Source organism: Strix aluco, chromosome 28 (assembly GCF_031877795.1).
Source record: "Strix aluco isolate bStrAlu1 chromosome 28, bStrAlu1.hap1, whole genome shotgun sequence".
Taxonomy (NCBI): Eukaryota; Metazoa; Chordata; class Aves; order Strigiformes; family Strigidae; genus Strix; species Strix aluco.
Genome location: NC_133958.1, coordinates 6,624,966 through 6,761,691, shown reverse-complemented (window position 1 = coordinate 6,761,691; position 136,726 = coordinate 6,624,966). Strand labels below are relative to the sequence as shown.

Below are 136,726 nucleotides of genomic sequence, written 5' to 3'. Positions count from 1 at the left end.
CGCCGAACCCCCACCCCGGGGCAGCTCTGCCTTGGGGTGGGCAGGCAAGGGCAGCTTCCACGTCCCCCCCTGAAAGCTTCACTGCTGCATCTGCTCAGCCTCTTCCGAGCACTCAGGCCGTTTCTTGCTACTGTGGGGAATATCTTCCCCCAGAGTGATGGGGCCGTGGCCCAGGGGCACGGCCGGAGGCGGACCCCGGCTTGGTCCGGCAGCACGGCATCCCGTGGGAGGGAGGCAGGGAGCAGGCAGGGCTCGGCAGGGCCAGCACAGCTGCCTGCTGTGCTCCGTCTTGTTTGCACCCGAGTGTTTTGGGAACCGGTTGCTTTAGCGTGAGTCAGTGAGGCCCCTGGCCCCGGGCCCGCGCCTGGCCGTTCGGAGGAAGCGGCTTTTCCACGGAGGAGGAGGCGGTGCCGAGCCCCGACCGTTGCTCGGTTACCGGAGCCTCCACCCGCCCCGATGATGCTCCCGTGCGTGGGCGCCCAGCGCAGCCCGAGTGCAGGAGGTGACGGCTCGCTGGCTCAGCTCTGATTCACCGCCCGGAACCCCCCGTCCTAAAAACCTCCTGCCATGCGTGGGAGCCCACCGGCTGCCTCCGCGCCAGCCCTCCCGGCTCCGAGCCCCTCTGTGCCCTCCCGGAGAGCCCTCGTGAGCCCCCGGGCAGAGCAGAGGCGCAGCTGAACAAGACGGAGAAACGAATCCTGTAAGAGGTGGCATTTAGGTTTTGATGCTGTAGAAATGTCTCAGTACCTCCACACCCCTCGTAAGCGGTGGCTTCTGAAGCACTTGCCGTGGGGTAGGGATGACTTCAGCGCTTACCACAGCAGTGGCATCATCACACCACGCCACGCGCGCCAATTCGGTGTATGGCTCAAGGGAAAAGAAAGGTTTTTTTCAGGGCTGTGTATTAAGATTCTGGTCATAGCCTAACTTTTAGTTTTTAGCAAAGATATATGGCAACTGTGCCATCTCCTGTTGGCTCCAGTGTTTTGGATGCTTTTCTTCTCATAAATAGCCTCCATCCCAGCCACCATCTATCCCTGTGCCTTTCCAGGCTCTCGTGGGAGGGAGGGTTTCCCCCGAGCCCTTCGTGGGCGAGCGGTGTGCCGTGATACTGCACCAAAGCCGGCGTCATTCCTGCTGAAGTTTATCTGTGCAAGCAAAAAAGTCTGTTTTGTTCCTGCTCACTGCCTGGCAGAGCTGCTGCCAGCCTCCCTCCTCCCTTTGTGCTGTCAGGGGGTGGGTGGGCTGGTCGGGGAGGGGGCAGCTGGCTTTTGCCTTGCCCTGGGCTGGCAGACGCCTCGTGCTCAGGCGCTTGCCCATGAGGAGGGTTCCCCGGGGGCACCCAGGGTGCTGAACTGCCTCTTTGCTGAGGAGAGTCTGTACCCCTGGGTGAACGTACGTGCAGTTCCGCCGAATGGTCAATTTTTAACTTGCCCCATTGCTCAATGGCGTGGAAGGGAAACTTGCCCGGGAGGTGTTGCCACTGACCCGCACACAAACGCTGCCCTGTGAGGTCTGGCCCGGCTCCGCGCTGGACTCTGCTCACGTTGTGTGTGTTTGATTTCACCAGAAATTAGAAGGTCACGGTACTGGGTGTTCAGACACTGGGGAACGTCCCCATCTCCTCCTGAAAACAGTGGACAGGCTGAGTTGGATGTTGACTTGTTCCAACCCCGTCTTCCCATCGTCGGGGCAGTTGCAAGAGTGTTTTTTTGGGACAGATGGGGATGGGGGTTTGATGGGGGGACAGCCTGTGGGACCCCTGCGCTGTCTGCTGTATCTGGCCCCCCCTTTGCTCTGGGCTGTTTCTTTCCAGCACCCTGTGAGCTGCTCCCCACCTTCCCTGGTCTGTTAAACCAGAACTTGTACGAAAAAGTCTTCTGCTTGTTTTGTGTCCTGGCTTTCTGTGCTTCTCCCCTGCCCGCTGGACACAGCAGCTTGAGCTGGGGGTGCACGGCCGCCCCCTCCGCTGTCTATGGCAGAGCATTAGCAAAGCCAGATAAAATTAGCTGTTAGACGCATGTTCCTCAGGATGCCGGGACAGAGGGACACCCAGTACAGCCAGTTTGACTCATAGAGAAGAATTAATGGAAACGCCCGGCTCCTGGAGGGAGGAAATTCCTTGCACAGCCTTTTCCTCTGTTTGTTGCGTGGGGAGGCTGACAATGGGCCCCGCGTCTGGCAGGAGCGCTGCCCGGCTGCCGCTTGAATGCGGCACACGCGCCGACAGACACTGAGTCTGCGGCACCGGGCGCTCAGGAAGGGCCCGGCACAGCCCGGTGACCTGCCCTCCGCACCTCTTCTGCACGGACCGTGTCAGGATGGTGGAGCGGAGCACGGCGCGGGCACCGCTCCCAGCGGTGCTCAGCTCGGCCGTACCCCCGCGAGCACAGGGGCTGCTGCAGAGCCGCATCACCGGGGTGGGGTGCGGGTGCTCCGAGCTGTTGTGCCACCCTGGAGAGCTGCGGCAGAGGGGGCAGCACCATGAGTGTGAGAGACGTTTCTACCTCAAATTCATGTTGGCAAACGTTTCATAACAATTAATTGCAATTTCTCCTGTGCCCGCTGCGAGACGCGCTGCTGCTCGCAAAGCACAGACCTGCCAAAACAGCATACAGGCTGCGACCAAGGAAAACTGCCTTCTTCCACTGCAAAAAGCCAATAAACACTTTATTTATCGGGGATGCCACTTGGGCCAGTAATTTAAACGTAATGCGACAAGAGGGACTGGCTATGAAGTCCCCAAGTCACAGGATTGTACTAGTCACTGTGCTCCGTGCCCAGCAGAGGCTCTGCCCGTGTCCCGCTGCCCCGGCACCCTCAGGTGTGTCCTGCTGTCGACTCCCTCTCCCCAAACAGCACATGGGGCCAAAGCACCAACCCTTCCCTCGGCCTGTTGGGAGGGGAGTGCGTGGTTTGGTACTGGGGGCCAGGAGAGCGGCGAGGCTCTGCCAAACCCACCCCCAGCCCTGGTGCAGGTTTTGGACCGCTCGACGGTCTGGGGCAGGGGAGAGGGGGGCGAGCGAAGCCCCAGCAGCGGAGTCAGGGAAGCAGAAAAGCAGCAGAACAGCACGAAGCTGATTCGGTACCCGCGGGGGGGGTGAGAGCATCCTCATGCAGCAGCGGTGTTGGGGTCCTATACCACACCCCAGAGGCAGACGGACTGGGTGGCTGCATTGCCTCGCTGGTTTCTATTATTTTGAGCATTTCTCACACAAGAAATGGCTCTGATGGGAAAAGCTGCGGGAGCAGGAGGAAAGCCCCCGCACCCCGAGGGCCTGGGGCTCTGGGGGGAGGCAGCGGGAGGGGTGGGCGGCTGCCTCTTGGGCTGCGGGCGGCCCCATTTGGCCTTTTTTGGAAACAGCCCGTTTGAGGCAGTTTGTGTCACTGTGGATGGGTTTGTGGGGATGTGTCATGAGTGGGTGAAACAGCTGCAGCTGAGCGTGGGACACTGCCCTGGAACGGGTCAAATGCCGGAAAACCGGCAACTGCTTCTGGAGCAAATCCCGCTCGGGAGCAGATTTTTCTGAGCAAGGGAAGTTCTGAAAAGCCTTCGGAGGCTCTTTCAAAAAGCTCCATCCCGAGCCAGGCGCGACCCCAGCTCTATCCAGTCTTCCTGCCAGGACGGAGCACCCGGTATCCCCCTCCCCTGCCCCAGCGAGGCCTCTGTCGCCGATGCTGGGTGTGGCAGTGATGGGAGCACAGGGCAGGGGCTCCCGGAGGTGGGGGGATACCCGGGGTGGGGGCAGCTGCGGGCACATCCCACCCCCCGAGGCTGCGCTGCACAGCCCCGGGGATGCTCGGGTGGCTGTCGCTGCTCTGCACACCGAGCACTGTTCCCCAACCTGATGCTCTCAGGGAATGCTCGGATGTGCTTCACCACACTATAAATAATTACAATTATCCACCCTATTAAGTAATTTAAAGGATTACTTCTAGTCTCCCTGATTTATAGGCAATTTGGAGTTTTTACTGTAAGCAAAAAAACTGTAGCTGGTCTATCATTCTTCTGAATTGTTTTATCTTTGTTGCTCTAAGCAGAATCATGGGAATGTTTTTTTCTAAACCAGCAGGTTATTAGAGGACATACTTATAAATAACTACTCTTGGCTATTTTTAAGTATTTTCAACACAGTCTATCATGATAGTATGGCATAACCTGCAGAAAAAACGAGGCTGATTCTGCTGCCAAAGTGTTCATAACTCTCTTCTGTTTCTTTGGATGATGGGGAGCCAAGTCCGAGTTCTCAGTCTGCTTTGCAGGAATGCCAAGAGCCCGACGAACCGCACCGCTTGCTGTGGCTCAGAACTGGCCATTTTCTAAACCAACTTCTCTGTTGCACTATTGCAAAGTGTATAATTCTCCTTTATTACATAGGGGAAACTAGCAGTTACAAGTAAATTTGGTGAGGACTTTCCGGGGATGCCCGAGTCGCCACAGCAGGGGTGGGTGAAACCCTGGTGCTGCTGGGCAGGGTGGTGGGGCTGGAGGGAGCCGGGGCTGCTGCAGACTCCAGGAACAGGCTGCCAGGTCGACACCTGGGGAGAGGTGCAGGCAGTCTGCTCTTAGAATTGATATGAAATGACCAAAGAAGTAGAACCCCACTCCTCCAGGAGAATTGAGCATTTCAGACAAGAGGATTTATATTTACTTCATAATTTATTAAATTTCAGATTGCCATATGCAATAAATTATAGTCGCTATAATAATAACGTTGTCATAAAATATTACCATGAAGTACTCGTCTAATAGCTATTGTAATCTGTACAAATAAGAACTGTAGTTACAATATTTAGATTTCTAGTGTTAATGGGAAGTGAACAAAATATTAAGGAACTTCACAGTAAATTTAGGGAAATGTGTCATTATTATTGCTTTTGTGCAAACAATTTATACTGCACACATACAGCTTGAGAAAGAAAAGGTACAGTCACATCGTGTGTCTCTGGAGCAAATGCATTCCCTGAAGGTTGAACCTGCGGCACCCCTACGGTGCACGTCCGTGCACTTTAACAGATGCGAAGTGATCCCTGATCAGCAGCTGATCAGTCCCGAGAACCGCCCTCCTGGCCCACGGCAGCAAGGCGCAGCAGGGGCGCAGGCTTCAGGGAGACAAGTTGGAATAGGCAAAGCACACGGGTGAAGCCGGCGAACACCGAGTCCCTCAGAAGGTCTCGAGTTGCGTCCGGGCGTGCGGGGTCCCCTCCACGGCTCCATCCCACGGCTGCTTCCCACCGGGAGCTGCCTCCCTCTGGGACCCTCTGGCTGCCCTCGCTGCCCCCACTGCTGATGCTGCCCCCGCTGCCGATGCTGCCCCCGCTGCCGATGCTGCCATCGCTGCCGTCGCTGCCATCGGTGCCGCCGCTGCCGCCCGCCCCGGTGCTGCTGTGGGCGCCGTGGTTTGCCGGTTGCGCGGTGGGGCTGGAGCCCTGCGGGCGGTCTCTCAGGTCCCCCGTCCCGCCAGCAGCTCGCGGGGCAGCGGCGCGTGCCGTGTGTGGTAGGAGGTCACAAACAGTCCCGTCCCAAAACGTTCTCCTCCATTTCTGCTCCCTTCGCCACTTCAGTGAACTTTAATGGAGTATTTCCGAAACGTCAGGAACTGAAGCAGCTTGTCTTTTCGCCTCTGCTTTAGTGCCATTAGCGCTCTCATTTTCTCCTCCACGTCCTGGTCGGTGGCGAGGATTATCTTGGCTCTTTCCTCTGCCTTCTTGTCCCCAGAGTTTTTGAAGAGTTTCTGCAGCGACTCTTCGTTGACGCTTTCAAAGATGTTGGCCACGGCTTTCTTGCGCAGGGCTGTGTCGAAGCGGTAGCCGTGGACCGAGGGGCTCACTCGCAGGGATGTGGACATGGCTGCGGTTTTGCAGCTTCTCTTTGCTTTCATCTATGTGGGGAGCTGCCGGGTTTGCTCTCGGGTCCAGTCAGCGGGATCTGCGCTGTGCTGGCTCCCAGGACCCGTATTTAAAGGCAGTCCCGAGAAAAACCGGCGGGCTCAAGTTACAGCAGTGAGATCACGCTGATGTCAACACTGAATAGTCACAGGCGAGTTTAACAGTTAAGTTGCCAACTTTCCTCTGCAGCCGAGACGAAAAGTTTTCTGTTTCTGCGATGGGGCTGGTTTTCCTTTGACCCGCTGCAGAACAGGGTTCATGCAACTTCCAACATCGCTGTGGGACCCCGAGCTAGTACAGCCCCAACTCTGCTCCTGGCCCTTTGCTGCATGCGGAAGAGCCCTGCGTTCAGAATATATAACACGACAAACAATTAAAACCCAGGTGGGCACTATTCAGTGCTAGCAAGAGGTTCTGGCTGCCAGCCTGTGCGTGCAGCCGTGCACTTGCCTGTGTCTCGGTCAGGCAGGAGTGCAGCAGCACGGCAAAGTCTGCTCAGCTCTGGGCAGGGGATGCTTCCTGCTGCTTCCCAGACGACACAGGTGATGCTCGGCACTCACAGAGATGTATTTTCTAACTGGCAAGTGATTTACGAAAGACAGCTAATCCATAATGTCCTCTGAGGAGACTCCCTGGGCTGTTACCCCCCACAGCTGCCCGTGGCCATGCTCTCGGACAGCAGGTACGACCGCTCTGCCCCGCCGCACACACTGCGCTGCAGCAGCAGCACCGAGCAGTTTTTTCTCTGCTCCTGCCTCGAGTGTCCTTTTTCTTTAATTTCCAGCTCACCGGCGCAGTTCCTCTGCTCCAGAAGAGTTTGAGCTCTCCACCCCACCCTGGGCAAACACCGAGCCCTTGGGCTGGGAGGACTCGCTCTTAGTCATACGGTTTAGTTTTAGGCAGTCCTGCGAGGAGCAGGGAGTTGACTCAATGATCCTTACGGGTCCCTTCCAACTCGAGATATTCCCTGATTCTGTGACTCCCCCTCGCTGAGGAGGACGTGGACTGGCCACGGCTGCCTGCAAGGGGCCAGCTCTGACCACTGGAGTGTCCTGCTGAGCTTAGAAATCTGGTATTACTGAGCACAACTAAATCTGGCCCAGAATGGCAGTGGGTTCAAAAGCCACTTGTGGCCAGGGAGCCACAGATAAGGGTATTTTGGTTAATGGCTTAAAAGCAGCCGGATGCTGCAGAGGCTCTGTTTGGAAAATCAGCGGCTTGTTTACTGTTGTGTTGATGACCCCTGTTACTCATCCTTACTGAAAAGGTCCCGAAACAGCCTCTGTCCCCATTCCAGTTTGACCAGCGGCCCCAGAGGGTTTCCCTTATTTACTGGAGAGTGTGGGGGTGGTCTCTGACCACAGCGATGAGCAGATCCAAAGCAACATCGCCCAGTTGCTTGTCATTTCACATTCCCTTCAAAACTTCTGCTCCTTCGGACAGAGCGAGGGGCTGTGTGCAAGCGCAGCCCCCGCAAACACCCTCTCCTGTGGCCAGCGGGAGCCACGGGAGAGGTAAGAGCACCCGAGGGCCATGTGCCAGGCGGCTGTGCCGGCGCGGAGCCGAGAACGGGATGAATCGTGAGCTGCTGCCCGGCCCCAGCACGACGCGCAGTCCCAGCTCCTGCGGGCTCCTCCGGGCTTCCAGCCGCTTTTCTCTTCAGGAGAGGGAGTGGGCTGCGCTTCGGTGTTCGACCGCTTTCCTATCTGGGACTTGGGGAGTCACCCCTCAGTGCTGGGCACACCCTGGCACAGCCCTGTGCCCCGCATCCCCCCGCATCCCCCCGCATCCCGACACAGGACGGGCTTTCCCTGCCGCTGCCGGGACTTTGCTCCACGATGTTGTTCCCGGCACGAGCTCTCCCCACCAGTTTTTGCCGCCAGTTCTGCATTGCTGTTGTTGTGCGGGTTACCTTTTACAAGTCTGTCCGAGTTTCTTCTGTATGTGCTAGCTGTTATGTGCTTTAGTGTATAAACAACTACTTTGCAAAACCCTGTGATTCTCCCTCTGCCAGAAAGACTTAAAAGCCTCTCACTTTGCTGTAGTCTTGCTGAATTTGTGAGAATTACACATTAGCCGCTGTTTGCTCAACATTTGCAGGGCTGGTAAATCCACCCTGAAAATAGGAGCTTTTTGATGTGGCTGGCTCCTGGGTCTCTGCCTGTGAAAGAGCTTCATGTTTTACAGACTCACGTTAACATGAAATACGAGGGGGGAGCAGTAGGAAGAGGGACCACGCTCGTCGCTGGTCGCCCCCAGCTCAGGTGCAAAGTGCTGCCTCGAGCGCTGCGTCGGGGGAAAGCCTGCCTGTAACAACTGTTTGGCTGAAATGTTAAATGTACTTTGCTTCACTGGGCAGATGATACACTTTCAAAGTACTTGGGACAAAACATAGTGCCAGAAGATCAGCTGTGACCTCGTGGCAGTAGAAGATGAGCCCTTCAGCTGCCAGGCATAGTTTCCCCTGGTCAAAAACAAGAGCTGAGGCATGTTAACATGTGCCTGTGTTTCACAGCTCTTACTGCACATGGAATCATTCTGCAGGTATTTGCAGAGACATGGCTGACAGAATAAATTAACAATATTTGTGGAAGATACAAGCTCAGAAAAGTATCTGCCATGGAAACCGAGAATCAAGCCCATGCTCTAGGAGTAAGACATCCGAAAGCTGCCAAGATGAAGCACGCGTTTTCTTGTGAGCTCATCCTGCACTGAGCAGTAACAAATGTCTTTGCCCCTTCAAGCTTCTCTGCCCACTTTGTGTAAATTTAGTTGCGTTCAACTCTGACTGAGAAATGAAGCATGCCTCATCTGTTTTTTTCCAGTAATTTTTGTTTATATCGCTCATTCAATACTGCTTTCCCAGTAATGCCTAGGAGGAATTATTCATGTGTTGGATTGGAGCAAAACTTCAGACAAGATGCGATTTCTATCACAGCTCTCCTGCTATTATTGTGTAATTGCTTTGTGAAACACAAACGCTCCGTTTCACACGTTAATGGGAGGATTAATTCCGATCCCCACCGCCTCTGCGGGGCGGCTCAGCCCCATCCCTCACCCCGCGCTCTGCCGTGGGGCGCTCCAGCAGCGGGGGCTCTGCCCTGGGGGGGACGGGCAGCTCTGGGGTGCGGGGGGCCCTTCTGCGGCATCGCGTTCCGCAGGCAACTCATCCCACGTCGTGGCCATGCTGAAGCGCTTCTGATTTATTGTAGGCTAAACCGAGCCTCCGGGCCTGGCAGACAGAGCAGGCAGCTGCCGGAGGGAAGGATCCGGGAGGATGGTGACTCAGCCGCCAGGTCTGCGCTCCGCTGGCAGCGCAACGCGGGTTTAAATAGAGCCAGGGGCATCTCTGGCTCAGAGCTGCGAGTTGCCGGAGGATCCCGGCTGCACCGTTGTAGGAGAGGGGCAGGTAAAGCAGGGAAAAGGGGAGAAGGGGAGAAGGAGAAAGCCCCCAGCCCCTGTGAGGAGCCAGAGGCCCCGGGAGCAGGAGGTGGAGGGAAGGCCAGGGCTGCTCTTGGTGGCTGAGGGAGCTGGAGCAGCCGGTGCCTTCCCCGCAAACTCTTGCAGAAAACCTTGTCTGCATTTATGCAACCATCCAAAATCACTCCAAAGAAGGCAATCTGGGATGCCTTTGCATTTTGCTGGGGCATGTTTTGCATAGCTTTCCTTTCACTAGCCTGCCCAAGCCTGCATGGCTTGTCATGCCGTGTTGGCATTGAAAGATGCAGCAGTCCCTGAGGAGAGCGTCGGTGCTGCAGGGACCTTCCCAGCCACATGCAAAATACTGGGAAACGGAGTCTTTGGAACAGAGGAGGAAAGTCAAATTATTGCCTTACAATATGTAGATGTACTCTGTCTTTAGCTCATTCAGTGAATGTAAGAATCTGAAATGCCCAGGATCCTCAGGCCATCTCTTCTCTTCCCATCCCTTCCCTCACTACATGGCCTCGACCTCTCGCTCATGCTCAGCCTTTGCTTCTTCCACTGGCCGTGCAGGTTGGAGAATCCCTGCCCTGCTCAGGGGCCAGAAATGAGGCTCCTTATGTCTGCTCCCTGCTGGGAAATGTATCTGAGATGGAGTGCTCTGCAGCAGACAGCTGCGGGATGGCTGTAAGGTCAAAGAGGAACCAGTTCATGGTGTTCCTCATGGAATCCAAATTCCTGGGAATTTGTCAGACATCCAGGTCATGCAAATGGCAGCGCCTGCCCCGGCTCTCCAACCTGCCTTCAGCTTCTTCCCACTGTGGCTCATGTGCCTCTTCCTGTGCAGCACAGGCTCCACCTGGCTCCTCTGTTTGTTTGGTTGTTGGTTGGGTTTTTCTGTGGTTTTTGTTTCTCTAATAGAGCATCTGGGAACACTTGTCCCCGGTCTCACGGCAGGACACTGTGCCCTTTGCTTACAAGCCCCGAGAGCTCAACTTGGCCGCGTGTGTTCCCTGTGACTTGTCCCTCGGTCCCCAGTTCAGAGGTGCAGTGCAGTGGGATGTATTTTAATGGTGGTTCTGCTGCAGCTCAGTTGCTGAAAAGTAGAGACATTTCTCAGACAATCCCGCTCACACAGCTGCCTGCCTAAAAAATGGGAAGAAAGCTATTGGTTTTCAGACAACATAGGGGAAAAAATTTGCACCATGTTTATTTAATACTTTTCTTTATCCTAGCTATGAAAACTAAATTAGATGCTGGCTTCTGGGCTGCTAAGACAGGCCTTGTTCTATCAGCCATAGCCTGCACACATTAGTTCTGCGCTCCAGCCCAGGCGAGCAGGAGCGTTTTTATTAACGTCTGTCACTCAGCTGCAGCTGGGGGCTCCCGGTGTCTCTCCGCGGGGCTCCCTCCGCCCCGTCCCTCATCCCCTTCGCCCGTAACCTGAGCATCTGTTCTGTGGGAAAACCTGCAGCAGCCAGCAACAGCCGCGCTGGTCCTGCAGCTGCTGTGAGGGGATCGCTGCAGCTCTCCCGCCATTTTAAGGGCACCGCTGGCTGCTGGCGAGTCAAAGAAAATAATAAATTTTCATGGTGTGAGTGCAGGAAGAGGAGTTGGTGCAAAGTGAGACCATCGCCTTGCGCCTCGCTGATCTGGCTGCGGTGTCCCTGCGGGCAGGGCGGTGTCACAAGGGTCCAGGTCGGGCTGCCCTGAGCACGGCGGGCTGTGGCCCTTGGGAGGAGGAGGAGGGAGCTCTGCAGAGCATCGCCGTCCTGCACTGGCCCAGGGAACACGCTGAAGCTGCCTGGCTGCGAGCGCTGCTGCTCAGCCGAGCATCGCTCTGCGCAGGGAGACCATATAAGAGTAAAGTTTGTGGTATTACTGATAATGAATGTCTCCTCATTTCTCATAAATTCTCTGATAGATGTACGATCACTGAGTTAATAATGCAGTGCAGGACATAATGACTAGCCAGTTACAGTAAGTAAATCATGCCTGTTAAGAAACAGAACAGAAACAAAAACTTCTGGCACTTTTAAAGAAGCTCTGCATTCAGCAAAGCTGCGCTGAGGACACATCAACTTCTGGCGTGCAGTGGCTGTGTCCCGGGGGGCTGGAGAGGCTGGCGATGGCGGGGAGGCTGGCTGGCTAAGGAAGCCACGGGTGGCTTCTCCCAATGCTTGAGGCTTCCCAATGCCGTCTCGCAAAGGGAAACTCTATCTGGGGTGCTCCCCACTTGTCGTTGTGGGAGATACGTACTGGAGATGCTGGTGGCAGGTTGCCAGGCAGGGTGTGCAGTATGGCTGGAAGCCTTGTTAAAGAGCGAAAAGCCGTGTCTGGGGGAGTGCAGGCAGCAGCAGGCTGGGTAGAAGGGAGCCGGGTTTGCCGGGGCCCAGCTGGTCATGGGTGGGAGCTGGGGTGACCCCGCAGCAGGGGGTTCTGCAGTGGGTGCCCTGTGCCGGCGGGCCCAGCGTCCCGACATGGCACCGAACATCGCGCCTGCAGACCATTTCCATGGGAGCCAGGGAAAGTATTTTGATATCCTGACTTCAGCATCTTCCTCCCGGGTCAGCAAGGCTGAGCACGGCAATGAAATTTTAGACTTTCAAGCACGAACAATCTTTTCTTTCTCTGCTGAATTTCCTGTTTGATCTTCCTGAAGGTCCCTGAGTACCCGGCACTGGAGAAGGGTGAAGGCAGAGCCGGCTCCAGTTGTCAGACAGCTCATTGTCTGGTGCCGAGGGGACAGGCTCACGGGAAATCCTGCCTTGGGGCTGGGACGTGGGGCTGGCTCGGGTCATTGTCGCGGCCCAGCCCGTGGGCGACAGTACCAGACACACGTACCGGCGCTCAAGTGCCCCCCTGGTCACGGCTCTAATCTCTGCCGAGCCGCTTCCTCTGCTGCAGGAGGGGTGGCAGACAGGATGCGTGTCTTTGTGCTGCTCCGGCTCCTGGGGGGCTTGGTGCCCCCCATCGCTCCCGGAGCCGCGGTGGCTGTGTACTGGGTCGGCGCCACATCTGGAGCCAGATGTGCAAAATGGCCCAGCACGGCCTCCAGCGGGGCTCGGGGAGCACTGCGGGGCAGCGTGGGGGTCATGGTGGGTGTTAAGCTGCTGCTCTGCGGTGCCTGTAAGGGCTGTGAGGGCGCAGAGGAGACTGGGGGCTCGACTGTGGGTCACCAAAGCCTCGGGGCTGGTGGTTCTGCCTGGGACCACGACGCGGGGGAAAGCCCGGGTGAGCCCTGTGCGATGCTGGGACTCTGCGAGCGGGGCAGCGTGGCCGGGAGACCAACACAGGGGCCGTGAGGGGATGCGAGGGAGTTCCAGTGGCAACGCAGCTTCACTCCAGCGCGCTCAGCCTGGAACCTGCTTTTGATCTGCAGCTGTTGCTGATTCACCTGCTTTGGGTGAGTGGCTGGTAGCCATGAGACCATTCCCCAGCTCTGGGCATCGGCAGCGACCAGCCCCTCACACTTTTGAGGCAGTTGTCAGTTCCGATTTGCAAAAGACAGTGCTGGCTTGTGATCCCTCCAGAAGCAAATTAAAGAGCATTTCCCCTGGTGAGGAAAGAAGCACCTGCTTTGTGCAGAGGGAGCTGAGCTGGGTCAGAGGGACAGGCTTTGCCAGCAGAAAACCTTCAAATTTAGTTTTCAGTTCCCTAATCTTGTGGCAAAGCGAAACAGGCACGTGGCAGAGGCAGCTCCTGTCCTGGCTGTGTTTTGGGGAAGAGCGGGGTGTGTTTGGTAGCAGCGTGCAGTCGAGGTTTGGGGACACGGAGCTGAGTAACGCTGGGAGAAGAAAACTGATAATCAGAGCTGAGGGGAACACCCAGCCTGCGCCCATGGAGATTTATCAGGAAAACAACCCATACGTAAATTGCGTGGGAGATTAGCTTGAAATTGTGGTGTTACCAGCCTTGTAGTTCATTACTCCAGTAACAAAGGAGTTCCTTGGAGAAAACAGATGGTGTTTGCCTCCCGTCACCCTCTCCCGTGGCCCAACAGCTCTTGCTGTGTGTCTGTTAGAAAAGCAATTTCTGGGATCACCCTCCCGTCACCGGGGCGGCACAGCAGCCCCCAACCTCTGCAGGGCCCTGCCCTCCCCTGCCCACGGCAGCACTGGCCGGCTGGGTTGCTGGGGCTGGTGGCTGCCTACGTGTTTTTGGGGGTTTTGCACGCTGAGGCCCTGTTGCAGAACCCCCCAGGGTGTCCTGGGGGCTGGCCGTGCCCCTGCCGCTCTGGGGGGACGGGAGCTGGGCTGCACAGGGTCACCCGGGTTTGCACGGGGGTTGCACGGGCACGCACGAGTGTCCCACGGGTTTGCACAGGTTTGAGACCAGTGTGGCCGCCGAAGCCGGGCTTGGGCTGTTCTGGGGTTACGGCAGGTTACTGAACTTCTGCCAGTGGTTGTTTTCCCCAGGAAACCACAGTCGACACGTCAGCTCCCACTCGGGAGAGCGACAGTGGGGCTGCAGAGCCTGTCTCCGGGACGGAGGTGACGCTGGCAGTTTGGGGAGCTGGGCTGGCATCGCCAGCCCCAGCTGAGCTCCGTGCCATGCCGGGCAAAGCTGGCCTGGGGGGCTCCTGCGATCCCCGAATCACCGAGAGCGTGACAGGACACGGACCCGCTCCGCACGGCCGCAGAGAGGGAAACTCCCGAGGCTCCGAGCAGCGGCCCACGGCAGTCACAGAATGACAGAATCATCATCTCGGTTGGAAAAGACCTTGAAGATCATCTAGACTTGTTTAGCTCTTACAGTGGTGCCTTCTAGATGTTTCCCAACAATCACATTGCCTAATTGTTATAATCTAAGTGACTGATGCCTTGTTTACCAGGGAGCCTTGTCTTTGTTCTCGAGATCTGCCCTTGAATCCCTGTCAAGTGTCAGCGCTGGTTTATGGGTATTTTGGTCTGTCTGCATCAGGTTATTTATGCAGGCAGTTCAAACAAAAAGGAACAGTTTTAGAACTGCAGGCTTATTTCAGCTCTGTGTGGGAGGGGAGGAAAGGGGAGGGAGATGATGCTGTGTGGATGTATATAGGTATGGTAAAAAGTGCTTCGCAGCCCCTCTGACAGACCCAGCTCATCAGCAAACTGCTAATTGAGAGTGTGAGCTGTGGCTGCTCCCGCGTCGGCTCTGATCCCTCAGAGGTTCGGTGTCAGACTAGAAACCAGCCCGGTTTGCAGTTCGTGCTCTGAAGTTGTTGGCATCTGCCTGGGAGAAGTAAATCAGATTTGTCTCCGTGTCTGCTGTCGGGAGAGAAATTGGCCTGTCACGAGGGTTTGCCTGAGACTCACTGAGCGAAGCGGGAGCCAGCACCGATGCCAGCCGCCCCCCCGGCGCAGGGGAGATGTCTGGGCAGAGAGCGGCCTCCGAGCTGCCTGTTAGGTCTCATAAGCCTGACCGCTTGGCTGCGGATCTTCATGTGGGTTACGCTCTGTATTTAATAGGTGCAATTGTTGTACATGCACTGCAGGGTCCTTGCTGCAGGTCATGGAGCTGCAAAGCCTGGTCCAAGCCCACAGACAAGCGTGGTGATGGGTTTCTTGCCGGGGCTGGAGTGCCCTGGATGGGCTCAGCCAGAGGCTGTTCACTTCTCTGCCTTCGAGCCGCTGCTCTGTGGGCTGGATCAGTGCCCCGAGCAGGCTGCTCAGCACGCAAGGTGTTTTAGAGGCAGGTGGGAGAGCCCTGAGCTGCTTTCAGCCGTGTCCCCTTTCCCTCTTTTCTCTCTTACATAAGAAACCCTGAAAAGCAAATGGGTCAGAACAGGCGTTTTCAATCTTGCTGGCGTCCTGCCCGGCCTGGCATCGGAGCTTCCACAGCCCCGCCACAGCGGCCGACGGCTGCGGCGTGTAATTAATGTGCCGAAACACCAGCGTGGAGCTGCGTGCTTCCTCCATAACGCATGAAAGGGCCATTTAGTTGGAGAACACCGGGTAAAACAGCTCTCGTGTGGGTTGTCTGCTGCTGCTCGGAAGGCACTTGAGCGCCTGGATTGCTCTGAGCTGCTCGTGTTTGCTCCGCGAAAGCATCAAGGAGGAAGAGCTGAGCGATGCCGTGTGCTTGCGGGAGCAGCGCTGGAAGGACAGTGCAGGTTCTGCCCCTGCAGTGGGCAGGGAAAAGGGGAAAGGGGAATTCCAGGCTTCAGGGTTTGGTATTATCGTGTGTGGGGGTGGTTGCTGCTGTTCCTTAAATCAAGTTGCTGTTTGAACGGTGCCCGCGAGCGGCCGAGCTTTAGGCAGCTTCGTGCAGGAGGGGCTGGGGAGCCGGGGATGCTGCGGGGATACACCGGGAGCTCCGTGCCCGCCGCTCTGACGTGAGGAGCGAATGAAAATAAAACACGTTGTCTATCAGTAAACAGTGACGAGCGTGACGGCAAGTTGACGAGGCTGGTGAGCTCGTCTCCAAAACCCTCTCCGTGCAGAAAGCTGAGTCAGTTCCGGCCACGATGAGGTTCATGGAAGGAGCATTTCCCAACGCTGTTTAGGGAAATCTTACGGAGAAAGTAAACAAAATCCAGCAGATATCTGACCCCCAAACCCTGCCCCTCCACAGGCCTCTCTCCTCACAGCAGCAGCTGGGGAAGAGGGTCCTGGCAGTGGAGGGGCAGAATTTGCCCCCTCACAGGCTGGACTGCACCCACAAACAGGGACGAGGTGAGGTGGGTGGGAGCCGCCCCAAGGAAGGATGCTCAGGGGGGTCACCCACGCCCCCGCCACCATCCACCCCCCCAGAGCTCCAGGGTCTCGTCCCCGTGAGCCAACGCGCCCAGCCCTGGCATCGCCGCCTGCGCGCAGCAGCAACGGCCTCGAGATGCTCTCACAGGTGCCGTGTTTGGCCAGCACGTCGGTAAACACCAAGTCTCTTGTTCAGCTAATTAATTAGGAAGAAAAAGGATTAATAGCCTTGCTACCCACTCCTGGCCTTGCAGGGATCGTGTCCTGACTCACCCTGTCTGCTCCTGGGGCATCCCACCGCGAGCGGGCTGTGCCCCACGTCTCTGCAGTGAAATAGTTTCCTTGGGGGCTTCTTCTCCCCCCAGGGCCACGGGGCTCCTGTCTGTTGAGGAAATGTCTTTGATCAGTAGAAATTAAACCAGAAAAATATTTTCCATTTGTGTCAGGATATAAATGGCTCAAGCCAGGCATGATTGATTGCTGAAAAAAATCAGAGCAGCCCTGGTGCCGTTTCAGAAGGCTTCCTACTGTTCTTGCGTACAGTAAACAGAGAATATATTTAGCAGCGGAGCCCAGCATGAGACAGCCTCTTACTGCAATAATAGCAGTGCCTCGTCTTTTTCTCCTTTTTTTTTTCTTTTTTCTAAGCAATCGGTTTGACAGAGCTCTTGGGAAGCTGGGTACGGATTGCCTCACGGGCTCACCGTGCCTGCCTGGAGCGCCGCTGTCTGTGTTTGCCCTTGTTTACCCAGTCTGGCAACCGCGGGCAGCAGTGACTAACTGCAAACAGGCGTTGGGGCGGCCGCGGCGCTTCCTCCGCGTGGCACCGGCCACATGTCCCCACGCAGGCCCTGACAACACCCGGCTCCTGGCGTTAGAGACCACCAGTCCACTGCCCTCGCTCCCCTTGTCAGCCCAAATGTGCTCCCCCCGGCCAGGCCCCTGGGGACGGCACCTCTGCACCGTGGCCCGGCTTTCCTCAGGAGGAAAGGTTGGCAGAAGCGGGGTCTGCCCCTCCCATCCTAAAACGAGAACCCAGCGGAGGTGGGGTGAGAGGAAAGCTAAAGGAAGGGGCTGTTGGTTTATTGCAGATCTTTGTGTCAGACACTCCAGCCAGCACCAGTCCTAGACACATTCTCTTGGTATTATACATGCAAATAATGGCCATGATTTATTTATTGGAAAAACCCATATTTCATAATAATACATTTTCTTCATGGTATTTATTATTCAAATTACTCTAGCACATCGTCATAAACCAGGAACCCGCTGTGCTCGTCTCCAAGTAAATACATTTTACGAACAGGAAAGTGATTTCTGCCATGTCCCAGGGACCCATCGAGCGCCGGCTGCCAGCTGAGAGCTCGCGCAGAGCTCGGTGCGGGCAACGTGCAGTTGCTGCCGTGTTCATAATCCTAAAAGGAGGTCAAAGACCTTTGTCAAGACCCGCCTTTGGCTTGTTTCCAAATTGTTCTTGCCCCATGAGAAGCTATTTTTATTTTAGTGCTAATGTTTTGGTCTCTAGTCCCTTTTATTTCCAAACAGCATTAACAGTGCCACAGTTTATAAACGCTGGCCGTACATCGGGGATTTCAGGGCTTGAAATAAAGCCCTTTCCCAGTGCTCCCCCTGCATATCCCTCCATCTGGTGACTCGCTTTGCACTGATGCCGTTTCCCAGCACCGACCATCCATGGGAAAGCTTGACCAGCATTTCTCCGACACCGGCCGCACTGTGCTTTGAGCTTCCCAGTGCTCAGAAAGGTGCCGGGAGCTGCAGCTGAGCTGCGTGTGGCAGCCCCAGGCACGCGGCCCTCGTCCCTTCGCCCGGCGCCGCTGCGGTGCTGACACCGCATCTGTGCAGCTCAGACTGCGGTGACGGGCCGGCAGAGGAGAGGAGAGCGCTGGGGCTCAGCTGCAGGAGGGGTGGGGGGGGTGAATGCAGCCTGTGCAGACGGAGCGGAGCAGAGCAGGCGAGGGGTCCTCGCGCCTTTAGCAGACGGCGTAGAGACATTTGCCTGCCTGGTCTAAACCAGGTCTAAAGCTGGTCTAAAGCTAAACCACAGGAGAAATCCAGAGATTTACTGAAGGTCGCACAGGGAGCATAAACAAACCCGTTCCTTCCCGGACAGAGGGTTCCTCCGGGGCCTGGGGCGGCAGGTCCCAGGGACACCTGGGCAAAGCGCGTACGGAATGACGTGATGTGGCCGGCAGAACAGGATGACGCCAACGGCGGAATTAAAACAATGTTGGCAAGACATCTGTGGCTGCCTCGGGGCGCTGCGCCGGCGTGTCCCCAGCACAGCGGTGCCGGTGGCCCCGGGCGGGGACAGCCCCGCGTCCATCATCCCTGCAGCAATGGCTTTTCAATCTGTTCCTAACTCTCCTTCCATATTAGGCTCCTCTCTCCTCCTTCTGTGCCATAATTAGCACTTTTTGGCCTGAGCCATGTCCTTTAATCATATCTGGGCTGCAGTCCCTCCTGCCAAGGTGAGTAATTCCCTGAGCAGAGCAGAAGCCCTTCGCGTTCCTTGTGCTCTTGCCAGGTCGAGTGTTGGGAGGGATTCGGTGCCCTGGGATTGCACCGATGCAGCATCAGGTCTCAGGCAAGCAGCAGCACCAGAAAGAAGGTGAAGGCAATTATTTCCTGTGTCCTCCCGTCCCTCCCAAGGGGGAATTGCAGAGGAAACTCGGTTGTTATGAATAAATTGCTTTGAGATCTGCAGCCGACCTGTGCGGGAGAGGAGAGCCTGACTAGGGGACAAGTATCTGTCTATGGAGACGTTGTCACCGCGGGTACGTGTCCACCACAGCGCGCCGCGGGGCCACGTGCCCAAGTGTCCGTGCCCGGAGCAACATGCCAAGCTGGGACAGTCAGTGGCTGCTCCCGCAGGGACCCACTGGTGGGCTGTGGGGGTGCCCCGGCCGGCGTCCCCCCAGAAGAGCCCTGGGACCATCCCTGACCGCGGCGCAGGGACAGCCGGGGCTGCCGGTGTGCCAGCAAAGCGGGAGCTGGGGGGTTGCTCTGACATAATCTTGCCAGCGGATGGAGAAAGATGGGGATAAAAAAATGAGCAATCCTGGCACAGATGGGGAACGCGTGGAGAGGAACAGACACGCTGGCGGCTGGAGCAGGCGGTCAAGATGGGACCTTCAGGGTTGTAACGGCAGCCAGGGGATCCCGAGATGGGGCTGCGGACCTCCCGGGCACTTAAGGGAGGTTGATCATGAAATGTTTTATAGCTTATGAGGAGCTCGTAAGGCAGCCAGGACGCAGATAATGGGGGATTTTAATTACTTGGATATTGATGGACATAATAAGTGTGCAGCAAACCACAAAGGGAAACCTGTGGCTAGAGGGGAGAGTGAGACTGATCTATGCACAGCATGTTAAATAACTTAAATTGTTCGGAGCCTCTTCTAGCCCCGGTTCCAGGAGCAGAGCCAAGTATGATAAATAAGGTCGGGGTTGGGAAGTGTCTAGAATCCAAATGTTTGTATTCTTGTTCGATTTCAAATATTCATGAGAACAAAAACGGTATCAGGAGTCGCAGCAAAGCACTTGGCTGAGCCCGCTCGGGGGCTGTGGGACGCCCCGGGGAGCGGGGCCAGCGGCTCCGAGCACCGAGAGGCATCTCAGGAACGTTTGCACAGTGGTGGAAGGTGACCTGGGTGAGACCCGGGCGAAGAGAGGAGGGAACCAGAGGCTAAAGCAATCAAGGAGCAGGACGGAAAGTCTGAGCAAGCAGCGTGGGTGGGATGGTGGCCGCTGGGCTGGGCACGGCCCAGGGAGCGACAGTGGGGCGCGGGCAGGCTGGGGATCGTGCCGGGGAGGGGACGGCAGTGACGAGCGGTGTGGGGTGCTGGGCACTGCTGGGGGCTGCAGCGAGGGGCCCTTCCCTGGGTGATGATGTGAGCTACAGCCCAGAGCTGGGAGATACCCCGTGCACCAGCGTGCCCCGCGCCACCCTCCCCAGGGCCAGGGAAGATTTTGTCTGCGGGGGCAGCCCTGGGACCCTGCAGAACCTACTGCTGTCTGCCCTTGCCCAGGGGAGACAGCAGGGCTGGGGCAGGGAGCCAGGGACTGTTCCCTGTGCGTGCCGCGAGGCGAGGTGGTGGGCACCCAACAGACCTCGCTGCAGGGCAACGCTTCGGCCTCTGCCCCTGTTCCTGCACCACACATGGGGCTTTAGGGAAGGGAAGCTGGGTAGGAAGGGATTTTGTGATAAGGTACGAGACAGGCCCTGGCTTGCCTGGGCTGCAGAGGAACAGGATGCAGCTCTCGGACAGGTCTTCGTGTTGATGCCCAGCAGAGCTCTCTGGGGCTCTGGTGAGGTTTGGTGGCATCGAAGGTGTCCCCAGGGGGGGTCTCCTCCTGCCCCCCCTTCCCTTCCCCAGGTGTTCACCAGGTTTCCTTCTCCATCACATGAGTCGGACCATCAGACTGCCTGGAGAAAATCTCCACTTAATAGAAGGGGGTAACGAGGAGTCAGGAAGGTGGACACCCCCCGCACGGGGCTGGGAGTGCCCTGACGGGGCTGCCGGGCGGCTCCCGAGCTGCAGGTTCGCAGTGGAAATGTGTGCATCAGCGCTGCAGGGGCAGGGCCTCTGTTTGCGGTGATAAGGGAGTTTTCTGAGTGGGTGGTGCTAATTTGGGTCTGCAGCTGCTCTTCTGGTTGTGGCTGAGGGCCCCGACATACCTCTTGGTTTTGCATCAGCTCCCCGGCCGACGTCTGTCCTGGCTGACCCAGCGGATGCTGCCGGGTTCAGGGATTGGTACAAAAATCCCGTTCTCTGGCGCATTGAGCAGAATTGAGCTTAACTCTACCCGTCCCACTGCAGGCAGCAGCGCTGGGCTCTGGTTGTCCCAGCTGGGGTCGGGGCTGGGGCTGTGGCACAGCCTTTTCCAAATTTCCTTTGCTCTTCGTATCCCCCTCAGTGGCAGAAGGACTGAGCCACCCTGTGTGTCCTGGGCTCCTCCCGTGCCGAAACGAGCCCTTCAGGGCCGACCTCGGCTCCGCAGACCCGCCTGGCTGTGGGCAGCGCAGAACAAATGCGTCTTGTGGCATTTTTAGGCGCAGGCGTAAATTATTTAAATGCAACGTGCTGCCAGTTGTAATGCACCCGAGACCTTCGACATCTGCGTCTTGGGATCAATATTAGACAGCAGTGGTTTGGAAACAGAGAGAAATCAAAGCTCTCGTGAAGCAGCTGTCCCGGCAGGGCCTGTGCCTCACTGCGCCTCGCCGTCCGGGTGCTGTGAGCGCCGCAGGATCTTTCCTGAATCCGACTTTAAAGGAGCTGAATCTGATGACTGCGTGTGCTGCCGCTGGATGCGTCCACAAAGCATTTGGTAAAGTGAACTCAAAGGTGCTGAGCCCCTGCTTTGTAGTTTCCCAACCTGGGAACGCCGTGGTCTGACTCTGCTCTGTGCAGCTTTTTGGGCACCTTCCTCATCGCCCAGAAGTAGAGTGTGGAAGGTGCAGGGTACCCCCTCTCTCTCCTCTGGTTTCCCAGCCCCCTTTTCCCTTCCAAGGCAGCACGAATCCACCTTCCTTCCTCCCGAGTGGAGCATTGCTGCAATTCTGCCGGTCCGGTGCAGAGGTGGCGTGTGCGGGGAAGGGCCCTGGGGCTTTGCGAGGGTTTGCAGCAGGAACAAACCCCCCCGGGGCCTGTTGCCCCTTTCCTGGCACCGGCATCGCTGCTGACTGTGTGGATTTGGGCATTTCACAGGGCGCGTGGAGCCCACGTGCCCCCCCCACCAGCCTGCACCAGCTCCCTGCGAGTCCCGACTGTATTTTTCATTTAGCTGGAGTGATTTTTTTTTGCCCCCTCTAAGTTTGCCGTTTCCCTGAAATGGTCTGAAATGTAATAGACCAAGGCAATCATCAGAATGAAATATTTCCTACATAAAATATGCAGCAGCTATTCAGAAATGAAGATCAAGTGGAATGAGGGCTGCCAGGCAAAGATTTAAAGATGCTGACATGTTCCCATAGGTTGTTTACTGAAGATATCTTCTCCTAAGCCCCAGTTTTAAGACTGCCTTTCAAAAGAGGGCACAAAATAAAATTTAGCAAGGAGCTTTAATAATTCAAGCTGCCGTGTGCCGAGCTTTTTGTTGCCCTTATGGGAACAAAGCCTCATTTCAGAGGACCTTGACTTTGTTCCGATAGTGCGGGAGAAGTGGCACTGCCAGAGCTATTTTTGCACCAAGACACTGATTGGGTGTGAAACCTGTCTCTGGTGGCCCTGCCAGCAAAACCTGGGCAGGCAAAACACGCAGGCATATGGCCTGATTTCCCTAGAGATGCCAATTCCAAGGAATTTGGGGGGTGCTCTCTCACTGTAAAAGGGCATCTTGGGCATCTGGCTTTACAAAAAAAGCTTTAGCGCTGCTCCTGGTGCAAAGATCTGCCCACACCCCCCCAGCACGGTGGGTGAGGCGAGCCCAGTCCGACACCCTTGGGGGGGGGGCAGCGGTGCCTGGGGGAGGCGGTGGGAGCCGAGGGGAGCTGCGGGGCCCTTTGCTGCTCCCGTGTCTTCCGCTGCCGTGTCCGTGTCGCAGGAGCCGCAACCCGGCGTCAGGCGGCTGCAGGGGCCTGGCAGGGCCCTGGCTTTGTCTGAGGTGTTTTGCCCTCGCTGGCCCCTCCAGGAAACCGCATGTCCCCGCGTCCTCTGCCACCTCACGGTATTGCTCATCGAGGCCTACGAAAGGGAAGCCTGTGCGTGCCCAATCGTTGCAGTTTTGCCCCCGTGGCCTCCTGAGCCCTCAATAAACCAGGAGCTGCCGTGAAGTTGGCAATGAAGGGTAAAACCTTATGCCCTAACGCAGCACCTCCGGAACACCAGCCTCGACACCCCACGCTTTCCCTGCACGCTCTGCTCACTTCTCTCCCCCACTTTCCTCTCCCCGCTGGGTTTGAGCGACTTCGGCGTCGTTCCCGTGGCTGGGGGCTGTCAGCAGCCTCCCCGGTGAGTCCGTGTGGTCCCGCCGCAGAGGCAGCCCTGGGAGATCTCTGCCCGATACTCGGGGTAGGAACCCCAGCAGGCAAAACTGTGGCACAGAAATGAGTAATTGTGAAAGGCCGAGTGAGGCTCCGACCTTCAGACTGGAGCCCTGGTCGTTACCAGCCCCGGTATCAGGTTTGATGAGAATTGCTGACCTGATGCTGTCCGGGACTCACAGGGGCCGAGAGCCCCGGGCACGGAGCAAACGTGGTGGGTCGGCGCGGCAGAATGGGGGGGCCGGTGGGTGTGGGGGGAGAGGAGCCGTGTCGGGGTGCCAAAGGCTGTGGGGGGCAGCGGGAAGCCCCACATTGCGACTCTCTGCACCCCGCAGCCCCCAGCACCCACCGCCGCCCTCCCAAATCCCGGCCCCCGTTTTGTTTTACCTGCCCCCCCGCGGGAGCCCGTCTGCGGCGGAGCCAAAAGCAGGTTTCTGCCGCCACCTCGCGATGGAGAAGGGGGATGTCGCGATGGGCCGCGGCTTCTCGACGGACACAGGGCCCGGCAGCGCGGCTGGCTGTGGGAATCGCTGCTTTATTGGGCCGTGTAACCCCCCCGGGGGGGCCCGGGAGCGAGCCTGGGGGACCCGGAGAGCAGGGCTCGGGCGGACACGGCTCTTCCCGGAGCCATGGGAGGGTGCTGAGCCCATCCCGGAGCCATGGGAGGGTGCTGCACGCAGCCTTTTGGGGGTTACCTGCAGCAGCACTCGCCTCCCTCGACAACCCGGAGCACGTTCCCCATGTCCCAGAGGTGCGCGAGCGGGACGGGGCTGCTAGAGGAGGTTTTTGGTGACGGCCGCTGCGGTTGGGTCGCGGCTCACGCGCTGCAGACACGCACGGGAGACGTTTGGCCTCCGGCACCCCTTTGAGCGTTGCCTTGCAAGCCCTGAGGGCGAGTCAGGCCCTGATCAACCCCTCCCTCGTGGTGTCCCTGACACTCTTTAGGAAGCTGAAGATGTGGGACCCGCCGGTCCCTTTGGCCTCCAGCGCGGACGGGGGCTTCCCCGCGGCAGGGCCGTCGCCCGGCTCTGCCCGCCCGGCCTTGGCTTTGGCGGCAGCGACGGCGATGTACTTGGTGACGATGGTGATGTGGTAGGACCTGAAGTCTGCCAGCGCGGAGACACAGCGGTTGAACGCCGCGCGGAGCCGAGCGTCTCCGGAGGAGAGCACGTGCTGCCTCAGGGAGGGCGCGCGGTGGATCTCCTCCACGAAGGCTCTGTGGGGCGGTGGCATGTAGTGCCTCATCCTGTGCAGGAAGGCGGCTGCAAGACACCAGCAAAGGGAGAAGTAAGCTGTGGGTGAGAGGGTTTGAGCACCCTGACACGCAAAGAGCGGCCGGACTGGAGCACTGGCCTGCGGGGACCTGGGTGTTGGCTGGTACCCAACAGCCCGCGCAGCTTCTGCCCTCACCGTCCTGTCTCGGTGCCTCCAATTAATTGAGAAATAAAACCCATATTAGGTCAATGCTGCATAGGGTTGGTCTTAACCCTAAAAAGGCAGGTTCTAGCCCTTGCTCTTAGCCTTTTGTTTTGGGGTTGGTTGTAGGGAGTTTTTTGCTATTAGAGTGGTTTTGCTAGTTTCTGATAAGTATATTCTGGTGTGGGACAGACTTTGCGTACTGGCAGGATGCTGGCGCGCTCAGCTCCCCCAGCTGCGTGCCCATCCGTAACCTCAGTAAAAAGTTGACACGCAGAAAGCAAAGTCTGTCCCTCTGGGAATTTATAGAGGTGAGGAAGTTCCTGCCAGAGCCTCGTTTACAGGCTTCCTCCCTAACGAGCTGGCAGAGCCTCGTCCCAGCCGGGCCCCACGAGGGCAAGAGGGGCGCGTGTCCTGTCTGCTTCGGTTCTTCCCCCCCCCCTTATTCGCTTGGAAAAAGGACCGTGTGTGACTCACTGCTCTCCTCGCTGTGGCGAATCCCCAGGAGCTCATCGAAGGCGTGAAGGACGGTGCTCTGGGCCGCGCTCCCTCCCGAGTAGGCCAGGGGCTCATCGGAGACACCCTCGTAGACCAAACCCCCTGGCATGGCGGGGTTGTCCTTCCAGCTGCGCGGGAGACAGAGCGGTCAGGCAGGGAGTGGCCGGTACCGGGGGGCTGCAAGAAGGGACCTGGGCTGGCACAACTGAGCAAAACCTCCCCGACCATGCCCGTGGGTCTCCTCCTCCTTCTCCTCCTCCTCCTCCTCCTCCTCGCTCGGCCGTCCTCAAACACAAGAGCAGCTCGGAAATCAAACACCATGTCGAGGCGCATCACAAGGTCATGGGTGCAGGGAGAGACCCTGAATTACCCTTCGCCAGGGATCGCTCTGGGGGGTTTCTGTGCAGTGGGGAGCACCCGTGGTGTGGCCCCATCTCCCGCTCGGGCCCTGGCCTGGGCAGCTGCCGCACGGGGGTTGGCATGTGCTGAGCTGCTCTGGGCATTTCTCTGGGCAATAACGGCACGACGTTAATTCCGCGAAACGCCGGTGGCCGTTAGGAGAGGCCGGGTTGCCGCTGCGGCAGATGGAATCGCCCAAATGCTCTTCCAAGCCCTTGAAGTTTGTGCTTTGGGTTTTTCCCTGTTCTCACTACTCTTGAGATGATGCCTTTAAAGACAGCACAGGACAGCCTGCCTTTATTTATTTCAGCAGAGCACGAGCCTATAACGTGATTTCCTCCCTCTCATAAAGCTGCTCGTCCTCGGCGAGCCCAGGAACCGGGCAGTGTCGGTGCCCCCCCCGTACACCATTAACTCACAGCCCCTGTCATCCGGCTTTATGTGCCTGTTGTGCAAAAATGGATAAATGCTCGCTCACAAATGGAAAGAGGAGTTATGATTTCGGAGAGATAATGTGCCTGGCACAAAAACATCTCTTGACCTTCTGAAGAATGCACCGCTTCATGAAGCTTTTGGTGCTGGCTGCTAAGGCCGTTTGAATGCTGGAGGAGATTTTGCACAAACTGCAGAGAAAATAGAATCATTATCAAATACCATAATATTTTTAGCTCTCCCAGGGATGTATTTATAGTAACCTTTACTAGTGGGAAGTTCTTATAAGCAGAAGGGAATTTAAAAGGCATGTTTTTCCAGGCTGATGACCATCAAGACAAGGTCAGCTTGGATAAAAAATGAGAGAAACTTAATCAGGATGCATGGAGCCTTTTGACTCAGGAATGCTGAGATATGCTGAAGAGAAATAAAAATAGAAACCCCCTGAGAAGCCCGGGAGCGGAGCAGTTGGGGATGCTCAGAGCCCTGCAGGGAAGATGAGGGATAGCAAACCCACAGCGCCGGCCTCTCCTGGCCATGATTCTGCCTTGCCTTTGTCAGTATTTGGGGGGGATTGGGGTTTTTTAATTAATGGGATTGTAAAGGAGTAACAGCAAGGGGCTTGTTATAGATGTTGCCTTAACATGCAGAGGGAAGAGACCCCACTCGGGTTTGTAGCTTTGTGTGTACAGTGTGCGAAGTAAAGAGGAATTAGTCTTCTCCTGTCAAAACTGTTGGGGCTGAGAGCAGGAATGATTCATTTCTGCACAACTGCGGCTGTTGCGGCGCAGAGACCGTGCAGGGCTGAGCTGGAGCGCGGGATGGAGAGAAGCGGGTGGGGAGACAGAGCCCAGCCCTTGTCCTCCAGCTCCGCGCGGGCAGATCAAGCACCTGGGAATGCCCTCGAGAGAGGGACAGCACCGTGTCACCTGTGGGGCCACCGGACACGGCACCAGTTCCCACCCTGCCCCGGGCCCCACCCCCTGCCTGAGCTGCCCCTTCCCAGCACATCCCCTGCTCCCCCCGGCCCCGGGAGCTGCCCACACGGTGGCTCTGGAGGGAAACGCGCTGCACTTACCCGGAGAGAAAGATCCGGATCACAGTGTAAAATACTGCTGGATCCACAAAGTCTAGGAGGAAATCGGATCGTAGGTGTTACTGCGGGCAAAAGGCATTTAGTTCCCTCCGCCTCAGCATTTCCCGTGGGGCAGCGCTCCCCCCGCCACCGCAGCCGAGCTGACCCGAACCCAAGCTCCGAGGAGGACCCGGCCGGAGGGGCCGGCGTGTTGCAGGGTGCTGGTGCCCTGTCCCTGGGTGGGCTTCCCCCCGTGGGGCTCCTCGGGGCACAGCATCGCGGCTAAGAGCTGCTCAGCCCAACAACACCCCACGCGTTACCTCGGGCCCGTTTGGGTGCTCAGACACCAGGTACCATCCCGGGAGCACTGAGCTCCCCTGAATTTCTCCTATCTCCTCCCGCTCCAGCCCTCCAGAGATACTTTACAGGCCAAGTGCAAGCGCGTTTATGCTAAAGGCATCTGATGATCTCGAGCGTGCCCAGCGGTGTGAGGGCACGAGCTGCCCTCCAGCTGAAGGCTGCTGTTACCGTGCATCCGGGCCAAGGCCTTGGTCATGTCTCCGATGGCCTCTGCCAGCTCCTGCAGGGCCTCGTGCAGGGTCTCATGGTCGAGCTGCAGGATGGCACGAATGGCCTGAACAATGGCCTGTGAGAGGAGGAGAGGAAGAGGAAGAGGAAGAGGAAGAGGAAGAGGAAGAGGAGAGGAGAGGAGAGGAGAGGAGAGGAGAGGAGAGGAGAGGAGAGGAGAGGAGAGGAGAGGAGAGGAGAGGAGAGGAGAGGAGAGGAGAGGAGAGGAGAGGAGAGGAGAGGAGAGGAGAGGAGAGGAGAGGAGAGGAGAGGAGAGGAGAGGAGAGGAGAGGAGAGGAGAGGAGAGGAGAGGAGAGGAGAGGAGAGGAGAGGAGAGGAGAGGAGAGGAGAGGAGAGGAGAGGAGAGGAGAGGAGAGGAGAGGAGAGGAGAGGAGAGGAGAGGAGAGGAGAGGAGAGGAGAGGAGGAGGAAGAGGAGGAGGAGGAGGAGAGGATGAAGGGTTGCAGAGGCTGGGATGTCTGTACAGCAGCTCTGAACACCCGCTGCCACCAACGCCAGCTCTGGCCCTTCCCCCAGCCTGCGAGCAAGCATGTGGGGGTCGAGAACCCCCCGGGGGTGCCTGAGGGCGCTTTCCAGGTGAGCAAAGACCCACAGGGCACGGCAGCACCCTCCTACCTTAATCCCAGGCACAGCTGCCTTCTCAACCAGGAGGGTGACGAGGATGAAGCCTCGCAGGCTCTCTGCCCCCGGCAGCGAGATGATGGTGTCCAGGTTCCTGCGGAGCGGCCACACGCGGGGGTCAGGAGGGCTCTCGCTCAGGGTTTCCCCGCGCAGCCCAGGACCCGGTGAGCCCTTGGAGCAAAACCGTCCCGGCTGCAAGAGCCTCTTATCTGCACCCCCGGCGGAGACGAGCTGGCACAGAGCAAAAGGGGCGAGGGGCTGTGCTGGGCCTGAGGGATCTGCCGGGTAAAAGCCTGGCCCATGAGAGCCGGGCTCTGCGTGGGCTAGAGCAGCCCACGGTTCAGCCACGGTCACGGTGCTTTGCTGTTGTTGCAGTGGCATTTGCGTGCCAAAGACTGAGCTGGTTTTGTTGTGCTCGTACATCAGGAGACAGGTTCAACCTAAGCAGAGCCCTGCAGTGTTGGACTGTTAAGCCAATTCAAACAAAACTAATACTGTAAGAAAATAAATAAGCATCTTAAATACTTACTCGATTTCCAGAGGCCTGAAGGCATTCCGGTAACAAACACACAAAAAAAGAAGAGAGAAAGAGAGACGTTATAAATTGTTTCAGCAAGGGGCTGTGCTCTGGGGGGGCCGGATGAGCTCACGGCCCGAGGGAAGCACCGGCCCCGGGGGGACGCTCCCAGGGGCAGCCGGTTCCCCACGGGTGCCTGCGTCTGCACCCGTGACAGCCCCCCCAGTGATGGTGGTTTTCGGTGGGTTTTGGCAGAACAGAAGCGGTTTGGGGACCGTTTGTCTCTGTTGTGCTGGACGGGACCTGCTGAGGCTCATCGTTGTTGCCCCGACCGCGGGAAGAGCCACGCTCGGCCCGGCCGCATTCGCTCGTTTACCCGTTGGGGTTCTTCCTCCTCCAGTTGGCCAACACAAAGTCCGCGTGGCTGAGGATGGGGGGTAGGCCGAGGGCCTGTGAGACCTCCCAGAACGGGACGGCGAGATTTTGGGGCAGGACCTGAACGGCACAAAGCACAGGAGAAGACGGGGACGCTGTCAGGCTGGTGAACGGTGCCCGTCTACGGGCACCCAACCAGGCAGGAGGGGTCACGCTCCTGCTGCCACCTCAGGAAAGAGGCTGCTCCTATAGGATGAGCCCCAGGGGAGCAGCACCAGCCCCCAGAGCCCACGTGAAGTGGCTCCAGGTTGCTTTTACCTTCACGGTGCCCTCCTCGCCCTCCTGCCAGAGGTAGCCCATGGTGATGAAGCTGAGCACCAGGTGTGCCAAGTGCAGCTCCTCGCGCCCTCGGAGGTGCCGGGCGCTCAGCTGCGGCATCTGCCCGGGAGAGCCTCAGGAGCGAGGGGCATGGCAGACGATGCCGAGGGCCCCCCGCAGCAGGGGCTGCTCCACCAGCTGGGGGGAGACCCTTCTCCTGCCTCTCCTTGCCCTCGCCCTCGCCCCGCAGCCCTTCGTCCCTCCCACGCCTGCGGGATTTGCTACAGTAAACCACAGGATTTTACTCAAAAAGGCGAGAGCAGCGGATCCCCGTGTGCCGGGGGGGTCCGGCTGCACCGGGGGGCTCGTGGAGCCCTGGGATCCTTGGTGTGAAGCATGACCGGGACAAGCCATGGCTCTCGTGACATCGAGGGTCCCTTCCACCCCTCGCTGTGCTCTGGCCCTCGCCTCCTTGACAGCCCCGTGTGCCCAGGACCTGCCGTGGGGGCTCTTTCTGTGCCAACGTTAAGGCTTTGCTCTGCACGGTGCTAGTCCTGCCCTCGCGAGTCCTTGCTGAGGACGCGGCTCTGCTTTCCCTTTGCTTTTCCATGTGTTTTGCAGACGCTGCTGCATCAGACCCGGGTTTGAGAGAGCTCCAGAGCCAGGAAAGAACTCGGGTACCTGGTGAACGTGTGAGCGGAGCCGGTGGCTGGTGATCAGCCGGGGCAGGTCATGGGCAATCTCCATCCAGGGGCCGTAGGGCGCCGGCAGCTCTGTCTTGGTAGAGAGAGGCGAGGGGGGGGCTGTTAACGTGCAGCCTGGCAGCACGCAGCTCCTGAGCAGCTCAGGACTGAGACAGGATGGCCAAAGCGGCCAGTGCAGCCCCAGGGACGGGCCTGGCTCTCGGAGTCGCTGCGAGGGCGGCCGGAGCCCGTCTGTCCCGGGGGGAAGGGTAACCCCGTGCTGGGGCATGGGAAGTGCTGGGACAGGAGCAGGAGGGAACAGAGGGCTCAGAGATAAGCCCAGCCCTGAGTAAACTCTTCAGAGCTGAGCCTGGCTGAGAGACAACACCCAAACTCTCCTGCCCCGGTCCCCGCTCTGGCTGTAACGCAGAACAGCCATAGGGTGCGGGGAGAAAAGGGACTTGGGGGAGCGATGGCAGCTGGGGGAGGCACTGGGGGGCTGGAGCGGGGCTGTGACTCGGTGCTGGGGGGTCTGTCACTTTTGCAGGTTTTCCTGGGGCGTTGGCAGGGCCAAGCTCCTGCCTGCAGGGATGGGAGGGGGGTGAACGCTGCCAGCCCGGGCTCCCAGCATCCATCCGGCCTAATGGCTTGTGTCTGGTTCCCCATCTCATAAGAGCAGCCTGTGTGATCGCGAATTAACGGGTGACAAACAAGTATCTGCCTGTCCCCGAGTGCTGCCGCTGCGAAGGGGGCCCGGTGATAAATGGTACTGCTCTCAGCGCGGGGGATCTGCAGGCTGACTGCTCGCCTCGTACTCCCTGAAATCCTGCAAAGCCAAGGCCGTGAGAATTGCAGAGCTCCTTCTCTCTGCCTGTCGCTTGCTGCAGCCAGTTTAATCATTTTTAAAGCGAGGGGTCTGTCCTATGAAACTAAGTCAAAAGAGCATGCGCCTTCCTCATTGCTTTTTACAAACTGTTATAGAGTAGCATTAAATTGAAGCCCAACCAGAACGCCGCCGCTCACCAACCCCTCTATTTTCCTGTTCTCTGACTCCTGCAGCAAGCAGAGGCGGTGGCACAGCCGTCTCCTACCAGAGGATGGGGAAGGAGGAAGCCGTACTCCTCGGAGAGCTGGAACCTTGCCAGTGCCAGGGGCGGCGCGGTCTCCTCGGTGCCATCGCCGGGGTCCATCGCCGGGCGCTGGCTGCAGGGTCGGGACACGCTCGGGCTCGGCGGGACACGCTGGCTGCCCCGGGATGTGCTGACCCAGCGCCGCGAGCCCCGGCGCAGCAGCGTACCTTGTCCTGGGGGGAGCCAGCGCCCGGCTGCCCAATGGCCGGAGGGTCCGAGCAAACACGGTTAAAGGTTACCGATAAGGCGTTGTCGTGGAGCAAACTGTGATCTCCATCCCCTGACCCGCACCGGGACGCCCCCTCGGGGCTGCAGGGATGCTCCAGGCGCCCTGGGGTCGCTCAGCCGCGCTATCTCTGCAGCCGGGTTTTCCCCAGGACCCCGGTGACGCCAAACTCATGGCCGTGGGAGAACCAGGGACCAGCCACATCTTGCCCGCACCCGTGGCCACCACGTGGCCACCTCCGGGCTGTCCCTGGGAGCCACCGCGGCTCCCGTCGGGCTGTGTGTGACACCCCCCGTGTGCCAGGGGACCTCTGTCCCCGCAGGAGCGACACGCGAGGCACGCGCGGTACCCTCAGGCTCGCGGGAGCTGCTGCACGCGCTAACAACACGCCCAGCGCAGCCAAAATAAATTAACGGGAGCCACATCCAAAGCGGCTGCCGCAGAAGTCAACGCACAGCAGGGAGTGGAACTCCCTAATCCGAGTGTCGTGTCACTTAAGGGTTCATCTGCATTTCCAGTGAACTAATGTCGCCGTTAAATTCCCAGCGCCAAAGCGCAGGACCGTGGTGATGGTTGTACTGGCGGCAGCGGTGTGCTGGCAGCGCGCCCGCCGCTGGCCGTGCTCCCCCCGCAGCTGCACCCAGGGAGACAGAGCCGAGGCTGGTGCACGGAGGGTAATTAGCCCTCCAGGCAACGAGGGTCTGCGGGCGTCGCGCCTAATTGCGATGCACAGGAGCAAAACTGCTGGGTGGTTAACGCTGGTGAGGCTCATGCTGCCGTCTGGGCAGAGACAATGAAACGAGGCTGAAAGGGGCCTCACAGCTGCCGTTTCCCCGCGTTTCAGCGCGCTGCCGCCTTCGTCCCCCCGCAGATCGGTCCCCTCCCGCAGCAGGGGACGCGCAGGGCCGCAGCGACGCAGTGGCGGTGCTGTTCTCTGCACCCCGGGGACCACGGGACCCCCCGGGGTGGGGGTGCAACTGCGCAAGGTCTTTCCGGCGGAAAGGCCGGAGGGGTTCGGTGTGTCGGTGCTGGGCAGGACACCCTGAGCCACCCAGGTGTGAGGGTGAGCGCGGCCGTTTACCGCTCCGGGGATGCGGGCTGCAGCCGGAGCGGGGAAGGGGCCGCCCAGCACAGGGCGGGGGATTTCCTGGCACGACGCCTGCTCTGATGAGCCGGGCTTCCGTCACCGCCGCTGCCCTGGCCAGCGGGAAGGAGTCTGCAGCCACGGCGGGGACCACGCATCCACCCCGCGCTCTTCCTGCACCTCGGCCACGATGGCGCGAGCCCCCCGCTGCTGCCCTGGCCCAGTGCCCGCCAGGGCAGGGTCCCCATGGCTGCCCAGTGGGGGTCCCCCCATCCGAGCGGGGCTTGGCAGGACACTCTAAGCCTGGCCTGCCAAAAAGGTGGTTTCCTGGGGGAAAATCAGCACCATGAGCGCTGCCTGCGAGGGGGCAGGGCTGGAGGTTGGCGGTGTCCTGGCCCACAAGCTGAGGGGTTGTGCTGCGCCGGGGGGTGGGAGGACATCTGGGCTCCTGCGGGACAAAACAGTGTCCCCGACTTACTGCCGCCGCAGGTGGAGGGTGTACGGCCTCCCCTCTATCCTGAGCTCGTAGGACCCCGCGTCCTTCCGCGTGCAGAAAAGCAGAGAAAGGGAGAATTAGGAACAGCGGCCTCGGAAAATCACGCTCCGAGGGCGACGATGGACGCTGAGGGTGGGCCCAGGGCTTCCCCCAGAGCAGGCCCAGCGTGGTGCCCCCGTTACCGCTGCCAGCACATCTGTGCCCCCGGCACCCCCCAGAGCTGGAGACTGCGGCCCCCTCAGAGCCCCCCCGAACCCCCGCCCCAACAAACCTTCCCGGCTGCCGCCTCCCCGGGCACCTTTTAGGGCAGCCGCAGCAGGACAGTGACCCAGGACAGCACCGGCCAGCCTGGGGGGGACAGAGACCCGCAGGGGCCCCATCGCCCGACCCATAACGGTAGGGGCCCGGCGGGAAGCAGAGGCAGATGAAAGCGTCTTGGACAAAACCGGCACCTTTATTGCTCGTTGGCGTCTTACAGAGGGGCTGGTACCGGCCCTCGGGCAGAGCCCGGTGGGTTCGGGAGCGACGTGCGTCCCTCGGGGAGCGGGAACCGGGCTGGGGGTGGATCCAGGAGCAGGACACGGGCATCGCTCTAAGAAGGGAAGCGAGGGGCCATCGTCAGCCCCGGGAGAGCGGAGCCGTTCCCATCCATGGGGCCGCTTCGCCAGACGCCACCACCCTGCAGACGTCGCCAAGGCGCAGGCTGGAAGTATAAAAACTCTTTGTCTTCTGAAAAGGCACCGTGTTCAGCACAGTTTTAGATCGCACGTGCAGCTTCAAATACAGTTCAGTCCCACCTCTCCTCCCCACCCGCCAGACCCGGCCCGACCGCTGCCTCGTCCCGTTACGGACAGCCCGCCCGCCCCGAGGAGCAGGGAACAACAGAAACGAGGGAGTGATTATCCCGGAACAAACAGAAGACCCCACAAATACATCTGGTGATATTCTAGGCAACGTTTTACATATTTTAATAGTGTTATAAATCTTAGTCTAAGTTTATAGGAAATCACAGGAGTTCAAGTATTTTATTACTGCAAATGCAAACACTATATATATATATTTATATATGCATGTACAGAGGAAAATATATTTTTTTGCATTATTACAGGGGATTTTACAGACTGGGTTTGTACTCAGTGGCTACTGCAAAGTGAAAAAGCCAAGCCCTCTTTTCAGAACTTATTTCACTTTTAGCAAGTTTGTGCAACAGATTCCTCTTGGTGACCGCCCCCGTCCAGCTCCCCCAGGGCACGACGGCGTCACTGACGGCTCCCGGCACGCCGAACGCTGAACACTCCTTTTGGGAAAGAGTTTAAAGCCTGGCTCGGGCAGCGTGCGGGGCGGCAGCACCCCCCATCCTGACTGACACCAAAGGGACTGAGGTCGGGCGAAGGGGCTGCCCCGGGCAGAGCAGCATTTCTGGCCTCTCAGTGTTCTGCAGGGACTGCTCCTCAGTCTTTAGATCCAAATTAAAATCTAAAAGCACCCCCTTTAAGACCAAAATATGGCCACGTCTTTTCGTACCTTTATTTTCACTGCCCGTTCACGGTATTAGTGGGAATTAGTACAGGATTCTCACAAGAACTAACTTAAAACCATTACACTTAGTGTTGTATAGCACAGCTCAGTGTCAGTCAGCATGAAAGTAAGAATTTAAGGGCATTATTACACATCAATAAACAGATATACATGCATAAACATGTTTACAATTGTCCTGGTTCAGCCAGGAGAGGGTTACGTTTCCCCAGCAGTGGGGGAAGCTCCGGCCGGGTTCTTCCACACCGTGCTGACGTCACCTCCGGGCGCCCACGCGCGGCAGCGTCGGTGAGCGCGTGTGTTGTGCCACCGCTCTGCTCTCACCGCTGTATCGGTAGATATCTTGCTCTGTTCATTGTTATCACTGTTATTGTTGTGGTTTGTTGTGTCGCTGTTGCACTGTTGTATTAAACCTGTCCTTATCTCAGCCCCGGGGCTTTGTATTTCACTCCCTTTGTGGGGGAGGGGCAGCGGCCGCGTGGTCTCAGACCCCGGCAGGGACTAAACCACCACAACAATATATTTATCTTCCTCTGAAAAAGTACAGATACCTTATTTCACTTGTGCCATTAATGTGTAAATGCATAACGTTTTCCAGTTCGTGCCAAATCATTTTAAATTGGCCGGATTTCCTTGTTTTGCAGACGGGCTGGGTTACGTCAGTTCTTCACTGTACGTTTAGAAAGACGACAACAAATGGGACAGTTTCATTACCAGGGCTGACCAGAGAAATGGGGGAACCAAGGGCCACTCCCACGTGCTGTTCTTCAACTTCAGCTGTTCCACTGCCAGCTGGAGAGCCCCGCCGCAGGTCACAGAGCCACGACACTCGGACAGATCGAAGAACGGGTCAGGTGTTTCCAGCTCCTGTAGCTTTGGTAGAGGTATTTTGTTTAAAGTTTTACATTCCTCGTTCCAATATCGCATTTGCCTTACCCCAGGCTGCAGAAGGAAGCTTTCCGGGATTACCACGGGCCACTCAAGGCAAGAAGGAAAACTGCAATTCCAGCTCTGTCTCAGTGAACAGGTCAGCTCACGGGAAGGCCCCAAAGACGCCAAAAGCTATTTGGGAGGCAAAGGTGCCGGTCGAGAAGGAAAATAGTGTCCCTGAGGTAAACATTTCTGCTGTGGCGGAGGAGGTCCCTGAGGTACAGACTTCTGCTGCGGAGGTGGCGGCCTGCGGGAGGACAGAGAAGCCGCCGTCAGCGAGGCGAGGGCGTCCGCAGGCACGTGCCCCCTCCCGTCCGGCCCCACCGGAGACCCACGGGGTCAGACTCTGCCTTCTGCTGCCCGAAATCCTCAGGGAACCCCCACACCGTTTTTCCCAAAACAGGTTAAAGACGCCCCAAGTTTCCTGCCAACACAGCCCCGTGGAAGCCGTCCCTCGCGGCACCTCACGGCGTGGGCACTGCGTCTCAGAATGTGAATCGAACAAGGAAGGAAAACTTTCTGTTCAAAGTTAGTGCGAAACGATCCCGAACTTGGCAATAACGTTCACGAATCAGCGAAAGGACAGATTTTTCATAATTTCTTTTTGAACTGCGTATTTTGGGAGGCATTTTGTTCACCTGCACGCAGGGCTGATCCGCCCCAGGAGAGCGTTCTGACCCCCGCTAACCCAAACGTAGCTGAGGCAGCGCTGAAACGAGCGCTGTGGGTAATCCAGTGTGAAATGAAGGAGGAACTCCCTTCAACAAAAGGTCAGTCCTGCTCGCATGTAGTGTGTGATGATGGTGATGATTATATTAATTATACAATATATACCGCATTACATGCTGATGAGTATAACACACGATGATTATTTCATCACCCACAGAACAAAATACCCTCACAGAGACGAAGGCAGCGACAACCCACAAACACCAGCGCAACCACCGATTGTTATTTGCACCAACCCGACCAACCTTGTCGGCAGCTTCTGCGGCTGCGGTGCCTGGTATTGCGGGGACGGGTAGTAAGACTGGTGGTAAGCCTGCTGAGGATACTGGTTAACTGGGTACGATGGAACAGGAAAGGTGTTTGGTTCCATATCCTACGAAGAAAACAGAACGAGAACGTTCACAAATTCGCACATAGGGAACCGAAATATTTGTTCAATTAGTTAAGTGACATTTAAGACCACTTGCGAACAAACCTGGAAACGTCAGAGTTGCTCTTTCCTTCTGAGAAACTCAGTAGAAAGAAGCAACAGCAGTCTGGAAAGTACTGTATTTTGGAAAAAACAGAAAGGCTGATGACGACAAGCGTTGGATTTGTTCTGCAAGGGTGCTCTGGCTAGTTCCTGCGCTGAGAACTGGCCCGAGAGGAGCGGGGCGAGGGAGCTGCCCAGGACTGCTCCCCTCCGCGGCTGGCGGGGGCTTCCAGGGTAAGGGGTAACACGGCAGGTACGCTGCTCACCAAGCCAAGCACAGCCCGTGGGAACTGAGGAGTTCCACCCCCCCACCTTAGGAAATAATTCTTCTCTCTGCCTCTTAGCAAAGAGAAACCCCGATTTGCAGAAATGAAAAAATAAAGTAACTTTGAAGCTTTTATTAGGGCAACAATTACATAAACTGCCTTCATCTGTTAGTTTAGAGTAAGAGATAGCCAATAAAGTCACGAGAAGCGGATCATTCCTACCGTGGGAACACCTCTGGGAGCGTACGGCACGCCGTGGGAAAAGCCTCTGGGGTGACAGTCTCTCGGTTCGGTTTCTGTTCTAGGGGGTGGTGACTGAATCGACCTGAAATCCAATTGACACGGACTGTGTGAGCACAGAACCCCGACAGTGACTACGAACCCAAGCACTGCGGACCTGCTAGATGGATTTACTCCACCTCAGCACAGAGCACATCTCGGGAGGACAGTATTTACCACATATCTAATAAACGACATCACCCTTTGTCTGTTTAGGACTACGACAGCTTCATTTTGCCACTTTATACCAAAGATGGGACCCAAAAATATAGAACTCGTCAGCAGTGCACGACAGCAAACAGAACAGTAAAAAGAGAATTCTCTGCTCCCTCAATTTCAGATGAATTTCTCTTTTCGGCCTGGGGCAAGCTACATGCATCATCTGATGCAGGGGCCTTCGTCTGACATCGTGGGACTGCAACACGCCTCCACGCTTTGGCACTGGCTTGTGCAAACAACTGTTTGCAGACTGCTTCAAAGGGGCAGAGGAGAGGGTAAAAAGGAGAAAGTACTTACGAATGGCAGCGTGACATTAACCTTCTGTAGCATCGCTTCAGCCTGTCTCTTTTCACAAATGCCAGAGCAGCAGCTACAAGGAGCGGGAGGACCAGGAAAAAAAACACCAGCAGCCCAGTTCTCAGCGAGGTGTCTTTGATGGGGACAAAATGATGGAGAAAAAACAGCATTACATGGTGTTATCATCACTTGGCTCATTGTAGCAGTGAATATTTGGTAGGATTGGTTCTACAACCAATTTTTCTTCCATTTTTCATAGAAGAAAACACTAAAGAATCTAGTAAGACTGCAAGATATACACCCAGATACATTCTTTCCTGATTATCTTTTCACAGGGATTGTCTGGTCACAGATGAAAGAACCGTACGTGCCGTGACACCCTGGGCTATACCAGCATACTGATTACTAGATCAATACCCAGTTCTTCTTCCACTACGTTACTATGAAGATCTTCAGAGCTCAACTGAAAGGAAGGAAAACAGAGCTTCTGCCCCTTGGTCTGATCCTAAATCTTCCTACCATTGTTTGCTGTAGGCAAAGAACTCAGGTTCTTAATCTCCACATTTTTATATGCAGCAAATTTCTCCACTGCAGGCTGTAAAAAAAAAAAGCCTTTCCCTTTTTTTGCCTGATGATTTGAGGCATCTGTCCACGCTCCAACATGACTGCCCAGACTGTTATTGCATCAACGCCGTGTCCTGCTCCCCCCAAACCCACACCATCCTATGAGAAAGTCTTCAAGATCATTCTTGCAGCTCACAGCAGGGATTACATCAATCCTGTCTTTATATTCTCCACATGGGCACTGTGCAAGTTTTCTCCCAACTTATACCCTGGATTTGGCTTCCTATTTTCATCTTCTGGCTGTCAGTGGGAAAAGCCTGACAGCCTCTTTCAGTTCCCTTCGCAGGAATTGTGCTCCCCGGCCCCGGGCGCCACTTCCCCACTCCCCCATTCACACACAGATCTTCCGAGCACACAGATGCATCATCCTGCCACGTCAAGCACTGCCCTAGTGCCTTTTCTGGGGGAAAAACTACATAAAAAACCCCACAAAATTCCTTCCCCAAGCTATCTTTTCCCTCCACAAAAAAAGCAGCAAACTGGGAGTCTGCAAACAATGGAGCATCCCAGGTCTCCCTGCGGGAGCCTTACAAGCACTTGCCGTTGTACGGCGGGCCGCTGTCCAGGCTCCCTCCGTAGCCCTTGGTGTCGCAGTGAGGAGGGGCCCAGCCTGCGTCGCAGTGACAGTTCCTGTTGTTGTTGCACACCTGTAGCAACACAAACAGCGCCGTCAGGTCTACTCAGCACCTCCAGTTTCTGGGTATCCCAGAGCAGCGGGCGGCAGCCGTCACCCCCCGCCCCTCCCGTGTCGCTCAGCCCGGACAACTTCAACCGGTAACTCCCACCGCGCGTTGAAGGGCCCTTGGCCGGGCGGCCCGAGGTTCCACATGAGCCAGCACAGGACGAGCTTCCAAAGATCAGCTATCCCAACGGCTTAAAGTGCAGGGCTCAGGGTTTTTGCCTTTTTCTTTGTGAGATGCAGTTCCGAATTACATTAGTAATACTGGAATTGGGAATTATTCTCGCCTTACCATCTCCAGAGCTTTTGTCAAAAAATTTTTTGATACTGTTATAGGCTCTCTTGCCCAGAGACATTTTATAGAGTTTCACAGTTAAACAAAAAAGAAAAATTAAGATACTAGCCACTATTTTAAAACTCGCTCAACTTACATAACTTCAGTCCAATTTTTGCTGACTGTTAAAGACACTTTTCTCATTAACAGTACTAAAAACCAGCTTTTTATAGCAAAACCCATCCTCAAGAACCCCACAGAATTTTTTTAATCACTGCATCTAGCATCATGATTATGTTATTCCACATTAGTTACAGCCTTCAACAGAGAAGGGCAAAAGCCTTCCTAGGTGCAAAAAAGACACAAGTACAGCGTCCCTGGCCCAAGGTGGGACTTTTGACTGGAAGTGTCCGTTTACACATTTGCAGGGCCATCGGCTCTAAAGGTCTCGTGTTCCCGTCACAAGGGTGTCAGAGGACCCCGCGCAGGAACACCGCCAGGTACCCCAAAACCTCCGGGTTGGTGCTCCCCGCGCGAGGGCCGTCAGCCGGCCGCAGGCTCCTGCCCCACTCACCCCGTGCCCGTGACACTGGCGCTGCACGTCGCAGTCGTAGTTGAGGACGGAGGCACTCACGCACTGGAAGTGCCGGCAGATCTAGGGGAAGGGGAGAGGCACGTCGAGGAAGCAGACAGCACCGCACGGCCCTGCCCTCATCCCCCCTCCCACACCCCCAAAGCAAGGCTCAAGGCTCACACCCCCGCGCGACAAAGCCCAGCTCTGCAGGAACGCGGCTGAGCAGGGGCTGGACCGACTCTGGGAGCCCTTTGTCTCTAGTCTGAGCCTAAAGGAACAGCCATTAAACTGTGCACAGCGAGGGTACGTGGAACGCACATTCCTCTGCTGGGGCCGAGCCTCTGGGCTTTCTAGTTTAGTCAGATTTTAACTGAAAGTTGTCTTAAAGGCATTTGTGTGCGCCCAGCTCTGCCTGCTCATTGACGGAGCAAAGATGCTGGCTCTCAACAAACCTAATTTCTTTTGTTTCATCTAGAAATGAAAGGTTACATTTTTTAGGCAGGCAGTGCAGCACTAGGCAGCGTGAGGAACCAATGCTCTCACTCGGTTTTGCATTAACTACAGGCACCAAAAAAATTAACGGCTATAAATATTCAAGAAATATATTATGCAGCTGAAAATTTTATTCACATGAACCCCGCCCCAAATGATTACTGTAAGAAATCACTTTTTAACTGTTACTTACCTTTCCAGTATCACATTTGGTGCCTTCGTTCACCATCCCTGGGTCCGGGACATCAGAGCCCAGCTGGAAATCTACACCCCAGCACGTGGTGGTGCGGCTGATGGGAGTCTGGATAATAGCAGGCTTGATTCCAAAAACAGGCATCGTTTTCACGTTTTCACACTGGAGCTTCCCACACATGGCATTCCTACAACATCAACATATGAACACTGTAGTGACACTTCCATTTAATCTGAGAAAAAGCCTATCGCTTATTTGATGTGATCTTTTCTTCCTACTGGAAGACTTTACTTGAAAATCAAAATGAGGCATCTCGCCAAACAAAACTGAGCTGGGCCTCATTTCAGTGCTGCAGGAGTATGGATTTATCCCTTTGTCCCGTAAGCTGCTGGGATCTTTACGTTAATGAAAACATGACGATTTGCTACTCTGTACGTGGACACCCTCGGGTAAGATCAGCGATGGGAGATGTGGAACACACTCTCCCGTGCCCGAACGTGTGACGCACAGAGCCCCGGGGGCCACAGGCGGGAAACTGCGGCACGAGCCCGAGCGCTTCAAACCCAGCTCCGGAGGAACCGCCTGGACGTTCGGACTCATTCCGGCGGCTGCGCGCGGGCGTTAAAGCCAGACAAGCTAAACCAAAAGTCAACAAAACTTACAACTGCGTAAGCCTGGGGGCTTTGAGTCCTAATAACAGCTTCGGACATGAGGATAAAACACGTCCTCCCTACGCTATCTCGCTGCGGCTTCAGAACGATGCACACATGTCAGCGAGGTCAGATTATGGGATAGCACATCTCCCCAGTGCACCTGCTGAAACACCCCAAACTAACACCACAGCACCCGAATGAGGATTCTTGGTGACACATGTAGGAACTTCTTGATGCGCTGGGCTCAACTCACCAGCTGGAGCATTTCTTGTAGTCGTGGCCATGGAAACCACAGTTGCCAAATCGGTCGCCCTTGGAATTCACTTCAGCAAAGCAAATGTTGGGGGCTGCTTTGGCTTCTGCAAACAAGAGCCCATCCCCCAGACAGAGAACCAAGTTAAACAGGGACAGAAGCGTCTCTCATCACCACATCTCCTTTGCCCAGAGCAATTACCCTGCTACACCTGTATTGTCCACGCAGCACAGATGGCTCATGAACTTGATCAAAACACTAACGAGGGAACATGTCGGCACTACAAGGTTCCAAGTTTAAAAAGAGGGAGAGAAGAATAGTCACTTAAATGTTGAGTCAATGATACCATTTGATATTTCTTCACAGCTTCTTTACAGCCCTATGCACCAGAAGCCCCACTGTAACAGGAATGACCAGTGCAAGAAAATTACTATTTGAACACCAGCACAGCATTAAACCTAACAAAGGAAGAACGTGTGGAGGTTAAGCCATAAGTACCACTCCTTCAACTCCTTTGCCAAAGCCAGCTGGTCTTTGTTACAGGAAAACAAGTAACTATATTTTAAATAAACTTACTGTATTCTTATAGCTACGTCTCCTAGAAAATTTGTAAGACTGTGCTCTTCCTTACTTGAGCCGAAGATATCCTGACACTGCGCGTCGTAGTACTGGCAGACGCCGTTGTAACAGTAGGCTTCCTCGTCGTGGCAGGGGTGACCGTTCTGAACGGTGAAGTCCGGCTGGCAGAACTGGGACGTGCCGTTGCAGTACTCAGGAAGGTCACACTCGTTGTTACTCGCCCGACACTCGGTTCCTGCAGGAAGGAGCTAAAGAGAGAGGGGAGAGGGAAACTGCATCAGAAAATGGAAACCGAGAGCAGAGACGAATCTGCACCTGACCCACAATATGCCCCAAAAACGGGTGTTGACCTGAAGGCTCTGGTGGGTGCTGTGTACACACGTGACGGTTCCCCCCTCGACGTGCTGGCCAGGCCAGGGCTCGTCCTCAGCTGCTGAGGAACGTTTCCAGAGAACACGCTGGGGCCTCTTACCTGGCAGTTTTTACAGCAGTCTCCATAAGCACATTCAGCACCGGACCGGAGTCTGCAAGTACCCGGCTCACAGCAGGGATCACTCTCACACTCCTGAAAAGAGGAAAACGCTGTCAGTGTCCGGGAACCGCGGCTCCGCCACGCGCGTCCCGCCGGTGAGGGGCACACGCAGCCCCCCGCAGCGTCTGCAGAACGCACGAGCCACTGACCTTCGGGGAACCACAGTCACACTCCTCCCCGGCATCCACCAGCCTGTTCCCGCAGTACGGGATGCTGTAGGTTTCATCAGGCCTGGGAATGTTGAGCAGGCAGCTTCCCCCCTTGTTGAGAGTCAGCTTCTCAAAGTCTTCTGCACTGCAGCTGCTGAAGTTCCTCGAGCCCCTGCGACAGGGAACACGAGCTGGTCTTTGCACCAAGCCAACACACAAGCGTTCCCTCAGTTTGTGCAACGAGGGTAACATTTGCTTTCCCCATGAGCTGCAAGCGTGACACAACTCTGCAACCTGTAAAAACTCAGCACACGGGCGGGGAGGTCTGACCCCTGGCAAACGCCTTCCCTTTTGTCAGGTACTTACGACGCTCCAGAGCTCATAATGCAGCTGCTCGCTCCGCAGTGACAGACACGTTCATCGTCGTGGTTCATCCCCAGGTTGTGTCCCAGCTCGTGAGCCATAATTGATGCAAACATCTGTATGCTGATTCTTCCAAACTGCACAAGAGAAAACAGAAGAAAATGAGCGGACAGCTGATACTGAGATTGTCAGCATTTATTTATGTGCCAAAAAGACACTTCTGTCATTCTGTCTCTACACTAAGAGGATTCTCAGACCAACTGGGCCTGCTTTCTGACCAAGCGCATGTCATTTGCTTAGTAACAAGAGCCCTTAAACAAACATCTCTGGGACACTACCTAACAATCTCTGCTCTCCAGCGCAGCTGCAACATTAACACAAAAATTAGAGTTCTCCACACCAGCCCAAATCTCTTCAAATACGCAGACTCCAACTGCAGTACTTCTGTCACTAGTCCAAGAAACAAGATTGCCAGGGTTGCTGGTTCTCTGAGATCAGCACTTCAGCCCAGTAACGTCTGCAACCTCACAGGACGAGGGCGGCCAGCCGGCACTGCTCTAGGAGCTCACGACTGCACGGGTCAAGCAAACACCAGAGGATGGATTTGAGAACACACACAGCTCCCACATACTTCTAAGGCAGGGGCGCTTAAAACATCCACAGGGAAATCCCGGCCCTTTTTCAGGAGTGCTGCATGCTGAGGGGGGGAAGCTGGGCAGACGATGCAGAAGACTACAGAAAGATTGTGATTCAGATATTGTGGAACTGCCAGAAACAGCTGGGGACCACACGAAGGCCCCCACTAAGCCACTTCAGCTTTGTTATTAAAGATTCTGCACTTCCAGGAAGACTTCTGGAGTGCAAAACTCTTATCCTGATCACATTCACGGTATCAGTAAAGATATCTCACCACATTAATGCCTCCTGCGTGGCTCTTGGAGCACACTGTTCCAACGTAGGCCATCCCAGCTGTGCCACCAAACCCCTTCTTCCTGCAGTCACGGGGAGAAAAAGGACAGGCAATCATCCCGACGGTACAGACCCGCGATCCCGACAGCGCAGCCCACTCCTGCTCACAGGGCACCAAACGCCGCTGTTCCAGCTCTGCAGCGCCCACAAAGGAGCCCTGCGACTGCAGCTTGAAGGTACCAGTTCAGCTTTATCCTTCTGTTCACGGTTCTTTTATTCTTTTGAATTAAGACAAGTTTGCAGAGAAAGTCGGCCTCTTCCGCATCTTCCCTCTAAATCTAAAGAGCTAACGGTCCACCCTTGAAATCGTTTGTTTTAATTGGCTGTTAGCTGCCTTTCTACTATTGCCAAACGCCATAGATTTCTTTCCTTGTCAACTTCCTTTTCATTACTGTCTTATTCAGAGGTCAGGGAGGCCAAAGCCCTGACAGAATGAAATCTGGCCAGGGACATCCAGGGTGACAAAAGCAGCTTTTAAGGTGATGGAGGCAGGCTGGGCCGCTGCCCGGCGCAGAGCAGTGCGCTCGCCTCTGCCGCTCTGCTTCGGGCAGAGACCTCCCGAGGGCTGCGCTCTCCGCGGCAGCGGGACGTGCCCGGGGCTCGTGTCCTGGCCGCGGGCAGGCGGCAGCTCTGGAAGCTCTGTGCTCCTTCGAGGGAGCAGGGACGGACAGACCCGCGTCGCGCCTCAAAGCTCAAACCATGCAGCTAGCTTCTGGATACCAGCAGCAGAAACAACTGTCACTCCACTAAAATGCAATGCTCTGCACCAGATTTATGTGCGTTTTCAAGCAGAAAAAGCCCTGGATTACAAGTCTAACCAGTCTACAACCTGACAAAGGATTATCTGAATGGAAGCTTTATAACACTGCGGGACACTTGGGACAGGAAAAAAAAATAATTTAGCAATATACCTGTCAGAGAGGACACTGAATTTGAGGACCACAGAAACCTGCTTAAAAATGCTTAAATTGACTTGGAATGTTTTCACAAGTACATAAACCACAGCAGATTGCACTGGGTTCTCTGCTGAAATACAACAGCTACTTTTGATACCAGAGCACGGCTGAGCAGGCAGGGACAGAATAAGCTTCTTAAGAGTCAAAGGGAGGGAACTGCAACTCACAGAACAAACTGGGCACTGTCATGTCTCCGGCGCAAAACAAGATTCTTCTCCCGCCACTGTACAAAATTTGCCAGCACATCACCAGCACCCCCGTCCGTGCTAATTATGTTTTCGTACTTCCAGATCTCTAGACCAACTAGCACAATGCGGATGTTCAGCATGATGTACATCTGGGGAGGAAAAAAAAGGAGAAATATTTCTGAAGACCTTCAGATAAGAACAAGTGGTCTGGTGTTATGTGTCTTATTGCAAGAATCTACTTTTTTTGTTTGGGTTTTTTGCGTTTGTTTGGTTGGTTGTTTTTTTTAAGTTTAGTACACAGTTCAAATCACCAGAATGCCTTTTCCCTGTGATTCAGACCTTCATTAGCTACAGGATCAATGAGAAAATCCAAAACAGAAAAAAAAAAGGAGCGTCACTCCTGACAGATAGCATCATCTGAAATAGTCAAGCTGGAAGACATGCTTTTTCTCTGACCTTGACAAATACTTAAGAATTGCAATAATTGCAGCCATCTGCCCCATCTCTCACTGTATGTAGTGCAGGTTGGAAAAGTTCCCTAAATTAATTCTCAATTACGATGGCTGATGGTGAATTTAGTGGTGGAAAAGCTTTCCCAGCGACACATTCACCAAAGCCCACTGTCAGTATGGCCGAGGGAGCAGGCTGGCTCCCGGTCTGATAAAAACCTTTATTTCGTTCTTACACAGTGGTCACAGAACAGACTCTGAGGTGGAAGTTCACAGAAGCGCCCGGAGCTGCAGGGCTGCCCCACACAGCACGGCGCCCGCCGGCGCCCAGCGCGGCTCTGACTTACGCTGTCGAGGAAGTTCGCCAGCTGCACCATGTGTTCCCTCACTTCTGTCTCACTCTTCCCAAAGTCTTCAAACTGCAAGACAGAGAAACTTAGTCATGAAGAGACAAAGACAAGAGTTAAAAAAAGGAACAACATTTTAAGATTAGTAACGTGAAAAACATATTTGCCTGGCTCCAAATCTGCTGTCAAGACAGCAGCACCTTCACTGCTGTGGCTCAACAGCTCATGACCAAGAGCCAACAGCACAGACAGGCTTTGCCGCCTGTTTCCCTCACGTTATCAGATTCCTTGCCAACAGAAGCTCTCCACAGCCAACAGTTCACTCTTTCCCCGAAGAGTACTGCATAGAACATGTTTATTCAGTTTTAGGTCAGCATATTTGCATAACCTGGGCTAAAGCACCAGCATCGTTCGACAATCCACTTGGGGGTAACGAACACTGACGGCTTTTCCAGCCGGCTCCGGGGGAGCAGGAAGGGAACGCGACACCCAGTCCCTACCTTTTCTTTGTCCACAACTATGAACAGCTCCACGTATCTCGTCTGATGTAGGACCGCTCTCTTTCTCTGCGGAAAAAAGTTTTAGACAATTTCAATTTTATTAATTTGAGTGTAAACAAAAAACCCCATGACACTGTCATATTTCAGTAGATACAACCAGTGGTTTGAGCGCCACACCCAAAGCACACTGTGCCAAGACGAAAACAGGCCAAACCCAAGAAGTGTAATCCAGTGCAATGACAATTCCTCTGTGTTTTACACTGAAATTCAGCTGCGCAAAGATTTCCCGTGTTTCAAAAGTAAGGAACCTTTTTACTTTTCACACAGGTTTCTTTGGAAAGACAGCACACACTTCTGCAAAGGAGCAGGAAGATGCTAACAGGGAAACGCCAACAGCCTCGAAGTGAAAAACAAGGTTTCTCATCCTCCTGCTTTTACTGCAATTTTGTTCTTCAAACAACAAGGGGGACCTTCCCACCAGACTGTTGTTCTGATGGTTAGAGGAATGGAATAAACACCACAACGTTCTCCTGGCTTCTGATGCAATACTTCGTTAGAGAGCCTCTCCAATGAGGGAGCTGTTCCTGCCCTTAAAAGCCCCCGAAAGCTCTGCCCATGAATAATCTAAGTGGCCGCTCGACTCGCACCGCTGCAGGCAGCGGCAGAAGGAAACTGCAACTGCTTTGCTGAAGCAACTGAGTTTTTCAGCAGCGTAGAAAGCCCTCAATCAGAAACCTTTAGGTATGTGTTAAACCCCAGGAAATCTGATAAGCTGCTTCCATATTCTTAGCTGAACACTCACAAAACGCGTTACAGAGGATTGTGGAGAACACAGCGGAGTACTTACTCGCAGTAGCTGAGTCATACTGGGATGGTGATTCTCCTCCGTGTGTTCCCTCCCATGGTCGGCGGCCGTTACTCCACACACCGCGGGCTCTTTCTTCACGTTATCCAGTCGATATAAAATGTGTTTAGAGCCCGAAGAGGAATCCATGGGCTCAATTCCATAGGTGATGTTCTCTATTGTCACCAAACCCCTAGAACATGGTAGTAAGAAATTCCTGCATTAAGCACAGAGCATAGTTTCCCAGATTTTCACAGTACAACAAAGGAACGTTATTCCCTGATAACTAAAGGCACGTCTACATCTCAGTGCTGGCGAACAGCGTGCTTCACTTCAAGGCTGAACGCAGCCTTTCGCTGGACAGGGCCTTCACCAATACAGCAAATTAAACAGTGCTGTAAGAAATGAAGTCACAGGCCTTAAGCAGAAATGCTTTAGTTTAATTCCTATCACTACTTTGGTGTCTGACATGGCACTGCAAAAAAAAAAATCAAAGTCCCAAAAGATACAGAAATTAGACCAAAGCAGGAAAAAATTTCCAATCAAATTTGATGTGCATAAGCTTTAGGGCCAATTTTGTAAAATTTGCAGACTAGTGCTCGACTTTCCATTTTTGCACTACGTACAGTTCTTTGCAGTGACCATCTATCCAAATTGGAAAATAAGCCAAAATTTGTGTCAAAAAACGAGTTGGTGTACTCTGATAAACTGCAACATACTCGGTGGTATTTCAAATATCTGTTAATTACACAAATAAAAGACACCACAGAAAGCCTGCACAAAGGCAGACACTGTTGCAGCTCGGCTGCGGACAATGAATCCCTGCCTGGCTGAGCAGTAGTTAAACCAGCAAGAATTGTGTTTCAGGTTCAGCGAGCACGAGACTCACGTGACAGCGGGACACAAAAGACGAGCTGTGTTACCTGAGCCCCGAGCAAGTGCTGACAGCAACCACCGAATCCAGGGTGCCCTCCACGTACCCCTGATAGTGGCAGTGATCCTACAGAGGAAAACAAGGGTTACACGTACTCCCCGCACACCTGCACGCCCAGTGTCACCTCTGGTTGTGTAATTGCTCTGCCTGCCGCTGCCCGCGGTACATAGCACGCTCTAAGCTGAATTTACCACTTGTCTTTTATCTACAGGCGGCGGCGTCTGACGCCATCCAGCTCTGCCACGATACACCAGCACGCTCTTTGCTCACAGGCATCTGAGAATGTCCTCACCTGCCTTAGTGCCATGGGGACTGACATACAAGGGGCTAATCAAGACACTGGGGCACAGGGCTCCAACCAGATCCCCGTCTCCCTAATTCTGCACAGCAGATGCCCTTCACAACTCAACGGGGCCAGCAGTTCATGGCACATTTCAGTTTAAAATCCCACTCGGTCATTCTACCCGACGCCGCAATCAGAGCCGGGCTGTTATCGCGTCATCGATCCGGGGCGAGCAGGGCTCTGAAGCACTGTCCAGCAACAGCATTCTTAACTCGACTGTAATCCATCCTACTCTCAACTTCGGTTCTCCACCCTGCCTCAAATATTTCAAGGCCAGCCCCTCCCTACAGATTCGGGCCAAATCACCGTTCAGTTTTCTAGAGAACAGCCCCGCACGCTGGACTTGTACGTGAGCTCTCTCCAGCAGGAAGGGGGCCAAGGCCGGCTGCCCTCGCCGACCGGCGCTGCGCTGACGGACTGTCGGGTTGCACCGTACATCCCTCATCAGCCCCGATGAGACAGAAGACTTCGTTTTGTCCGCTGTATATACACATTTTGGAAACTAGGCAAGGGGGTAGAATGGGGCAAATACACTCCATTTTCTCTGGCAAGTGCAGTTTTGAACATTACCACAGGGGTGAGGCAGATTAGGTCGCCTGTTTCAGCACGGACCGCAGAAAGCGCTGAAGGCACGCGCTAATCCTTCGGGGCCTCTGTGACTTCCATGACCTCGCACAGGAAAAGCATTTTTCCTCTTTGTCAATCACTTTTAACCAGGCAGTACGTACCCAGCTGACTCAGGTGCTCTATTTTCAAAAGCAAGACCCCATGAATCATATATGACTAACACTTCCCTTTCAGAGGAACGTTGATACATAAGAAGAGTGAAGCCATCAGAAATACTCTCATGCTTTTTGTATCGCACAAGCTGCTTTTTATTCTTATTCTCCTGAAGCAATTAAATTTTCAAAGGCAACCTATCAGGCAGCCTGCTTTTACAGAGCAAGAGGGCTGCAACTGCTTTTTCAGTGGAATAACTCCAACGCTACGCAGGTAACACCCTTCTCAAAGGTCTTCCAGACTTGATCTCATCCATCCCTTCTAGTAGCTCCCAGATTTCTGGACTAACGAACGGCCTGTCAACCCTCAAAAATTCTTAGAGCCACGAACAGCCAGCCTCGCACAACGGAAAAGATGGCTCAGCAGCTGACCATTCATTTTCACTGGCGGACCAACCCGGGAGACCAGCGTGTGTGAAAGTAAAAGCTATAGATTGGGTCACGGGGCCAGCCCGGCCCTGCTCCGCACGCTCTGGTCCCCGCCAGGAGCAAGGCCCATGGCCGGCAGCAACCCCAACCCTGCCCTGTGCTGGCCAGGACAGCACCGTGCTCAGGTAACCACACACCTGACAGCTGAGGAGCATTTCCTTTTTAGAGAAGAGTAGCTGTTAATTAGACAGCAATCACCTCCTCCTAAGGAAATATGGTCTGTTACAAGCTCCAGGCTAGAGCCTCAGCCAGAACCAAGGCTCCTCTCCAGCAAGAGTGCAGGGCATGAACGGGATCAGAGGGTGGCCCAGCAGAAAATACAGCTTCTGGAACACAACTCCCTCATCCTGCAGGTGCTCAGTGTTCAAGTCACCTTCAGTAGGGGCATAAAAATAATCAAGAAATCCTACCTGGACATCTGGATATTCAGACTGCAACTTTCCCTCCTCATTATAGGTATAAACTGTGAAATCTTTGGGCAGCAGTTCTCTGTAAGGAAAGGGGAGAAGGAATACAAGGAGAATTTCATTAAATGACTGGCACTATAGCAGGGCACTAAGATGATCTTAATCAAAAGCGTCACAAATATGTAAATTGCAATTAAATAAGGAAAAATTCAAAAGGAACACCCCGCTCCCCCCCCAAAAAATTAACAAAGAAATTGTGCATTTCCGCAGCAAAATCCAAGATATCAGAATGGTGGAACCCTTAATGAAATCAAATCAGCCACTTCACCCTGGATAAGTAAAACAAGCATCAGAACCCATTAAATTCTGCTAAAAGCTTGCTTTCATCCAGAATTTAAAAAAAATAAAATCACAGCACTCAGCCTGCTGCGTATGACTTCTCTTCCCCAGCTCTGGAAGGAAATGCACTGGGAAAGTCTCCCACGATTAAGGCTGCTGACCCACACCGGTAAATGTTTGAGGGTCAGGGGCTGGGCAAGCGGCAGCTAGAGATCCCCAGGGGCTTGTACCTTTAACTAGTTCTGTCTTTCTTCTCCCTTATGAGGGCAGTTTTAAGAAGCACTAGCCTGATAAATGGTAACTTTCTGTGGCTGCAAGTAGCCCTTTAAAAATTAAACTCAAGACAGACAACATCTATATTGTCTGCAGGTGATGGGTATTAAGACCTCAGATATAAAGTCAGCTTCCTCATTTATTAGTATTTCTGTGCTACCGAGACAGGAAAAACACCCCTGAAACAATAAACAAAACACAGAAGAAAGCGAAAATATTTACTTAAAATATAGTTCACTTTGTTTATTTTTAGATGTGAATGGAGAGCGTCATTTCAGCAATTCCCCAGATCCCTTTGAGCAAACTACTGCTTCCTTCACTGAAAGGGATCACCAGGGTTGCAGGAGTTCAGCAAAATTTCTGGCTGATAGCCAAGACTCGGTGACTCAATCCCCTTTCGCTGCCTCTCTCTGCAGATTTTGCAGAGCCAGCATGTAACTGCACTTCTCGTAAGGAACCTCAAGAATGGGAACTCGCATGCTACCTGCCAGCTCGTTACTTGGATGCAATAGATGGAATTTAATAATCTAAATAAGTTAATCACTTACTTGTTCTTTTCTAGATGAATGGTGTATTCTTTTCCCTCTATCGCAAGAGCATACGACTCCTTGTCCTGAATATAAAGAAAAGTTGCATTTTACTTGTGAATTTTACTCATTCTCTGGATGTTTACTCGGTCTTTGAAACCAGCCAGAGTTTGGCAGAAGACACTCTACTACAGCATTCAAATCGCTACCGTCCCCTCCCGCAGCTTGGGCCTGGGCTGCCCTCGCAGCCTCCTCAGATACAGCTGCAGCAGCAGAGACGCTGCTGGAGACACAGCAGGTACCGACAGAAGTTAAACCACCTCCTCGAGGGATGCAGAACTCTGTCAGCCCGGGCCGGTACCCCGAGGCCGGGCAGGGGAGCGGGTGTTCCCGGTGCTCTGCTGAGCCCGCAGGACGCCGCCGTGGGAAGCTGCCCACGGCCACCCGGATCCGTCCACAGGCTGCCGGCACCGAGCTGATAAACCTGCCTTCTTAAACCTTGCTACTGCACCAGACCAGGACTAGCCGTGTGTGGGCGAGCCCAAAACCTATTTTATCATTGTCCCCACCTCCGGAACCTGGCAGCCCTTCCTGTGTAACTGGGGAAAAGTCACATGAAGGAAGCTATTTCAAAATAGCTTTGTGGTTTTCTTATCCCTTGTTTCTAAGACTTCCACAGAAAACTCTTAGTTACAGCTGGAAAAGGACAATTCAGTTTTATTCCTGAACATTCAGAGTGAGCCAGTACCCCCACCGCCTGCGTTAGCCCAGTGCTACACACAGCAGCTCGGTCCTCAAACACTAAGCGGTGAGCTGAGTCGCCTCCTCGCTGAACGAAACACCACAGCAGGGCACTAGTCAGCCACTGCCACAAACTGCAAAGCACTTGTGTTAGTATCACATTCTGCCGACGGTTATAAGATTTGTGACTAAACACGGTTGGTCTAATCCAAATACTTTGAAGTGTGCAGTTGTTAGCTACATGGCTACCACAGAATAATCCAGGCTGGAACATACCGGTGGGGGTTGTCTAAGCCGAGCTCCTGCCCAAAGCGGGGCCAGCTACAGAGCTGGCCCAGGCTGCTCACGGCCTCCTCCAGTCAGACTCCCAGCATCTCCCAGCAGAACGATTCCACCACCTCTCTGAAATTTGGTCCGGTGCTTAACCACCCTCATTATGCAACTTTTACACCCAGATCAAAAGTCCATTGTGGCATCTGTACCCTCTGGAGCAGGGAGGTATCTACCATAACTCAGCTAACAGACCTTCTGTGAGGACGGATACTTTTTGCTGCTAGGCGAGTCCCATCGTGTTCTGTGAGAATTCCAGGGGGGTTCGGGGTGCACCTCATTAGGAAGTAGATAAAAAACTGAAGGCATTTTTAAGACTGCCCAGTACCTGTACTGAGGAGACATTGGAAGCCTCTCGCCGTTCTCTTCCTAACCTCTGCGGGATGACAACTTCATAGGAAGACAACAGAGAAACCTGCTGGAAACCTAGAAAGCAGAACAGAAACACTGGCTGAAGAAAGCAAGCACTCAGAGGACAAGGCACAAGGAAAAAAACGCTCTTTCAGGAAAAGCCCCCTCAGGAGGAAGGAGGCAGCCTCTGACTCCAGGTTCAGTCTCCAGCTTATCGCAGGCCCCTGAGGCTGGGCTGCGCGTGTGGGGCTGCAGCACCGCCCGGGGCAGACCCCTCTGGCGTCACTTCTTATCGCACACTGACGAGCTCTGCCTTTAAGAACCACTACAGCACCTCGCTGCCAAGGCACCACATGTTTGGGGCTGTAACCCAAACAGAAAGAGCCAAAGGCCCTGATGCACACGGGAGAGCACAGAGCAAATCTCAGCACAGAGCACGCTTGGACTGCCTTGTGAAAGGCCAGAGAAAACAACACACCAACAGCAGAGAAGACCCCAAATTTTCCAGAAGGTTTCAAACTGAAAGCTTCGCATTCCAAGTCCTGTCTCACAAGTACCTGTCTCGCACACCATCGCTTCTCAGCAGCGGGAATCAGAGCATTTGACAAAGCAGGTCAGCACAGACAGAACTTGTTCAAGGACACACAGAAAGAGCGTCAAAGCCGGGCGTCCTGCGCGCAAAGCTGCGGAGCCGCACCAGCCTCTCTAGATGAGCTCCTGGTGGCTCCAGCAGTTCCTGCACTTCCCAGCGGCACAACGAGTCAGCCCAGCCCAGCCCTGCTCAGCCCAGCCCAGCCCAGCCCTGCTCAGCCCAGCCTTACACCCTCGCCCTGCGCACCACAGCCAGACTTCAGACACAAGGCCGGTACTGCTCATTATGTTCTTAGAGAGCTCTTGAGGACCTTATAAAAACAAGCGAGGTGAAAAACACATGCAACAAAGCAGCCTTTTGCAGATCACTTTATAAATTATTTGCATATGCAACATCAGACAGATCCTCTGAACCAAACAAAAGTCTATGGTCCAAGTTTTCTTTATAAGGCACCAGTTTTTGCAAGCAACTGTTCTATATCAACTGTGTAAACAATAACAACTTACACATGCAAACTACTTTTCCCGTCAAGAGCCGCTGCCTGCCTGTGCCTGGCTCGGGAGCTGCTCCCCCGGGACGTGGGAGGTTGGTCACCCAGGACTCTGGGCAGGATTAAGAGCAACAGATTTACTAGCTCATGGCAATGGAATCAGTGAGCTCATCAGAGGAGCCTGAGCTTCCCGACCCAAAGGTAGGGGGAAGGGAACAGTTATCCTCCTTGTCACTGCTTATCTCCAGGAACAATCGCCAGATCTGGAGGGGGGTGAGAGGGCGTTTAGTTTCTGAGATCCTCCACAGACTCTCCAAGTGGGACCAAGGCACCGCATTCATTTAGAAACCGGCCACTTGGAGCACACCAAAACTCACACCGCAACTCCAAAGGCGGCCGTGGCTTCGCGAGTGGCACGAAGGCATCTGCGTGCTCAAATCCTGCTCCATCGTTTGGGAAACGGGCAGGAGCCCCCACACAGGCTTTAAATGCCAGAGGTTCCCCAAAACCTCCCCGAGCCAGCTCCGCCAAGCTGCAGCGACATTGAGGTCCCTGCAGAGGCTTCTGCAGCCTCTTCCCGTCCCCAGCACGAGCCGCTGCACAAGCTCAACGCTACGAGCGTCACCTCGGGCCGGCGTTTCGAACGGGCACCGCGGTAAGTGACTGCCCAAGGGAAAAGCACGTCCACTTCCGCGCTCTGTCCACCGGTATCCCCAAAGAGGGAGCAAAAGCAGTGAGATCGCTTTCAACTTCCAGCTCGCTGCAGCGCGCAGGCACGGCCGTTGGGAGAACAGGGATGAACCTACGGCTAGTGCAGCATTTCTGTCGGACGGGCACGGGCAGAGCCATGTTGTTTCTCAAGAAGTAACAGTACACAGAAGCTTCACTAATTACAGTGATTGGTGGAAAAAAAGGTGTTGAAAAAGCAGAGATAAACTTCCTGAAAATAGCCCTTATGCTGACAGGCTACCGAAAGCGCAGTGCTGATGCCCCCTCAGCCTGCACTCAGGGGAAGGAAGAGCGGCTTCCTCCTGGGGTGAGCCACCGAAAGCACATACTCCAGCAAATCACTGCTCTACAGCTGCCATTTCCAAACACACATTTCACTCGTATCCAGCCCCGAGCTCTCGCACGTCACTGCTCTGCACTTGTTACTTCCACACTGCCGTCCAGAAGTGCCTTTATTAGTGGGGGATGTGACACTGTGACATTTGGCCAGACTCTCTTAGGACACACGCTACAGAAACAGCAGGGCACGGTTAATCTTCGCAGTGCTGGAAAGCAGCGTGCCTCCCCAAAAGCAGCTCGGAAGCAGAAGACAAAGGAGTGAATCATCAGACGAGGCCAGCAAAACTGGGAGGGATTTCTGGGAAGAGTGAAACTCCGAGAGGCTCCCTCTCAGAGGAACGGCACCAAAAGGGTGCAATTTCCAACTCTGAATTCTCTGACAGTTCTCCCCCCACTCTGTTCTCCCTCCCTCCTTTCACTACTGCCAGTCTGGGAGGTGATTTCAGGTACAATGCCTTATTCTTCCCTTCACTGGGGGCACAACTCACCGGAGGAGGAGGAGGGGTGTTTGTCTTGATTAACAAAGTGCTTCCTATTAGGACAAGCTAAAACATAAGGGTAGGGAGGCACCACCTCGCTTCCTTGGGGAACTAAGGAGAGAAAAGCAGCCTTCACGTTAAAAGTTCAAACTGAACGCAAACAGCTTTCCCTCTAACTTTTCTCTTTCCTCTTCTGGCAAAATCATCCTTCCTGTCCCCGCGTTTCAGCACAGACCAAACTGACAGAAGAGTTTTTGGTGGGGTTGTCAGCAGGACACAACCGCTCTGCAGGGGCTGGAGGTGCAGCACAGCCCGTCGTCACCCAGGACACAACATCCCTTCCCGCAGGTCTCTCCCTGGCGCTGACCCTCACTTTACAAAGAGGCTGTTTCCATCCCGACTGCCCCACGCAACTTTTCATGCATCACTGGCAGCCCTCAAAGAGGGCACCAGACTAGTTCATCAAAAATCCAATGAAAGGGACAAGCGCAATGAAGCAGAAATCAGAACACGCAAGAGACAACCCTGCTCCTAAATCCTCCTCGTAAAAAGGCTCGTTACCAGGGGACGGGCCCTTCTCCTGCCGAGAAACACAAACCTTGAGGGCTACGTCCTTAATCCAGTAACACATGGGCCACCCCAAGTCCCACCCAGCACCCAACGCTCCTTCTAGTGACTGACACGCTCAGACCTCATCCCACCCAGGGAAGAAAAACACATTCAACCTGACCTAATTAGCACAAGGCGAAATTCTCACAAGGACAAGGCAGCCTGCAGCTATCGCAGCAGTCTAGATAAATGCTGGGTTCCAGCACGCTGCGAGGGCACTATCGGATACGGTCCTGCGACCACATCGGTGTGGCGGTGCCACCCTCCAGTCGAGACGGTCATTATCCACGGATTTCAGTACAAGGTGGAGGTGGTTTAATTCATAGCAACGAAGGAAAGGCAGAAGTGACAGCAAAAACCCAGCCCAGACACTCAGCAGTTTTCCACATAAGATGTTTGAAGATATTTATACTGTCTTCCCAAGATACACTATGTTTTGTAGCTTCTTCTCCACCCCCTTTCGAGACACTTCACTGCAATATAAGTATGGTTCTCAAGCACAGTAGTTTGCAATAAATTTTTCAGTAACTTACAGGACTTCTCGTACTCGGGTGCTTCCTGCCAGTGGCCAAGGCTGCTGCCGGAGTCGCACTACACGTCACCACTGACAATTCGCTTCTTATCATTCATCCTTGGGCGTAACGCGAGTCGAGATTGTAGTCCCAAGGAGAAAAAAACAATTGCACCCACTATATTTATCTTGTCTCATTAAAGACTGCCTTTAATTATCAAGCATTGAAGGCAACTAGGAAGATGTGAATCATCTTCCCCTCCCCGCCCCAAATCCACAGCAGGAATTTCGTGTGTGTTCCAGGGCGTGCGGGAGCTTGAAAACCATCGAAACGTGTCGTGGCCGTGGGGGTCTCCAGACACTGAGGTCCGCTGTCGGGGTGCTCGCTCCCCGCCAGGTGAGATCTCTACTCGGCAAAGGTCAAGCTGCATCTCCGGCCTTCAGAGACCTCGGCGAGCAGATGGCTGAGCAGTCCCAGAGACACAGCACACAGCTACACCCACCCGCACTGAACAGTCCACCCCAATTATCACCCTCTTTTACCGTAACCCCTTCCCAAGCCCACTAGAGTGAGGTCAATGATACACTCTTCCATGGAAGAAAAAAAAAAAAAAGAAACAGGAAAGTTTAGACTGTAGCCTATTACACCACAAAACAAAGTAATTTCATAAAAACCAGCTCATCAGCAGTGAGCAGCTCAGCAGCTCGGGCTGCAGAAGCCACTGAGTAGGAACATGCACAAAACCACCCTCCCCACCCCAAAGAGGAGGAGGAGGAGTGGACTCAGAGACAAGACTCCAAACCACCCCCCCGCGGCATGGCAGGGCCTGCAGCGTGCTGGGCTGCCACAACGGCCGCGGGGCTCAGCTGCTGCTCTGAGCACCCCTTTGGGACCCCCCACTGCTTTCAGCACCACAAGTGACACCGAAGAGCACCATTCTGTACAATAAGCAAAACGCTAAAATTCCTCTGATGCTACCCAGATTTGTTCACAGCTGCCCACCAGCAAAACCCCGAGAGAGGACACAGCATGACCATTTACTTGTATTTCTCTACTTCCATTTACTCAATCCCTAAGTCAGAGTGGAAATAAAGCCAGGAAAAAAGTCAGCACCACACAGAAGTAAGATATTGCCAACGTTCTCTTTGGATTTATCCCGTGCCTGCATCCACCCTGGCAACTTTAGATACTCCACTGTAAACGTAAAGGCTTGACCAAACCCCTGTTAATCCTGGAACATCAGTTAGCAGCAATGAGCTTTAATCTATTAGCTGTGTGCGTGTCTGAGTCAAAAGATGCACATTGCTAAAGCATTAAATACAGAAAGTCATTAAATTAACTGTTGTTACAATCAATGACAATTAGTGGATGAGGTCAGCCGCACCAGCCATTCGACACGCTCACCAGAACCCGCGCTGGAAGCTCCACGCAGCCACCCCCAGCCCCCCCGGCCCAGGGCAGGGGCAGTTCCACACAAAGCGCCTCCAACCAGCGTCCCCAGCGCATTCCCCTCGCTGCGCTTGACGCCGTCCCTCTCACCCCCAAACGGGGTGGACAGTTCACTCCCCTTCTGTCCGGCTGCAAAGTTGTAGATTTCCAAAGCGTGCTGTCACACTGCCCTCTCCTTTCCTTCAAGTAACACAATATTCAGTATTTCCTCGTGGAACCCATTTCTTAGATCTCTGAGCGTTCACGTTAGAGCGTATCTATCCCGAAAAAGGATCCAAAACAGGACAGAGCAGCCCAGCGAGGCCTCCCAAGTACCAAGTTCACACACTCTGTGTGTTTATGTATCTCCACAGGTTAATCTTTCTTCCATAACAGACACCCCAGCCGATTCACCCGTCATTTAACCTACTCCAACACTCATTTCCTTTCCTGCCAACATGCACCTGCACCCCATTTTTCACCCTCTCATACTTGTGCAGACAGTTATTTCCACCTCAGCAGAACACTCTGCACTTCAGAGCCACATCCTTCTGCCGTTACTTCTCTCACATGTCCACATCACTGGGGTTGCTAATCCTTTCTTTAAGGACCCCACCGGGTGCAGGGCACCAACTGCAAGCTCAACACGCATCCTCTGTACCCCATTCCCAAAATCACAAAGGACTTTGCCAAGCAGTATCTGTTTGAGGAGAAACTTGTGTGACCTGGCTTACAGATGTCCTTCCAGAACGACACCTAACACCGATGACTTCTTCGGTGTGTTTCTTCATTACATACCAGGAAAAGCACCTTTAGGTGCAGGTGACCCCTCCGCTAAGGTGACAGCTGTAGTAAGATTTACTCTTTGGGTTACTGGAAGCAAAAATCTCCTTTGTAAATATTATCCAAGTCCACTTACAAATATTTAGAGATTTATACAAAACACCAAGCTAACAAATCTGCTAAAAGTAGGAGCACTTCCTATGAAGCCAACAGCTCCAGTTCCTCCCATACCTCAAAGGCCAAGGAGGGCCTTGGTGGTGCTGCACCTCCAAAGCGCTGGGGAACATCTGGCCAGCTGTTGTTCTGCAGGGTGCTCCTCCTCCTGACTCTTCCTCCCATCGCCTCCCACCTTGGCTCTAAAGCTTCGGACCAAGTGGGTCTCCTTGTGACACAGGAGGAAAAGATGACCAACTATCATGCCAAGAGAAGGAAATTAATCCACTTGATTTATTGCTCACCTGGAATATTCCTTTAACATTAAAGCTGGCAAGAATGGTTCATGTAACTTCTCTTAGTATTTAACTGGGGGTGTTGGATGGTAATGAGGGCACTGAGCTCTTCTACAGCAATATTTCCTAGAAAATTCTTACCTCCCTCTTGCTGAAATCCTGACCCATGCTGTAAGTGTTTCCTGTCTAGACTCTTACTGTTCCTTCTGCTCTTTCTAAGGCCACACTAATTCATCTGCAAGACAACAGCTACTCTTGTTCCACCAAAAGGATGATCGCTCATGTTCTCTGGTACAGTCACAACATCGTCTCCTCCCTGGAGCCTTCCTACAAGGAGAAGCAGAGCAAAGCCATGCAATCCTCTGGTGCAAGACGATTAATCTCACCGGGACGCCCTTCCTCCTGGGTCAGCGGTCCTGGGGTCTGCCCTTCCACCCGCGACCGCCTTGCCCACGGAGAGCAGCTCCTCGCACACAGAGCCCCCTCCCTCCCTCCCTCCTGGCCAGCTGGGCAGACGTCAGCTCGCTTCGCACAGCGGAGGCTCGTGGGAACGCTTCTCTTTGGAGATGTCGCTATCTTTAAATTTGGCCACCAAAGGAAACCACACAACGCAAATTCAATCACAGAACTCGGTAGAGTTAAGCAAATAAACTTTTTTTTTTTAATTTTAGCTTGAGAAATGAGAATGGTCGAGACATGCAAAAGCTACAAAGCCATGTTTCAAACTTCCTTTTTCTGAAAACAAAGCACAAGAAGCAATATTAGCTACACTGAAATTTCTTTCCTCTTTTTGTTCTTCACATGGAGGAAATAACCACAAAAACCCTCTTTACTCTGCTGAATGATTGTCCCAGATTTGTTGAAATATGGGTGAGGCAGTGCTGTTTTTCACGAGCTGAACAAAGGAATTATCTTAACCAAACACTGCATCTCCCCAGAAACTGAAATCAAAGTGGTTAAACACTTTAAAAATTCCTTTAAGAACTGGTAACGCGTGGCTAGAACACCCTGGTGTGTGCATAACACCAAGGATCAAGAAAGAGACCAAGCAGCGAAAACCACAGTCCTGGCCTATGGCAATGCCAGATGGTTTCTTTATGATTTTATACAGCCAAACGCTGAGGCCTCTCCGGACACAAATAGGAAGGGAAAATCTACACTACACAAATCCCTTAAGGCTACACATCACTGTATGATTATGTTAATTCAGGAATTTTCAATTAGTAGTTTCCGGTAACATCCCATTGCTGCCTCATATCCCTATTTATTGGGGAGTGTCCAAAGCACTTACATTCCAACCCAAAAGTTGGAAGTTCCTGGATAAACCGAAACAGGTGACTGGTTTCTCCCCTCTCCTTCACGCTCAGACCTGAGACAAAGACGGTCCATTAACTTTTCTTGCAGATTTGGCATTATTAGCCAGGACAGAGGTGTCCGAAGGCAGAGAGAAACAACCGCCATCCAGCAGCAGTAACTCGGTGACCTGCGTCTCCTCCCACCCGCAGGTAGGAACTAAAATATTACTCCTCAAAACACAGACCAGTCCACTGGAAGCACAAGCATCCAACATCCCAGAGACGCGTCGTTCGAGCCTTCGCTCTGCGGCGCCCTGGCAAGGCAGCTTCCAACGCGCCGTGCTACCTCCACAAGCCAACAGCCCCCTTCAGAGCTTGGCTTTCGTCTGGCGCAGCTCACAACCGCCGGTAACAACATGCCAAGCGAGAGGCAAGAGATTCGCAGCACAGAATCCCTCAGGGAGAGATCCCCACCACAAGAGCACTGTTTCTCAGCATGAAGCATCAATACCAGTTTTAGAAAAGATTCCTCAATTAGGAAGCCCTGACTATAAAACTATGCATTAACGATAAACACAGAAGTTCAGCTCAGTGCATATATCCCTTCAGGAGGAGGAAAACAACAACAGAGGAGCCATTTCTGCCTCTCACATATATATAACATCAGAATCAGCATCCTAAAAGCCCATAAACAGAGCAGTTTCAATTCATGAACAGCCCATAAAGACAGCACAGCGCCAACTCGTTAAAAGTCCACAAAGAGAGCGCGGTGTCCGCTCCCCGCCGTTACCGACGGCCCTGGCTGCGCCCGAGTTCTCGCCGCAGGACACAGCCTGGGTGCTCCTCGGGGCAGAGCAGCCGGCCGGGGTCCTGCCCTGTGCCCTGGCTCCACGATGGCCAAGGCCACCCAAACAGAGAGGGGGAAGGCACAGGTCCCTCCACACGTCCCTTGAAACGCAGTGGAAACGGTCGTGGGTGTTCTGTCAGCTCCGCACAGAAATCAGGTAGTTGTACCCAGGCTCTGCTCACACAAATTCCTGGGAGTCCCACGAGCAGGCTGCCCACGCCAGCACAGGTTTTACCGACTTTCCTGTACGTGGATTGTCACCTGCCCAGCGAGAGTCTGGAATTGATGTGGAGCACAGGCTGCCCAGCCTGGCGCGGGAGGATGGAGAGCAAAGCCCCGGCATCGCCCGGGCGCCCGCGGGCAGGTGGAAGGGGACGGCGACGCTCGCCAGCCCAGCTCGCTCCTCGCGTTTCAGGGTTCAGACAAAGGCCCCGCTGTCCTCCCGGCCCCTCCACAGCATCTCTGACCGCACGCGACGTTTACCAGGAGCGTTTTGGCAGAGACGGTCCTGGACAGGGCCCAGGTTGTGTCGGCGCCCACAGCACCCTCCTCCAGACACCTGTGACCCCCACGCCGTGACCATGACCGTGAGCCACCAGCGCTGCCCGCACAGGGGGGGATCCCCCTGCCCTCAGAGCCCCACGCCCCGGGGGGCTGATGGGGACAGGGGGGCAGGACCCCACCACTTTGGCGAAGGGAAGGGGGTTGTCTCCCACCCCACCTGCCAGCCCCCGGGGCCAGGCCGGGCCCTGGCAGCCCCGAGGGAGGGGAGGGGGCGGCCAGACCCCCTCGGCTGCCCCCAGGCCAGGCCGGGCGCGGGCAGCCCCGGGGGTGAGGCGGAGGGTGCCCGACCTTCGCGGAGGGGACGAGGCCCGGCCGCGCTGCCCGGGAAGGGAAGGGAAGGGAAGGGAAGCGGGGCCGGAGGCCGCCTGCCAGCCCGGCCCGGCCGGAGGGAGGGAGGGAGGGAGCGAGCGGGGGGGCCCGGCCCGGGCCCGGCGCACTCACCCGCGCGGCCCGGCTGCCCGGGCGCGGCCAGCAGCAGGAGGCAGAGGCAGCTCCGCGCCGCCCGGGCCCAGGCCATGGCGCTCGGCGTCCGCATCGCCCCTCCCGGCTCGGGGCGCTGGGTCCGGCCGGCGGCCCGCGGCCTTATGGAGCCGGGCCGGGGCCTGCGCCGCGCCGCCCCCCCACCGCCCCGGGGCGGGGCCGCTCCGCCGGCCCGCCCGCCGCCGGCACCGCGGCCGAGGGGCCGCCCCGGCGCCGGGACCCCGCACCGGGCCCGGGCCCCGGCACGGCCCCCGCAGGCCCCGGGCCCACACAGGCCCCGACACGGTCCGCACCGGGCCCGGGACCCCCCCCACCGGCAGCAGCTCCCACCGAAAGCCCGTCACGCCAACCTGCCGGAGCCCACCCGAGACGCTTCATCACACACCAGCCCCACGGGACGGGGCTGAGCCGGGGCTGGCTGTGGCCCCTGTGGGGACACTGAGCTCGGGCAGAGCCCCGGTGTCAGGAGAGCCCCGAGCGGCACCATCTCAAGTGACAGGGCTGGAAGAAACCTGGCGTTAACGCTTCTGGTACTTTTTTAGAGAAAAAACAACCAAGTCCCAAGAGCAAAACTTGCTGAAGGGAACTGGGGTCAGCACAGACCACAGACACGACGACTCTCTGGCCTTTCCACCCAAAACCCTACGTTCCAGATGTGAAGCGTGCGGACAGGCAGCACTCCGCCGTGCACCACCACGGGACACAGCTGAGGAAGGGACAAACCCTCCAGAATGAGACACTGTCACGGGCTCTTCCCTCCGCTCTGAGTGTCCTACGTGTTGCTGTGACCTGCCTCCGGCCAGCGTACACCAACCCAATAAACACCCTCCGGGGAGCTCGGCGTCTTCCTCCGGGACAAGGAGGAATAAACAACATGTGACACATCAGTCACACTCCCGAACGGCGGATGGAGAAGCACCCTCGTACTTTAGTGATAAGCAGCGTACATGAGCCTACACAAATCACATCCAGTTTTACCAATGACTTCCTGGATACCGATGACCTTCCTTGGTTTTCCGAGCATGGTACTTCACAGGGGTTTTTTTTGAGCATCCACCTTCTTTTCCCTAGGAGGTCACCTCTCGAACAAAACATGCCGCAAAATACCTCAGCGCAGATGCAGAGCCAGACCTACACCGAAGGCCACGCGCCCCTCATCGGCACAGACAGCCAACACGAGGTGATGCCCGTCGAGCGCCATCAGCCTCCGCACGCACCCAAGTTCTCACTCGCAGGGATCTGACCGACATCTACGATGTCTCAGAAATTGCTTTTGAATGCACACAATGCAAAAGGTGCCATTAATAAACATGTAACGATCTGAGAAATTGGCACAAGTCTTCCCCTTCTCCTCAACAATGATTTCTTAGAAGATTTTATAAGAGGTTTATACTGCTGTTGCTACAGTGAATGATTAAAGGGGAAAGAGTCATCTGGCCCTTCGCATTCCAAAACTCTGCATCCATTTTTGCAGGAGCTGTAGGAAGATGACCTGCAGCTCAGCCTTCCCCTCTCGCAGCAACCAGAAAACCTCCTGTTCCCGTTGGAAGGAGGTGACAGCTCGACTCTACAAAGCCAGTTCTGTGTCTCCTAACAGACCAAACCACAGAGCTAGACAGGAGGCCGGCTCGACTGTGTGAGGCTGCAAGGTGAGACAGAGGATTTTATTGCCGCCTGATGTTACAAACAGGTAACATGTCTCCAGCTCTTGTGGAAGCTGCACGTAGCTTTTGAGGCAGGTAACACCTGTGCCTCCCGTAAGCTGGGTGTTGCCCGAGGTGCAGGAGGCTTCCCATGGATTGTGACAATACGGATCAAATACGGATACCACTGTACAAACACCACACAAACATGGATCGTCCCATGGTTCTGTCTGAGGGGCACGAGATTCCCAGGTCCAGATGTAGCAAGAGTCACATCCATCTCCCTTGACTTCTGTCACTCACCACCACTACTGCAGCCTTGCAATACAAGGAACTGATGACAACATACCTCAAAGCTCCAGAAACAAACCAGAACCGAGGCCAGAGAGCTAGGACAGCTTCTGAACACGCGTTTTGGGTCAAATGCAAACCTGCCAGCTTCAGAAACAAAAAATCTGGAGAACTGCTCATCTGGTCAAGCAGTTGAAGCACACCTGAAACGGCCCCATCAGCAGAGCTGTGGCTCAGACACGGTGCAATATGCTCTTGGAGAAGAACAAGGTGAGGCAAACCAATAAATCCTGGAGCCCTGCAATGTCCCACGTCACAAACGAAACCTCAAAGGCAAGCACTGGGACTCAGCTGTCTTCAGCACACACTTTATGACCAGAATAAGGCAAAGTGAGAAAACCCATTGCAAAGAGCCTTGGAGATTACTTCCTATTAAAATTAGGATGTTTCATTCTTTCAGAGGTTTAAATAGGAGCAATACTCTCTTAAATAGGCATAAAAGCCAGAAACAGGAAATATCTCAGTGAACTTACTAAGAAAAAATGTACACAAATGGAAACCAAATACGTGTGCTGGACGCCTCGTTTCCACAGGACGTTGGCAGTACGAGGAGGCCACGCGACGCAGCAGCCGGTCCGGCTGAAAGCTCCCGCTGACAGAGCTGGTGAGCCAAAAGGATGCAAAACCAACTATTTACCCCAAAGACAAAGCAGTATGCAGTGCGATAACAAAGCTTACGTGGTAGATGCTGAAATGCACCTCACTCAGTGTCTGGGGAAGGGAATTTGGTGTTTTCCAAGGAAAAGCACTCCAACATCCTTTGACAGAGCAGGGATATGGCCTCTTGCCTGTGGCTGACGGTGGAACCACAAGACAGCAGCCCCGTTTCTGAAGAAATTCAGCAAAGTGGACAGTGCAAGGGCAGAGGTGTAACAACCAGCAAACAACTGGGCCCTCCACATCTCCTCTGCAGTGGCAAGGAAAGCCCACGCAGAGACATTTCCTCCTCCATGTTTTGGCGCTGCCAATCCCCTCTGGAGGCTTTAGAAGATTTTTAGGCTGGTTTCTAAAGGGAGCAAGGCAGAGCGGTCCGGTGTATCAGGGTGTAAATCTTGTATGTGTGGGTACTCGCGGAGTTCACTGACACCTTGTGAGCTGGATGATGGGCTGTGGGTTAGCGAGTGCTGTGCTGGAGCAGACAGGGAGGGGATATGGAATGAACTCCCCAAACAACATCTGCTGTTTGTCAGTTATTTTCACAATTCTTTGTAATAAAGTTGTAGAATCAGCAAAAGAAATTTCTCAGAAATCCTCATGACGGGGCTGGCCATTACACTCCCTTTTCTCAGGAGGGCCAGGCGGGCCTTTGCCAGGCTGGAGGGTGTAAGGGCTCCAACTAAACTGGCTGAGCATGTAACAGTGGCTTTAAGTAGCAAAGTCAGATGTGTCATGTCCTCCCCCCAGCCTCAATCCTGCTGGCTCCCACATCCTCTCCACACACCACGTGTGTGGTGTTTGCTTCTAAGCACTGTAAATAAAACAGATTAAGGATTTTGGATGCAGCCAGGGCTTCACTGACATCACCAGCAACACTCCAGCTGGCTTAGGAAGCAGACTCGTTAACACCGCACCAGTGATCGCTGGCTGACGAGCACCTGCGAATCCTGGTAATGGCTCTTTCCCCGAATGCATTCTTATCAAATTACATGTTTTGCCTGGCTTCCAGCTGGAGTTAATGAATGCCACGTACCTGTCTCAAACTGCGCTTGGCATTTCCAATCTAATGGCCTCAAGACACTGCAGGGGGGATTAAATGAGGTAGAAGAAAATCAGGCAGAAAAAAAAACCTGATGGAAACAGGCAGCAGCTTGTCCAGATGTAGAGGGCCAACACAGCAGGATCCCAGTCTCTAACCCTCTACTTTTATACAGCCGAGTGCTCTGTTCTCTTCAATTAATCACCGAGTCTCACCCAGAAAGACTCAGAGGTAGCTCTCTGGGCATAACAGAGAAGGGCCAAGACCAGGAAAGGGGGTGTCCCAGCACCAGTCACTTTGTACAAGGGGCAGGGCAGTTAGGATAAAAAAATTCTGCTACTTGACTATCCAGGCAGGACTAGCTCCTCCTCTGGGCAGGGAGATGGTCTAGACAACTCCTGAAATCCCTCCCCTGTTTTCCTATTAATGGGAAGTTTGCTCAAGGGGTCAAGTCCCATTTATTTCAAAAGAATTCCAGAGTCACACTTGGGGAAGCTCAAGGGAATAGACAGAGTTTCCCCCCTCCTGGCTCTAAGCCCTCTCCAAGCAGCACTTGGCCGTACAGCACCCTCCAGACCGTGACCTGCTGCTGCCCTGGCTGGTATTCCCCTGCTGCTGCCTCTCGCCTCTGACAGCGTTCCCAACCTCTTTGAGTACGACCTTTTACCCAGCAATTAATGTGGTGAAGTCTGAAACATCAGGCCCTAAAGCATGAGTTTCATCTGCAGTCATTTCAAAGATGCTTTAGGCTGACAGAATGGTGTAAAACCTGAATAAAACGCACACTCGGTGTGATCTTTCCTCTGCCTTCCTTAGCACTGCAAACCAAATCCGCTGCCAACCAGCCCCCGTGCTTTGCAATCTTTAAGCTATTTCTAAAGCTACTTGGAAGCTTCTTAATCATTTAAGACGGGCTTAATGAGACAGCTGGCCAGCACATCCAACAAATTCCTGTTGCCAGTCAGAGGAAATCCGACTCTAGAGGTACTGCAACACAGCCCGACAACAGTCACTAGCCTCCAGGGAACAAGCCAAAGCCCCGGCGCCTTCAGGAAGGTGGTATCTGCCCCCACCGGGCACACGGGGGACTTCCAGCCTAATCCCGCGGGGAACTGCTTGCCGAGACCCTCTCTCCCATCACACGCCCGGGGAGCAGCGGCTCCCCAGACCCGCCAGAGCTGCGCCGGGTGCCGGGCGGCTGCCTCAGTGCCGAGCGCCAGCACGCCCCGGCGAGCCCCGGCCGCCCGGGGAGCCTCTCCCTGCCGCTGCCCCACCTGAGGCGGCACCGGGGCGCGCCCACCTCTGGGGAGGGATCCCCGAGTAGCGGGACGGGCACCGCGGGGCGCTGAGGGCAGCGAGGCCTGGCTCCGCCAGCCGGGCCCGCCCGGGCCGCTCCTTCCCGCGCGGCGGGCTCACGGCGCCAGACGGCTCCCACCGCGCCCCAGCAACTCACGCCGAGCGGGGCAGCGCATCCGGAGCCCCCGTCGCTGCCGGAGGCCTGCGCGGGGAGCAGCGGGGAAGCGCCCGGGACAGCCCCGGAGCGCGGCCGCCCCTCACCGGGGGGCGCGGCCCGGGCAGGGCCGGCGGCCGCCCCAGAGGCGAGGCCCGCGCCCAGCACCGGTGCCCCGCCCCTCGCCTTCACCCATAGGCTGGCAGGCCGGCCTGGCAGCCAATCGCCTCCCTGTCTGGCGGCACTTCCGCCCCGCCTCGTCTCAGCTTCTTCCGCCTTCGCTCTGACTGGCTGCGGGCGGCCGTTCCCCGCCCCCCGGGGGGCAACGGCGGGCGCCCATTGGCTTGGCGGCGCCGCGGCCCGGAAGTCGGGGCGGGCGCGGCGTTTCCTAGCAGCAGCGGCCGCCGCCATGGCGCCGCGGCGCGGCGGGCCGCTGGGTTACGCGCTGCTGTGCGGACAGGCCGCGCTGCTGCTCGGGAACCTGCTGCTGCTGCAGGGCGCGTCCCGCGGGCTCCCCCACAACGGCACCGACACCGAGGCGCCCGCGCCGGGGCCGCCCTCCGCCGCCTGGGCCTACACCGACCCGCGAGCGCCGCTCGTCCTCTGCACCTACCTGTGAGGGCAGGGCCGGGCCGGGGGCGGGGGGGGGCCGCGGCCTCCCCGCCGCCCCTCACCGCTCCGCGCCTTCCCCGCAGCCCCGAGGAGTTCGTGGAGTGTGAGGAGCCGGCGGACCACGGCGGGAACGCCACGGCGCAGCAGGAGCTGGGCCACGGCTGCGTGAAGGTGAGGGGCGGGCGGCGGCGGCGGCGGCGGCGGGGGGGCGCGGCTCGGCCGGGCCTGGCTGCCCGCGGCCCCCCGGGCCCTGCTGAGCCGGGCGCGCTGCCCGCAGTTCGGCGGCCAGGCCCACGGCGAGGTGGATCACACCCGGGTGCAGTGCCGAGCGCTGGACGGCATCGAGTGCGCCGAGCCGCGGAGCTTCCTGCGGGGCAGCCGGCCCTGCGTCAAGTAGGACGCGTTCTCCGGGGGCGGGAGGGCCCCTTCTCCCCTTCTCTTCTCCCCTTCTCCCTTTCTCCCCCGACACCCCCCGCCGGCCCCTGCACCGCCCCCGGCCCCCGCGGGAGGGAGCCCCGCCGCCAGAAACGGGGCTCGGCCGGCGGGGGAGGCCGCCCCCTCCGCAGCCCCCGCCTGACGCGGCTGCCGACGCTCCCGTTGCAGGTACACTGGACATTATTTTATAACCACTCTGCTCTACTCGTTTTTCCTGGGTTGCTTCGGAGTGGATCGGTTCTGCCTGGGCCATACCGGGACGGCCGTGGGGAAGCTGCTGACTCTTGGGGGGCTGGGGATCTGGTGGTTCGTGGATCTGATCCTGCTCATCACCGGCGGGCTGATGCCCAGCGACGGCAGCAACTGGTGCACCGTGTACTGAGGGGGGCAGAGCCGGCCCCGAGAGCTGGTGGCGACTCCGCTCGCTCCGCAGCAGCAGAACAAACTTCTGCCGTGCACAGATGTGGATTTACAAAGCTGTAACTTAACGTGCAGAACAGTTACTCTTGTTAATGCCTCTGTACAAACCCTGGACGCGAAATTGTTCAGGATATATTGCACTTGTTTGAAATAATCCGGATATTCCCCCTCCCCAGGTGGTGACAGTTTAAGAAATCAGACCTTGCAGACAGAGGTGGTCAAACAAATCTTAATAAAGTCGGGAAGGAGCCGACCCCATGTACTTTCAGTATGAGCAGAGCACGCGCAGCCACGCGGGCCACGAGCGTGTGGTTTTGTGTCACTAGACTTTGCAAACCTTTAAGGTCGAGTAACACAACACAGTGTTACGGAGACTGCGGCAAAGCGATGAGCTCTAATTCTGCATTGTTTAAAACCCTGTTGGCTGGCTGCAGGGCAAGCTGGGTTAGATTTAGTAGAAGCAGCAGCCTTTGGAGAACGTCACTTTCTGCTCTTGCAGGCGGGGAAAGCCACGGTGCAGCAAATAAAGTTACTGTTCAGGCCTCGAAAGAAGCGCTTGTGTCTGTTTATGTAACTCCCTGCCGTGCTGGCATGACAGAAACATCAGCTGCAGGACGCTGCAAGGGCTCCATAGTACGTGGGTTATTTCAAAATTATCAGTTTCTCCTCCTGCCCTCTGCCCTTCGCAGTAAAGTGTTTTTCAGAACCCTCCGGCGTGTTCCCACGGCAGCCGGTTGCGTTCCCCTTCCCTGCTGCCGCACAGTCGTGGTCTTTAAAACTTCCTCGCTAATGGAAGGCTCGTTTCCACCTGGAGCTGGAGGGAAGGGGTGGGAGCGGTGGCAGAGCTGGGAAGGGGTCGGAGGTGCCGAGGGGCAGCTCCCGTCCCTGCACGCGTCCCCCCTCTGGCTCCAGCCCCCGGCACCGGGCGCCTGCGGTACCGAAACAAGCGGGAGCTTCAAGCAGCACGCGCCCAAAAGAGGAAGCCCCACCAGATGCAGTCTGAAAACTTAACGAGCTGAATAAAAACGGGAAAAGGAAGCTGCAGTCCCAGCCAGAACCAGACACAAAATCCATGTACGCAAAAGTCCAGTCACATTTGACATAAAACACAGCAAACACCAGCACTCTGCAAGCCCGGGACCCTCCTGCTGTTGCCATTTGGGTGTCTCTGCCCACGTGGAGCTGCAGCGGGGTTCAATCTGTCTGGGAATTCCGCCTGTTCCAGTTCTGGTTTGTGGTTTATTGCAACAACTCCTCCGGGGAATGGGGTTTCTATCCCGTTTAGGTCACGAGTAATCTCCATTTGGCAGCTCTGAAGAGGGCTCAGGGCCCCGGGGTGGGGGAGGCCTCACCATGAAACCGCCACATTCTTCAGACCAGTGGAACAACGGGGCTGCAAAGCCCACGGGGGGTGGAAAATTATGCAGCGAGCTAGAAAGAAAACAAAAATTTTAATTCCATGTGCAAAAGCTCATCATCATTAACGTCTCCCCATCCTCAGCCCGGCAGCTGCTGGCTAACGGCAGGACCTCAAATCCTGCCCGCGTACGAGAGAGAGTTTTACTGGGACACAGTTACCTACGGAAGGGCTCAAGATGAGCAAGAGCTGGAGCTGTTTTAACATCAGCAGCAAAAAAATTAAACTGGCTCCTGGGGCCGGGCAGACACAGAGTGCATGGAGATGGAGCATTTCTGCTCCAACCTCAGGTTCCCGACCACACGCACCCCTGGGAGCCAGGGATGCTTCTCGCCGTTAGTCTGTCCCCTCGTTTCCCAGCAATGACAAACAAGATCAAAATCTTTTCCAAAGCAGAGGCCACGATGGCCCTTTGCCCTCCGCTGGCTGGGGGGGCTGGGGTGTACGGTGGGGTGTTGTGGGGTGCTCCCCAGCCGGCTGCAGCTCCGCAGCGGGGGTCTCCAAGGGGCTCCAGCCCTAAACTGGGCCCAAGAGAGACCAGGCAGGACTTGGGCAGCTCCGTGCAGCTTCCCCAGCACTCCCCCAGACACGCCATCGCTGCTCCCCTTGCACAGGGTCGCCCCTGTTGCTGCGCCCCGTCGTCCCCCCCCCCGTCCCCCCCATCAATTGTTACCCAAAACACACAATGCAAACAGCCTGGAAAAGCAGCTGGAATTGATTTCTTTATTTAAAAACACAGGGAAAAAGGGTGTTTCATCTGCAGCCGGCATTTACAGGCGAGTAACCGACACCCCGGGCGTCATGGAGCATCGCCCACGCGAGGCACCCCGGCCCTAAGAGCACTTGAAATCCACCACCAGCACGCGCAGAAACGGCCGAAACCGCCTGCGAGTTTCCACAGAAGAGAGCAAACCCGTCTCTCACACCGCTCCTGCCACCCAAGATCCCTCAAACCCGCACGCGTCCCTGGGCAAGCGGGAAACTCACGGCACACACGTCACTGGCAACAGGGAGCAGCGACGGGGGGATGCTCCATCCCCACGCGGGAGAGCTGGGAGGCAAAGGCAGAGGTGAAGGGACACCAGCCCGCTTTAAAAATCACCACAAAGCTCCACCGAGCTCTGGCTGCATCTGCCTGATCACTGGGGACGGGAAATTCCTCCCCATCCCACCACCTGCACCACAGACGGGTCTGGAGCCCGGCTTGACTTCAGTCCCGCATCCAGCCTTCACGCTGTGCTGGGGCTGGGGAGGGTGGGAATGAGAAACAGGAATGTTGCAATAGCTCTGGAGCCACTGGTAGTTTCTCCTCCTGAATAATTAACCCTAATTGTGCAACAAGCTTCTGCTTTACCATCCCAGGCCCGGGGAAACTCTGCCATTACCAAGCAACAAAAACACTTGGTGCTCCATGGTTTTGAGACCTTGCACAAAGTAACCATCATCCCTCTGATGTTCTCCAGAAATGAGGTCAGAGCGCTATCACCAAATGCTGTGACTCTGGGATTGATAGGCTTACCAAATCACTAAAACATTTCTGGAGCACCATGTTATGAGCCAAACAGCAAGTCAGCCTAAAAAAAAAAAATAAAAAATATTCCAAACACTAGTGCAAATAAAGCAAAAAAAAAAGGAACAGCATGATCTAGATTTCTACAATTAAATAACAAATACTAACACTCACCCTGTACCGTTTGCATCGATTCCCACTCGTTTTCATAGTTTCAGTGTTCTCCAGCACCTCCACACAACCCCCTCGAGCCACTCTAACCCCTGAATTTGGCCCGAGGCTGCACCAAGGCGCCTTCAGCTGCGCCTGCCCCCGCCCCAGCGCAGCGCGGCTGGAGGAGCAGCCCCTCCGCGACGGGAGGGGATCGATGCAGGAAGATGCAATTTTAATCTCATTAAGATCCATTGGGTCAACCAACGCTCGGAGCTCAACTGATAAAGCTCCGCTCAATCCCAGGCCGAGCCTCAGCTAGGCTGAAGCACAACTGTCAAACAGCTGGAGACCTGGAAAGGGCAGGGACAAACCAGCTTTTTTTTGCTCCTGGGGAGCATGTTGAGCTGATTTTGCAGAGCAGAGAACATGTAATGACAAGAAAAAAGAAAAAAAAATAAAGCAGGTAACTAGTCCACAGTAAGGGGGAGCCTCGTTAACTCCAGAGCACTCCCCACTGCAATTCCCACCGCGGCCCCCCGGTCTGTCAGCCGGGGCACAGCCGAGGTGGCACCGAGCGTGCCCGCGTCTGCCGGGGGACACGGCCGCGCAGCCGGGCCAGGGCAAGCGCGTTTAAAACGCCCCGTGCCCGCCAGCAGGGCCCTGCGCAGCCCCTGGTGCTCCTGCAGGAGCCGATTTGGTTATGGAAATTACAAATTTGCTCTAAAAACTTCCGCTCGTTTTCATTCCAAGGCGGGCAGCAGGCGAGTGGGCTGGACAAGCCTTCCCGGTTCCACAGATGCTTGGCTTCCGTTGCTTTTTGCTAAAAGCTCTTCACCACCCGGGCAGGGTTCTGGTGCCAGACGGACACAGTGCAAAACTGACACCGTACCTGAGGATCCTCCCGTCGCAGGGAGCCACCGGCCGCTCGCCCAGGCTCACGCTCAGAAAGTACCAACAAACCTCTCGGAGGGGCTGAGCGGGAGCCTGCAGCGCCGGCGTTTAACACTGGCCACAGGTATAAAAAGGCATAATTAAAAGCCAACAGAGTTGTCAATACACCACTGGTCAGGCAGCATAAGGAGCTGATCTCCTCGGGAAAAACTCATCGAATGGGGGAGCTGCCGCGTGTCCCTCGTGCAGGCAGCTGCGGGCTGGCATCTCCCCGGCTCTGCCCAGCTGCCTGGGGAAGGCTGAGCAGCATGAAAGGGGAGAAAAATGTTTTTTCCAAACACAAGAAAGGCCACGCTCCCCTTCACGCCCCTGAGTCCTCCCACTGCTTCCTCCAGGCTTGGTTTTTGGGGGAAATTATGCGGTTGCAGAAGAGGATGCCCCCTCATCCAGGTCCGCTCCACACAGCGAGCGATGGCAGCACGAGGTGCCCGCAGGTCGCCCTGCCCGGAGGCAGCTCCCAAAACACGGACCCCCCCCAGGCAAAGTCCAGGCAGGAGCAGGCAGGGACCCCGCTGCCCGGCAGAGCGGGGCACCAGGACACGGGTCCAGCCGGAGCCCGTATCGTGGGGAAGGGCAGCGGTGGAGGGAAGGGGCCGCTTTACCCCCGCCAAGACGACAGGGTGAGCTCAGTCCATGACCAGCCGCCCGCCCCGCGGGGACCTGGGGGGGCGGCTCGGCCCCCGGTCAGACGTCGGAGGTCCGGATGCTTTCATCGTCCAGGTCGAAGGCGAACGGCTTCTCCTTCAGATGCTGCGGCTCCGACTTGTGCCGCACGCGCTTGCCCGGCGCCGCTCCGCCGTCGCGCTCCGCGAAGGCCGGCACGAACACCGAGTCTCTCATCGAGGCCGGCACCTCCTCCGGCACCGGCTGCCTCCCCCCTGCCTGCGGCACCGGCGTCCAGGGCTGCCAGGAGGAGGAGGAGGAGGAGGAGGAGGAGGAGGGGGCTTTGCACAGCGCTCTCCTCTCCTCCACTGCCTGCCTCTGCTGGGAGGGGGCCGAGGAGCCCCCGGGCTTGACCATGGAGGTGGATCTCATGAAGGACATTTCCTGCAAGGACAGACACGGAGTGAGGCTGGCTGGGGTCGGGTGTTTGTGCTGTGAGCCTTCTGCAGAGCTCTGGGGATCAGGCCTAGGCCCTTTATGCACTCGGCAGAAAGGAAAAAAAAAAAATACAACCCCTAAGGAAACTGAAAGTCTGAATTAAATGGCCCTTTGCCATCAGTCAGGCTCTTGCTCGTGCCTCGGAGCAGAGCAGGGGTCACACAGGCCCAGTTCAATGGCTGAATCTCACTTTTCCATCTTTTTCAAGGAAAATTCTGCAGTGAGTGGTAAACAAACGCAGAGAGGGCTGGGATCTCATCCTGGAAAGGGGCTAACCGCTAAATCAATCTCTCGTACACTGGCATGATCTTCATTTGACACTAAATAGGAAGCAAGAAGGACGTGACCTACCCTCGGGCGGAATTTCAGGGCCTGGACTGCCCCTGTGATTGCTCGGATCCAGCTGCGCATGTCCTCGGGGCTGTCTGCCTGCAAAACACCCCGGCCCCAGTGAGACTTTGCCTCCTGCCGCCCCCGCCACGGGCAGAGTCGATCCCGCAGGCAGACGTGGACACGGGACCGCGGCTGCCGTGCGCTCGCCTCTCCTTTATCCCTGCTTAAAGATCTTGGCAGCACCGTACATTCCCCCCGAGGAGGGGAGCCACTCTCCACACTGCAGCATTTTTGTATCAAGCACAGATAAGGCATTTCAGGAAAAAAAATTGTCGGGTGTTCCCAACTCTGCCCTGCGGATGGTCGGGGTCTGCATCCCGCCACCAGCCCACCCCGGCTGCCTCACCTGGATGTAGAAGGTCCTGGAGGTCGTTATGATTTCAAAGAGGTTGTCCCGCATCAGGAGGTCACTAGGAACAGCGAGAAAGAGATGGTCACTACCCAGAAGTCGGTGTGGATAGGAAAAAAAAAAAAAAAAAAATAAATCCTGTGTTTATTGTCATCGCTAGAGCGTGCTGGGGAAAAGCATGTTGAAGGCAAACCCTGGATCTCATCGGGATTTTGAGAAGGTGACTCCAGTTCCCAGAGACCTTCACCTAAACACTCCAGCTTCTGCTGTCTGCAGGCGAACCCCCTCCCCTCCCCAGACCATAATCCCTCTCATTTACAGTTCATTTTAAATATGAGCTATTACTCATTAAGAATAAACAATTCAAAGATGTATTCATAAATTACATTTTTACTTTAGCTAAAGAGGTTTGTTTTCTTAGTTCATTTTTCATTGCAAGCCTTCAAGTTACTTTGATCTGATCAGCACTCGCTGCAGTAAGTTGTTCCCAAGACATTGTGCAGCCACCTGTGCCAGTTTAAGGAAAACACCCATGTAGGGCCTTGGGCAGCTCTACGAACACCTCTGTCCTTCTGTCCTACGACGGCGATTACTGTGCAGGGCCCCACGCTCCTCAGTCTATGGAGACAAGAGCTGCAGGAGCAGCCTGCCCAGAGATGGGGAGGGACAATGTCCGGCATCCAGCCACACCTCCCCGACTGCTCACGGAGCTGAAGGGGAAGAAATTTCTTAAAAGCAAAACAAAGAGGCGACACGTTGGGGTTACAGGGCTCTGAAAGAAAAGCGAGCGGCAGCACAGCTCAGCCTGGCCCCGGCTCGCAGCAGCAGCCGCCGTTCGGGGCCCGCTGGGCTCCCGCAGGAGGGAGCCGAGTTCCCTTCGCGCCCTCCTCGGGGGCTGCTCCCCGCCAGCAGCTCCGGCACAGCCCGGGGCTCCGGCAGCGAGACGCGGACGGGAGCGTTACCCCGACTTGACCAGGCACTCGTGGGTCTTGCAGACGTCCTTGAGGAGAATCGAGCGCAAGGGCTCCTTGTCCTGCGGAGACAAGAGGAGACGGCGATGGGCTCGGCTGGCCCCGGGGCTGGTGGTGCCGGCGTGTCCCTCCCACGGAGCCCCCCGCGCCGGCACGGCAGCGCGGCCGCCCCAGACCTCTCCCGGGGAGCAGCCGGTGCCAGGCGGGGGCCGGGGCTGCTCACCTGCTCACACTTGTAGTAACTGATGGAAAATTCATCCAGGATGAAGTACCGGCGCTTCCAGCTCTTCCTCTGCACAAGGGAGGAGGAAACCGCTCGGTGCTGGGCTCCGGTGCGCTCCCCACGCTGTCGTGGTCCTGCACCCAGCGCACCCCTGGAGCACCCCCAACCCGGGGGGGGCACCCCGGCACTCACCACGTTCCCCTGCTTCACGCAGTAGCCGCTCTTGAGGACAGGGGGCCCAGCGGGCGGCTTGGTGGCTGAGGTGGGGATGTAGCTCTGCGAGCGCCGCAGCAGCGGGTGGGCGGCCACGTCGCTGCCCTCCCCTCCGTCCCCCCCATTCTGCAACCGGAGAGCACAGAGTTACCGGGAGGGAGCAGGGAGGGGAATTCCCTGCTCGCAGGCAGGACACCCGAGCCGGAGGGAGAAGCAACCTGAAGCAAGCCCCGAGTGCAGCGCTGCGAGCCAAGGGCTAACGGCAACGCCTGGGCACGAGCAGGGGGACGGGCCAGAGCCGAGAGCTGGTTCTATCTCCTTGCATGCAGCTTTTCGGACTGCTGCTTCAGTGCTCTTCACCCTTCTGGCATCCACGTGTTAAAAACAACATTAAGAAATTGGAAAGGCTACAGAAAAGCAACCTGAGGGCTGAAGAAAATCCCCTGCAGCAGGGGAGTTAAAGGACCTTGGACCTCATCTGCCTGGCTTATCAAACCCCGGGGTGACCCGGCTGCGCCACAGACCTTCTCGGGGGAAACTCAAGGTACAAGGAGCTCTTTCACCTGGCAGAGGGACACAAAACAAAAACCACCAGCTGGGAGCTGGTGCCAGACGAACCCAAGTTAGAAAGCAGAGATACTTTCCAACCTGAGGCGGCCATATATCATGGGCATCAACTGCCCAGGAAAGCCATAAAGTCTCCGCTCCATATTCTCTCAGCCAAATTCTCCCAAAAGAGACCGTCATGTTTGGAGTTCAGGTAGAAAAAAAACGTACTTCCTCTGGCCCCGAGTTGTCTCTCCCCAAGTGCAACGCTCGCTGCTATGAGTGCGGCTGGGCTGCGCACGTGGCCATGCACCCAGCACCCATCCCTGCACCCAGCACCCATCCCCGCGCCCACCCCGAGTGCACCCAAGAGCCCCCCGCCCCGCTGCCAGCTTCCCCCCCTCCCCCCTCCGCACCGCCCCGTCCCCGGCAGCTCCCTCCCTTCCCCCTCAGCAGCGCAGGGGATGGGCGAGATGAAACATCTGCACTCGTCTCCTTCCCCCGTCCCTCCAACCCCTTCCTCCAGCTCCTGCTGAGGTTTGAGCATTGCCATGGCAGCCGGGGGGGCTCTCGCCGCCACCAGCCTTATTTGGCACCCGCGCCGGTGCGGTTACCCAGTGCCCTGCCCGCGCGGCTCCTTCCAGCACCTTCGAGAGGCCGCTGGGGTTCCTCCAGGACAGACCAGCAGCCATTTGCCCGTCCCCAAAGTCCCTCCCGGCACCTCCGAGAGCGGCGGAGCAGAGCCCCGGCCCGGCCGGGGAGGGGAAGTCACCCGCTCCCCTCGCTCAGAGATGGGGACGCTGCTGCAAGAGGGAGCGACACCCCGGAGCCGGGGGTCGGGTCTGGGGGTGCAGCTGGAGCGTGGGGCAGCACCAGCCGGCCGGGGCCCAGCCAGGAAACCACGGACGCGCCCAGGAAGCTGCAGCGGAGAAATGGCCATTTCACACGGGGCAAGCAGCAAGAGCGCAGAAAATTTTCCGGCAGCTGATGCACCAACTCTGAAAAACCCCCTCGGTGAAAGACAGAGATTGGGCGAGGGCTGAGGACAGAGCTCGGGGCTCTGGGGAGGCGGCGGCAGGGGAAGAGAGGGAGGCAGAGCTGGGAGTTGGGAGGAAAGAGCAGCTTTAACTCCCTGAAACAAAAAAAGAAAAGTCCCAGGGCCGGCTGCTGACACTTGTTTGCAAACAGGCTGCCCCGGCCGTGCAACACACCGGGAGGGAAGTGGGGAGGCACAGCCCTCCCCTCCCCTCCCTGCCCTTCCCCACCTCACGCACGGGGCTGGGGGGGCAGCGGCATCGCGCGGGGCAGCGGCACCGGGGAGGGATGGCTGGAAGCCCCCCACATTGCTCCGCACCCAACAAACCCCCCTGCACCCGACAAACCCCGCGGCCAGGGAAGCGTTAAAAGCCCCTGCCAGCGAAAAATGGCTGCAATGATCTAATTCTCTGCTCTATTTTTAGTGCTGCCACCGATAAGAGCTGAAGCGAGACCCGGCGCAGGATGAGCACCCGAAGGTGGGAGACGCCGGCGGCCACACGCCGAGGGAAGGGGGTGCAGAGTCACGGCAAGGGGTGTCGGCCACCCCCACCGGGACGGGTCGGTCCCTTTGGGGGCAGCAACACGGGGTCCCTCTGCCCCGAGCACCTCGATGGGGGATTCGGACCCGGGACGTGTGGGTGGATGGTGCGGGATGGAGGTGATCAGGTTCATACCCTCCTCCTCCTCACAGCCCCTCCTCGCATCACACTTCAGAGCGAGGGAAAGGAGAGGTGCTGCAGGGTGCTAAGTGCAGCTATTTATACACCCCTGAGTGGGAAGGGTTTGCAGGCACCAAGCTGGTTTCCAGAAATGAAAGTGCAAACCAGCCTCCCCAGCAGCCCAAACCAGCAACTGCCTCCAGCCCCATGGGCCTCCCTGGACCCCCAGACCCCAGCGCCAGCCCACGGGACCCACGTCCCCGAGCTCTGCTGCTCCCACACGCAGGTTAGAGAATGGCAGAGCCCATCGCTGCTGCCTGTTAACAGAATTTCTCCACCCCTTGCACTGCTGAACACCAGGGGGGCAGGGGGGGTGCTAAAGCAAGAACAACACCCCGACACTCGCCTTCCCGGTGCTCTCCCTTCCTAAAGCAGAAATCTGAGCAGCGTTTGCAACAAGTGATTTGCAGACCCAGCTGGAGGCAGAAGGCAGCTCGCCCTTGCTGGCAGGAGCCAGGCACAAAACCTGCGGGCTGGGACCCCGCAAAGCCCGGCTCAGGCGCCGAAGGGCCCCCGGCAGCGAGGTGCAGGGGTGTGGTGGGAACACCCTCGCCCAGCTACGCACGGAGAAAGCTGCTGCCTCTTCTGCTTATCCCCATTAGCTGCTGCTCTTAAACCATGGGGAACAGGGACACCAAAGCGGGGTGCTGACATCGCAGGGATCTTACCCCCAGGATCTGGGGCAGTGCATGGATCCTGCCAGCTCACCTGGTTGATGGAGATGGGCGTGTGGACCACCACCCCCCCGATGATCTCGGTTTTGTAGGCCACCTGGGGCTTCCTCTCCTGGGCCTGGGCCACCACAGGAGGCTTCGTGATCTCCGCAGCCGGTGGGATGCTGCCGCCCTTTGGCACCTGTGGGAGAAGGAAAGGGGTGAAGGGCACAGGCATCTCTGTCCTCCCAGCCTAAATGCAGCAATATCCCTTTAAAAAATAATAAATGAACAAGCCACCCCAATTAGGGAGGGTGTGGGCCCCACCCGGGCGGTTTGCAGGAGGCACTGAGATGGGAGATGAGAGGTGGTGAATAATTAAGCATCAACTCACATGAGCCTGCGACTCGCCTCTGCAGCCCCATGCGTTTGTGGGACACTTGCTCCTGTAATTGTCCCCGCTCTACTTACAGCCAGGCTTAATGAGGAGCTTTCATCTGCCTCTAACGAGGCTGAGCTGCAGCGCAGTTTCCAAGTTTTCCTTCCCCAGTCTGCACTTCCAGCCCTGCCACGCCATTTATCAGGGTCTCTGGCTCCAACCCACCCACTGCCTCCCGCCCCGGAGCGCAGAGGGAGCAACCACGGTCCCCTCCCTGCAAACCGCACCGGGCACCGGCCGCGCCGAGCGGGGTCCCAGCTGCTCTGAAATCCCTGCTGAGGCAGACAGCTGGACCCGCGCTTAACCTGGGGCCTGGCTTAAGTCCTGGGGGGCAGAGGTCTGTGCTAAGACCTCACAAACCCACAGGCAGGAGAGGAGGATGGGCCAAGGACGAGATCCTGGTCACCCCACAGCCACGCTGCCTGCGCAGGGCCCCGGGTGCTCTGGCTGTCAGGGCGGGCAGCGGCGGGCAGCGTGCTCAGGTGCCATCGTTTCCTGCTTCGGAGATGCTGCTGCCGTGAGCGTGACCACGCCAGGCTCCCGCACGGCCCCGCGCAGAGCACCGGCACTGTCACGCGGGCGAGCCCGGGGCCGAGGAGCCGCCCAGCTGCCCGGCGGAGGAAAGGGTTTCCCAGCGCAGGGGCAGCGGCGCTGGGGGTGCGGGCAGAGGGAAGGAGCAGCAGCTCCGCAGGCAGCAGCGCGGGGGGGAAGGTGCAGGGTCCCTGGTGACGGTCACACACCTCCTGCCTTCAGCTGCCCGGGCCTGGCTATGAAGACAGCAGGAGGGTGAGGAAACACAGGAACCGATTTGCCAAGAGCAGAGAGAGGAGAAGTCGCTGTGAGAAGCAGAAGCTGAACCCGGTTCTCTGCACCAGGAGCAGCGCCCGAACCGCTGCCCCATCCTCCTCGTTAGCAGGCTCATTACAACTCCTGCCCCGCTCTGGAGGTGGGTTTGTTATAGCCAGTATCACCTGGTAGCCAGTACTGTAGCCAGCACCGACCCATAAAAGAGAAGGTACAAGCCAGAGCCTGTGCAGTCGGTGTGGTGGCTTCAGGCGCAGAGGTTGTCCCATCTCACGTATTTGCAGATAAAAAAAGAAAGTACAAGCCAGGTCTGGCCTTGTAGATGACTTTCTCACAGGGACTATAACACAGCACTCCATTTAAACAAAAAACTCAAAGAAAAAAGTTATTTCATAGGCCCCAATCCTAAACCGTTCGTCATGATTTTTCCTTATCTTTAATTTACAAACCACGAGCCCCACGCATCGGCACAGGATCTGCTACAGCCCCGCCAGCACCAAACATCAGCCAGACACTAATGCCAGGCGCGGGGGACCTGCGGCACCTGCCCCCCTCACGGGGACCCCCCACACCCCGGGGCTGGGAGGAACCCACCCTGTGAACACTGAACCCGGGAGCCCCGACACCATCAAACACGGCAGCAGATGGAGCGAGAGGCAGCGCAGCGTCACCCCCAGCACCGGGCAGCTGAGGGGAACAGCCCCCACCAGTTACTGGGTCAGCGACCGTTAATCCGCGGTTCTATGAACGCAGCAGTAAATGAGAGGAGACGGCAGACAGACTCCTCCGGGTCCAGGCACAACCCACCCTGCGATGCCCCACAGCCTGTAGTCGCTACACCTCGTCACAAGACCCGGCGTTCCAGGAAGAATAAAAATCGAGTAAATAAATTATTGAAGCAGAAGAAAGATGCCCTTCGGCAGCCGCAGCGAGGAGGCGGTTACACACGATCCCAGCAGGAGCGACACGGCCCTGAGCACGACGGGGACGATGGGGCCGGGGACGGCTCCCACAGGACCTTCCCCAGGGTGCAGCCGGGCAGGGAGGGCGAAGATGCAGGAGCAAACAGCAGCAAAATAAATCCCGACCAGGAGAATCCGTGGGGATGGTGGAGGCAACGCCCCGTCCGAGCCAGACCCCTGAGACGGGTCACTGCGCAGCTCCGGCCTCGCAAAGGGACGCGGCGAAGGCCGGAGGGAAGCCCGGCAAGGAGCAGCCGCAGTGGGGGGCACTGGGGGGGCGGTGGAGGGGGAGAGCACAGCAAGAAGGAAAGCACAGCTCTTCCAGGTGCTCAGCGAGCGGCATCAAGGCAGGATGCGGCCACACCAGAGACGAGCCTCGTGCCACCTACCGTGATCTTACTGGCCCGGTTCAGCGCCTCCACCCAGTCCTGCAGGTCCTTCTGGTCGCTGGCTTGTAGGAAATAGCGCTGGGATAGAGCATTGATGACTGTCAAAGAAGGGAACGAAGAGAAGAGTTAGGGAACCCCATTCAGACCTTAGCATTATTAAAGCAAATTAAACAATAAATCAACACGACAGCATCTCTCAACTCCCAGTCCCAGAGCGACTGGCAGAGTCATCTCGTAACCTCTCGCATGGAAAAGCTGCCGAAGGGTGTGAAGGGGGACACGGCATCCTTGCCCCGGAGCTTAGGGAGGGCAGGGCTGAAGCCAGGCTTAAACTAGGACTTAATCTAGACCCTTGCAGGGGCGTTTGAGGGCCCCTTGGGACTCCCTTCACTCAGCGTTTGGGTTTTAACCGTCACCCAAAGTGTTGGTGCGAACCCCCACGAGGGGACGTGCCGTGAGCTCTGGTCTCTGTCCTGGGCTACGTCCCTTGTCATAAAGTATCGCAAAGGCAACGCCGCTCCCTTGGGACGAGTACGGGCTTGTGCTGCCATTTCTGTTGCTTTAAACCCGAGGTCAGGGCTCACACACGAGGCACCGAGGCAGCGCGGGTCAGGCTGAGGCCATTCGGGGTGGGGGGAACTGGACAGCAAACGCCTTTCCCTGCGCCAGCGGGAGCCGCAGCTCCCACAGCCTCAAAAAGGGAAAAGCCCTGTGTGGCACAAGGCAGCGCAGCACGACGGGACACGCGGGAAGGACTCAGGAGCACAGCAAAAGCTGTCACGGGGGGGACCCCCAGGGTCCTGCCTTCTCACCAGGCTCTGCCTGTGCGTCTCGTGGGGGGGTCACAGTGACAGGGCCACCACATGGGGCTGTGGCTCACACTAGCCCTGCGCTGGCCCTCTGGCACGACGTGCTGGGTGCTGGCAGCGTCCCCTTCCCTCCCCAACCCCAAGGACGCTGCAGGCAGGGTCTGTCCGGGGAGGGGGGTCACGGGGGAGGCATCGAACCGCAGCCTCCCGCGGCAGCGTGTCCTCCCCAGCAGAGCCCCGCCAGGGTCCCCTCGCTCACCAAAGCAGAACGGAGTTTTCGGCTTCTGTTTCGGGGTGGCGATGCTAACCTGGAACAGAGCAAATGAAAGAAACAATTAAAGGCAACAGCACACGCTAACGGCAGGGAGGAGAGCGGGAAGTTTCTACCCTCAGAAGCTGGTGTTCCCCAAGCTCCAGCCCAGCCCACGCTCCCGGTAACTCCGACACCGCAGCATGAGCGGGGGGTCAAGGAGTGAGCACCCAACTGCTGGCACCCCGCAGCCTCATCACCCCACGTCCCAGCAGCCACCCGGCCCGAGGGGAGGCATCGTCTGCCCCCCAGCCCTGCAGTTACCCCCGTCTGCAAACAAGGAGGGGAGCTGGCTCGAGTCGGAAAATGAACGTGGCCGGCGGGCAGGGCCCGATTCTTCCCAAAGTGCCCCCCGTGCAGCCCCGGGTCGGAGCCGGCCGCATGCCCCCGCGAGCTCTCGGGGACCGGCCGGTATCGGACGTTAACGCCGAACACACGCGGCAACGAACGCGCCGTCCCGGGGGAAGGTCAGCGCGGAGACGGGGCTCCCATCTCCCGCCGTCCCCCCGGCTGCACTGCAAAGCAGAGCACGGAGCTTTCAAAGGCCTCGAAAACGCCGGGTTTCTGCTGGACTAACACAGTTGCTCTTGTCAGCAATTAAGAAAATTGAGGGAAAATAGCAGTGGTTTCTCCCTAAAGAGTAGGAATCATTTATATAAGAATAATATTCCCCAGGGCTCCAAGCACAGCACTCATGGAGTATTTATTCCAAAGGAGGCTTCCTCCTTCGGAGCCAGACTATAATGTTTTAAATATGTTTTCTCAAGCAACCCTCCATTTTTCTGGCGTATTTACCGTTGGTAGTTAAAGCCGCTGGCATATCCCAGTCCTGCAGCTTGTGACCAAATGCTGTCCTACAGCAATTTTCATTTAGACTAAAACGTATATAATTTATAAGTGAGGCTCTTTCTGAAATGGGGAAGGCTCAACCTCCCGGCGTTGCTTCATCTGCGCTTAATTTATAAATCATGATTCAGCAGGAACAGAGAGATCGTCCAATTCTTTATCCAGCTCCCACGTGGAGCTGAGCCCGGCGCGGCGGCCACGAGCCCCCCAGCCCCCAGCAGCAGCCGAGGGGCAGCTCCGCTCTCCACGGCCACGCTCGCAGCCACGGCCCCGCACGTTCCAGTCACCAATCCTGCAATGGTTGTCACTTATTGCACTCTTTTTGCCTTCCCGTGGAAGCCAGATAATGCCATTAAGACACACAAAAGACTGAGTCTCCAGGAGGTCTCATCCTGTGGGCTGCTGCCCTCTAAGCGCTGGGGAGAGCTGCTGGTGCCCCCAACCCATCACGAGCGGGACCTCAGGACCGTCTCTGCCTCTCCATCTTCAGAGGGTCTGATGAGCACCCTCGGGCTGCAGCGGACCCGCAGCCGGAGGCACCGCGCCGGGTTCCTGGGGACTGAGTGCCGGAGCAAGAGGGGCACCGCGGTACGAGCACCAACCCAGGCTCGGCCCGGGGCTGCAGCAGCAACTCCGAGCTGATCGCCAGCCCTGTGTCCAGCTCACACTGACACCACGCTCCCGTCCCCACTCAGCCCCATGTCCTTCCTCATGGCAGAGCAGTTCCTCTTCCTCCCGCGCCCCAACCTCGCAGCCTGGTTCGCGGGTGAAGGGACGCTCCCCCCTTCCCACGGACCCGCTCAGGCTCCCGTCCCAGGGACGACGGCGGGCTCGGGCCATCACCCCTCCCAGGAAAGCCACGTGGAAAAGGGGACAACAGGGAGCATCCGTCTTCCCTCCACCCCGCCATTACCTTGGAGATGTAGGTCAGCTGCAGAGATCCGACAGCACCCGCACCGATAGCCAGGTTCTGCAAAACATTTAACGAGCAATGGGCGTTAAACGACAGGGCAAGGGAGGGGAGACAGGCCATCAGTCGAGGCTGCGAGGCCACTCCCCTGCTTGGCGCTCCCAGTTCACCTCGCACCCCGCGGGCAGCCGGGACCGGCTGTGCCGTGCTGCACTCCGGCCCCGTGCCCTCCTCGGCCCCGCTCCAAACTGCCCGTGCGGCGGCTCCTGGGGTGCGGAATTCACGGCGGGGCTGCTCTGCTGGAGCTTGGTCGTGGCCACGGGAGACCCCAACAGACGAGCGATGCAGCAGACAGCATCCTCCGCCGGGGACCCGGAGCCGCCTCCACCGGGGCAGCCCAGCGGGGAGCCCGGGATGTGCCCACAGACCCGTTAACAACCTCAGGGATGTGCCCGGCGCGGAGCAGGGAGCGGCGTGGGACCCTACCTGGGGGTTGTCCATGTACCACAGGAGGCAGTTGGCCTGGGTGTCCAGGATGAAATACCTCCGCAGAAACTTGCCGCAGGTCTCATTTTCTTCGATGTCCAGGAACCCGCAGATACGGTTCTGTCGATCCAAGTACGGCATGCCGGGCTCCTTCTGGCATCACCCTGCAGAGGGGGGACAGGCAGGGAAAGGTGGGTGCTCCGCTCCCGCAGCCCCAACCCCCCAGGGAGCCGCTCCTGCACCTCCAGCCGCCCCAACCCCTCGGCGCCAGACGTGCCGGGATGCCAGCGCAGTCACCCCGCCGGCGTCCGAGCTCACGAGGGGGAGAGGGAAGGGACAACCTGCCCAGGCTGGCCCAAACCAGCACGTTAGCTGCCTCCCCTCGCTCAAAAACGAGGCATTTCCGTACACGTGTTCCTCCCCACGGAGACGCACGTCGATCCCCAGCCCCGAGAGCCGCCAACCCACCGCAGCCAGGGAGCTCAGAAGGCGCGAAAGCCCGCACGAGGCTCCAAGGAGGGGCTGGGGCTTTGCTCCTCGCCCAGCTCCCTCCTCCGCATCACATCCCACAGCCACTGCAGCTCCGATTTCCCAACCTGCCCAAACCTCCCGCTGCCTCTCCCAGGCCTCCGCAGCCCACGGCTCAGCGCCCAAAAAGCAAAGTCAAAGGGCTACCGCCGCATGTTCACCCGGTGGGGAAGCTGCCAAGCACAGACATCGCCCAGCGTGCCTCTGTGACGGGGAGGGGTGCCAGTGTCCTGGCCCCGGGAGCGGGCAGGAGTGGGACTGAAACCGCTCAGCAAGGAACTGCAGGACTTTGGAAAGCCGGGAGCTGCAGGTGGACTTGGTCTGCCCAACAAACGCTCACTGGCCCGGCTCCGAGACCACTCCTGGCACCCGGCCACTGGCACATCCTGGGGCAGCGACTGACCAATTCCGAGTGACAGCCCTGGGCCCCAAACTGTCCCTGTCACAGCCGTGGTTGTGTCCACCGAGCTGCCCTCCGAGAGCTCGGCAACACGGGGCAGCCCCGGGCCACAGCTCAGCCCACAGAGGGGACAAAGTAGCCACAAAGGGTTTGACGCGAGACACCAGGTCCCTGGGAACCATAACAAAAAATAATCCCGAAGCAGGCTGCGCGCTAGAGAGAGCCCGAGCACACTCCCAGGAAATGGAAAACAATCTGCAACTCCAGCAGAAAATCTGTGCAGCCAGGATGCCGAGTCAGCAGGGAAAACAATGACCCATCGCCGCGGGGCCAAGCCGTGTCACCAGGTCTGCCCGGGCACGGACCCTCCCTGGCCGCTGCCCCCCAGCCAGGGCGGGCCCGGGGGTCCTCTCCGAGCTCCCCGTGGCTGGTGGGACCGCGGCTGCACCGTCACCTCCAGCCCCGCGCCGGGAGCGAGAGCAGCACCGAGAGCCGCGGGTGGGTGGGGGACACCCCCCCTGCCACGGCTCAGGGATGGAGACGGCAGCTACCGAAGGGACACGAGCTGAACCCGGTGAGGTTTGTCCGGTAGAAGAGGGGTGACTCGCGCAGGTGCCAGCAGCAGAGGCTGCACAAATAAAAGATCTCATGCAGAAAAGGAGGAAATACTATTTTTGAGCTGCAGTGGAGTGGGGCCCTGAGAGGCGAGTGTTGTGCAAGAGTTGTGGTGCAGCTGCAAAGGTAGAGGTGGCAGAAAACAAGTCAACCTGCTGTCAGGATCTCAGAGTTTATCACCAGCGTTTCAGAGATGGGTATCAGGGCTTTGCTAGGAGGGAAATCGTCCCGCCTCAGTAGAAGGATCGTTTTAAAGCAACAGACTTGCCCTGATGCAAGGGTTATGTGGGCACTTCACATTTCACTGCTTTTTTGTGGGGTTATTTTTGTGGGCGGGGGGAAGCACACAGAAAGCAGATTCCCAAGCGCCTTCAACCATACCAACACGTTCAGACCAGGCCTCATAAACTCTCTCTTCCTCCTGCTGCTAATAAAAGCCCAGAGATTCCTGCTTATGAGGGGGATGAGAAAGACCCGAGGTGTGCTGCCGGCAGCACGGGGATGAGCCCCGGCCCCTCGGGGCTGCGGTGCCAGACCATGGGACACCTCCGGGGACTCCCTGCGTCCCCCTCCCATCCTTAATTATACGGGCTCGGCTGAAAGCCCACAAACCAGCTCGATCTCCTGTGCGAGCTGACCTCAGATTGCACTTGGGTATGCAAAACCCTTTAGGCAGAGGAGACTGTGATTGCTCCAAACCGCCCTCCAGACCGTGCTCCCCCCAGCCCAGCTCCTGTCCCCTCACCTCCCACTGCCCGCAGGACACGAACTGGCCGTCTCCTTGCAGCCACCACGAACTGCACTTTGCCATAGGAAAAGGATAAAAGTAGCATCTGCAGCTCCACCAGCATGTGGGCATTTGGTTCCCCTGCTCAGGAACTCTGGGAGGGCCAAAAAATGCTCAGTTTGCACTAAACGTTTACTATTTATACAGCACTTTGTAAACTCCAAATCGTAAATATTTCCATGCGAGACCCAAACTTATGGAAGGACACAAGACTAAACCTGAGGGGGAGAGTAAGGACCTGACAGAAAATCAGCATCATTTAAAAGCGCAGATGCGTCCCCGAAGGCCTCGCAGTGAGGAGGAGCTTCAGACAACATCCCTTATGGAAAGAGGACGGGCACCAGACCCGCACCGGGCGCAGGAAGCGGCGATTTATGGGCGATGCCCACGCCAGATTCGTGGAGCCTGATCTGCCACCCAACAACCCCCTGAACTCCCCGAGCATCACCCCACATCGAGCCCTCAGGATCTCATTACCAGACCCCGCTTATGAATTTAGGCCATTTCGTAGTGAAGCCCATCGGAGACTTCCAGGACTCTTCCCCACCTCTGAAGCAACAGATTTCCCAGCTTTTTCAGAGTCATAACATCCCACCAAAACCAGGATAACCCTTTCCCGGCTCAGTTAACAACATGACAGGAGCGATTAAGCTACAGAGGGTCTACAGCAGAACTACCCTCTCGCCTGCCTGCGGAGCCACAGGTAAGCGCGGCCCCGGGAGAGGCGGGAGGTGCCGGGCACCGTCCGAGCCCCGGCGCTCTCTGCGGTCACCGCTGGCTCAAAGGCCTCGTGGGCAGCCGCACAGCCAGACTTTCCAGGAAGCGCCCCTGGCCACCAGCGCTCCGCCACGGCCACCAGCACCGCCCCGGGACAGCAGAAAACGCCGAGGCGAGGGCAGAGCTGAGCTGCAGAGCGCGGCCGCAGCTCGGCCCGTTGCACCTGCAGGCGCCCGCATCCTCCTCCTCCTCCTCGCTCACGCCCGACTGCCCGAGCCGGTGCTGGCTGGGGCGCAGGACGACCCCCCCCGTTTCATGAGGGCTCCGAGGCGGGACACCCGCTGTCCCCACGCAGCCCCGAGGTGGCCGCGGCGGCGCAGGGCGATGGCTTCTCCCTGCTCTGGGCAGGAGTCCGGGGCTGCCGACGTCTGTCCGGCCGCCACCCCACAGCGACGGCGCAGGCAGAGCCCAGCGACCAACTCCTGCTAACTCCGGCCGTTCGCCTTCATGAAATAATGAACCTGTTGAAAGGCAGCCTGGGAGCACCGCGGATACACCGCTTCGTCTCAACCGTCGGAGGGGGGGGGGGCGCACCCACACTCTGAATAGCTGCAGAACCAAATCCTCCCCCCCGCACATTTCCTACCAATCCCACAGACCCAAAGCTCCCCGATCTCCCCCAGGGATCCCCCTCCCCAAGCAGGGGCCACCCCGGCAGGAGCAGCCCCCGCTCCCTCCAGCCCCCCAGCCCCAACGTGCGGAGCCGACCCGCATCGGGGGCGGGGGCCCTTCCCCCCCACCCCCCGCGCCACGGATGCTCCCAAGTGCTGAGGCAGCACTTTCTGCCCCATCCCCGCCCCGACGGACCGGCCCCACGGGCGCTGCCTCCCCCCACTCGGGGCCGCCCCCCCAGCCCGCTCCCGGCGCCGGGGGTTGGGGGGGGGGGGGGCCACGGAAGGGGAAACCCCTTCTCGGGGTGGGGTGCGGGTCCTGCCCGCACTGGGGTGAGGGAGGATGGGGACGGGGCAGCGAGGGCTCCCCCCACCCCGCCCCGCGGTGTCCCCGAGGGGCAGCGCTGCCCGGGGGGGCTCCGCGGACAGGCGCAGGCCCCCGACACTCACCCCGCGGCGTCCCTGGGCTGCGCGGGCCGCGCATGGCCGGCGGAGGGGGCGGGGGGGCGGGGGGGGGTGTGCCCCTGGCTCCGCCGTCGCTTCTTTCCGGGTTAATTACGTCTCCCATTAGCAAACCCGGCCCCGGATGTGAGTGCGGGGAGCGGGGGCGGCTCCGTGGGGCGGGGGGTGTTCCCGCGGGGCGGGGGGGGGGTCCCGTCCCGGGTGTCCCCCCCCCACGTTCCGTGTCCCCCCTCCACGCACCTGCAGCGGGGCCGGCTCTGTCCGCGCAGCCTCGGGGGGGGCCCCGCTGCGGGGTTGGGGCCAGCCCGGTCCGGGCCCCGCCGTCGGTTTTGCACCCCCGCCGCGGGGTGGGAGAGCCCCCCCGAGAGCCCCTGCCCGGCCCTGGGCGCGGGTCCTTCCTGGCAGAGCCCCCCCACCCGACAGAAAACTGCCCCGTGGATCTGCAGCCCCCGAACGGCTCCTGCGCCAGCGCCGGGACGCTCCAGCAGTTTCCCAGCCCCGTCCTGCGGGTCCGGGGGGGCGGCTGCACCCCCCGCGTGAAACTGCCTCCCCCGGGACCAGTGACCCCGGCCGAGACCAGGGACCCCGACCTAGACCGGTGATGCTGACCAGGACCAGTAACCCTGACCGAGACCAGTGACCCCAGCTGAGACCAGTAACCCTGCCGAAAAGCAGTGACCCCGACTGACACCAGTGACCCTCCCCGAGACCCTGCCCAGGGCAGGAGCCAGACCGCAGCCTGGTGAGCAGCCCAGTGCTCTGCCGTTGGCCCTCCCGTTGGCTTCCAGACCGCGGGGGACATCGTCACCGCTTTAGAAAACCTTTCGCCGCTCCCGTGGCCTCATTCTGGCCTGTGATGGCCAACGCAGCAGCCCCTGAGCACGGGCAGCGGGCGGGGAGAGCAGCGTGCCCCTCAGGCGGGTCGCCCCAGTCCCGCTGTCGGCCTCAGACCCACCACCCCCATTTCTGTCAGCAGCTCGGACCCTGCCGGCCCAGCCGCACCTGGGGCAGTTTGGGTGCTCGCACCTTTCCACACCAGCCCGAGGCTGCGCCCGGGTCTCCGCTTGCGCAGACTCGCAGAGTTCAGGCCGGGGAGAGAGGCCGGAGGATCAGCCCCAGCCCAGACCCCACGAAACCAACCCCGGCGGCACCGGCAGTGGCGCGGGGGGAGGAACAGGCGCCCGGTGGGGTTGGCACTCCGCCCTCGCAGGGCAGGAGGGGAAAACCCCACCACGTAACACAGCAGTCACGTCAGGTGGCCAAGCCATGGCACCCAGCTCCCCAAAACGCTGCAGACGCCCTCGGGGGACCCGGCACTGGAATCTGTAAAGTTATTTGTGTGCTGCAGCGCTGGCGGTTCCTCCTCACCTGAGAATGCTGCGAACACGAAGCCCGGCGTTAATAGTTGCTGTTGGGAGCGAGCAGAGCGTGGGCAGCAGCGGGTCACTGTCCCCCTTTGCGACACAGTCTCAGGGCCTTTGCTGTCCTCGTGAACCCCCTGCACGGTGCCCGTGGGGAAGCTGCTCCCTGTTCTAAAGCCGAGGGCGATCAGGCGCGTACAGAGCTCGCAGGCGCTGCCTGGTCACCCAGAAAACCTCAACCAGTCGGTCGTTAGTGCATCGCCTGAGCCCGTCACCCACACGCGGAAGGTCCCTCCCTGGCCAGGGCGACGCGGCCACAGAAAGTCAGGGGTGCTCCCACCCCCCCCGGGGACCAGCTCTGCTGGTCTCCAGGCAATGCCAGTGACCCCAACCTCCAGCTCTGGGCCCCGCGCCGCTGGTCTATCGGGGGGGTCCTTCCCTTTATCATTTTAAGGCAAAACTCTAGTTGTGAGGATGCAGTGCCGTGCATTTGAAGATTTTTTTTTTTTCCCCAAGCAATCGCACGCTGTTCAGCACTTGCTGTACCAAGTGTTGTTAAGTAAACACGTTGCCTCAACCCCCAGCGTTTCCTACGGCCTGGGTCATTTTTAGAACAGAGGTTTTTTTCCCCTTCCATGTTGCAGAAGGTTGCCCAAACGCTGCTGCTGAAACCACGTGTGTTCATTTCTGTGACTCTGCTGTGGGCCCCTGTCACCGCCCCGGGAGCTGACAAAACCACAGTCTGTCACAGCGAGAGCAGCCTCCGGCCCCTCACCGGGCGCCCGGAGCGTTTGTGTGAGCGTGGGTGGGGGTGAGCCGCCCCGTTTGGGCCCCGGCTCCTGCAGGAGCATCACTTGGGGCAGCTGCTGCTGGAGTTCAGGTGGATTCGGGGACTCGCTCCCCCCCGCGCTGCCCAGGACAGTGTGGGCTCCCCGTGGCTGCACCTCGGGAAGTCCCCGCTTTCTCCGCCGAGCTGCATCTGGCCCCGAAGCACTTTCTCCCAGCGTGGGTGAAACCGATCCCGGTGCTGCCGGTCCCGCCGAGGGCGCACGGGGAGCTTTGCTCTCACGGGCACTGTGCAAGTGGTGCTCTCCCAGCAGTTTGCACAAGGGTTGTTTTTTTCACAGAAATTTCCTGCTGGGCCGTGGCAGGGCCGCTCGCCCCGTCTATCCCCCCTCAAAGCTCGTCAAATAAATGCACCATCCAGCGGCTGCTCTCCCCGCTGCTGCCAGCCGGCCGCAGCCACGTGTCGGAGGAGCAGCTTCCCTCCCCGCTCGCATCCCTCCATGGTTTCCCCGTTGGGGGACAGGCCATCCCCACACCCTGCCGGAAGCTGCAGCCCAAAACGCGTCATTTATTAATTACATCAGGAGAAAAGCAGAGATGACCTCCCTCTGCACCCCCTCCCGCCAGCGCTCCCGGCGAGCCCCGACAGGACCGTGTACAACTGCATCCTGATACACCTGGGGTGACCCCAGCCTGGGTGCCCATTTTGCTGTCTGACAGCAGGATTTTGGCGTTGCCCCTCATGTACCTTCTCAGAGAAGGATCATTCCTCAGGGCAGCTGGTGCGTTGTCCCTTGCACGGCCTCCCCGTGCACTCAGGTGGCCACAGACCCTAAAGCCCACCCTTGCCCGGCTGCAGACGCTGATGGGGCCGGAGTCAGTGCCAGGCACTCACCGCAGAGCTTGTGAAGGTGCTGTAAGGGAAGCAAAACTCAAAGCATGAAAAACCACCAGTTATGGAAATGCAGGCCACAGCAACTGCGTTAGAATTTAAAAAAAAGGCAAACAATGAGGAAACAAGGAGGTTGGAAAAGCAACTTTCCTGCCTCAAAGCAGGGGTGGCCGCTCGATGGAGCCGCATCCAGGCAAGCTCGGGAGGTCTTGTCGGTGGATACCACCCCCCCGCCGCGGGGAGCAGCGCCCGCAGGTGTAACAGCAGAGGGGAGATGCAGAGCGTCGGTGCCGGGATTTGGCACAGCCTCACCCACACCCGCCTGCAGCGCTCGTCCACCCCACGCGCGTCCTCTCCGTCCCACTGCCGGCTGCACCGCCGGCCTCCCGGCACCATGCTCTGCCAACCACCGCCTTCCCCCCCCCACCCCCCCCACCCCGGCCTGCTTTGCTAAACTGTTCCACCGAGTATTTTTATAGCGGGGCATCTCCTGCAGAGCTTGTGACCTGCACCAGGGCCTGGATCTGGAGCAGCTCCGTTTTCTACGGGCGCAGTCACATGGCAGCTGGTCACGCTGCTGCTCTTCCATCATCCCGAGAGCCTTGCAGTTCTCCTCCCGTGTTTTTCAGTGTGTTTTGCTGCTGCAGCCTGCCCCCGGGTGTGAGCAGCCCCTTGAGCTCACATGAGCAGATGGAGGGGTATGAGGGGATTCCAGGGCAGGGCACTCTCTGCCCCAGGGCCTTTGGGGGTCCCAGCAGCATCTGGGGTCCCCGCAGGAAAACATCTCTGTGTTCCCAGGGGAATTCCGGAGCAGGCCCACAGCAGACACAGAACAATCTGCTTCCCAGCAGCCAAACACCCCCCTCAGCTGGTGTTCACCCTCACAAGACTCGATATCCACATTCTCCAGGACTTCTGACCCTTACCCGCCAGCACTCACCGAGGTCTCTGTTTCAGGAGCATCCTGCAGCAGGGAGTTCCACGGCTGGATCCAAGCATGCTGAATTATTTCTTCCTCTGTTCAAACTTGCTCTTTTCGGTTTCAGTACCTGTTCCCTTTTTTCTTGCATTATGACTAAGGGAAACTCCTGGCAGGTTGCTTTGCTGGAGGAGCAGTGGCTGGGTTTTCAGTCAGCACTTCGCTGACTCGCCCTGCGTTACATTTCTTGCAGTCAAATTCCCATTTTCCTCCCCACGCGCCCGACCATCCTTCTCTCTCCTCCCTTCACCATTCCCCTTTCTTTCCTCCTCATTCTTGTTCACTCACTTTTGCTGTTCTCCCTTACAAAACAAAGCAGCACCGGGCCCTCCTGGGGTCCCTCCAGCCGAGCTTTCAGTGAGCAGAGCACGGGCGTTCGCTTGGCTCGGTGCGATGCTTTCACCTTCCTAAGCATCGTACATCGAAAATAACCGGGAAAGCGGTTTGCCTGCCTGCCCCCGGGTCCCGCGGTGCCACCGGTGCCATGGGAGCTTTGTTCTTATCCCAACATCCAGCGGAGTTTCCCACTGGGCAGCTCAGGCCGAGTCCCCTGTGTCCTGCATCCTCCCCAGCCACCCCACACATTCATCTCCTCCGTACCTCGCCCAGGCACCACTTTTCTTCTCTTTCGACTGCAAAATCCCCCGGGCCAGGCCCCTGTGCCTGCATTAGACCAGCCCTGGGGGGTCTGGGCTGCAGCGGGACTTCTATAAAATCACACTTCAGCAGGTAATAACAACGGGCACCTGCGGGACGCACCCCGCGGGGGGGTCAGAGGGAAATCCTGCAGGAAAGAGGGAAAGCAAGAGCTCCCGGAGGTGGCGGTGACGGCCCGGGGGGGTGAATTAGTCCCCCCAAAAGTTTGATCTCTCTGCGGCTGCAGACACGCAGCTCTGCTTGTCCGGGGACAAACCCACCCCCCCGCGCAGCGTGTCCGGGGCTCTCTGCAGGGGCTGGCGGGTCCTGAGGGACGGTTTCAGCGCAAAGAGCTGCTCCGCACAGGCTCGGCCAGTATTTCACACCAAATATATTTATAGTCTGTCCACGCCCGTGTCTTTGCAGGCACGGGAGGGAAGAAGCTGCTCCCCGCAGCCGTGAATCTCAAGTTAGCGCAAAGCAGCCCAGAAGCATCTCTGTGGGGCAGGGTGCTGGGAGGGGGCTCTGCCCCAGGGCCCCCCGGGCTCTGTCTGGCTGCGCTCGGGTGAGCTCCCGCTCCCACGGGAAGCCAGATCAGCGAGAGCAGGGTTAAGGTTTTCCTGTAAATGAGGAGTGGTGGCTGCCAACACGGTTTTGAAGTGCAGCGTTTATTTGACTGGTGGCGGCTCGGCCTCTCCCGCGCTCTAAGCAGCGAGCAAACCCCACGGCCGCCGTCCTGCGCCGTCCCTAGGCTACCGCAGCAAGCAGCTACCCCCGGCCGGCCGCCCCTCGCCCGGGACCCTCACAGCCAGCTCAGCAGCAGCTTCCCGGCCAGCGCGGTGGCCAGCAAGCTGGAGAGGTGCAGTGGCCGGGGCCTCCCGCCGGAGCCGTGCAGTGACTTGTTGCAGTCGTCGCTGAAGCAGCATCTCACCGTGGCCCCACCAGAGCCGCTGCGTCGTGCCTGGTCGCAGAAGGACTTGTAGGAGCAGGATTTAATGATGCTGTCTGCAAGGAAAGGCACAGGCAAGGTGGGGCTCAGGCACTCCCCGGCATCGGGGACTTCACTCCTCCCCTGCTAAGCTGGGGGAGGACGCGGAGCCGTGTCCCAGCGTGTGGCGTTACAGACGGGATAAAAATGGCCAATAACTAAGCCGGGGGGGATAAAAGGGTCTCCCCCTGCCCGCGGGACTGCCAGGAGAGCCGAGCAGCAGTCTGGTGGCTGAGGGATGTCCCCATGGCCACACTGATCCAAGTCACCATGGAGCACATCACGCAGCCCCGCTATGAAATAGTGGCCATGTGTTTATAGCCACGCGTGAACCGCGTACAGCCCGGGCTGTGGAGTGAACCCAAGGGGGGGGGTCGGGAACCGTCTCTGTCCCTCTCGCTGGCCATGAGCCGCAAGGTTGCACTGAGGGTGGTGAGGATTTCTGGAGGGTGGGAGCAGCGCGCCATGGAGAAGGACTTTCCTTACGCCAGGACAGGGCTGTGAGTTATCTCAGACCAAAAGTGTGTTTCTGGGGACTAAAAACTTGGAAAAAAAACGGTGGCTCATCCCTGCTTCATGGGGACAAAAGGAAGCCAGCTCCTGGTCTGTGCTGGCAGGTCCCCTGCTCCTCCTCGCCCTCTGGTTCCCCAGCACCTCCAGTCCCCCCCAGCATCCCCAGTCTCCGCCAGCCCCCCCAGCCCCTCTGGTCCCCCAGCCCAGGGACTTACTTGGCGCAGTGATGACGGAGCAGGCATCGGCGTACTGGGGGCAGCTGTGGGAGCCCTGCTTGTTGCAGTCGTCCTCGTTGGACGCAACACATTTGTGGCATTTCAGCGCTTTACCTGCGTGAAGACAGGGAGGAGGAGGAGGAGGAGGAGGAGGAGGAGGAGTGAGAGCAGCAGCGATGTCCCAGAGCCCCGAGTGCCGTTTGCAGTCTGTGGGTCTCCACGGCCACTGGTGACCCCCAGCACAGGGCAGGGAGTCACGGGTGAGGGCTAGCACTGGTCAGAGCCCAGCGGCTCGGCCGGCCGGGAATCGGCAAGGCCACGGCACGCAGGAGGCTTCAGCTGGAGGTCTGCCCTGGCCACGAAACACATGCAAAACTTTCAAGTATAACTGAAAACGATGAGAGCTAAATTGGGCAGGCTATCTCTTCCGAGTCCTTGCTCTGCAAAAACTTCCTGCAGCTGAGATTCCTGCAGTTTCCTTTACAGTAAAAATAGGCAGAAATAATATTTAGAAAACGCCCACCCTAGATCTTTGCCTCCTTGTGCCAGATTTCATTTTAATGAGCGTTCCACCTAGCCTGTGGAAGCAGGTGTGGCGCATTTGTGTGTCTAAGCTACGGCAGCTCCCCCGTGCAACGTTTTGCACAGAGCGCGTGCCCCGAAGGTGCTGCCCCGGGGGGGCAAGCGCAGGGACAGGCAGCGACGTGCTGGGCAGGCGGGTGTGTTGGGAAGGACGAGTCATCTCCAAAGTGTCCTCAGAGGAGGCCAAGGGCATGTCAGATAATAACCAGCCCCTCGCCTCCGCCGGCGCTCTGTGCGTCAGAGCTGGTAACAGGCGTAAGGGCTGTCCAACCCTTCAGGAGAGGGAAATGCACAACTGCCAGTTTAGGAACCAGCTGAGCAAATCTGAAAGTGTTATTATCATTTTATGACAGCAAGAGACTTTAAATAACAGCGCTGTTTTAAATATCTGCAGACAAAGCACCTCCCCCTTCAAAAACCCAAACCTGAAGATCCTGCTCCTGCCCGAAATTAGGAACCCTTGATTTTGATGGTGACAGTTAAATTACCGCTGATGCTGGGGGTAAAATTTTATCTGCTTTGCTGGCTGAGCAGAGCCCTCTCGTGGCAAGCGGGGCCCAGCTCCTGGGCAGAGTCTCGCAAGGCCAGAGCTCCCGCCTGCATCTCCTGGGAAAGGAGAAAACCCATGTCTTGGGGACACTGGAATTTCCTGGGGCCAAAGCCCGTAAAGCCCTGCCATTAACCCACACCGACCCCTCCACGGCGGGATGGCTCATCTCGCGCTTCTCCTTCGCGGTTCTCTGCAGCACAGTACAACCGCTCGTTTCCCATCAGCTAAAACCAGTCCAGGGTTCATCTTCCCTTGGCGCAAAGACCCTGGAGCCGTCCCGGCCTGGCCACGCTCCATGGCACAACCACCTTCCTGCCTCTTAAAATGGCTTTTTGTGATTTTGCCCTTGTGGAACCAAGATTTAGCTGGGAAACACTGCTCTAAGGTTGAGAAGCTGCTGTTCTCTGACTCGGGTACCTCCTCGGCTGGGCGAGGGGCAGGGTGTTCCGTGGGGGAGAAAGCTACTGTCCCCCCAAAACGCCATTTTTCTGCAGGGATGGGAGCAGCGTCGGGCAGGGGCACGCCGGGCGCAGGCACCAGGGATGGGGCAGCCAGCAAGCGGAAGAGCGGCAACAGCGATTTCCCCCCGCCTAGCACTGCCTCGAGCTACGGGACTTACTTTCTCCAGCCAGGGATGTGACGATGGCCAGGGCCAGGAGGGTCTTCAGGGCGGACATTTTCCGCAGTGTGCAGCACCGGGCACGTAGCCTCTGTTTTGTCTTAAGGTCTTAGAGCTAATCTGCTTGGGCGATTGGGTCACCGGGCTGGGGATAACACACTTACTGCAGCCCCTGGCTAATGCCATCTTAGCCGGAGAGGACGAGACGCGGGTCCCCAAGGGCACGGGCTGACCCGGGGCGTGCGAGCAGGGCAGAGCGCTGGCCCAGTGCCGGTGGCGGTGGCCAGACCGGCCCACGCTTGCCAGGCTGGGCTCTGCTCCACGTCCCACCGGTGCCTGCTCTGGGAACCCTCTCCATGTCCACACATGGTACCTTGCGGTGGCTTTCAGAGATCTTGACCAAGCCCATCTGCGCCATCCAGAGAATAACCCCTTTCTTGCTGTTTGCAGCAGCCAAGTTGGGGAAGAACCCTCCAAAGTTTCCAACCCACCATAAGAGAGAACGACTGAAAACCCATACAGGGCCTGGAGCCCAGCAGAGCTGTCCCTGCGCTCCCCGGGGCTGGGCGCTCTCCGTCCTTCCGGAGGGGTTTACCCAAGGCCCTGAAAGGTGTCAGGGACAGTGTGGGGATTACGCCAGTCCCGCTGCCCTCGGCTCTCCCCCCCGGCCGAGCTCACCGGCGGCTGCACCACGGTCCCGCAAAACCTGCCGGGAGTGTCACTGCAGCGTGGTGGGAGTCAAGGGGTCATCAAAGTCATCTCAGGTCTGAACTTCAGAGTTTATGAACGCGGATCTCAGGAACAGATGGTAACTGTGCTTATTTGACACCAGCTGCGTTGTAAACCACATTAATAAAAACGAGATAGAACACGGCCCTTCCTGGAAGATAAAGCCAACTTCTCCAAAAACCCCTCACTGACCTGACAAACACCGAGAAAGCTTTCAAGAGCGATAAACATGATTTTTATTCAGGCAATGAAACATGGAAAAAATATATTAGTAATCATTATAATAATCTCATTTGTGTGAGTATAACTCTTACAAATATTTACCTGACATATAAAAGGGAAATTATTGTACATATAAAATTGATGGCGATGGCAGTTACATACATGGTACGAAGCGATGGGGGTAGTAGTCAGTGCAGAGAAAGTTCCTGCCTCTGGCGGGGGGAGGCTGGAGGGAGGGTGGAAGTGATTTGCAGTCGGGGTGGTCACTCGTTGGCACTTCATCGTAGACAGAGATCTGCTGGCAAACGCACACTTGCAAACAGCAACACGAGCGGCTGGCGGGCAGGCACCCGCCACCGTCAGAACGGGATATTGAGATTTTACGGCAAGAAAAAGACGACGAACACAACCAGGCTGCGATCGCGACACACGGGCACCCGCTGCTTCCACGCCCCGGCGGGCGCAGCGGGGCGGCGTCTGAACGCCGTCGTCGTTACGAGATGGGTGCGGGGCCTCGGTGCAGCCCCCCCGCCGCCGGCTCCCGCTCTCCCCCCGTGCCCTGGGGAGCTCTGGGCCGAGCCGGCCCCGGCGCCGCAGCCGAGCAGCACGTGAGATCGACAGGCCTGCCCGTTTACAGTTACAACCACACGCCTTCTATTATATATAACTATAACCATTATATATATATTTATATATATGTAACTATAACCATATTATAGTTAATAAATCATTCCTTAGGAATCTTCTTTGCCCAGACTGGAAGTGCATGCTGACAGGCACGGGGACGCGAGAGCACTGGGGTGAGAGGCAGCGAACGTGGGGCCGGGAGAGGCGCGGGAGCGGGGACGGGGAGGGTCTGCCAGTGCGGATTATTGCCCCGGGAGCTGCCCCCGCAGCCAGCCTGGCCTTCCCGGGGGCTCCTGTTTGCCGGGGAGGGGGGACTGTGGCAGGGACTGCGCCGTAGGCAGGCTGGGGTCTGGGGGAAGTGCCGAAATCAAAACTTCTGCAATTAATCAGCCACCTCTGGAGCTGAAACACCCCCCCAGATGAGAGACCGAGCTCAAACACTGAGCTCCAGGGAGCCCAGTGCCCCAGGGCTGGTGCTCTGCTCCTCGACCCCGGGGGGAGCAAAGACAGAGACCGGATTTATCCATCCAGGTAGCGCGGGACGGAAACGTTCACACAGACGGACCAGGGCATTTACACCATGTGTAAAGCCAGCACAGCGAGCGCCGTGTCCCCGCGCCCAGCACAGGCCAAGGGCTGTGGTGACCCGCGACCCCGACCCGGGACTGGCCTCCGGCTCCATCGGCCTCGTGCTGGGACCTCAAGCGCTGCTATGGGCACAACAGCGAACCAGAAACTGTCCCAAATCAACCTCCTACGAGCTCCAAGAGCTCCTGCAACGCTGCTCTCTGGTGACCCGCTCCCTTCGATTTCTGAAGGGTTGCAAAGAGAAGAACCCAACTCCCCAAGAAATCCCTGGTTCTTGAGGGTTTTCATTTAGCTGTACAGACCCTCAGAAGGTCCCAAGGGGCAGCACCTTGCGGGGTCACTCCTGGCTGTCACCATCACCCTGCTGAAGGCCAGCTAAGTGCAGCCAGGAAAGGGGAAAAAAAAAGGGGGGGGGGGGAAAGGGGGGGAAAAAGAGAGAAAATAGGGGGAGAAAGAAGGGGGAGAAAAAAGGGGGAGAAAAATGCGGGAGAAAAAAAGGTTTTTCCTTTTTGTCAGCTCTGCAAAGAGGTGACTGTTCAGCACAAAGCCACAGGTGCAGAGCTCCGAGCGGTACCGGCCATCGGCTTCCCCACCACACAGCTACCAGCCCGTTCACTGGGATAACTGGGAGCACGGTGACCAGGCCTGGCCTCTGTGTGCTGGGGCTGGCTGCTGGCATCTTCATCTGCTTCAGCGTGTAATAAATTCTCTCTATACATAACTAATAAAATATATATCAAGTGTATGGCTCCGATTTGAACAGCTGCTTGCACTGCATGCTCAACACAGGGAATTAGAAAACAGAAGGAAAACAGCTCGGTTCTTTTACAAAAAGGTAGCAGCAAAAAGGTTTGCGAAAGTCTTAGGCTGGGTAGGAAACAGGCCAAACAGTATTTCCCTTTTTTGACGCTTTACGACTCTCCGCTCAAGGCGACAGCAGAGGATCCTACGGACAGCACCGGGCACGGCCCGCGGAGGCCGAGGCTGCGCCCAGGGCACCGCAGCCAGGAAAACTGCACAGCGCCAAAACTCACCGGGCCAGGCTGGCTCGTGCCAATGGCACTACCAGGAGGGCACACACGGGATCTGCACACGGATTTAAACACATCCTACCGCCCCAGAGCCCCCCGGTTCCCAGCACAGCGCAAAGGCAACCTCAGCAATTCTGCTGGAGCGCGGCGTGTCCAGAGAAGTAGCGTAAACACCTCTGGAATGGAGCAGGCAGCCTGCCTCTGCGGAGAGGCAGATCTGGGGCTGCATCCAGACAGAGTTCAAAGTGTATTTTACTGCTGTCTGGATCTGTCTTTGCCTGTCAAGGCTGGCTTTTGTTTGGTTCTCTGGGAAGGGTTCTGACAGCAGCACGACCCAGGGCAGTACCACACTCCTCCTCGCCTTTCTGCCCTGACCGCGGAAAAGAGCCTGAAGTCAGCAGAATGATGAAGCTGTTCAGGGTTTGCTTCCTTCCTCCTGCAACACCCAAAGTGGGGAACTAACCTCACTACGGCGTGGGGAGCCAACAGCAAGAGGCTTGGCTTTGGGCATTTTAAACCGGCCTAGAACCCCACGTTCACAAGCCTCAGGAGGTGCCAGGGCTGCGGGCAGGGCGGCCATGGGGCAGGCGGACGGACGAGCCCCAGCTCTCCAGAACCAACATCTCCATTTCCCAAACACCTCTTGGTGCAGAAGCCTCCTGCCCTCCCCTAGGCCAGGCTCTCCTTTGAGAGGACTTAAGTTACTACTGGTTAAGTGGCTGTATCCATGCCCCTGGGGGAACGAGACGTGTAGCAAGACCATGCCCGGCTGGAAGAAGCGAGCAGAGAGCCTGGGTGCTCACAAATGCTCATAAAGTGCACGAACGCAGCGGCGTCGGCTGCCTTCCTCCGAGGCTGGCACGGCCAGGGATGAGGACGCGCTGTGCTGCGTGTCACCCGTGTACCAGGGCCTGGGACCAGCCCCTTGAACACCGCCAGCTCCCCCCAAACCCATCGATCTCCCAGGAGGCTGCTTCAGCCAGGGGATCCCAGCTGGCGGCCCCAGCCCCCTCGCTGCCTCCCCAGCCGTGCACCCGCGTGCCGGGTGCCCTTCCCCGGAGCCCAGGCGGCAGCTCCAGCCCTGGCATCACCCAGGTCCCGGGGCAGGACCTGCCGCGCGGCCGAACCGGTGTGATCGAGCACGTGAGGACAGTAAGTGACAGAGAGTGTGGGGGCACAGCCCGGCCAGGGGGGACAGAGCCCGGGGTGTCACCTCCCCGCTGAGAGGACCCCGGGAGGGACACGCACCTCCGGTGTGACCGCGGGGAACCCAGCCCAGAGCCCTTGGGAGACAGAGGCAGGGGCAGCGTGGGGAGCGGCTCTGCACAGGGGGGCCACGGGGTCCGGAGCAGGCAGCTGGACGCGTGTGCTTCTCTGCTGGGGGTTTTCCTGGGTGATAAGGCAAGGTGCTTGACGTGACGAGAAAAGCGGCCAAGTGCAGAGTGCTGGACGAGGGGCGGTGAGACTCAGTCTGCCTTTCCCAGCTTCGCTATCAGCTCGTCGCAGATCTTGGTCAGCTCCTCAATCTCCTGGTTCTGGAAGAAAGGCAGAACTTGAGGAACCCCCGTGGCGGCACGGGTGGGGGACAAGACCTGGGGCCACGAGCCAGCGCAGGACAGGGCAGCCGGCTCCAACGCCTGCCCCTGCAACAGCTCCTCTGTGCACCATCCAGGTGCCGTGGGCACCCTCGGGCTCACCCCTCCCTGTCCCCAGCAGACCCCAGCGCTGCCCAGCTGCAGCCCAGCACGTCGCTGCCACGGGCACAGGCGAGCAAGCCCTGCCCATGCTCCAGCACAGCCAAACGCGTGCCAGCCCCGAACGCAGCCGTGGGCAGAGCTTGCATCTCCTTCCTTGCGAGAGGGCACAGTCGTACATTTAAACAAACAAAAAATAAAACAACTCACAAAACAAGCAAACAACAAAATACCCCAAAAACTAAAACCACAAAACACTTTCTGGGCCAAAAATCCGAAGGCCAACTCCATCAGGATGCTCAGGGCAGCAAAATGGAAACCCGGAGCGCCGGCAGCGCGCCGGCAGAGGCGGGGCGGGCGCGGTACCTTCTGCTGGAGGGCTCTCTCCAGGGACTCCACCTTCATCTGCTCCTTGCGCAGCCCCGCGTGCAGCGCCGCGCTCTCCGCCTTGGCCTTCGTGCGCACCTGGGCGATCTCCTCGTTGGCTCTGCAGGGGGTTTGGAGAGAAGGGGCCGGTGGTGACGTCTGGGGGCGGCCAGGAGCCCCGTGGCACCACGTCAGACCAGGCAGCATCGGCAGAGCCCGGCTCCCATGTGCCTGGAGGCACCAGAGGTGGTTTTCCCATATGGAAAACCTGCATGAAACTGGATTAATTCAGCTCCTCCAAACCCCTGTATGGAAACTCTGCTTTCTCACCCACTTCACTCAGGGCTACTGGGTGTTGGTGAGCTACTGCTCACCAGCTGGGCCTGAGTAGCTCCACGAGCCCTTCACACACCACAGGCATGAGCCCTCCGAAACGCGGGAGCTTGCTGAGTGACTGTAACTAGACCATGAACCTCCGCTTCCCCACTGAAAACAACTAAGCTGAGCTCAGAGAACCCATCCAGGGGGTTGTGCTGGCTTACTTACAGCCGCTTGAAGTCACTTGAGCCCGAGGTTGTGGAAGGCAGCTTTTCACATCGATGAGCTCCTGCCTTCCAACCTCAGGAAAGCCAAGTGCAGACACTGCCCTACAAGGGCTTTAAACACCCAGCAACGTCGCGCATGACCTTACTTGTCTAATTTTTCTTCTGCGTGGACTTTCAGGGCCTGATACCGCTGCTCTTCTTGCTTGACCCGGGTTAAATAATCTTGAGCACACTTCTTCAGAGCTTCTTCATTCTGGAAAAAAAAAAAAGTACATCCATCTGCATGGAGACTGAGGACAGAGATGTTGCTCTGACGGGATGATGTATCCTCTTCTGAGTGTAAAAGAAAAAGGCTTTAAATAGACACAGCTTCTCCCTTATGCTGGAGCCCCTTATCCAGCTTGGCAGCATGGAAAAACGGTGCCTAGATGGAGGTAGGGTTTTTTGGGGCGCTTTGCCCTGGCACCTCCTCTTCCCTCGGCTCTGCCCAGGGCACGACGCTCCGCGGCCGCGCCGGGGAGGAGTGCGGAGAAGAGCCGGAGAACCCCACACCGGCTTCCCAGGGAGCCTGAAAGACTCTTTGCTCGTGTATCGGACAGCGGGCAGAGGGAAGGCAGCCAGTTGTCCTCCGGGCACGGGCCGGGGCGTTTGAGGCAGCACAGCGGGATGGGAGAGCCATGGGGACGGCGGGGGGGCAGTGCTGCACGGGAACGCTGTGTCCAGGGACCAGGGCTGCAGGGAGACAGAGGGAACCAAGGCGAGGACCTTCTTAAAGCCTTCTAGGACGCCCTTCAGGTTTTCGTATCTCCTGAAGAGATCCGACAGGGACCTCTCCACCGAGTTTAGGTCTGCCAGAGCCTGGTCCTTTTCCATCGTGAGCTGCTGCAGGTTCTTCTGGGACGTCATGTTTGTCCTCTGCTCATCCTCTGTGATGGAGAACAAGCAGCGGGGACGCGGTGACTGAGCGGGGATGGCCGCGGCAGCCAGCTCCCCGCCCCAGCCCAGCAACGACCCCTTACCTATCATCTGGGCAATGGTCTTCTCATACTCAGCCACGATTTTCCTAGAAGGAAGGGAGAAAAAAAAGCAGATGAGAGGCAGCATTTTTTTTTTTTTTGCAGACACACACCTACAGCTCTGCGGCCAGCGAACGGCCCCAGAGGCAGCCCCAGCAGCAGCCTGCCTGTGCTAACACCTTGGGGTTTTATCCTGCAACAAAGAAACCGTCAGGCTCGACACGGCACAAGCACAGAGACGACACGTCCCCCGGCGATGCCGAGCCGTACCCTCCCGTTACGGCCCCGCTAACCCAGCTCCCAGCGGGCAGCACGCAGAGCACGGCGCTGCACGAGAGCGAGCGTGCGAGGAGAAGGCTTTTACCTCATCTCTAAGACTTCCTGGCGGCTCTCTTCATATTTCTTCTTCCACTCATTTGCTTCGATCTCCTTGGTGATTATCTAGGTTGCAGCAAACACAGCACCCTCGGGACGTGCTCTGGGTGGTTTCCCTTGCTGCCCCACGCCTGCGAGGCGCAGGGGACCAGACCCCCCCCACACCCCCCGGGCAGAGCGGAGCTGCCCCCGCTCCCCCTGCAGCAGCCAGGGGGGCCCCGGCCGTTACCTCCTCCCTGATGAGCGTGAGCACAGCCGTCTTCTCGGATTCACTCAGGCAGATGCCATCCAGGGGATTCTCGCTCCTGCTCACGCTGGTGACAGCCGTGGGGGACTTGTCCATGGAGCACAGCCCGGGATTGCCCTGGGGGGAATCATCCAGCCGGGATGCTGCGTGGCTTTTCTTTTCACCCCGCTTCCCCTGCTTGGGGTGTTCTCCCCCATTTTATCAGCCTCTGTTTGGGCACTGAACCTCCCTACCTGCACACCGACAGCTCAGAGCCTGGTGCCAGACACCCGGCAGAGCCCATATGGGGTTTTTTTCATGCACTTTCTGCCCAGTCCCTTGCCAGGAGCCGGGGCTGAGCCGCAGGACACCTGCGGGCTTGGCACGGCAAAGGAGAGACCCGGCAAAGGCCCATTTCGGAAGAGAGAGACCCAGCTCTGAGCAGAGACGCGCTCACATCTGACATCACTTTCCCCCGTGGCTGGTTTAAAAATATCTCCAGCCTGGAGGATCTTTGCTGACTGTGAGGCACAGGCGGGGGGTCTGCAAGGGTCCGGGTCGCCTGTCCCTGTCACCTCCCGGTCAGGCAGAGACATCGCTGACACATCCGAACTGCTGCCGGGATGTTTGTGGGGCCTCGCTGATCGCCCCGAATGCACAGGGGGGCTGGCGGGGGGACCAGGCTTCACCCCCCTGCAGAGCCCCGAGGCTGCTCCCGCTCCCCTCCCATCCCACGGTGCCCCAGCTGCCCGGGAGAGCCCCGAAATCGGAGATGCTCACGCAGAGGCTCCCGGCACCTCCTGTTTCCATGATGGGAGCTCCTACAAGGGCCAAGGTGGTTGTACCCCCATGGCTCGCTGCTTTCTCCCCCCAGACCCCAGCTCCTCTGCACCAGTGCTGCAGGCACAGGGACCAAACTGGGCGGAGAGCTCAGCCCCGTGACCCAGGCGCCCAGCCCTGCCTGGATGCCAGCCCCAACCCTTCCCTCGGGGGGTCCTGCAGCCTGAAAGGCCTCCAGAAAAGCCAACCAAGATTTACACCACCGCCCGTTCCTCCTTTTATCGCCCCAGCCGAGTGACAGCCCTGTGCAGCCATCTCCTTGGGAACCAGCTGCCAGGCCATAAATAGAGAAGTGCTTCGGAGGAGGCAGTCTGCTTCTGCCGTGTTTTGGAAACGAGAGCACGAAAGCGCTTCTCCCCCTCCCCTCCTCCCCTGCGCTCCGACTGCTGCTCAGGCCCCAGCACCGCCGGGCCCCCCACGGGGGCTTGCGGGCAAGCGATGGCCGGTGGCAGGAGCCACCCCCGGGGGCAGGTTTGGGTCCGGGCAGCCCAACCCGGGGAGGTTCAGTGGTTCTGGCAGCAGCTCCCCCAGCAGCCCCCAAAAGCACCTCAACGCCTGCGAGCGCCTCTGCCCGCTGCCCGTCCCACCACAAACCCACGCGGGGGTTTCGGGATGACCCGGCTCGGCGGGGGGGGCACAGCCTGCCCACGCTCCCCACACAAAGGTTCACTTTGCCTCACGCCCTTGCAGGGTTTAGCACAGTTAAAGCTGTCTCAGAGACGCTAATTTTGCTGACGTTGCTAATCTCACTGTCATCTGCTGCCACCCCAGCAGCTTTGCCCAGGGGCGACTAAGCGGGCACAGGGTCCCCCCTGCAGCCGAGGGGTCTTGGGGCCACTCCAAAGGCTCCGTGGGGCACACGGGGGTGCCCCTGGGCAGATGTGCCACTGCCGGGGTGCCAGGGTCACCGGTGGCTGCAGAGTCAGGGCTTGTTTTACTGATCCCCTCATCGCCCTGTCAGCCGCCTCCCCGAAAGCAGCGTCTGGGGATCCCTCGCAGGACACGCAGGCGCCAGCCGGCCGTCGGAGCCAGCCCTGGACTCCTGCACCTCAGACACAGCCCCCGGCCGCGGCTTGGCCCTTCCCCGTGATCTCCTCTGCCCTTTCTCTGTCGTTCAGGCTCTTCCGAACACAGCGTTTGCTCTCGCCGCCCTCCCACAGCCGCAGCCCCGCTCCCTCCCCAGTGCCTCTCCCTCCCACCCACGAGCAGCAGCACCCACCAGGAAGGAGCCGTCCTCTGCCAGGCTCCTCCGGGCCTGACGGGAAATCGCCGCTGTTTTTATCAAGTCCCCGCGGGGCCTTTTCAAGGATTTTAGCTCACGGAGAAACTAATTTCAGAGAGGTTGTGGCAGCACATCTGGGATTAGCAGCAACGTTTGCTGCAGCTTCCCCCCAGCCCTCTGCACCGTGGGGCAGGCAGGAGCATCGGCCAGTGACACACCAGTGCCGGCACAGCCACCCCAGTGCCACACCAGTGCCGGCACAGCCACCCCAGTGCCACGCCAGTGCCGGCACAGCCATCCCAGTGCCACGCCAGTGCCGGCACAACCATCCCAGTGCCACACCAGTGCCGGCACAGCCTTCCCCGTGCCACACCAGTGCCGGCACAGCCACCCCAGTGCCACGCCAGCCCAGCCACCCCAGCGCCACACCAGCTCAGCCGCCCTGAGGCTCCCTGCAGGCGAGGGAGGAGGAAGCAAGAGGCACTCACAGGGAAGATGCCAGGCCCATCCTTTTCTGTCTGCTTGGAGATCTCCTTTTCAAAGCCTAAAGACAAGGAAATACAACCTTTTAGCTACCTGGGGACGAGACCCTGGCAGCACATGCAGATCTGCTGGCACGCAGAGGGGCACCCCCAAGCCTCTACATCCCCTTTTGGGGAGCTTCCCCTCCCAAAAGGCTGCTTTGCCCCCAGCTCCTACCCTTGCCGGGAGGTCGCATCCTGCACCCCTGCCAGCCTCCCTCCCACACTCCCCGGTGCAGAATCCAACACTCCCCTCTGGTGGTAGCTCAGCCTCGTGCCTGTGTCCCCAGAGCTGCCACCCGCCACCAGCCATTCCGGGGACCACGGTGGGCTGAGGAGGAGGAGGAGGAATGGAGATGTACAGGGTCGTTCTGCACTTTGCATCCCTGGGGTGAAGCCCAGCTGCTGGGGCCACTCCAAATAGCACAAGCCTCATCCCACGCCAGCTGGGCCCAGCGTCCTCCGCCGGGGCTGCCCCAAGGCTCCTGCTATTCTTAACAGCAGCCGAGAGGAGATAAAAGTCGTCTCCTCCCGCCTGCAGCGCGCGGGACGTGCTGCCGTCTCACATAGCACGGGAGATAATTTATGAACCTCACTCAAACGACCAGAGACATGACTGGCTCTTTGTGTGTTAACTGGGCAGAGAGGAGCGCACTGCGAGAGCCAAGAAAGGAAGGAGGAAACGTAGCGCTGGCGGCTGCAGATTCCCCCCATTTCTCCCCATTTATCCCTGCGCCCTGGTCGGCGGCCGCTTCCCACAGCTCACGGCACCATCCCTGCAGCCAGCACCGAGCCCGTGCACCCCTGCCTGGCCCTCCGAGAGGAGCAGCAATAAATAAAACCTCCCAGTCTCTCTGCTGACGATCAGATTTTTCCTCCCTTGGGAGACAAAGGACTGCTCTCCTCCCCTGAGAGCCTGCAGCTCTGCACAGCATTCAGGAGAAATGATTAATGGGTGCAAACCTTCGGCGCGGTGACTGCTCCTGCTTGCACCTATAACTTTGCTATTGATTACATGTCATGTTGCCTGGCTTTTAATTATTTTTTAATTATTTTTTTAATGGATTGGTCAGAGGCTAATTACATAGGAGACTGACAGCAAAATGCATCAGCGGAGGGGACACTGAGAGCTCCACCACCCGCAGCCCTCGTGCCAGGGCGCGGCGGGAGCATCGCGGCGGCACGGCCTGCGATGGCTCGGCCCTCGGCTCGCAGGGAGCCCCGCCAGCCCGGGCAGCACCACGGGGCTCTGCACCGGGAGAGTCTGAGTCACCACAGCCTGTACCACGAGTTTTCCATGATGGAAATAGATAAACAGTTGGAGGGTTCATTATAACCTGCCCGAGCCTTTAGTCAGTGTAAATAAACTGCCATGAAGCTGCGTTGCCTCAACAGCACCAGTTCATGGCGGGAGGCTGCGGGTTGCCTGGGGGCACACAGGGCCCATCCCCAGAGGCAGGAGACGCTCCTCACCTCCCTCCACGCCGTGCTTCGCCGCCGGCACCGGGACGTTCGAGCACTCGAAGTACTCCAGGTCATCTTCTGGCTCGGCTTTCTTCTCCAGCCCGGCTGGTTTCTGCACGGAGGTGGTGGAGGCCAGCTTCTCTTCGTCCGTGGCACGTCCATCCCGATTTGCAATATCTGGGATCTCCGAGATCAACGTTCCTTCATCCTGCGGGATCAAGACATGCGGTTAGGCGGGACTGAGCTAATCCAGCCAGGCTGCTGGACGGTCCGTGGAGAGCAGAAGGAGGCTCAGCATCACCCCCAAGCTGCCGGCAGGATTTGACAGAGGGAAACACACCGTGCCAGGAAAAGAAGTGATTTCGGGGAACCAGCCCTTGGGACAGGTGCTGCTGCAGGCACGGGCCAGCCCAGCGCTCCCCACGCCGCCATCCCGCCCCCCAACACCCAGCCAGCAGCTCCCGGGGTCGGATCCCAGGTACCTGAGCGCAGACGTCCAGGGCCAGGGGCTGCGTCTCGTACGGCTTCACCTTGCAGCCGCTCCTGCAGAGGAGAGAGAAGCGGCCGGCTGAGGCGGGGGCTCGCAGGGGCTGCGTGGGGAGGGGGGCAGGGGTGCGTGCGAGACAGCCCAAGCAAGGGGAGGCAGCCCCAGCGCTAGCATTGCACCCCGCCGCGTGCCAGCAACCCCACTCACCAGTGAAATATCGAGGCAGAGCAAGTTCTGGAGCGAACAGGAGGAACAAGCAAACAAAACAGACGACTACAGAGCAACAGGGTTTGTGTTGGAGGTGTTTATTCCCGTTGACGGTAGGGAGAAAGGGCCCCGGGGGGGGCAATCGACAAAGAAAGGTTCCCCTTGCTGCGCCCTCGCCCCGTGCGTCCAGCGCGACGGCATCCCCAGGTCGCAGCGCACGTTGAATTTCTGCAGGAAGGAACCATTTCCCGGCCGTCTCACGGCCTGTCCCCGCAGCTGGAGGTTTGTCCGGGACGTCTCCGCAGCCTCCACGTGTCTCCCACGGGCCAGGGGCCGAGGGCTGCTGGTCAGACTCTGCCTGAGGGGGGGCACCGGCTGCAGACGCTGCCCCAGGGAGAAGGGCCTCGCCCATGGGGGGAGTTTAGCTCAGGCTGATCTTGCAGGTGGTCCCGTGGCTGGATGTGAGGAAACTCTCCCTGAATTTCCTCCCGTGTTCCTCCAAAGGTGCCGTCCTGGAGCATCCCGACACTCCGGGCACCCGCATCTTGAAGTGGCCCGAGACAGCGGAGGGACAAGTCCCGGGGGGAGCGGCCACGCGTGGCACAGTGTCTGTGACTGAGGAGCCCGCGATGAGGTGACGCGCATCCCCTCCTGCATCTCACCGCCCTCTCGCTCTGCGTTTATCCGTCACTCACGGCTCGCTGCCCTGCCCGAACCCACCAGAAGACAGATACTCGCTCGGCCGGGGGCAGCCCGTGGCACAGCCCGCTGCGGGTTCCTGGGGAGGGATCTCTGCCTCCAGACTCGGCGCTCCCCGCCACGGGGACACGGGCAGGGGCCCGGCGTTGCAGCGAGCAGTTCCTAGGTTTAAAGAATCGCCCCCACCCACTTCACCCTCCAGCCCCCCCGTCCCATCGCACAACGAGTGGATGTTTTATCTGCACACGATCACGCACACATGGGTCGGACTGAAAAATCGCTCTTGGCTAAACCGCAGCTCGCCGTGTCCTTACCCACCTCTGCTCTGCACCACCTCCCAGGGCCGGGGTCATCTGGTAGCTGTTTTGATCTCCCCCCCTACACCAACACCAAGGTAACAGCTCTGTAATTGAAGGGGACGGGGAAACGGGGAGAAGACAGCCCAGGCTGATGGCCCCGGCTCTGCCCCATGAGGATCACACAGAGATCAGGAACTAAGCCCAGCACGCTCCTTCCTCCGACCCTCCCTACACGAGAGCAGAGCCCAGACAAGCCCGGATGGTCCTGGGGGAGGGTGACAACCTGCAAGAGACACCGAGCATGTCCAGGAGACTAAATGGGGGTGACCCTGGTCCCTCCTGCATCCCTCCCCGTGGGATGGAAGCGCAGGGCAGCAGCCAGCCCGGGGGGGCAGGGCATGGGGCACTCGATATTTCACTGGCATCCCACCGGGGGGCTGCTCGTGCCGGGGTACAGCAGCAAAGGTCACAGGGCAGCGGACGAAGGCGGCTTTACTCGAGCCGTGCGTTCTAACCCGTCCAGGATCCCGCAGACCAGCTCCACCGCCCTGGCTTTGGGCACCGGAGGGATGCTCGAGGGGAGAGCCACGAGCAAACCAGCTCTGGCAGCCGCCAAAGATCTAAAGAGCCCTGTCTGGAGCCGGCTGGGAGGGCAAAGCTCCCCTGGCCTGGCAGCCCCCGACTCCCAGCTGATTCCTTCCACCCTACCCCCCTACAGCAGCGGCCTCCCTGGGGGTTTTGTGTGGGAGGGGGTATAAGTCACCCTCATCTCCAGAACTAAAATCTACCCGTCTTTGCAGGGACCCGGCTTGCCCAGGAGCCTGCTCCCCCCTCTTTAGGTGACGCGTGGGTTTCGAGTGCTTGTACATCATCAGAAGGCGCTGCGAGTCGGCATGCTGCGAGAGCCAGCTCTCCTCTCCCCAGGCCCTGGCCAGGCTAAGCTGCCCCGCGGGGGGGACCCCAGAGCTGCGGGGCACAAATCAGACAGCGGAGAGCACAAGTCGGAGGGCAAGGAGGAGCCTGCATGCCATGGAGACAAGTGGGGCCAGCACACACCCAGAGAGAGAGGACAAAAACCAGCAAAGGAAAAGAAGAAAGAAATACAGAAGAGAGTACTTACAACAGAAAACAGAGAAATTTCACTTGTTCAGTAGTCCTGATGCACCAAAGCATGGACAGGGAGAGAGACAGACAGATGGAGAGAAGAAGAACGTGTGAAAAGACCTGGATATTAACCCTCATCTGGAGAAGCACAGCGAGTTGCCCAGCTCTGTCTTTTTTGGAAGGAACACACAAATATAGGATGCCCTGATTCTGCATTTGCTATTCGCGGCAGCAGGGTGAGATTCAACCACAAACCCCGCTGCGGGGAGGTGAGGGCCCAGAGCAGCCCGTGCTGCTCCGAGCTGACGGGGAGGGAGCCTGAAAATTCCCCGCTACCTCCCCTCACCGGCAGCTCCTGCTCGCCCGCGGCCACACGCAGGAACACCAACTCTTAAAAAAACCCTTATCAACTCTTTGCAAAGTATTTCTGGAAGAAAAACATCCAACATACCCTTATTTTGGCCTGCTAGGTTTTATCTGTTCTCTGTGCAAAACCCCACTCTAGTTTTCCCACCAAAGAATCCAGTAGCCAAGCGACGGCTTGTTTTGGTTTTACTGCCAAAGCAGCCACAAACTCTGCACTCCTAAAATTTCCCCTTTTAAGCTTATTTCTTGCTTTTGCTTTCAACTGGTTCCAATTACCCATGTTAAGCGCAATCACAAATTATAGTGGAAGGACCCAAAATTGGCTGGGCAATCGCTCCCTCGTGCAATATCCCCTCTGCTTCCCTCGGCCGCTCAGCGACCTGCGGGGGGGGCAGGTAGAGCTAAGCCCGGCTCAGCAGCAGCTGCCTTCAACGTCAGGCTGAGACTCCAGCGCTGCCCAGGCACAGGCTGGAGGACGTTTCTGATACAACAGGTGAAATATCAAGAAAACAGCAAAGTTTAGCCACTAAACCTGTTCCCAGAGGAGAGAACACTGTCTGCATTCCCTGGAGGCACTGTCAAACGCCACCATCTACACGGGGGTTTTAAAGAGCACACGGTGCAGGAACTAAAAATGCACTGAAATAGTTCAGCAAGGGCCAACAAGCTCCCCACCGCCTGTGCAGATGTGGTAAAGGCAACAAACCATCTGCCTGTTCAACCTCTATTCTCTTCCCCTGTTATAAAATGAGCGATTCAGTGGCAGCTCACAAAATGTCTCAGCAGCATCTGATTAACCAGAACGGCACCCACACGCTCCCGAAGAATCCTCCGAACCCTCGCGCCTGCTTGGCAAACCCCGCGGGCTCGAGCCTCCGCTACGGGTTTGCTCTGACTCCACGACCCTACAGCACCTGCACCCCGACCCTGCGAGCTGGAGCCCCCCGGGGGTTTCCAAAGAGGTCATCCTGCGGAGCGGGTCCCGATCCAGCCCTCCCCGCTCTCTCCGGGACACTTGTCCCTCTCCTCCCGTCTGCCTCTGAGCGACCGGGGTGCTGTCAGGGAGAGGGGAGCTGCCCCTCCGCCGGGATAAAACCAGGGCGGCAGCAGAACCCGAGGTGCACGTCGGTATTTCGGGGAAGGCACCGGCACCGCTGCTGTGCCCGTGCGGGGGACGGCGGGGGCTGCCCCCTCTCCGCGCACACCAGCACTCACGTTATCAGGCGCGACTTGGGCTTCTTCGGGGAGTCTCTGCCTTTCAGGAGATCGCCCTGCACCTCCAGTGTCTGGGACTCGAGGATTTCGTTGAGGCTGTTATCGGCGGTGGGGCAGGAGTCGGCGGCGGTGCTGGCGAGGGTCTTGGTGGGCTTAAACGGATCCACAGAGTCAAAGTTATCGGGGTCAAACTGGTACGAGCCCTTGGGGAGAGTCGGCGAGTTTTGCAGCGCTGAGTTGCCATCGAAGGGGTTGAGACTTGGGCTGTCCCAGAGTACAGGACCCCGCCGGGGGGAGCCCCGGGGGGGCAGCGGCTCTGTGGGACCCCTCTCCGCATCCTCGGCTGGTTTCTTGGGGGAGTCTCGGTGTCTCTTCGGCGTCAGCTTGCTGGCCGGGATCCTGCTGCCCTTCCTGGGCGCAGCCCTCCTGGCCTCCGCGCTCTCGCCTCCCTCCGTAAAATCGACCTCAGGATTCGGGACCTGCCCTTTGGGCTCCGGGGCCGGGTCCCCCCGCAGCTCACCGGGGGGGAGGCGGCGCGGGGCTGCCGGGGGGGAGCTCTGCAGCCGGCAGCCCCCTGCCTCAAAGGGGTTTACACTCTCGTCGTACCGCTCGGGGTCGAACGGGTAGGATGCTTGGGGCACCGGCGTCTCCTCCGTGGTTTCTTCTGTTTTCCTCCCCAGAGAAGGCGTTTTCCCGTCCCCGCGCTGGCCCCGGCTGGGCGAGCACTCGCAGGCCAGGCCATCAGCCGTCGGCTCCCCCAGCCCCGTGCCGGCATCCGCCGCGGCCTCTCCCGACATGCCCCGCTCCTGGGCAGCTCTGCCCGCATGGGGCACCGGGGCCGGCTCTGCGGGGGGCCCGGCAGCGCAGCCAGCGCCAGCCCCGCTTCCCGGTGCCGTCAGGGACCAGCCTTCGGGGTCAGGTTCCCCTTTAGTATCCCAGCTGGCTTTAGGGGCTCCGATCTCCGGTTGAGCCTCATCTTTGGGGTGCTTCCCAGGTGAGCTGTCCCAGCCGGCTTCCCCTACCAGCAGGTCACCATGGCCACTTGGCTCTGAAAAGATAAAAGGAGCTGGTTAAACCCCCGCCTGCCGCGCACCCCCTTCCAGAGGGGCTTCTCTCCCCTCCTCACAGCTGCTCCAGGGTCAGGTTTTATGGGGGATCCACTGACCCAAAGCTCAGCTTCCCCCCCCTGCCAGAACAACTGCACAACCCTGGCTTCATGCACTTTCTGCAAAATTTGAAGCCCATGAACACAGTGGAGAAAACGCACATAAATTACACGCTGGGGGCAACGGAGCCCCCGGGGGGAAGCGTTGCCTGCACCACGCCAGCACATCTACCAACATCTCCATTTACGCCTCTCCTCTCCCCACCGCTTGCTCCCACCCAGCGTGGCAGCACCAGAGGGGCTTCACAAACCCCAGAGGCTCCTGAGGGGCTTCACAAACCCCAGAGGCTCCCGAGGGCCGGACACCAGCTGGGCCCGGCCGCGGGACGGCTGCTGCCAGGGCAGAAAGGCTTGTATCCGAGTGAGTCCCTGCTCACCTGGGCAGAGAGTTAAGAACTACTGGGAGGATTTCAGGGAAGCACGACATGAGAAACCACCACGAAACGTGAATAAGCAGGTCCCGGGTGAATGGGAAGGGGATGTGTGCTTACTGAATAAGCAGGTAACAGGCTGCAGCGGGGGGTTGCGGGTCAGTCACTCGCAGGCGGCTGGTGCCAGCACTGCGGAGCTGGATGTGAACAGGGCAGAGACACAAAAACTGCTCCCCGGGACTTGGCCACTGCTCCCCGAGGTGGGGGAGTGGGTCTGTCAGCACGGCTGCCCTCCCTCACACCCCAGCTCTTGCTCTCTTGTAGAGCCTCAGCCACCCCGACAGGCACCCGAGCCCACGCCAGGGCACGGCTCTGCCACCACCGGGGACACGCGGCCCTTGGGAGGGTCCCCCATAAACCAGGAGGGTCCCCCATAAACCAGGAGCTCCAGATACAGCAGCCACACGCGGTCGCCGCTCACAGACTGTCGCTGCAACGCATCGACACGAGGAGCCGAAGCACCGGGAGAGCGAAAACCCCACGTGCATTTGGCGAGGGGGCGGGTGGGAGGGAAGGGGGGGCACAGCAGAGCAATGGGACCCCCCAAATTGTGGCGAGCCTGGAGGAAGGGGCCTGTCGGCAGCAGGGTGCAGGCGCTGGAGCCGCTCTGCTCAGCACCGCGCCTGCCCGCAGCTCCCGTCCTGCCCACACGCTGCCTGCACCTCTGTCTGCAGAAACCCTGCCTGTGCGTTTACGCCAGGCTCACCGCGCTGCTGCCAGAGTTTCTTACTCACAATCCCGATCCATGACTTAATGACTATTACTCCGATCCCTTCCCCTAAATCCTTTTAGTGTTTAATCTTTTCTTGGCTGTCAAGGGATGGGGAAGCTCATTATCTGCTGAGGCACCCTGAAAGCTACACCCAGCAAGCACCCAGAGCCAGGACCTCCGCACAGGCGTGAAAAAAAAGAGGAAAAAGAGGAAAACACCTGGTGTCACCTCCGCCCGCCTCATCCGCACCTCTTCTCCCCTATCTCAGCCAGGGACGGTGGCACAGGCTCCCGGGATGAGGCAGAACGGCATGTTGGGGTGCTCAGCACCCATCGGGGAGCACGCAGGACCCGCGGCTCTCGCTTTCCAGGCAGACGCAGCCCAGCCAGTTCCTCCAAGGACAGAACAAAACCAGTGCTCACCCAAGAACCAAACTGCTGTGAAAACCTGGCTGGGAACAGCGGCATGGGCGATGGAGAAACCTGCCTGTCCCCCTCCACTGCCGCAGCCCTGCCCGGGCACACGGGTGGCAGCTGCCCAGGGCACTCGCAGCGAGTGTGGCCCCGCTTTGCGCGGGGGATGCCAGCGACGAGCTCCCACAGCCCCGAGCGAGTCTCCCTGGAAGGGCTGTTCCCATCGCAGCCATCTGCAACCAGCTCACGGCTGCTGGTGACCGGGCGAGTCACAGGCTGGCAGAAGAAAAGTGAATCAGGCAAATATCTGGTCCCCGGGCTAATCCAGGACACCAAGCCAGCAACCCTGACTCAGCTGATGGCTCGTGGTTTGCATAATTGATCTCTAGGATGCTAAAAGCCATGGCAATGAATCATGAGGGGCTGTGTGCTCCCTGAGACTGCAGAAAAAGCTCCCTCCGACTGCAAAAAAGCTCCGTCCAGATAGACATTGCCTTGCTGCCCCAGAAAATGCATCAGTAAACACAAATCCAGTGGATACGTACTTGGAGTGCAGCCAGAAAACACTCCGAGGCAGCGCCTGCCAGGCCTTTCCATCATTAGGAACCAGGAAAACCTTCTTAACAGACCCCAACGAAAACTTTATTACACTTGCTGCGTTGCTCAGATGTTTTAAACCTCACTGAGACAGCCCTGAATAGAAGAACAGACTTCAAAGTCAGGGCAAAAGGCACCTTTTAAATGCATTTTACATTCCCACCGGAAGGTTTTGCAGCCGCCGTTCTCACAGACTAAGCCCATCCTGGTTTCTAACCCAAGCAATGAGTAATTACTTCTTGAATAACAAGCAGTCAGCACGCAAACCACCTCTCCTTGCTGTGGATGTCTGCAGGGCGGGGAGAGAAGCCGGGATGGTGCGTGTGACCATTTCTTCACAAAAATTAGAAGAACCACCCACCCAGGTCTCCCAATTTTCTGATTCACTCGCTTTCTGCACCCGAGACAGCTCAGCTGCTCCGCTCCCTCCTGCCTGCAGCCAGCCCACCCGCTCAGCCAGTCCGAAAGCTGAGGAACTGGAATATACTGGGAGACACGCGCGGGTGAAGGACAGCTCAGGAGCTCGCCTGCGATTTTGGCAAAGTTGAGGGTGGAGATTTTCTACTCTCTGAAGAAAAGCGTACAGGCAGGGCAGTCTGGCACCGCAGTAACGGGCACTTTGTGCGTGTGCATGGCAATCGTTACGCCTGCCTTCCTCGGGCTGCAGTGAAACACAAACACCAACTAACTAAACAGCTTTCCTCCGTGCCATCCCTCGCTCCCTTAAATGAATCAGAAAAACTTGGCAGCAGCCTGGCAAAGGCTCCGCGCCCTTTTCATCCCACAGACAGCAACCAAGTGAAGCAGCAATGATCCTCCGCACAGCCCTGAATGCCAAACGCCGCCGAGAACAACCCCTCCACTATCCGCAGCCTTTGATTCGGCTCACGCTTTGTGCACAGCGTGAGTCACGCTCTTCTCCCTTCCCCGGCTCACCCGCACACGCAGCCTGAGCACAGGATATCTGGCCGGTACATTCAGCTCAGGCTTACATAGCTAACGGCTTTTTTCCTCTTTTGGCTTTCCGCTTTTGTTTAACAGACGTTGATCTATTTTTAAATCTATTCTGTTAAGAATTAGCATACCGGCAAACGATGCTGCCACTAGCGCACCGGAAAACACGTGCCCTGCATCGGGGTTACAGAAGTAAAAGCTGGTGAGCCTGCTCCCGTCACTGACGGTTCCATATTTGCTGCTTCGGCTCATTTCCTTGCACAGAATCATCTTCTTCTGGCAGATGACTGAAGATCCTTTAGCAAGAATGAGACAGAATTACAGCCTCCACCGTCCGAGACAGCGAGAGGAAAACGGCTCGAGCGATCCGGAACGGGCGTGAAGCCTGACCACAGCCCCCTCCGCGGGGCGAGGGGACCGGCTGAATTTTTGTCCCCAAGAACAGGGTTTAATGCATCCAGGCCACCTCTCAGCTGCGCGCGGAGCAGCCAGCCCCCAGCGCCACGGCTTCTGCCTTACGTTTCGGAACCCTAGTAAGGGTGAAGCTGCAGCTGTAAGACTAACGAGTGTCTGTTCCTGCCGGTACCCCGAGCCTGGGAGATGCTGTGCCAGCCCGTGTCCCTGCCCGTGTCCCTGCCCGTGTCCCTGCCCCCCAGGTGCACACAGCATGGGGGGCAGCAATTCCCCAGCGACCGCAGGGCAGCGGCTCTCGCCGTGCGCGACAGCTCGGCGGTTGCAGCGCTGACAAGCAGCCATTACGCCGGTGCCTCCAGAGCACGGCGCTTCTCACCGCTGCCACTCCCGAGCCACAGCCAGAGGAAAGGGCACACGCTGCTGCAAAACAGCACTGTGAGGATGAGAGCTTAACGTCTAGATTACCCAAGGTCCGGTGATTTAACAGCCCAGGATGCCTCCTGCACATGACAAGCTCCCGGGGAGCCCCTTCCCTCCACCATTTCAGAGACACTGAAGAGATGCAGCCGAGGCCCGGGCAGGGATGGAGCCGGGCGCAGTCATGCAGCGGGTTTGGCCCGGCTGTCTCCAACATCCTGCTCTCCACCAGCCGCTGCGGAAAAACAGCTTTTGCCAGAGATCATCCCCTCGGCCCGACCACACTGCGACCTTTGTGCACGGGCAGCAGCCGGCTCCTTCGCTGCCGTGCCGGGCTGGCCCCGGGGAGCAGCTCGTCCCGGGGTGCAGGGGCACAGGCGACCATGGAGTCCGAGGCAACATGCTTCCCTTTGGCAGAAACGATCCTCACACCTGCTAAGAAAGCCTTTATCTCCCTGCTCCCCCTCCCCAGACATCATCTCCCAAAGTAAAGATGCCTCTATCATCCCTTCTTAAAAGGCAGGGATTATTCCACGAGCTGCGATTATCGGAAGCGTGAACCGAGCGATCTCTCCACCAAAGCAAACAAACCCGCGTCTCGCCCGGGGATGGATGGGCACCCAGATCCGCCCCAACAGCCAAACCACCCCCCCGGAGACGCAGAGCCACAGCACCCTGTTACTGCCCAGGTCACGCAGCACTTGGGCCTCCACGCCGGGAGGAGCCGGGGTCTGGCTTGAGCCAGCTCGCTCTGAGGCGGGCAGCGAGGTACCAGCCGCTGTTGCGAGCGCTCAAGAAAAGCACAATATTGCACGTCACAAGCCAAGGGCCAGGCAGCAGCCAGAGGCAGTTGGGCAAGAGAGGGCGGAGGATGCTCAGGGTGGCTCATCCGGGACCCCCTCTCCCAGAGGTGCTGCCCTCCCGCAGACACTCCCGGGGGGCTCACAGACGGCCTGACATTGCCCAGCCACAGAGGAGGCCCCTGCCTTGCCCCGATAACCTCCAGCCGCTGTTGCAGAGGTGCCGGAGCTTCAAAGCCTCCTCCCGACAGCACAAAAACAGACATAAACACCAAGCTCAGCCACAGACCCCAACCGCAGTTCGCCCTGAAGGGAAGGGTACGAGGACAGGGGGGAGCGGGTCCCCAAAAGGCCGAGGGTTAAGGGGGAGCCGGCTCAGCGCAGCAGCAGCCGGGGCGAGACACGAGGACAAGCCAGCGCTCGAGTGAGAGCACGGCCCCTCGCCGAGCCACAGCCCCCAGCGCCGGCATTTGAACCATCCAGGCCATTAACCACAAAAAATGTGGCAGGCGTTATTCAAAACGAGCAGCTTCTCCTTGACCCCACCCTGCCGTTCCGCACCCGCAGCCCAGAGCAGGAGGTGCCTGCTGGCTCCTTACCTCGGCTCCCGGCTTCGGGCGGCGGCGATGCCGGCGGTGGCTCGCAGAACTCCTTTAGCGGCCAGCGGGTCGGCGTTTCTGCTTCAGGGGTCTCAAAATTCCCTTCGGAGTCCGAGCTGCCGAGGGGGGGGGAAAAGAGTGAGGCATTACCGCTTTCAGGGCTAGCTCTGCAATCCTCCACGCTGCCCACGCGTCCAGCCAGGCCGGCCGGCCGTGGGCATCCTGCGGCCGCCGCTCGCTCCTGTCCGGCGGGACACGCTGGCCAACGGAAAAGGGAGAAGCAGGTGAAACAACATCAGGAGCATCCCCCCGCGCCCCCCCCAGCCCGCACCGAGCCAGGCCCGAGCATCCACCGCGCGCCCCCTCGGCATCATCCCGCCCCCCCCGCGCCGCTCCGGAGCGGCAGCCGCGGGGCGGGTCGGGGAAGCAAAGCCTCGCCGCTCCCGGGATCGTTCCTCCCCGCTTCCCGGGAGGAATCCGCAGCCCCGCGCCCCCCCCCCGCCCCGCTCCCGCGCTGCAAGATGCGCCCCCCCCCGCTCCCCCCAAACCCCGGGCAGCCGAGCTGATGCCGGGCAGCGAGCGGGCAGCGAGGGGCGGATGGGGGGGACGGGGGGGACACGTCGCAGCCCCGCGGGGGGCGGCGGACTCGGGTCACTTGCCTGAAGCCGAGGGCCGTGCCCTCCGCCGCCGAATCGTCCCCTCCGGCCTCGCCGTCCGCCCCCCCGGGGCTGCCCCCGCCCCGCACCGCCGACCATGTCCACCGGGCCCACTGCACCGGCGAGAGGATCTGCCAGGCGCTGAACGCCATCGGCCCCGCTCCGCTCCCCGCCGGGCTCCCCGCGGCCGCGCCGCCCCCACCGCCGCCAAGGGCCTCCCCCGGACCGTCCCACTCGCCGGCGGGGAGAGCGCCCGCCCCCCCGGCACCGCCCGCCCGGGAGGGACCGGCCCGACAGAGCCCCCCCCGCCCAACCCCGCCTCCGCCACCCCCCCCGGTACCGCCCGCCCGGGAGGGACCGGCCCGACAGAGCCCCCAACCCCGCCCGCCGGGATTTGGGGGTGGCGGGGGGGATGCGGGATGCGCCCCCGAGCCCCCCCCCAACCCCCGGCCCGGGATGTGTCAGGCGGCCGCCGCGCTCCTCCCTCGCTCTCCTCCCTGCCCACGCAAATTCTCAAATCCGCCGATTTCTGCCCAAAACGCGGGGCCGGGGTATCCCCTGCGCGGGCACATGGCACCCAGGCGCCAGGACCCCGAACCCGCTGAGTCCCCCCCCGCCCCCGGGATGCTGCTCCCCGCCGCCCCCCCCTCCAAGGACACCCCCCACGCAAGAGGGCGGGGGGCTGTGAAACCGGATCCCCCCCGAGTTAATTCCCCCCCATTTCTCGGGGCTGCACCTGCGCTGCAGGCGGATTCCTTCCGCTCCGGACGTGCCAGCCAACACCTCGCGCTCGCCGGGAGCTGCCCCCCGCCGCGGGCGAGTGGCCCCCGGGGCAAGTGGCCCCCAGGACAGGGGGGGGCTGCCCAGGGCCAGGCGGAGCGGGTCGCTCCCAGGACTCAGGCGCAGAGGGACCTGGGCAGGGAAACACCTGCCCCTTCCATTTTCCACGGAAATCCCGACTTCAGCAGCCCTGGCTGGTGCGACATCCTTCCGTGGCAGCAAGTTCATTTATTTATTAAACTATTGTTGTTTAAAAATAACAGCCAACCGTCCCCGCAGAAATAAACACTGCCGTGCTGGCCTGCCTCGGGAATTTTCCCCCTTAACGACGGCTCCCGCTCCCAAACCCATCGCCTCCCGCGTCCTTGAGAGGAGCGTAACGTCGCGGCTGGGGCACGGGAGCGCTGCGAGGCCCGTCCGGGCAGCAGATCTGTCGCAGGCAGCGGCTTTACCGGCTCCGGGCAGCCGGGGCCGCAGAGCTGGCAGCTCCCACAGCCCCGGGCTCCCGGCGGCAGGTCCCAGGGATGACCTGGGAAAGGGCAGACAACCGTCCGGCTGCAAAACCAGCCGGGCCCGCTGCGCAGAAGTGCCGCTGGCCCTCCGCGGGGCTCCCGGGCAGGCTGAGGCCACAGCCCGGTGCTTTCCCCGTGAGTCACCAGCGCCAGGAACGCTGTCGCAGGGGCAGAGGCCTCTGGGGCTGAGCAGACCCATCCAGCTGGTCTGGCCACCTCCAACGCCAGTCGGGTACTTCAAAGGGCTCGTTCCTGGCTGCCGAGCATCTCAAATAACCTCCCTACAGGGATCCTTCTTCCAAGCTTCCATCTGTTGGTGTCCTTATTAAACATATGTGTTGCTGCTGCACGCTTTTACCGCCTGGCCTCTGTCAAAGAGAATCTCTCATCCCCTCACACAACACTTCCAAACCTCCCCACGGATCCCTCTGGTTCAGTCGAAGCAAAGGTGTCGCCAGCCCCCACCGCAGGGCAGCGGCAGAAGCCGGCCCCGTGTCCGGACCCTGGGATACCAGCCCGGCCGCAGCGCTGCCCCCCGCATCGCCCTGCAAACCTCCGGCTGCTGCGTAGAGGACAGCGAGCAAGAGAGGACTGAGCGACACCCAGCAAAGCTCAGCCAGAAACCAAGAGGCTGAAGCAGAAGCAGAACCTCAACATCCTGTTTGCCTGCAGCTGCTGGGAGTGGGAGCCAGCAGCCTCCTGCCCACCCCCCGAGCGGCAGAGCTGATTCCTGCAGATGAATTTTACACAAGGAGATCTTCGAGGCGCAGCCCCGGCTCCCCTCCCTCTCCCCCTGCCCCGATCCCCCCCGACCCACAGCCTTTCCAAGCGGCTGCCGGGCTCCGCGCAGGGCGAGCAGAAATGCAAGTGGGGCGGGAGCAGCTGCGGAGGGGAAGAACGACGTATGGACCAACTTCTACAGCCCCTGACTTGCTGGGTGAGGGAACCGGGGCACACGGGTGGAGGAAACCAGCAGCATCTTTCCATCATGAAGGCTGCACGCAGAGAGGGGCCCAGCCAGGACCCTCCGCTCCCAGCCCTGCCCAGAACGAGCGGCCGGCAGGACCGGGATCGGCAGGACGGAGCCAGACTGGCCCTTTGCTCCCGGCCTGCAGCGCCCTGGGGCAGGGAGATATGGAGCAGGGCAAGAGCAGAGCCCGCTCCCGCTTGCTGTTCATGACGAGCAATTAAGAAAATGCCTCGAGTGGCATTTTCCAGCTTGGCACCACCCCAGCCTGGCGGCAACGCCGGCTGCAGCTCAAACGCTGAGGAGATAACCCGGCTGTGGCTCTGCCTGCCGAGCGCTGCCTGGTGCAGTCAGCGACACCGCTCTGCGGAGCAGGGAGGACGCTGACCTGTTCGGAAAAAAGACCTGCCAGCCCTTCCATCGGGAAAGACCTGCCAGCCCTTCCATCGGGAAGAGACCCGCCAGCCCTTCCATCGGGAAAGACCTGCCAGCCCTTCCATCGGGAAGAGACCTGCCAACCCTTCCATCGGCAGGACGAGCCTCTGCCTGCACAGGCAGCAGCCGGACGGGCTCTTCTTCACACCCCTGTCACCCCCCGCCCCGGCCCAGGGCCCTGCTGTGCCAAGCACCGCACAGCAGCAGCAGCTCAGGGGTAGGGACCAATGTACAGCCTGTGTACTGGTGTACAGCCTAACGATGTACAGCCTAACAACGTACAGCCTGTGTACTGATGTACAGCCTATGCACCCTGACCGTGTACACTCTACCGATGTCCACCCTCCTGCCAAGCTCCAGCCTCTCCTGGGTGGGGTCCAGGGAAGCGCTGCTCTGCAGCGGCAGGAGGAGCAGCACCCTCGGCCTTGGGGCCCGTCCCTGCGGCAGCATCCCGGAGCATCCCGGAGCATCCCCCAGGCACGGCAGCATCCCGGAGCATCCCGGAGCGTCCCGGAGCATCCCGCGGGCAGGGCCGGGGCCGGGCGGGCGGTGTTTCGCTAGAGGGCACTCCAGGATGGGATTTCGGAGGGTTCGGAGCCTCTCCGGCCCCCGGGGAGGCGAAGGGCCGGGGCTCTGACGCTTCCCCCGGGCTCGCATCGCCCCGCGGCCCCAGGATCGGAGGGGGGTCTCCTCAGCCCGAGCTCTGCCCTGTGCCCGGGTGGGGATGCGGGAGCTGGGGGGGGCGGCCTGCGGGAGAGACCCCGGTGCGATGGAGCACAGGATGCAGCCGAGCTGAGCCTGGGGCTGAGCCTGGGGCTGAGCCTGGGGCTGAGCTGATGCCCTCGGAGCAGCACGGAGGACCCTCTGGCATCGCCTCAGCCCGGGCGGGTGCCCCAGAGACCCCGAGCCCCTTCCTGCGCTCCTGCCCCGGAGCTCCTCACCCCCACACCACCCGTGACTGGGCCCACAGCCTCACACGTGGGGTCTGGCAGCACCCGCAGCCACGTCACGCTCCACGGCCACGGCAGCTGCGGGGTGGAAGGTGGAAGCCGGACCGACCCAACCCCACCAGCCTTTCGGGGCACGATCCCAAACCGTGGGGCCACGGGAGGGCAAATCTGCAGCAGCAACGTTCCCACGTTCCTTCTGCTCGTCCTGACCTTGGCCGAGCCGCAGCCCAGATACAGGTCACAGGACCGAGCAGCACAACCCTGAACGCTCCGGGATCTGCGGCAGCCCGAGCGCGACTTCCTCGCACCTCAGGGTCTGTCGCTGCCATCTGCTCGCGGGGACCTGGGTGCCACTGGCGGCAGCAGCGCCCCGGAGCAGCGGAGCGATGCCCAGCGTGGGACAGCGCTGCTGAGCTGCTCAGCTCCCCCCAGGACCCTTCACAGCCCTGGGATGTGACAGTTCCCAGCGCTCCACATTCCATCAAAACAGCTCTACAAAAATAGAAGTGAAGGACACAACTGTCACACAGGAGCCAGCCCCCGGGCTCCAGCTGTCTTTCCCCACCGAACTGCCATTAAATTCATAAACACAAGCATTTGGGGCTGCATTAAGAAGGACCCACATGAAAATCAAGGCACTGCTATTCCTGCATTTTAAAAACAACCGCAGCTTAATCTCGCTCGCCTGGATGCGAGCTCATGCAAAGCAATTCAGTAGGAACAGACTCAAGATGTGCGAGCTCCAGCCTGATTTTCACACTGATGATTTATGAACACGAGCATCTGCCTTCATCTTGCTGCTGCTTTACTCCCCTGACAACTCCTTCGCTCTGTTTGCTAAAAATATCCGTGCGAGGCGAGCAGGAAGGCTCTTATCAGGTGTTTGCCAGGCCCTGGCTCCCTGGTTTTAGCCAGGACTCGGCGATATTGGGAACCGCAGGCAGCACCTCAGCCCCATAACCTGGGGTGCTGGCAGGGCTGGGGGGCAGCGAGGAGCGAGGACGGCAGCTGGTGCAGGGAGCGGGCGAGGGAAGGGATAAAGGGCGGGGGGGGGACAAAACAAAATTTGCTCAAGGTGGAGCAAAGGGGTGGGAAGGAGCAGCAGGCGAGTGCGTCGGAGCGGAAAGGAGCAGCCCCAGCACACGGGGTGAACAACGGGGTGTTCTTTCCGCCTGGGAACACCTCTGGTTTCTATTGAGGAGACGGCTGAGGGAAATACGGGCAGGACTGAGCTTACGAGGGGGGAGCGCGCTTGTGTTCCCTGTCTGAAACCAGCGGTTGGGAACGGGGCGGGGGGGTTGCAAGCGCTCAGCAGAGCAGCTGCCCGGCTCTGGGGCACCGGCGCGGTGACACCTGGCGAAGGCTCCCGGACACCCACAGCGCTCGGCCGGCACCGGGTCCCAACGCGGGGCCAGTGTCCCCAAAGCGTGACGAGGCGCCGTTAGAAAAGCGGCAGCAAAGCTCCCGGGTAGGGCGATCTCTGCATGGCAGCAGGGCTCGCTGCAAGAAAATATTTCTATGTGCCGGAAAGCGTTTGGGTTGATTTACAGATAAAATGCCTCCAGTTCTCTGGATCCCAGCTCATCCGCGCTCCCTTTTGCTTTCAGTGCCCAAGCCGGCGGGTGAGAACCAGCTCCCCCGGCCCTGGCCGTGGCTTTCACGAAGGAGGAGGAGGAGGAGGAGGAGAAAGAGAGGAAGGGGAGAGGAGGAGAAGGAGGAGGAGGAGGAGGAGGAGAAGGAGAGGAAGGGGAGAGGAGGAGAAGGAGGAGGAGGAGGAGGAGAAGGAGAGGGAGGGAAGAGCCTCCCCCCCAGTTTAACCACTCAGTGCTCGGACTTTCTCTCTTTCTCCCCCCCCCCCCCACCTCTGCGGGCCCCGGTCCAGCTGCTGCAGGGACGGACCCAGACCCCGGCCCGGGTCCCCCCCGCCCGCACTCACCGGGGGGTCCCGGGCTCCCGCCGCTCCTGGCTCTGGGCCGCCCCCATGGCCGGGCCGGGCCGTGCTGCCTCCGCTCCGCGTCCCCGGCGCGTCCCCGCCCCTGCGGGAGGGACCGGGAGGGACCCGGACAGCGGGACAGCGGCTGCCCCCGGGTGGCCCCGCCGGGGGGTCCCGCCGCAGGGCTGGGACCCCAGTGCAGGACTGGGACCCCGCGCAGGCAGGAGGCAGGCAGCTGCCGGTCCCAGCAATGCGGCTCAGGCAGGGGCCGGCATGGGGCAAGTGTCCAAATCATTGGGGAACGGCCCCTCGACCCCTCTTTGGCTCCAGGAAGGGACAATGTGACCCCCTCGGCACCGCTGGGCAGCGACCCGCCAGCCCCTTCCCTTTATCCCTCATAAATGACGATCTGGATCGTGACCCTGAGGCTGAAGTCGCAGCCCCACAGGCATGGGGGGAGATTCAACACAGTGGTGTAAAGGCACAGAGGTGACCCCCACTAAGGAAACGTCCTGGTTGGATTTATTTTAATTAAAGTGCCTGAGAGAACACAGCCATTTCTGACATCATTTGGGGCTTTTACTTCAGCGAAACTGAAAACTCAAGTATTAATCTTTTTTTTTTTTTTTGTCAGCCAGGGTGTTCTGGCTTGGGTTGCATTATTTTTTGGCAAGAAAAGTGTCAACACCCTTGAAAGCTTTCACCTTCCTAAAAAACAAACCAACAAACCACACACACAAAAAACCCAACCTAAACCAAGTGAATCTTCCTTGGATTAAAAAATACCCTGAGGGGCTCGACTGCCCTCCTGCCTGTGCAAGGGCCCGGCATCCACGGACGCCGACGCGCAGAGCTCAGGGGGGTCTTTTGGCGGCTCTGATGTTCTGTGCGCGTTGAAAAGACCAACCACCACATCCGCACCACGCCGTGCCTCGCGTCGCTGCCCGCCTTCCCCGCCTCGCGCCCCGGCCGAGCCCTGCCCGCAGGCAGCCCTGCCCGTCCACCGGGGCAGGGACAGTGCGGGGCCATGCGGGACCCGAGCGCTGCTGTCCCCAGCGCAGCATCCGTGTGCGGAGGCCGCCAGCCCGAGGGCCGCGTTTTGGCAGGGGCAGCACCCCCCAGGGCTCGGCCCTTTCGCGTCTCTGCTTTTGGTTTCCACAGAATTTCCCGCAGCTGTTTTCAAGGGGGGCATTTCCCAGCCGAGGCAGAAACCCCCGTGTGCCCGCAGCCGCCGGGACGCTGCGGTTTGCAGACTGGGGGGCTGCCCGGCACCTGCACAGCCTCTCGGGCTGGGATGCTGCGCCTGGGCTCTGGCGATTTATCTCCGAAATGCGCTTCCATGAGGCCTCGCTCAGCCAGGCACCGCTGCCAGAAGGCAGGAATTCGGTATTTCCTAAGAAGTCCGCCCTGTCGGAGCAGGGATCTGAACTGAAGGGGTGAACCTGCCCGTAACACCGCCCCGCTCAGCGGCTCTGTCCTCCCCAGGCTGCCCTGGGCGAGGGACCCGAGGCTCCGGTGACACGAACACGATGGCAAAGGGGTGTCACATCGCCGGGCAGGGCAGGGGGACGCTGCGTTGGATGCTGGGCCAGCCGGGGGACGCACAGCCGGTAACGTGCCAGCGCTGCGGCTGCTGCGGCTGCGCCCCGGCGCTCCTTGGCAAGGGGCCCCTCCCCGCCAGCCATAAACACGTCCAGACCTCTGGGAAACTGCCGGCTTTCCGGTCAGATGCTGCAAGGGAAAATCAGGAGGGGGAAGGCACCAAAATTAAACGAGGATTATGTGGCCCCCCAGGAGAGAAAACCAGCTGCCAAACAGCAAGGAGCGCAGAGTGCCGTCCCACACCACCGTCCCCAGAGCTCCCTCAGCCTGACCAACGTTGGCAACAACCTAATTAAGCTTTCCCAGCCCCTCGGGACAACAGCGAGGGTCACTGTCACCGTCTGCCAGCCACAACCCCAGCCTCAGAGCAGTGACAATCCTTGTCCAAGCCCCCCAGCAGCCCCAGTCCAGCCCCCAGCTGCGGCATGGCCCCCCTCTGATGGTCTGGAGGTGAGCACGGCAGTGTGAGGTGGCTTCTAAGTGACAGCAAAGTGTCACAAGACCTTTAATAGTCACACACGGCCATGAAGCTCTGCCCGGAAAACTGTTCCCCTGAGGGCTGGCAATGCCCACGGAGGCTGTGGGACGGAGGCAGGCAGAGGTCAGGCAGGGCTGCAGAGCAGCCAGAAGTGCCCCAGCTGTGGGGACCTGCTCGCTCCAGGGGCAGCAGCCAGGGCTCTGGGGCCGTCTCGCCGCTGGCAGAGCTTGGCTCAGGTGAGGCTCCCGCACCCCCTGCCCGGCTGGCACCCCGAGGAGTTCCAGAGCCAGCCGGCGGGGAGGCTGCTGTCTGCGAGGAGGCAGATGGTAATAATTACCCACACAATAATTCCATGGAAATTTCCATGTGCCTGGGAAAGAAGCACGCCAAGCCCTCGCTGCTGCCCGGGCAGAGGTTCACTGTGTTTCCGGGGACTGTGACTAAGAGCCGGGTCTGTCACATGGATGGGGTTTAAATGCCTCCCTGGAGCCTCCCATCTCTCCAAACCTGCCCAGAGCCAGCACCACTGGGCTGCGAGGGGGCAGGGGATAGGACCCCCTTCTGTGGAGGCTCCCCGGCACCCCAACCCGCACCCACCTGCCTGGGCAGAGCAGCAGCGAGCCGCCTTGGGGGGAGAACGCTGTGCCCCAGCCCTACGCAGAGCACTGATGGCATCTCCCCTTCCCATTTCCCGAGCGAGTCCTGAGGGAGGCCAGCACACGGCACGGGACATGCTCTGGCAGCTCCTCCTTAGCAACACAAACAGAGGCACAACACGGACCTCGGCAGCAGAGAAGCGTCGCAGCCTGGTGCGAAGGCGCTGGCGGGAGCCCCGCGTGCCCACGGCCGGCTGGCAGGTGCCAGTGCCCCCCGGGAAGCACCATGAGATCGAGCGCTCTGGCAGGGCAAGGCGAGGAGGAGGTTGTGCTGTCCAAAGGGGCCGCTGAGGTCTTGCCATCGCAGCAGGCCAGCTCCCAGCTCTGCACCCCGGGGTGGCCAAGGAGCCCTCGCTCCCCGCTCTCCTCTTCCCTCCAGCCCGAGGCAGGCGAGCGCTCGGTGAGCGTCCTGGCCCTCAGCTCCCTTCTCCTTCCTACCTTTGCAGTCGCAGACTTGTCCCGGGCTCCGTCACTCTCTGCTACCTGTCCTGGGGCTCCCTCGAAAGCCGCTTGTGTGAGGAGTTGCCTGGAAAAGGAGCAGGGAGGAAGGAAGGGGATGGACAGCGTGGGGAGGGCCAGGCAGCGGCGGGGTGTCTTGGTGCACCCTGCAGCCTGGGGGAAAGGGAGGAGGATGTTTTGTAATATTTGGCGAGCGCTTCCACGGGCAGAGAGAGGAAACCGGTGGGGCAGACGGCGCTGGGCGAACCGTCCACGCACGCTGCTGCCGCGCCGGTACCGGAGCCGCTGGGCCGAACGCCCGGATCTCGTGCTGTCTCCTGCCGGGGCCCCACTGGTGTCATGCCGTAAAAATGTGCTCTTGGCTGGAATTTGGCAGCCTGGCCTCCGGCGGGGAGGGAAGCTCTCGGCTTACAGAGGGAGCGGGAGCTGCGGTCTTGGGGCTGCGGGAGAGGGGAAGGGGAGCTGGTCCCGAGCTCCCGCCCCGCTGGGGAAGGAGGGCTGGGAGCGGTGCGTTGACACCCTGGAAGGGTGATTCCCTCCGGCTGCCCCGCACGAGGGCAAGACACGAGGACAGGGACGGACAGAGCCACTGAGGCCCCCAGAGAGGCTGAACAGGAGGCGGCATCTCCCAGGGTACTGGATCCCGGGCAGTGGGGGGACGGCCAGGAGGTTTAGCTGAGTAGCAGGGGACGTGTTTTGGATCAGAGGAGACGTTTTCCTTTGAGGTTTCAAAGGTTTCGGCTGGGGCTGCTCCCCAGTAAAGGGTTTTCACAGCTGGGGCACAGGGATAGCTGCTCTGGCGAGCATCCCCACATCCCATGGCTTCTCCGCTCCAGCCAGCTCCCCTCTGGGGCAGACCCCATTTCCCAGAACCCCCAGGGCATCACCCCCCCAGTTTGCCCAAGCCCAGACTGGGGTCTGGTCCCGGCCAGGACTCACCCCAACACTCACACAGAAATTAGCTCAAGCCTTTCACTTAAACAAACCCCTGGCCTCACCCCAAAGGGTTCGTGCCAGAAGAGCCAGCCCGGCTCTGGCTGCGGCGCCGTGGGCAGGATGCGGCCCCCGTCCCCCCCCCCGGGCCCACGTCGGCTCCTGCAGAGGGAGCGCAAGGAGCGGGAATGAGCGACGGGCTCTGCCGCAGCCATTTCATCCTCGGAAAGCATCAGGCAGGGGTGTTGCTTCCCAAAGGGAGGAGAAAACTGCACAGGCAGGGAACTTCCCTCCGCAAACAAACTCTGCAGTCTGCTCCCCCAGCCCGGGCTGGGCCCTGCTCCCTGCCCTGCCCGCAATGACCTTCCCAAACACCCCCGGACCTGCGGCAGCCGTACAGAGGGGATAAAACCAGCTCTCTGCATCCCCCCTCCTGCCAAAAGCAGGAGGAGGACAGCGATCAGGAAGGAAACCGCTGTGCCACATGCAAGCAGGGTGGGGGGCAACAGCCCGGGAGCCCCCAATCACTTCTGCCTTCTCCAGGGAGCTCCCTGTCTGCGCACCCTCGGCCGCCCGAGCACCTGCCCTGCCACCCATCACTCCCTCCAGCCAGAAGGGTGGGGTGTGGGTACCCCAGTCAGGAGCAGAGGGGGGTCCCTCTCCTTCCCCTCGCTCGAAGGGCCGTAGTGTCCTCCCCCATCCAGCCAGAAGCTGTGGGAGCTCCCCGGAGCTGCCTTCGGCAGAGGGCACTGCCGCTCGCCTGCTTGTCTCACCGCTGGCCCCAGTCCAGCCTCAAACTCCCATCTCCCAACTTGCTCGTTCTTTTCGGCTGAAACTTCCTGTTAGTTATCATTTTAATTCTTTACCTCTTCAGCAGTGCAGAAAATTGGCACTTAATTCACCCTGCGAGGCTGTGTGGCGGCAGCTTAATTGACCCTCGTTGCGTCACCCTGGCCGCATCTCGGTCAGTGAGCTCAGCCTTGTGCCACATTAATTTCCCGTCCACTCTTTGTTTATTTGCCCTTTTCAGGGATGCTGCCTGTGTTCAGCTCCAGGCGAGAGAGCACAGGAGAAAAACCTGCTGCCACGGGGTAGGGGTGGCCCGCGCTGCCCGGCGAGCTGCACGGGTCCCTCCTGGGTCTGCAGTCAGAGAAATGGGGTTTCCTGCAGCTCTCCACCTTCCTTTCTTCCCCCAGGCTCGTGTCTTCCTCGGCTGTTCAGCAGGTTGCTCCAAACCCAGCACATTTGAGCGTCCCACCTTTCATACCGAGTGTTGCAAAATGATGTTGCAACTCCGGGAGCTTCCCCAAGCATTGAAAATCAGTCAGAAACCTGAGCCTCCAGTTGCAGCCCGGACTCTGCCAGTTGTTTTCCAAGAGCTGGTCCCAAGCCTCTGGCCTTGCATGGGCTGGGAGGATCACAGAGCACGTCAGTCAACACCGGAGCAGCGAGGACCGAGTGGCACACTGACCAGAAAGCTTATCATAAAAACAGATTTAGAGCAATTGCCCAAACATAATCTCAGCTTAGCTCCAATTCCCTTATTGCATCATTTGGGGCAGAGATTGCTGCACGAGTACCTGAAATAATTGGTATTCAGAGCATAATAAAACTCCACGTGTGGTTCACGATCCAGGCAGGACTGCGTTATGGCAGATGTCTAGCAGGGGAATAAGGTTTTCCAGGTGAATGAAGGAAATGCATATAATATTTTGGGGTATTTCTGAACACTGCTGAGGAGAAGCGAGCGGCTCGTTTGCAGCTCCACTGCGCAGCAGCAGCGAGAGCCGGAGAGCAAGGCTGTGCCCAGTGTCTGCTCCAGCGTGGGGCCGGCCGAGCGCCCGCAGGATCCTCCTCACCCCACCGGGCTCCTGGGACGTCAGGATCCCAGCAGCAGGTCCCAGCACATCTCCCTGGGGCGCGTGGGGATGGGCTCGGATGCAGGTTCCCAGGGCAGGGCCAGAGGCAGCACCTTCAGCCCTGTGCAGCCTGGATGCTCTGGTAAGGAGGAGGGCTTGCTTCCTATTTAATATATCGCCACTCAATTTGCGTTGGACCGTGGAGTCCTTCCAACACTCAGAATACAATGAGTTAGTATCTGCTGCTCTGGAGTTTGCATCCAGGCTGAAAACCCGGCCAGCTGGGAGCACGCGGGGACCAGGCTGGAGCACAAAGAACAATGGGAAGGCACGGCGAGGGGCGGTGGAGAGGCAGGATCCAGCCCTCGGTGACAGCGCTGTGCCTGCTCAAAGCTCTCTGATGCCCCACCTCAAGAGGATCACAGCTTCCAGACCCTCCTTTTAACTCTGCGCCTTGTCCCCTCGCTCCCCGGCGCTGCGTTTTCAGGCGGGGGGTTCTGCGTGCCAAATGGGATGCTGGAGAAGGCGCTGCTGCCTGGATGGGCTCCAGATGCGACGCAGCTAATCCATTTTTATAGCCAGGAGCAGGTGTCTCGTGCATCACAAGCAGCCAGTTTGAAGACCACTCTTCTCATTTGGCCACAAGCCCCAGAGAAGTCCGAAGGCATCAGCCATGGCTCAATGCCCACCAGCTCCAGAAACGCCCCACGGGGCCGTGGTCCAGCACCTCGTGGCGCTGCATCACCCCATTCTCCCCTCTGCAGCAGGGTGGGCTCCGGAGGCAGCCGCAGCGTCACCAGCACCCCCAGCCTGGGACATGGGGCCGTAGGGGTGCCCACACCCCGCTCGGGTGCTTCCGAGCTGCTACCTTGGGTACCGCAGCGACCGACGCCACGGGGCGTGCAGCCTCCCGCGGGCGCTGTGCCCTGCACGTGCGTCAGGCGAAGGGTACAGCCCCGGGGCTCTGGAGAAGCTCCCTTTTGCCTGTACTTTCCCCCCATTCCTGTTCCCGTGCTCACCTGCGCTGCACGAACAAGGATGTGCACAAGCAGCGAGTGCCCCTGTGTCTGGAGATCTGCAGCAAGCTGGGGAGAGTCAGTACCTGCGGGGAGGAAAAGAAAAATATCTGCTGCTGGAGCCGGAGATAGCAAAGGCCAAAGGGTTTGTTTTCCATCCCCAAACCACAGCAATGTAGCGAGTGGAACCCGGTCAAGAAACCCCATCCAAAGCCACAGCTCCGGAGGCTGCTCTGGGCAAACAACGCCTCCAAAGGGACCTCTGTCCCTGCCTGCCCCATCCCCGCCCCGGGAGGGAGAGGGGGCCCGTGGCCAGGGCTTCAGCCTCCCCCTGCCCGGCAAGCTCTGGCCGTGTCATCGCGGCACCCGGCCATGGCAGCACTCGCCACGGGTGGCAACCCCGTCCCCAGAGCAGCCAGAAGCGCCCGGCTCTGCGAGGAGCTGCAGCCATGGGCCCTCTGGCTTCGCTGAAGGCAGCAGGTCCTGGGGGGCCGGGGGGGACCCCGGGAAGGGGCAGTGGGGAGTAGCCCCCACCGGGGAGCTTCGCCACAGCCAGCTACCGGCGCGCCTGGATGCGATAGCTCTGCTGAGACAAAGAGCCATTGCTGGATTCAGCTGCCCTGGGTATTTTTTTCCCTCTTCGATGAATCACCTGCTAAAAATATTATAAATTGAGTTGCTGGCCAGACCTTTCACTTCTCTGGAAGCAAAAATATTTATTTTACTCAGGCCGTGCCTGTGTTTTAACAGAACTTTATGATCAATTTCTGAGGAATGTGCCATGCTGTATATTCAAATTACAACTTTTTTTGGCTTGCAGTGTAAATTTAAAATGTCTTGTTTAAGACGCAACTGTTGTGCTGCCAGAAAAATGCGGTTTCAGCTGTTTTTTTTCCCAAAGCACCAGTTTCGCCCGGTTGAAGGTTACTGCCACCCCAGGTGCGTGCCTGTCCCCTAGGCCTGTCCCAGGCATTGGTGGCACCAGCAGCTATCGAGGGGCTCAGGCTGGGCTTGCTTAGACTGGGAGCTTCCACTTCCCTGGGAAAAGCGCCACTTAATGAGCAGCATCGCCACAAAGACGGGGCGCGGGGGCTGCCCGGCTGGGGTAACCGCTCTCCCCGTCGCACAGGGCTGTGTTTTTGGGAGCTGAAGCGGGACCTCTCCCTGCACAGGCTCCAGGCTGGCGCAAATGTCACGCGAATTGTCAGACAGGCGCCGAGATCCTCGAGCTGTCGGTGCAGGTAGGGTATAATCACAGCCATGGGGGAGTGTGTCCCAGTAGCACCTTCCTCCTCCCAGGGTGTGCAGACAAGTCACATTGCGGTGCCGGAGTCGGGGTCCCCGCCGGGCTCCTGTGCCGGCTGCTGTTGCCCTTGCTCCCGTGCCAGGCGCGCCTTCCCTATAAATCTCTCCCACACTCATTTGAATTTAGGAAGGAAACGAGAGAAATTTCTTTTTCTTGCCTCAGGGCAGAGAGAATAATGGGATCTTTATTCCCCATTAATTAAGTTGATTTTTACGTGGGTTCAATTTACGCTCCCTTCCAGCCTTCCCTGCAAAGCGACGCCTCTCGCGGGTGCGTGGCCTTTGGGTGGGTGCTCAGCGAACCCCAGAAAGGCACCGGGGCACGGGGCGCTCGCCAGGGAGGGTGCGCAGGGGCTGCAGGCGGGCTCCAGCACGCGACGCCCAGCCACTGCTTCTGCGGCAGCAGGAAGGTGACGCGGGTCCGCTGCCATCGGAGAAGTGAGGAGCAGGAGCTGCGAGCCGTCCCCGCCAGCCCCAGCGCCCAGCAGCTCTCCCGGCGGGTGGCTCCGGCGTTCCCAGGGAGCAGCGCTGGCACCCGCCTGGTGCCGAATGCGCTGCCTGGCCCCACTCCAGCCTTCCCGAGAGGCGCCAGGGAGACAAACACGCTGTTGGAGTTGGACGCGTTAGCGGCAGGTTCTGCAGAGAGGCCAAATAAGTCCCTTGAGCCGGTGTTTAGGAAGGGGTGAAGACATGGGGCAGCCGCCGGACTGCAGTTACCTGCGGGAGCCCTCCCCAGAGGGCTGGAGCTGAACCCGGGCACGGCCCTCGCCTGCACCTCTCCTCTTCCCAAAGGAAAGGCAATCGGCGTGCATGGGGGGAGCGCCCAAAAGCAGCCTGGCGAGGAAGCACCCCGTTTCCCAAGGGGGGGTTTGGCCTGGGGGGTCAGGACAGCTTTGTCACCATGGCAGCGCCAGGCTGTTGTTTTCGCCCATCGCAGCCAAACAGCTGGAGACGCTTCCCCAGAGAGTGAATTATGGGGACAGTGTGACAGGGAAAAGGGGCTCCACGCTCGTGTCCTCCCCGGTGGGGAGCTGAGTGCAGGGGCTGGGGGCCCATCACCAGCTGCTGGGATCCCTCCCATGCCGGTATCCCGGTCAGGGGGTTTCCCCACCGCTGTTCCAAGGTCCACCAGCCCCTCCCCAGGCACCAGCCTCGTCATCCTGGCTGGGGACGCACGTCCTGGCTCTTCCTTGCAGCTGCCTGGGCGCTTTCCCTGGCTGAAGGCGTTTTGGAGCCACGCAGCCCCCAGCCCTCGACTGTGGTGTTGAGAGCAGCCCACAGCCGGCTCCCCCAGGAGGGGGACGGGGAGATGAAGCGAAGCCCCTCTGGTCTCGCAGCAGTTTTGCCTGCGCCGGGTGTCGCAGTCACGTTGCAGAGCGAGCGCAGTGCGCTCCAGCCTGCCTGGCAAGTCCTCACTGAATTAGCTGGGCTGAACTGGAGTGCAACTGGTTGCGCCGAGGCTCAAGGGATCGGCTGCTGATGCAACGTGGCAGCTCCTACCTGTAAGGTGGGGAAGAGGGTCGGGGTACAGGAGCATCCCGCAGCCCCGCAGAACCAGGACACTGCGCTGTCAGCCTGCCTGCGAAAGCAAGAAGCATGTACAGATTTACACACCCCCACGAAATTCCCAGCAAGCAGAGAAAGAGGGAAAACAGTGTTTTTTATCATAGATTTTTAACAACATAAACACGTGCAGCCGAACAGACGCTGCTGCGGAGGACGCGGCCCTCAGTGGGTGTCGGGCAACACGAGGGGTCCCCTCGGCGCGGACACGATCTCCCCGGCCCTTCCCTTGCCGCAGGGCAGACGGTGGAGGGGAGCAATGAGCACCCAAATGAGAACCTGCTGTGTTTGCCAGCGCTCTCGTGGGCTGCAGAGGGGGAGCGACAGCCGCTGCACCCAGAGCCACAGCCCCGTTCTCAGGGACGCCAAACCCCCGGCAGCACCCGCTGCATTCCCCAGCCAGGGCCGCCCCGCGTCCCCGCACAAGTGTTCATCGGCTGCAGCGCTCAGAGCCCCGTCCCCGCCGCCCTGCAGAACACGCTCAGGAAGTTTCTGTCCTCGGCTGAAACCCCTTTGGTGTGGGAGAGCCTGGAACTTATTACAAATCGCTTAAGTAACTTTGGCTCACTTGGACTAATTAAATTGGTTTCCCTGGCTATTCTAGAGGCTTGAAACCACCAGTCAGCTCCCAGGCTCGCTGTGCGAAATTAATTAAAGCAAATGATAACTTGGCAAGGACAAAAAAAGAAAGTCTCTGTAGTAAGGAACAAACCCAGTGCGGGGGGGTGTTTGCCGAAGCACGTGTCTGTGCGAGCTATAAGGTGTTTCAGATACACCCTCACGCAGGGATGGACTTCAGCTCACGCGTAACGCTGTGTTCAGGCTTAAATGCTTTGCCAAATCTGGGCATAAAAATAAACTTGGAAGTTCAGTGCAGAAACACAGAGTAAAGGCAGGGACCTCTCGCTTTCCATAGGAAGCAGAATTAAT

The 136,726-nt window shown here is 58.4% G+C and overlaps 6 protein-coding genes across 14 annotated transcripts; 1 reads left to right on the top strand and 5 right to left on the bottom strand.

Annotated features, from left to right (window-relative positions):
- Positions 1-4,641: 4,641 nt before the first annotated feature.
- On the bottom strand, positions 4,642-5,919 carry TCIM (transcriptional and immune response regulator). Its single transcript, XM_074808010.1, has one exon. The coding sequence runs from the start codon at positions 5,880-5,882 to the stop codon at positions 5,562-5,564; it is 321 nt and encodes a 106-aa protein (XP_074664111.1). The 5' UTR covers positions 5,883-5,919; the 3' UTR covers positions 4,642-5,561.
- A 17,676-nt stretch (positions 5,920-23,595) lies between these two features.
- Positions 23,596-31,110, bottom strand: LOC141916053 (indoleamine 2,3-dioxygenase 2-like). The gene is made up of 10 exons (XM_074808132.1): positions 31,008-31,110; positions 29,915-30,010; positions 29,234-29,353; positions 28,917-29,035; positions 28,553-28,567; positions 28,018-28,117; positions 27,344-27,461; positions 26,819-26,870; positions 24,889-25,037; positions 23,596-24,257 (listed from the first exon to the last, which is right to left on the bottom strand). Exons 1-10 carry the CDS (start codon positions 31,104-31,106, stop codon positions 23,893-23,895), a joined length of 1,233 nt encoding a protein of 410 aa, XP_074664233.1. The 5' UTR covers positions 31,107-31,110; the 3' UTR covers positions 23,596-23,892.
- A 2,676-nt stretch (positions 31,111-33,786) lies between these two features.
- LOC141916020 (disintegrin and metalloproteinase domain-containing protein 9-like) lies at positions 33,787-67,541 on the bottom strand. Of its 5 annotated transcripts, none has more exons than XM_074808046.1 (23): positions 67,391-67,541; positions 52,629-52,726; positions 51,251-51,315; positions 50,094-50,172; positions 48,122-48,198; positions 47,202-47,391; positions 46,355-46,420; positions 45,855-45,926; positions 45,038-45,207; positions 43,856-43,937; positions 42,949-43,082; positions 42,583-42,754; positions 42,374-42,466; positions 41,954-42,149; positions 41,323-41,428; positions 40,417-40,603; positions 39,732-39,812; positions 38,746-38,851; positions 37,581-37,713; positions 37,008-37,110; positions 36,523-36,593; positions 36,293-36,420; positions 33,787-35,565 (listed from the first exon to the last, which is right to left on the bottom strand). In XM_074808046.1, the coding sequence occupies exons 1-23, from the start codon at positions 67,407-67,409 to the stop codon at positions 35,417-35,419; spliced, it is 2,577 nt and encodes an 858-aa protein (XP_074664147.1). In that variant the 5' UTR covers positions 67,410-67,541; the 3' UTR covers positions 33,787-35,416. The 5 variants fall into 5 exon arrangements, 3 of the variants coding, with proteins under 3 accessions (XP_074664147.1, XP_074664146.1, XP_074664149.1); XM_074808045.1 differs by lacking the exon at positions 67,391-67,541 and adding an exon at positions 62,209-62,370; XM_074808048.1 differs by lacking the exons at positions 36,523-36,593; positions 67,391-67,541 and adding an exon at positions 62,209-62,370.
- Positions 67,542-67,748: 207 nt separating this feature from the next.
- On the top strand, positions 67,749-69,406 carry TM2D2 (TM2 domain containing 2). The gene is made up of 4 exons (XM_074808218.1): positions 67,749-68,002; positions 68,083-68,170; positions 68,277-68,392; positions 68,603-69,406. The coding sequence occupies exons 1-4, from the start codon at positions 67,797-67,799 to the stop codon at positions 68,814-68,816; spliced, it is 624 nt and encodes a 207-aa protein (XP_074664319.1). The 5' UTR covers positions 67,749-67,796; the 3' UTR covers positions 68,817-69,406.
- A 1,574-nt stretch (positions 69,407-70,980) lies between these two features.
- Positions 70,981-91,010, bottom strand: PLEKHA2 (pleckstrin homology domain containing A2). 2 transcript variants are annotated; one of them, XM_074808122.1, is made up of 12 exons: positions 90,595-91,010; positions 85,047-85,210; positions 84,564-84,620; positions 82,754-82,802; positions 81,686-81,783; positions 79,147-79,293; positions 76,115-76,261; positions 75,923-75,991; positions 75,691-75,761; positions 74,726-74,789; positions 74,338-74,415; positions 70,981-73,932 (listed from the first exon to the last, which is right to left on the bottom strand). In XM_074808122.1, the coding sequence occupies exons 2-12, from the start codon at positions 85,185-85,187 to the stop codon at positions 73,570-73,572; spliced, it is 1,284 nt and encodes a 427-aa protein (XP_074664223.1). In that variant the 5' UTR covers positions 85,188-85,210; positions 90,595-91,010; the 3' UTR covers positions 70,981-73,569. The 2 variants fall into 2 exon arrangements, with proteins under 2 accessions (XP_074664223.1, XP_074664222.1); XM_074808121.1 differs by lacking the exon at positions 90,595-91,010 and adding an exon at positions 89,215-89,263.
- Positions 91,011-98,288: 7,278 nt separating this feature from the next.
- On the bottom strand, positions 98,289-129,404 carry TACC1 (transforming acidic coiled-coil containing protein 1). Of its 4 annotated transcripts, none has more exons than XM_074808001.1 (14): positions 129,100-129,404; positions 119,693-119,808; positions 113,191-114,238; positions 111,626-111,661; positions 109,296-109,356; positions 108,823-109,021; positions 107,317-107,372; positions 104,770-104,904; positions 104,530-104,606; positions 104,169-104,212; positions 103,915-104,075; positions 103,296-103,402; positions 102,605-102,725; positions 98,289-102,079 (listed from the first exon to the last, which is right to left on the bottom strand). In XM_074808001.1, the coding sequence occupies exons 3-14, from the start codon at positions 113,985-113,987 to the stop codon at positions 102,011-102,013; spliced, it is 1,863 nt and encodes a 620-aa protein (XP_074664102.1). In that variant the 5' UTR covers positions 113,988-114,238; positions 119,693-119,808; positions 129,100-129,404; the 3' UTR covers positions 98,289-102,010. The 4 variants fall into 4 exon arrangements, with proteins under 4 accessions (XP_074664102.1, XP_074664101.1, XP_074664098.1 ...); XM_074808000.1 differs by lacking the exon at positions 129,100-129,404 and adding an exon at positions 125,929-125,988; XM_074807997.1 differs by lacking the exon at positions 129,100-129,404 and adding an exon at positions 120,352-120,530.
- Positions 129,405-136,726: the final 7,322 nt, after the last annotated feature.

Bases quoted from the DNA above. Each gene is read 5' to 3' on its own strand.
- TACC1 (XM_074807997.1), bottom strand. From the start codon at position 120,500: ATGGCGTTCAGCGCCTGGCAGATCCTCTCGCCGGTGCAGTGGGCCCGG. The intron at 102,726-103,295 runs GTAAGGTCATGC...AACCCCCTGCAG, and splicing joins GCAGAAGAAAAATTAGACAA to AGCCAACGAGGAGATCGCCC. The intron at 102,080-102,604 runs GTACCGCGCCCG...CCTTTCTTCCAG, and splicing joins AGAGAGCCCTCCAGCAGAAG to AACCAGGAGATTGAGGAGCT.
- LOC141916020 (XM_074808045.1), bottom strand. From the start codon at position 62,302: ATGCGGACGCCGAGCGCCATGGCCTGGGCCCGGGCGGCGCGGAGCTGC. The intron at 45,208-45,854 runs GTAAGTCAGAGC...TTTCCTCCCCAG, and splicing joins TGGCGAACTTCCTCGACAGC to ATGTACATCATGCTGAACAT. The intron at 38,852-39,731 runs GTGAGTGGGGCA...GTGTTGCTACAG, and splicing joins GCCAGTGTCACGGGCACGGG to GTGTGCAACAACAACAGGAA.
- PLEKHA2 (XM_074808122.1), bottom strand. From the start codon at position 85,187: ATGCCGTACTTGGATCGACAGAACCGTATCTGCGGGTTCCTGGACATC. The intron at 84,621-85,046 runs GTAGGGTCCCAC...AATGTTTTGCAG, and splicing joins GGTACATGGACAACCCCCAG to AACCTGGCTATCGGTGCGGG. The intron at 73,933-74,337 runs GTAGGTCACGTC...CTGTCCTTGCAG, and splicing joins CCCTGAAATTCCGCCCGAGG to GAAATGTCCTTCATGAGATC.
- TM2D2 (XM_074808218.1), top strand. From the start codon at position 67,797: ATGGCGCCGCGGCGCGGCGGGCCGCTGGGTTACGCGCTGCTGTGCGGA. The intron at 68,171-68,276 runs GTGAGGGGCGGG...CGCTGCCCGCAG, and splicing joins TGGGCCACGGCTGCGTGAAG to TTCGGCGGCCAGGCCCACGG. The intron at 68,393-68,602 runs GTAGGACGCGTT...CTCCCGTTGCAG, and splicing joins GGCAGCCGGCCCTGCGTCAA to GTACACTGGACATTATTTTA.
- LOC141916053 (XM_074808132.1), bottom strand. From the start codon at position 31,106: ATGGACCCCGGCGATGGCACCGAGGAGACCGCGCCGCCCCTGGCACTG. The intron at 25,038-26,818 runs GTAAGTGCAGCG...TCTCCCGCGCAG, and splicing joins ATCCGGATCTTTCTCTCCGG to CTGGAAGGACAACCCCGCCA. The intron at 24,258-24,888 runs GTGAGTCACACA...GGTGTCTTGCAG, and splicing joins TCGCCACAGCGAGGAGAGCA to CCGCCTTCCTGCACAGGATG.
- TCIM (XM_074808010.1), bottom strand. From the start codon at position 5,882: ATGAAAGCAAAGAGAAGCTGCAAAACCGCAGCCATGTCCACATCCCTG.